This window comes from Falco rusticolus, chromosome 2 (genome assembly GCF_015220075.1).
Source record: "Falco rusticolus isolate bFalRus1 chromosome 2, bFalRus1.pri, whole genome shotgun sequence".
Lineage (NCBI taxonomy): Eukaryota > Metazoa > Chordata > Aves > Falconiformes > Falconidae > Falco > Falco rusticolus.
In genome coordinates, this window is record NC_051188.1 from 40810106 (window position 1) to 40954284 (window position 144179).

The 144179-nt window shown below is 37.8% G+C and overlaps 1 long non-coding RNA gene across 1 annotated transcript; it reads right to left on the reverse strand.

Moving 5' to 3' along the window:
• Nucleotides 1-3026: 3026 nt before the first annotated feature.
• LOC119143300 lies at nt 3027-87455 on the reverse strand. Its single transcript, XR_005102655.1, has 2 exons — nt 87370-87455; nt 3027-4484 (listed from the first exon to the last, which is right to left on the reverse strand). It is a non-coding gene; the product is annotated as an uncharacterized LOC119143300 (long non-coding RNA).
• Between the last annotated feature and the right edge of the window lie 56724 nt (nt 87456-144179).

A 144179-nucleotide genomic window follows, 5' to 3' on the forward strand; every position in this document is an offset into this window, starting at 1 on the left:
CACTTCATCCGCGCGCCGGCCCCCTGGTTAAAAAGTTTGAGGACCCCTGGATTATATTATAACATTAAGCTTTATCTTGGAGTTCCATTAATAGGAGATATGTTGATGATCTCTCAGACAATAAATATGGAGACCACAAATCTATTTTAGGTGTAGAGGAAAACGTTTAGTTAACATAGGTATACAAAGAATGATTTTGAAAGAAATAAGGCATTTCTATCCATGGTTCTTTACATTTATAAAAAAATGTACATATAGCAATTACTAATAATCCCTATGTATCCGAAGTTTAATTAAAATGAGTAGTACTGCTTTTACTCCACACAACATTGTTTTGCCTTCCTAATTAGATATGCTTTCCACCACAGTGATATGTAGGAACTGACAATCTAGGGAGAACCACAAGGGTATGGAAAGATGCAAGATCTGTCCAAGCAGGTTTTAAGTACAAGAAGTATTTTAAATTGAATCTGTATAAAGGCATACAGGCTGACAGTCATGATAGGGCTACTTGGATTTACCAGTTCCTGGGACGTGGGAAGAACTTACATAACACCCTGTTTTAAACCACATTTCTCAGTTAATGTTATGGACAAACTTCAAACATTTGGCTAAAATTTACAAGGCAGTTCAGAGACATCTGCATGCAAATTAACTACTGCTTCATTAAAATTCTTCTTTTACAGTTAGCCACATAATTAAAATGTTTCTTTACCAGTCATCTCATTTGCAAATTAAGTACTATGGCATTTTTTTTCTCCTTTTCCTAAGAAAATATATATTGTCCAATAGCATGCTATGACGTAACATTGACACTATTATCAATACCTCTGCCTGTACTCTACATCTTTAAATTACTCTCCTAAAATAAGCCTGCGACAAAAAATTCCAGCACCTTTAATATACACATACTTCTGAAGTTATCAAAAAGAAGTTAATTGAACCAATAGATTTTTACATTTTTAGGAAAATGACAGTACAAACTTTACTACTTTGCTATTGTGGGTTCCATTTTTCCCCACCTCCTCCTGTAGCCCTAACTTACTATTGCATGAGTGGCACTATGTTGTATCTGCTCAATGGAATATGAAATGGAACCTAAAAGTTAAAGGCCAATCTGATTCGCTGTTCAAAATCAGTGATATGTGAAATAAAACAAAAACGAGATGAACAATGAAAAACAAATTAGAGAGTGAAGCTATGACAGTTACCATTGCTATTAAATGAAAAGGCATTTAACTTCTATGGAGTTACACACTGAAGACTTGCCTTTAAGATACTATTCACAGAGCAACATCCCTTTTACAAAACTACATAGACAAATACAAGATTAAGTCTTCATACTAGAATATCTTGAATTTTAATGATGCTCTTGTTAGATATGCCTTTACAATGAATGATCAGTAAGACCTTGGGAATATATCATAAGAATTGAAATGCTATTTAGTTTTGATAGGAAAGATTAAATATTTTCACTGATTCAGCCCTACGTTCCATATCAATTAGGAAAATTAAAACGAAGCACTCTGACAGTTATGCTATCACAAGGCAATCCAGTCTAGGAGTGGACAACATTCACATCTGCTGATGTACACGTTTCTAACAATACACTAATATACTTTAAAATAATACTTAGTATGGATGAATACGATATGCACAACTTATGCATAGGCAAGACCTACATATCTTGTGAAATCTCTGGATTTTAGTCCAAAGACACAGAAGTTTCTTTTAATAAGATTCAGCCAGAAGAGTATTTTGTTCTCTAACAGATAAATGGCATGATATTTTGTACATTACCTGCCAAATTCCTGATTTGACAGATTCTCCATTTCTAAAAGTAGAATCGGTATTAAAAAAAAATACTTGAAGTTAATGTAATAATTAATGTATCTGTCTACCTAGCTTTAGTGTTTTCAGCTGTTTCCTTCTGGGAACCATATACAATTCTGCTCTGAGAGTTTTGACTAGGTAGTTTGAGGATCACAGTTTGTCTTACATAGACAAATATAATTAAAAGTGTCAGGAAAAAAAAATCAATGTCTTTGAAAAATAGAGTGCCATCCAAAAAAAAAAAGTGAAATCACAAGTGATTTGAGAATGTTCATAGAAAAAAGCCTTTCAACTACATCTTTGTCACATTTGGATGAATTCTGAGTTCCACTGAAGAAAAAAAAAAAGTTCCTATTGATTTTTACTGATACATTTTTTTACCTTAGAGTGAATTTGTAAATCCTGAATAGAATAATTGCATATGTTTATGTCTCTATGATTGTAAATATGTTGTAAATCCTCAGTAAGGGCAGCAAAAATACATTGTGCCAGTTCTTGATTAAGTGCAGGATAGCCGAGTAAGGATCTTACACAGAAACTTTTTTGTAGCTGTGAAACTTGGGGGGCAGGGAGCAGGGGGAAGGCAGCTAAAATTCAGCACCTTTTGTGCCTCATAATTCTATTACTTTGCCTAGGCTAAAGAAAAAAAATCATAATGATTTTAGGGTTTATATGAACCTGAAATGCAGTGGTACTAAAAATGCCACCCAAGCCTGCTCCCAATATTTAGAGAAACTCCCATGACCTGAAGCTGGTAGGTTTTTTTTCCACAGATTTAAGGTTATGAAAAAGGACCTTCCAAACAAACAGGTATGTTAGCCAATATAACCCTTCACAGCTTATTCCCTCTGTGTTGCTTCACTTATTATCTTGTACATTAAAATAATAACCATTGATACTACCCCCTAAAAAGAAGTCATTACTGGGAACTAACAGGATGGAGGGAGGGAAGGTATTAAAACATTTAATTTTAAAAATGCAGCATCTGTTATGGATTCTGATATGCTACTAAAGTCTGGGGAACACAGGCGGGTGCACAGCCTTTTAAGGAAAGGAGAGAAACAAGCAGCCTGCCTGAAAAGCACTGATAAATTTTCTTCTGGTTCACATTAATTTTTATATAGGTTCTAGAGAAAAATGAAAGAACAAAAGAAAAAAATCCTGTTAAAAAAGGTGCCGATTCTGCATTGGAGTATTATCAGAAATGGATTTATTTCAGACAGTGTTTTAATGCTTATTTATTGATACATTTTATCATGGTGGGTTTACATGAATATTGGTGGGCTACAGGCTTCATTTATTGAGTGACAGTCTCCTAGAGATATTGAAAAGTGTTCTGTGATATCCCAAATGGCAATGCACCATTAAAAAGGCATGTATTTATCTCTTAATACTATCCAAATACACACACATTTCAAGAGATATATTAACCCACAGCAAATGCAAAGCATGGATATTTTCAGTATAAAGCCAGCAGCAGGCACAGTATTTTCACTGCTTTCCATATGCATTGTTTCTGCAAAACTCAGCCTTCAATCACTTGACATCAAGTCATCTTAGCTTTAGCTGGCAAAGTGTAAAGACTAACGTTTTATTAAGTTGCTACTTATTTTGCAAATATATTGTGAAAAGCATTCAGCTTTGATTTTTTTACTGCAGTGAGCTCATATTTTTGGTATACATTTTTCTCCCCTCAAAATTAGCTAAATGGCACACAGTACAGTTTCTGTTCTTATATTTGATGCAAAAGTGTCATTAACATACCATGTTCACTAACAGGTGTGACTGCAATTTATATTCTATCCCTGTAACTTTCTTACATTGCACAAGCGCTGTGGTATTTTAGAACCTTCCAAAATTCAGTGAATAGCACCAAGTCTTCTTCCTATTCTTCCTTCTGATAAGAAACTCTATTTGCATTTTTGATTATACTATATTATACTGATAATTTTTGTGTTGCTTTACATGAAAAAACAGGTCACAGTGGCAAGTTTTACTGTTACTGTCTTATAATTCAGCATCCTATATTTGACTATATCAAAACAGCTTGCTCAAGGAAAAGGGATGTATATAGTATATATACTCATATACACACAGATATGTATGTGTGCATAACTAATTATGTATGTATGTATAATTGGTCCACAGATAGCCATAGATTATATTCCATATTTTGCCTTCAAATCTTACTACGCTCTGGCAAGAGTTGTAGAGAGGTTACTAGCATTTTCACAGGCTCATTCAGAAAAGAAAGACTTGATACCTGTTGCCAACTTCCCTTCCACCCAAAATAGTTTGGTTAAGGTTGGGTGAACTACAGTATGGAAAATACTGTATTTCCTTCAGATAAAACTTTGGCAATATCGCAAGAAGTTCTAGTTGTCCTTACAGTTCCTTTACCAAGCACGTAGAGTCTGAGTTGCAGGTGACTGATCACATTTCCACCAATATGTTCAGGATCTCTTTTAGTGTCCATTCTGAATTCAAGGCAGTGGCATGCATCTGTGCAAGGTATCCCAAGCAGTCTGAGGAGCCTTCCTTTGTGCAAGCAATCTTCTGTGTGAAGAAAGGTGGTGGAGTCTGTTGCACACTGTAGGCAGTCAGGATTGATGAAGCAGACATAGACTCTCTCAGGGAGAGGATTGGGAACACTTGAGAGAAAGAGAGAGAGATACCAGGAAATAAGCAGGCCTAGGGGATGTCAGGACATATAAAGCCTCAAAATAAGTTTGCCTTTCCTCTTTTCCACAAGAACTTTGGGGATTCCAAACCTTAAAATATCTTGGTTCATATCAGATTTTGAGAGAAAGTCTGGAAAAATAAAAGCTGCCTAGACCTTACCACTAGTTTCTTTTTTTCCCCTTATTTTCACACAGCCTGTTTAGACTGATTATATTGCTGTTTTTAAGATTATCACCAAGGCAGTGTTAAGATCTGCTATGTTAAAAGCTTGCCCCCATCTTAACTTTGTGCGTGTCTGCCCAACATGCTGAATGAATTAACTACTTGTTTCATCTTCTGTCCTTAATTTCCATATTTGTAGTCACAAAAAGCATAGTTGTGTCTCAAAGACTTAGCTTTATTTTGAAGGTATCAGGCCCTTAACCTTGTTAGAGTAACTGAATAAATGTGGCAAGAACAATGTTCCTCTCAAGAGACTAACAGTTTCCACCTCAGTCAGAGACTAAAGTCATTTTGGGATAGGATGCAAAATGAAGCAAAACTTTTCTCAAAGATGATAAAAGGCATATATATTGTCAATTTTCATTACAGCAAAAAAGTTAACAGCAGGGTGCTTCAAGGCACCATACAAGGACCAGGTGTTCAAAATGTATTAATTAATGTGAAAAAAAAGAGTGAACAGCAATATGGCAAAATTTGCAGATAACACACAAAGAATTTTGTTAACCAAGTCTGAAGAAGATGGGAAACTTCAGAGGTAACTGACCAAGCTAGATGGATGGGCCATCTTAATAGAGGTGAAAATCATCTATTTAAATGCAGATTGGTGAAAAAAAACAAGCCATGTAACAAATCATTCGCTTTACCACAGATCTCAATTAAGAGTGCAACTTAGGAAAAACACCTGGGCCTCACTACAGCCAGCTCAATAAAGAGCCCAGCTCGATGTGCAGCTGCAGTCAAAAAAGCAAGTAAAATGTTAAGATGCATAAGAAATGAGTTGGGGAATAAGAAAGAAAATATAATATCATTATATGAATCAATAATTTTCCTTCCTCTGGAATAGTATGGAGTACTGGTCACCCCATCACAAAAATGATACTACTGCATTAGAAGGTATTCAGAAAAGAACGACTGCAATAATTAGGCATATAGAGAAGCCTTCATATGAAAAGACTGAAAAAAAATTGGAATTGTTAACCTTAGAAAAAAAGATGAATAAAGAGGGATATGATGAAAGTATAAAAATGGTAAGTGGTGAAGAGAAAATAGATCAGGAGCTTCTGTAGTCCTGCATCCCATAATTCAAGAACAAAAGGACACTAAGTGAAAGTGAAAAGCAGCAGCTCCAAATCTGATAAAAGGACATGCTTTTTAATGCAGCGCATAATTAGATTACGGAACTCAATGCCACAGGATGTCACTGATGTCAAGACCTTACCAAGATTCAAAGAAGGACTCAGCACTTACAGCTCTTGATATTCTTGGGAATCTTACATAGACTAACGGTTACAATGTTTTGGAAGAGAGGTAACGTGCCATGTTTCGTGATTTAAACTACAGTACTTTTAAAAATAATTTGGAGAAAAGTTTCCTGGATGTCGACTCTTCCATCTCTAGCTATTTGATTATTTTGTTCTTTGCTTTGCTTGTGTTGTTTGCATTTTCTCTTGAGACATCTGGGCAGTTTGGAGGGAGACTGTGTAATAATCACTATTTTGATCCATTTACTATTATCCTAGTACCACCCTAGTGTCTTAGTATTTCCTACAAAATCCTGGTGTATTAGGACTTTGGTCTTCCCTTTTGCAGAATAATTGTTCTACGCTCTACTGTACTCCACCCCACTCTATTCCAGTTAGCGGACTGGATTTGTCACCTATTGTCAATTAGTATAACCATTACCGTAAGCTATATAGCACTGTGCATGTGTTTGCAGCAATTGTGAAATTTCTAGATGCAGAACCAATTTTTTGCTGTGGCAGCTATACCAATTGATTCCATGTGTCCCAATTGTCTTCAAGCCCTACCTTAACCTCCAGCTATGCTATTGACATCTTGCTTCACATCCTGCAGCTGGAAGACACATGCAATGTCTCCAAACAAGAGACACTTTGCTTCTTATGCTTCATATTCTCAACAGTTCCCTTAACACATTTTTTTTCTCCTTTGTGCCTGTCTTGCTGCTTACAGAGATAAGGTATTCTTCTTTACCCTTTTGTTCTTACACTATTTTCAAATTCATTAGCTTTTCTTTCTCTAGTTCTTTCCTATATGAAGACTTTCAGTAAATAATGATAGGCACAAGCATAAAAGAGCTTTTCCTCAAATCAGATCTGTTAACTGAAAACTGAATCAAAAAAAAAAAAGAGTATGAGCGATACTTGGTAAAGCAGGATCATTGATTTTGAACAGTATTCTCAAATAATTCTTCCTCCCACTGTTATTATTTCATTACATTCACAAAGCTGGGGGGTGGGAGGGTGGAGCAGGGGCACGGGGCGAGAAAACCTTTAAGTATTGTAAGTATCTGTTAGAGGTTTTGGAGGAAAACAGTAGTAATCTGTTTATTATTATTGGTATTATACTAAAAGCCAACTTAATTATATAGCATTAAAACCGCCTACCATTTTCAAAGATTCAGATTCAACCAACTTGTCAGAGACCTCATTCAAAAAAAGCTATCAAACTACATAGCAGGGAGATAAACCATACTAGCACCTTTATAGAGGTTCAATTAACTGCTACTATTGCTTTCATCTGACACCTATGCAGCACAAAACCTGGTAAGTTCTGTGGTAACTAGGGTAACTAGGAAGCAAATGAAGCTATTGGGGGTGGGGGCACATAGAGCAGCTGTGTTTGGAGGGTCAGCTGTGTGAACACAATGCTGGAGGGCTGTAACTACCTTGAAGAGAAGTTGAATCCAGAGGGTGTTCACAAAATGGACACTGCAGAGAGACTGCAAAGATACTTGACCTGGGGAAAACACTTGAGCAAAGACAGGGAGCCCCAGCTGAGCTAAGCTGTGATTATCTGCTACAAAGAAAAATGTGTTCTGCTTTGTCTCCTCTCCTTCCCCACAACTTCCATCACTGTAGGTTTTCAAGATGCAACTGGACATATGTAGGGTGCTACATAATCTCATCAAGGCTTCCTTTTCCACAAAAGGTTGAATCAGACGATCTTCTGAGGTCCCTTCCAACCTGGGCTGTTCTATGGTTCTACAAACTGCCTCTGCTTTGATAGTGTTTATTTTTCTCAACTTTCAGATGCATGCCTCACTAACAAGACATGGTCCTATGATTATTTATTCCTTTTTTCCAGGAAAAAATAATAAACTAGCATTAAAAAATTATGTTCTACCTTTCCCACCTTCAGCTGGTACATCCTCCACAATGTTACAAAGCACCATGTGGATTACAAATTTGCATCAGTGCTGTCTTTTGAGACATCCACCTAGCAACGGTTTAGGTATAAACCATACGGTTTAGGTATGTCTGAGGGTTTGCAGTTAGTCTGCAAGACTGGTTCTAGGCTGAATTCAGACCACAGGACATGCACTGACCACACTCTGGCATAAATCTGCTGTTGTAGCACAAAGTTCAATAGCAAAAGAGGAGGAGCTGGTTAGCAACAACAAGGAATTTAATTGAAAAGCCTGGAAGAAATGGATCATCTGTTACATAAAATAATAAAAAGTATGAATACTGTTGGTCTTACAGGAATATGAGAAGTGTTTCCAGCCTGTGAGTATTTACAAACATGAGCTCAAGATAAATGGTATGTGTATTGTTCTCAATCTTTTAAATTTTTATTAAGACTTAATTCTCATTGATAACAATTCCACAATCATGAAACACTGAAATACGTTTAATTTGAAAGCCATCTGCTGGGTAAAGAGCGTATTGTATTTTTTCTTAATAAGTACTACACAAATGAAAATAATATACCTTAATGCTGCATAAATACTGCATTTCCAGCCACATTTTGGCCATTTTATTTTTACTAACAACTACTTAGTTTCAAGTTAGCTTCTTCCTTGGTATTTCATACTGTGAAAGAAGTAGAAGAACATCTCATCAGGAAGAGCATATTTAGCTAAATGATCACTATTTTGCAAGAAAAAATTTCACCTAGATGATCGTGCTATCTTTTTAACTCCACTAGCCTACCTTTTCAAGTCCTCTGTTCTAAATTTTGTCATCAGTTAAAAACCATGGCCTGAAGTCAAATATTATTTTCATATGAAAAATCTACACAATTACTGAAAACTATACCAACTAATTTGCTTTCTCTTTCTTAGCAAAGAAGCATAAATGTCAGCCAACTATTAAAATAAAAGATAAAATATTTTGTTGCAGTTATGCACAATTAGGTTTCCCACAATAACATTACATCATTCATGTTACACAAATGCATGCTATCTTCTCGTTTTGCATTTTAAATCTAAACAACATTTTGTGCTTTTTTTTCTATACCTCATATTGGCTATGTGTTATTTTGATATACATTGTGCCAGGTATAGACAAATAAATACACTTCTCTTACCATTAAAAAAATCTTGTCATATTAGAAGTTCAGATCCCATTAGATTAGGTAGAAATGTACATGGAATGAAATAGAGATGGGATAGAATTTTAGCATCTCAGCTGAAGAAAGGCCACGCTGTTTTGGTTGGTGTCGCTGTATACTTCAGAATGAGTTTTGGAAAAAGCACCAGTGAGAAGTGTTATCACTTCTGTTTCCATTATGGCAAATGTCTTTTCAAAACAGAAAAGCGAATTCATTCCTATTTTCAATGACAAGAAAGTCAATGTGCAGAACGTTACAAGACCCCACTCAGCACTTCTAAAATCTGAACCTTCCAAAACTGGAAATGTCACTTACCCAATTGTAAGTTAGGCTTCAGTACCAAAGGTGAAAGGGATGCTCCTGACTGTACTGAAACAAAGGCTATTGCTATTGCTGTTGCAACTATACGCAATTATATTCAATTACATGCAGAACTCTCTCATTTGCTTGTAGCTTTCTCTACACATTGTTTGGGATTTGGCATACACCATGCTTTACGCTCAATCCAGAAGTGATTTCTTTTTTTTCTCCTCAGTACAGAAGATTGAACTATGCTTAATGGTTCTGAATTGGTTTTCCTAAGGCTTAAAAGCTCCTTTTTGTAAGACATTTCAATCAGGAATGGTGTGACTGGAAGACATCAATGGAAAAGGACAGCATATTTATTTTGTAGTTTTCATCAGGACATAAGCCACATTTCCATGACAATGGTGAAGCAATTGGAAAAGCTTAACCATAAATATTAGGTCTAAACAAAACATAATTAATACTTAAGTATACTTATAAGTGTAACTTATACTCACAATAAATATATGGTTTATGTATTAACTCTTTTTAATCCTAAAGTAAACCACAGGGTCCCAGCAATAGCAAAGATAATAACAAATTCTCTGTTTCTACTGTCCCGGCATAAATGTAACTCTGGGTATTACTGCACAGAGTATGTTCTGTTACTATTTCCTTTGCTTACATTTACTGTCCGATATGGAATGAACATTAAAATGTAGGTAATATCAGAATTTTAATGGCTTCCACAAAACTACTCACATCTCAAAATCAGCCTCTACTCAGGACTCCAAAGTGTCCAAGGGCCCAGTTGTGCAACCCTTATCCATATAATAAATCCCCTGATACTTGCTACTTAGATGTGTAAGGTGTTTGTAGGATGAAGCTTGAAATCGTAATTTTGTTCTTAGTCAGTAGTTAGTTAACCAGGAAGGTAAATATTCTAAGTTTTAAAGTTTTTTCTTCCAAAAGATCTCAAAGCAGAAAGCAGCTGGTTATCTTGCCAGAAGAGGATGTAAGTGGACCCCATTATCACAAGAGGTTTCTGTGCTTCTCAGCATAACCCTTGTGGCACTTAACACCTTCTTTGCATCAGCCTTTAATAGTAACACTAGTTGTTCTTCAGGTACCCAGCCCCCTGAGCTGGAAGACTGGGACAGGGGGCAGAACAAAGTCCCCATAATCCAAGGGGAAATGGTTAGTAACCTGCTACACCACTTAGATACTCACAATATGACGCCAGGTGTTGAGGGAGCTTGTGGAATATCTCACCAAGCCACTTTCCATCATTTATCAACAGTCCTGGCTACCTGGGGAGGTCCTAGTTGACTGGAGGTTAGCAAATGTGAGGCCCATCTACAAGAAGAGATGGAAGGAGGATCCAGAGAACTACAGGCCTGTCAGCCTTATCTCGATGCCAGGGAATACTATGGAGCAGGCCATCTTTGGTGCTATCACATGGCACGTACAGGACAACCAAGTGATCAGGCCCAGCCAGCATGCGTTTACAAAAGGCAGGTCCTGCTTGGCTAACCTGATCTCTTTCTACGGCAAGGTGACCCACCTAGTGGATGAGGGAAAGGCTGTGGATGTTGTCTACCTGGACCTCAATAAAGCCTTTGACACTGTCTCCCACAGCATCCTCCTGGACAAAATGGATATTTGCTGCTCACGGTTTGGATGGGTGTATGACTTCCCAAGTAAAAAACTGGCTGGATGGCAGAGCCCAAAGAGTGGCAGTGAATGGTGTTAAATCCAGTTGGCGGATGGTCACAAGTGGTGTTCCCCAGGGCTCAGTACTGGGACCAGTCCTCTTTAACATCTTAATGATCTGGACGAGGGGATCAAGTGCACCCCCATCAAGTTTGCAGATGGCGTGAAGTTGGGCAGGGGTACTGATATTCTGGAGGGCAGGAAGGCTCTGCAGAGGGATCTGGACAGGCTGGATCAATGGGCTAAGGCCGGTTATATGAGGTTCAACAAGGAGAAGTGCCAGGTCCTGCACTTGGGACACAGCAACCCCATACAACGCTACAGTCTTAGGGAAAACTGGCTGGAAAGCTGCCTGGCAGAACAGGACCTGGGGGGCGCTGGTCCACAGCTGGCTAAACACGAGCCATTAGTATGCCCAGCTGGCCAAGAAGGCCAATAGCATCCTGGCTTGTATCAGAAATAGTGTGGCCAGCAGGACAAAGTGACTGTCCCTCTACACTGGGCACTGGTGAGGCTGGACTTTGAATCCTGTGTTCAGTTTTGGGCCCCTCACTACAAGAAAGACATTCAGGTGCAGGAGTGTGTCCAGAGAAGGGCCGTGAAGCTGGTGAAGTACCTAAAGACCAAGTCTTATGAGGAGCTGCTGAGGGAACTGGGGTTGTTTAGCCTGGAAAAGAGGAGACTCAGGGAAGATCTTCTTCCTCTCTACAGCCACCTGAATGGAGGTTGTAGCGAGGTGGGTGTTGGTCTCTTTTCCCAAGGAACAAGTGATAGGATTAGAGGAGACAGCCACAAGTTGCACCAGGGAAGGTTTAGATTGGATAGTAAGAAAAAAATCTTCACTGGAAGGGTTGTCAAGCATTGGAACAGGCTGCTCAGGGAAGTGGTGAAGTCACTATCCCTGGAGATATTTAAAGATGGGTAGATGTGGCACTTTGGGACATAGTTTAGTGGTGGACTCGGCAGTGCTAGGTTAATGGCTGGAGGACTTGATGATCTCAAAGGTCTTTCCCAACTTAAAACAATTCTATGGGTCTATGATTCTATGAACTCCTGACATGGGATGAAGGAGTAGAGATGGGGAAAGGGCTCGAACACGTTACAGTCTGAGTTTTTCAACATCTGGATGATGAAGTAAGGTGCATTTAGGCTATAGGTATGCTGTCCTCTACCCAAGCTCATAAAGAACTGAGATGCACCATCACATAATCATAAATTCTCCAAAGGAACGGGTCTGCTACAATTGTAGTTACTTGCATAAAATTACTTCATTTTCACTAGTCATTAAATTCTGCAATGCCCAAGTGGCAAGATTTAATAGCTAACACAGGCTGCAATTGCAACATAGTATGTCAAAAGCCAAAAGATAAGCTCTCCGCTGCAAACGAGACAATGATGCTGAATAACTGAGAGTTGGCATTCAGTCAAATCAAAGATCTGTATAGGACAACTGGACTGAAGAAATAACACTAATCAGCAGTGGATAATTTTTGAAAAAGATACAAAAAAGTTGTTCTTTTCAACCGTATCTCTCATTGTCCTTAATTTCTCTGGCCAAATTAGAAGTAGTATCTGTTCCTAAACTGTCCATGCCGGCCAAATTCCAAAACAATTAACTCCAAATAACGAATAAGCTGTAAAGCAACCATTATTTGGGACTTTACATGTTTTAGCAAACCTTTTCTGAAGCAGCGGTTATGATTGTGACTCTCTGCCTTACCAGAAATCAGTAGCAGGCGTATATTGTCTGAAAGAAAACTACTATTTATTGTTTTGTTACTTTGCTGTATGCTAGTTCCCTACCTAACACCTCGGGCAATTTACAGCATTAGTCTTCATGAAAGTAAGACATTTGAAACAGTAGGTTGGTCCCAACATTCTGTAAACAATAACACATCAGCATCCTCCTATACCTCTTCCAAGCTACTTCTCACATGTCCTAATGGGCAGTATTTTGGGCTTTGTAACAGCAATTGGCCTGTTTAGACTAATGAGCAATCACCTAAAAAAGGTACAGCTTTACTAGGGACCCAGTGAGGCACCTATTTCTTGTTCAGTAGGACTAAATACAACAATAAAGCACTTCTACAAGAAAGCTTGATCATGGTTCACTCTGGGCTTTTGCACATACTCTCCAACTTCTGATTTGGAAAGTTTTGTCTTTTTGTTATATTGGGAAAATATAATTTAGCCTATTGGCAAGGAAAAATTAACCAGAGCAATTTCCCAAGGATGTAAAGTAGACAGAACAAGTCTTCAGGTGAAAGACAGTGTACAAGATGGCAAAGTCTGTTAGAAATTCATTCTATCGCTTGAAAAAGATTTGTATTTTTCTCTACTGACCTGTAAGCAAGCTATTACTGATACAGAAACCCACTAATATGTACAACATTTTAAAAAACCAACCAAAAAAGCAAAAAACAATACAACAAAAAAACCAAACCCAAAAACAAAACTACTTAATTAGAAGGGGAGATTTTATGCAACAGAATTACAGTTTCAACATTGTTTGGGAAGGTTACTAATTGCAGTTTTTAATACGAGTTTAACTATACCCAAATATCTATGAGATTGCATCAAACATTGCTTAGGTGACACTGTATGTACTTGATCTGTCATTCTGAAGGTACTCTGCAGCCCTCAAAGGAAGTAATAGTCAGAATGAGTGAGCTACAAAATAACATTTCACTGGTGAGACTTTCCTACTACTTTACTCTCCACACAGAACTGGCAGGTGCCTTTACCTAGGGGCCATTTTCCATGTGCTTCTAGACCAAATGGCTCTATTTGAAATCGCAGCAAGAGTTCTCCCTCCGCCCCTCCTCATTTAACAGAAAGTTTGTACTGTGTAACCTTTTACAAGGTAGAGCAGAAGATTCACTCTTGTGAATCCTCTCAGCTTGAGCATGCAAAACTTTTTATTATTACCATGACAGAACACTCATTTTCCAGGCGTACTCTTGTCTCTTGCAGAATATACGTTTAAATGCAGATGCTTCAAAATCTCATTAATGACTCAGATCAACAGCTGCCATGGATCATTAAAATGTAAACGCAGTGAGTTCTAAATCTTAAAATGACACAGCAGCTGTGAATTTTGGTTATAGTTTGGTTCTAGAAACTGTGACTATAACATAACAATCCATGGATATTTTCTTCCTGCTACCTAGGTATTGCTGAGAATTTTCTAGTTAAAATGAAAAGAACAACATAGCCTTTATTTGACATTTTCAAACTATCTGATGGAAAAAAGAGAAATGTTCCAGGTTTTTCTTGATGTCTATTATACATGCTTTCTTGGTATGTATGCAGTTTGCTTACTGTCTGAAAAGAGTTGCTTAAAAAGAAACCTGGAAAGCTTCTCCCATTATTTTTGAAGCGTAAGATTTTTGTAAATCCTCACATTCTCTAAAGCAGCATATCTTACCAGACTACAAATTTTGAAATACAATGACATTTTATTATAATTTTATATTTTTATTTCGTACATATATATAAAATAATATATTTTTTTATATAATAAATATAATTTTAATATAAATGAACCTAAAACATCACTTGTTGGTAATGGATTGAACACAAACTGGGCACAAGTTGCAGGTAATGGCCACTAGTGGGACCCACTGCCTCCTTCATCACTTATCACTGGAAATCATGTAATCTAGCAATTAAAAGTTTTAGAATAAAATAAAATACAAATTATTTCACATGAAAAAATCAGGTGGCTATCACCTGAGATTCCCAACATTCATAAACATCAAGCTATCTTTATTTCTCAATTTCTATTTAAACTCTATGTATTTAATGGGAATTGCAAAAAAAACCAGCAGAGCAAACTGAAGGGAAGAAAAAAAAAAAAGTCCTGTTAACAAAACAGCAAGAAGAAAAACAATGACAGATAATGAAAACTCATGGTTAAAAATATTTTAGAGTTAAATTTAACTCATAAAACCACAATTCACAATTTGGACCAGGTGTTTATGAAATCATTTCAATTTGCTGTGACATGCAATATGTGATCTGATTGAAACAAAATAATAACCAATCAAATCACTGTCAAGTACCTAAAATGACTGTGTGTGTTGCAAATGAGTTCTTGGGAGAGTCAATGAGAACTACCAGGTGACTCCAGCCCAAAACACCTGTGACAAAGAAAGTGCAGCTAGAGTTTTGCATGGCAGCAATATCAGCTGTCGAGTGGGTCAGAATTTAGAGGAAGGCTAACAGCTGCAACCATTCCCAAATAGAAAAAATGGTAGAAAGCAAACATCACTCCTACAAGTGTAAGGCATCCACCTCAGAAAGCTCACCAATTCACCTGCTGGGCATGCTGAAACATTATTCCTTAGGTAAAAACACCTCCAGTACCACACATCCCAGGCTCTACAAGAAGAGACTTCTCTCTTATTGTTCAGGATGGTTAATGAGCAAACATCTAATAAATTATTGCTTTGTGCTTTATTTTGTTTTATACTTTGGTGATGCTAATACTATCATTTTGATCTGTTGGGTTTTTTTTTATTACTCTGTGTTAAAGAAAAGCGGTCACAAGTCCTCAAGAGCTGTTTCCTTATTAATTCCCTGTGATGTAAATGGCTCTAACTGGTTTAAAGTAAAAAGCAGCACACGCAGGGTAACACACCTTGGGAAAAAAAAACAAACAACTTTGCAAGAGCAAGTAAATGCAAGCTCATGAACAGTACTTATCTAGTCACTACAAATATACAAGTCCCTCCCTTTTCCATTCACCTCCACCCGAATCAAAGTCATTATTTCAATACACTTGTAAGGACAAGTAGTGTCGGTATGCTCCAGGGCTCTGTACTGGAAAACTAAGGAAAACACTGACAACAAGCTGCAGACTTATGATGCATGAATGAAGCAAATGTTCATCATGTGGCAGAAAAAGCTGCTTGCCTCTTAGTGCTGGACTTGTTTTGCTTTTAATTCATTATTTATCCTTTCTCTAATGATCAAGAAAAACAGAAAGATTCTTGAATATCATCTCAATTTCTTTTTGACTTGTAGGTCTTCACCTACCTGTAAATAAGCCACAGCCTCAGGAAGCTGTCTGTGTACACCAAGGAACATTTGCATGACTAGCATAGTAATTTCAGGCATTTGGCTTTTACAGTTTAACTGTCTTCATCACAAACAAATTACTTAATCGCTTTGGGTAGTAAACACATACAGAGCTGTGCCAACTGATCAAGAAATAGCTGAGTAGGTATGGCCTGTGATCATATTTATTGGCATTTCATTTTAAACCTCTTCTGAATCATCATTTGCATCATCATCCAAGCCTGATCTCTTTTGTTCAGTAAGTCAATGCTTCTTGTCTGCTTGTTCTAAAACCAACAAGAAATCAAAACTCTAGACTCTATTCCTCCACTCAAAAGCTTGAGAGTCAATAAAGATGTGTAGGAAGAGATTCCTCACCTTCATTAACATGGTTGAAAGGAGCAAAGCTCCCCAAAAGTAGAGAAAGACAGGGAATAGCCCATCATCCACCAAGAACATAGGTATACTAAAACAGTAAGAGCTGGCAGTGCATACTGGCACCACAAAACCAAATCTCTTTTGGCTAAAGTGCTTTAAAGATTTCTACAAATGAACAGAGATTTAACAGGTACTCAGGCAACCTCTCTGTGTACGGCCAGTGCTGAATATCCATGGCATTTCTAACAAAATGAGGTATCAAAAATTACGTAAGAAAAGATCATGTTTTTGAAGCATGACACAAGTACAACAATCCATCAAGTTTTTAGTATACTGCAAGAATTAATTCCGTTGTGTATATTTTATCTTGAATGTTTTGCCATTACTGGAGAACTTGTTTGCTGTTTCTGTTAGGAGAAACAAAGAAGTCATCAGAAATGTCCTTCACACAATCCTGTTTACTTACAGTATATGTCAGGACACCTGACTTTGTCTAAACCTGGATACAGAATATAGCTTTCATGCTTAGAAATAAACATTGGGGGGTGGGGGGGTGGGGGGTGGGAAGAGTGCCTTGAACACAGAAACGGGGTTGGGTTGGGTTGGGTTTCTGGTGGGGTTTTTTTGCCATCTTCACAGCTGAACGGCCATGACTACTATTCCTGCTTTTAGCTACTCACCTTCACAGCTGCAGTCAATAAATTCACTAGCCTCTGAACTTCTATTTCAGAAATACCTTTTTTTATTCTTCAGGTGGGTAGGTACAAGTTCTGCCATGCATCCAAACGCTCTGTAGCACACCTTCCACTGTTTCCAGAAGCAACTACATAAGAGTGTTTTAACTGATCCTTCTGTGTAGCCTGAAGGAAGTATGGTGAACCAGTCTATCCACAGTTTAACTAGGACCGTGAACAAAGTCTGAGGTTAAATAACTTAATTTAGCCCAGTTTAACAAATTGGTCAGACCCACTATCAAAGGTCATTCCCTTAATCCCCTTCTTTTTTTTATTTGGACTGCCTTCTGAATTTCATCCACCACAGAAAACCAAGCTCCCCCTGCCCCACCTCCCGCTTTATCTTTTTTTGTTTGCTTTTTGGATGCTTTTTTGTTTGCTTTTTTCCCCCCAGAAATGCAGAAGGGTCCAGCAAATCCTAGTAGTTACATATGGCCTTTAAAATATATTGTTTTATATGGAAGTACACATCTCTAAGACTAACTTTCCATAATATTTTTGGGTATTTTTGAGACTATTAACCTACAACATGAAGGTCTTAACATTACATGCAGGGCAAAACTACATGTCTTTAAAAATTTAGACCAGAATGCTCAGTGATACAGATTTCAAACCAATATTATATGTCCGACCACAGACTGTCATTCCTATCTACATTAGGAAGGAGCCTTTCTTTCTGTCAGTCATCAAAAACTTAGCATTATTTTCATCCTGACACCAAACTTCCCTCCAGTGTAAAGGAATTATCTATTGAAGAAGGCTACAAAAGCTCAAAATATTTTAAGTTCATGTGGTGAAAATACCTGTCACCAAGAATAAACAGAACTGCATTTCCTTTAGAGGTGTGATATTTCAGTCTTGGAATTTGCCTGGACTATTAACAATAATTAAACAAGATGCTCATATTCACTCTGTTTTAATATTGGTTTAAGTGTCCAGAGGAAAATGGCAATGTTTAATATTTAAATATCAAACAATTTGATTAAACATTGGAGCGTTAAACTAATATTAAGGAAGGCTGAAAACGAGTTTATAGAACTGTCCATAGGTCTTTAGGATTGCAACTGCCAAAAATACTTTTTGAAATTTGTCATGTAGACATTTTTTCAAAAAGCAGCCTGACCCCAAGCTCACAAATGTCAACTGCAATTAATAAGCAACATTCCAAAGTTTGTACTTAGTGCTGGGCTGTGCAAAAAGATGCTTGTTTACCATGAGAAACAGAATCTGCAGGATTCTGACTAAAATCAGGTATGAGTATAGCAGCTGTAAGAGTCAGGAAAAAAGGTATTCGGCATCGATTCACCCTACTTACTCTCTCAAATAAATGATTAATTTACACTCTTTCTCCAATAAATAAATGGATTTCCCTAATAGAAAATAGTACACTGATATGCTGATAGGCCTCTCAGTAGGGTCTGCAGCTTTCTAAATACCTGAGGAATTGCCCTAAAACCTAAGTTTGGTCTAAATAAGCTTCTGTACCTTAGAGTCATTATATCTCCTCTCTCAAGACTCATCCTTCCCCTTTCTCCAGAAACATTATTCTACATCAATTATTTATATGAGTTCTGTCCAGTTTCTCCTGAAAACTCCCATCACAGCAGTTTGAACTCAAACTTCCAAACAGATCTGCAGGGATTTTTCCAAACTCAAGGAAAAGAAAAGAAAAAAGAAGAAAGAAAGAAAAAAAAAGCAGAGTTCAGATTTTGAATGAACAGCCATTTTACATCATAGCTACAAATTATCAGAGTGCAGTTTCCACTGTATTAAGAAGACAGCATATTATGCATCTAGCTTTCAGTCATGTTTAATAAAGAGAACTCCTACTGAATGAACAGTACCCCTTGGCTACTTTTAAAATAATCCATAGAGAATACTGCAATACTCAATATATTTTTAAAGAGTATTATGTTTCTTTAAGGAAATACCACAAAGAAACATTACTCTCTCTTTTGTGTATATGGAATAAAAATGCAAATACTTTATGTTTAGTGGTTGTTTTTTTTGGTGGGGTGATTTGGGTGTTTTTGCCTTTAATTATTGACAAGAGTAAAAACATTTAAGACTAGCTGTGTCAATTTGGATATCAGTTGTGACAGGCTGTGCAGGGGTACAGTGTTTTGCTTAATGATACACATTGAATCTGAACACAGCAATTTATTCAGCAAATCAAACCAATCACTGCACTGCAGTTCTCATTTCCCAACGAAGTACTTTTAACCACTTTGCTACTTCTGCTTTGCAGCAAGTTTTCTACTGCTGTTAGGGGTTGTTTTATGGTGAGGGTATGGGGGTCAAGAAAACTGGGAAGACACTTATACCTTTCCACTATTCCCATTAAGTGCGGCATCTTTCACATCTGTTCCATACTAGTTGCCTGTCTCCAAACACGCTACCATTAAATGTATTTCTCTCCCCCTTACCCCAGTAAAAAACTGACCAGTTACGCCATGCAAAGCATTTAAACAGCTTGCAAGTGAAATGTGTCCTAATAAACTGTGAAAATTTGTCCAAAGAATAAGATTACCTCCAATCCTTCTTTTTCATTAAGGACTGTACTGAAGAAGAGGTTCTTTAATGTAATCATGTATGTTATTTTGTTGAAAGATACTTAATCTAACCAGTCCTCCAAAATAACTAACACGAAAAGATCAAAGAATGAAAATTAACCCCAGATTGCCCAATAGATAAGTGAAGAAAAAGAAGTAACCAACTCAGCAGCCAGCTAAAGCGGGGGAAAAATAGAGCAATCTTACAGTGTTGAGCCAATATATAACCCTGGATTAATAGCTAGCCTTGGCAAGGCTCAAATGTGAAGATGCTCACATCGGGCATCCCAGACTTGCTGCTACCAGAGGTGGTTGCTATGGTAACCAGTGACAGTCAGCCAACAGTAAAATGAATTTAGAGAAGATAGGAAATACTGAAAGGAAAAAAGAAAAAGAAAAGAAAAGAAAAGAAGTTTGATGTCTTTAAGTATATGCACAATTCCATCATCTGCCGCTTGCTCTACAGCAGCAGAGGAATCTGTCACCGAAATGGAGCCAAATTTTCCTTTTACCTCCGTTATATTTGAAGGATATTCCTGCCTGTATGAGTTTCTAATTGAAAGAAATTACTGTCTTGTTCACACGACAGCTTGTCAGTGACTCAGCAATCCAGCAAATTCAGCCCCCTCTGAAAACTGTGTAGAACTGTTAGCACATTGTTCTCATCTAAACTGTTTACAGGAAGCCTGGAGTGGCCCATTTCTGTCTTTTGCCTTTAAATCAGCCTGGGGATGGTTCCACCCTGACATGTAAAAAGGCTCAATGGAAGAAGTATTTGTCACTGAAACAAAAGGATTTGGAACTTTACAAATCTGGTGTAAAACTCAGTTGATTTCTTTTTTTTTAAACAAAGAACAAAGCAGAGACTGGTCATTTTAAAAGCAAAATTGGTTCAAAGGAGACTAGCTGGAACTGTAGTCACTGGACTATAAATTGTAGTGCCCATGCCCAGCTGTGCAGCACTGCATGGAAGAAAAGGTTTTGGATGGCAGTGTCCCCTAGTGATAGCTGTATGCCAGAGAGGCAGTTACTGTTTACTTGCCTTCCTATCAATGCGGTATGCTAGAAAACACACTTTTTAGGAATCAGCGTGTGTGCACTACATTATCTTATCTCTCACAAAACATTGTCGCAGCCCCCCGGAAAACTCCTGCTGGAGTACTGGCAGAAAGAGATAAAAATGAAGTACTACGTCTGGTAAAACTGAAGTGCTGAACTAGACTTCCCTACAAGCACCTTTTCCTACGATTGACTGTATGCCATGATCAAGAGGTTGAACAAGAAAACCTCGTATTCAGCTCTAGAAAACTTCAACGGCTGATTTGTGTGCATGCATTTTTCGAACGTAGAAATGGCACAAAGTTGAGCAGAAATGAAAATGCTGTGAGACAGAGCAAGCATGGAAGAAGCTGTTACTTTCAGAAAATAAGTATCTAGAGAGGCATTTACACAAAAACATGCTTTTACAGAAATAGCAAGTACAACCATGGTTGGAGAAATTGGCCAAGTTTTTCTCCCCTTCCAGCCCTGGGAGCATGGGGGCCCAATTCACTTCATTTGCCCTTCTGAGGTTGTGACTCGGCAAAGTCACTTCGCCAGCCTCTGCTTTGTTTTCTCCATAAGTAAAATGAAAAAATACAGACTCACTCAAGTCTTTCAAAAGTGCTTTCACGTTTAAAGAAATGAAAAGTGCTAACAGAGTGGTAAATATTTTTTGAGTATATTAATTCTTGGGTGATCAATATACATTATGAGACTGCTGTTACTCATCATGTTTCCCACAGCTAAGGGAATGCAAGAAATAATAATGATGATTACAGCTGGTAGAAATGCCCCTAGTGAAGGCTGACAAGTTTTCTAGAACACAGGGAAAGCTGTGCTCATTTACTTACACTTCAGTGTAACTTTTACTGTAGGAAACCAAAATTATGCCTGTCATCTGAATAAGGTTGGCTCACAGTTTTTATTTATTGCTGTTTCATGATGACTAGATTTTACCGAATTATTTCAGTGAAATGTTTTTTATTGGTTTTGAAAATGAAACAAATTAGAACCAAGTAATGTAGCTAACACTCATAATGAGAATTCTTCTAGTACTTTCTTTGAAGAGCTTTATGAAGTCTTTGAGCTACAACCTGATGCTAAGTGAAGAAAGAGGATCGAGATCACAGAGCTCTCTTTTGCTAGATCCATGAAAACAAGTCCAAATAGGTTTCATCAAGTTACAAGTTTCAAAAGGTTACATGCATTCAAAAAATAGGGCATATATTTTTTGGTAAGGAAGCAGACTACAGCTATATGAAAATTTTCTACAAGTACAAGCAAGAAAAATAATGTTCTAAATAGCTGCAACCTTGACAGTGCCAAAATATTTTCAAATTTTAGTTTTAAAACACTTGATAGCAACCCTGTCAACAAATACTAATCAGAGATCAGAAATACCATTATCTAGCTGATTTTTATAGAAAGTTGTCATATGGTAAAATTTCTTATAGTTTCTTCACATTCAGAAAGGATAGCAGGCATTTCTTTGCCAGATAACAGCAACCTGTTATTTTTCAGTAGGTGACTCATAATACCCACCTGGACGACTACTATCCCTATAAAAAGCTAGATCATCCAAAGTACAGTAAAAGATGAAAATTAAATAGAAATTTATCTTGCAAAATCCCTTGTTCATTTATTTCTAATGCATCTGAACCCACAGGAATAAGCTCAGTGGTCTGCAAGAATAATACCAGAAGCAGGCCCTTGTGGAAGCCTACCAGTTCTCCAAAAGCTTTTCAAACCCCATTGTCTACCTGCCACCCTCCTTTCTCAGAGGGTCTGTATTGTAGAAGGCAAGGGTGGACAAGGATGAAGCTGTGGAGATTTTCACACTGGAAGAAGCAGTTTCTCCTTTCACAGATGGTGGTTCCACAGTCTCTTTGCCACTCACATCCTCTCTTGAGCACCTCAAGAGAATCGTTAAAGTATGAGTAACACACATATGCAGAACTGCTCATTTACAAAAAAACGGGAAAGTAAAAAAACCCCACAGCTCATAATATAAAGTTGTTCTGAGAGGCCAGGCAACTTTTTGAACATCAGCATTATCTTTGCTTGTCTGTAGTTTCCCAACATTTTCTCACTGTAATACCAGAGCCTTCCTGACATAAATTGTTGCTTAAGTTATAAAAAACTTGGGGCAAGCCAACATAACAATCTATTCTATTTAGACAAAGCTAGTCTGACATACAAATAAATGAAGGTGCAGTCATCTGTAAAAAAAAAAAAGATAAGCCAAGAACTGAAAAAAACAAGCATTTTTACCTCGTAAGTGAAATAACATCACCGTACACTGACAAACTGTTCTAAAGCCAATGTTACATTAAAGAGTAAGAAGCATACAGAAGAAACATTCATGCAACACACAGTGCTGTTAATTCTAGGGATAAACATTACTTCTCAGCAAGAAAATACAGGGGGTTTGCCCCTTAATTTCATTAAACAAAGAAAACACCTGTGCTTCTTTTAAGTACCTGTGAAGTCTTTGCCACTAGTCCTACTGCTTTACAGAAAAAGGTCTCTTTATAGCTTTTAAAGCAAGAACAGTTAGGTGTTAGTCTTCTAAGAAAATTAGGGTTTGCCTTTCCTGAATTCATTAATCACTGAAGTCCACCTAACACTGAAATAGTTTGTGTATGCATGAAATACAAGGACGGAAATACTTTTCACCTGCAGTAGATCTGATTTTGTCTTTATCTTTATTCATTTAAGAAACATGTATGTTTTATTTATCTAAATACAGGTTATGGGACAGAGAACTTTTTCTTATGGATCTTACTTCTATTTAGGGGCAAACCTTTGAATCTGAGGTTTGCCAACAGGCTGTGGATTCAAAATACTGTATTTTGAATACACCATCTGTGGGAACTATATCCTAACAGAAAACTCAGAAAGAATTTGTCTTCAGTGGGAGCTAGGTGTAATTTCTGTACATCAGTTATCTTAAGATACTTATTCAGATAGTAGGGGAAAAAAGAAAAGGTTATCATTTTGGAAAACTTAATTCAAACTCATCTTTTCCATATTTTCCTAGTTCATTCAGAATAAGCATTTCCTAAAAATTTCCTGTATATTTAAAAAGTATATACTTTTTAAATGTTCCTACTCTAATTTCTTTTAAATTGTGTTTTACTTTAATTCTTAATTTAAAATTTAACTAATTTTAATTGTAACTGAAAAGGAAACTGCACATACTCAAGCAAACTATTAAGAATAAAAAGCAATCCTGGTAAAAACACAAGTAAGCCAAACTCCTTTCATTTGATCCTTTGATAACAAACCAAAAGAGTTTGGCCAGCAAACAGCTTAGGTGATTTTAATTTTTTTTTAAAAATTGAAACTTCTTAATTGTCTTACCTGCAGCATACTCTGGTTAATTATCTGTCTGCCAGTTTCTACCTGCATTGGTGCTAGGAAGCACAAAAGGCCTAGTCTCTAAACCTAGTAATCTGACAGTCTGACCCCTGATAAATCAATGTTATAATCTATAGCTTGCCGCCTTTTGCTTTAGCTGTCTGTTGCATTCTTTGATGAATATCTGCCTTGCAGGAGAAACATGTGAAAATTACATTGTGTGCAACTGGTTTGAACTGTTGTGCAACCACGGGACACTAAGCCACTCTGGGGAAAAAGTTAAAATGAACTACAGTAGATAAATGTCAATTTCAAGGATTTTGACATTATATTATATTTAAATTAAAGGAGATGTTATTCTGGTTCCTTCCTGCTCTGAACCTGCTGGTTTTTCCCTTTCAGAAGATTTGGTAAAATACATGATCATCCTCTTCTACAGCTCTCAATTCCTCTTCAGTGCAGACAGCAGGCTTTATATGATAAAATTTTAATGATCCTGGACCTGCATAGCAATGTGAGGTACCAGCACATTTTCAATAATGCTAGGCGTCTGCAAGGGCTGGCACCAGGTGATAATCCTGCTGCTGAATTCTGTGTGTCCTAAGAGGCAGGCTTCATGGAGATAGAGGGAGCACCAGAGAAAGCTCCGTTATACAGAAGTCATATCGATGAAATGGAGATTGAGGAATCTCTGCCAAAGAAACTGTATTATGGACTATAAATTAAAATGGGGGCTTAACACATAGTGAACTACATGCTAGGGAGGCTGATTTCCAGATTGCCCTGTCTATTCAGGTCCAGGCAGCTGTAGGGACCACCTCTCGTTAAGCAATCCTGAACTCTCCATGAAACTCAGACATTCTATGTTTGAAAAGGCAACTGCCAAAGCTTTCATAGTCACGGTGAAAAAAGGAATCCTCAGCTGTTTCAGCAGGCATTTTACTTGCAGCATACTACTGCAGCATGGTGACTGGGATGTAGTGGCTTCGCTCTCAGATGTAGTTCCAATACCTTCAACGGAGAGACTTCAGTTTTACTCCTCTGCAAATCATAGTGCATTGCAAGCTCAAAGGACCAGATTTTGGTCTCTGAATTACTGCTGCTGTTCATGAATCACAGTCTTCTCACATCTGACACTGCACACGGGTGATACTTCTACCTGAATCTGTAAATTCAACTAATTCAAATTTTTACTATGTTTTGATGAGCACTTTTTGGAAAGCTCCTCAGGGAAAAATATAATTTTGAATGAAAACAGCTAGATCGTAAGACGTGAAAAAGTTTTTTAAAACCCTCAGGAACAGTAAGTCTGCCCAAAACCCTGTAAGGTAAAGGCATAAATTCCATGCTGCATTACACCTCTGCATATGCTAGTGTTTCAAGTAGGATGCAACCGATACAATCTCTTAAGATTTATCTTGAAATATATGCAAATATGCAACTGGTATGTCCAATGGCTAAGGCTTTTTCCAGGAAAAGAGAAACGCATAGCATTTTCTGACAGACCATAAATGCAACACAATTACTTCCTTTTCACCTTCCACCCTTCTAAATAAAAAGCTCCACATAATAAAACACAAAATAAATTTACTCATCAGACTTCTCATTCAGCTCTGAGAGGCTCACTCTCTCACATTCTTTGTTATATTTTATAGTCCTTCGGAAATTGGCTTGCATCCTTAAGAAACAGCTAATTTGTCTTAGCCCTCCTACCCTTCCCAAAAAACTGAAAGAAAAAAAAAAAGCAGAGAAAAAGAGAAAACTTTCTCCTCTACTATCCTGAAACAGGAAAAAGAATACAAATTAACTTTCTTTTCTGCTTATTTGTACAATTTAAAATGATAAAATTCACTTCACACTTCAAACCTCTACAAGGACACTTTGCCTCAAGTGAAAGTAGTTCCACATGGACCATTTTGTGCTTGTCTAATGTGTAAATGTGCTGTTTTATGTTGAAGAAAGTTTAAGCAACTATACAGTGCATATACAGTAACTCAGCATCACTTGAGCCCAAGTGCCATGCCCTAAGGCATGCTACAGGCCATGCATCATAACGCAAGCAAAGTATTTTTCAGTGGACGATCTGCAGTGGCATAGTATATAACAGAATATATTCTAGACCCTGTGAAGCAATACGTTCCACAAAATACATTTTTTTTCTGGAAGGAGCAAGGATAAAACATTGTGAGGCCATTTTTCAGAGCCTGTCAGTCACGTTTTAAAGCACACAAAGTTCTACAACAAAGTTCTGGGTAAGAGATCTGTTCCTTGATCGATTCTCACTTTTCCATGAACACATTTCTGTTGGCTTTCCCAGAATAGGAATATTAAAGACAACCAGCACATCACCATTCTCCCACCAGCGGTGAAGTATTGCTGGCAAAGCACATATGGTATGACTCCATGAATCAAAGTCTTTGTAGTAAAGACCTTCGGAGCTCCACAATGACTAGTACCAAGCAGCACATAGCACTGCAAATATGCAGTGTGACACACGGTGATAGTCTGAACTGCATCTCCTCAAGCAAAGCCAAGAGAATAGAGACTTTCCAACTTCAGAAGGTTGCAAATGTAAACCAGACCATTTTACAGCACATGGAACTAGCCATCCTGAAGTCTTCTGAATCAGTCACCTACAATTTCAATGGCATGCACCACTGCACATGCAGGAAAGAGCAGGTGCTACCACTCTTCATCAGCATTTGCATCAACAGCCCTGCCTGTGCCCAGCTCTCCTCCCGCTGGTCCAGACCTTGGCCTGACTCCCAGCCTGGCCTCAGCCAGTCCCCAGGGGGTTGCCCAATGCCCAGAGCTGGCGCTGCCTCCACTGCCTCCCAGCTGCCCTGCTTCTGGCCGGGGTAGTGAGGCCCTGCCCCGCCACCCCCATGGGGACACCCCCAGCTGCCAGTGCGAGACCACAGGGAGACACTGTCCTGCATAGTGCCCAGACAGCAAACAATTCCGGAGTACAAGAGATGGGATGACCACAAATACCTTAGGAACAAAGCAAAGAAATGGTCATGATTTTGGCAATAAACCCAAAAGCTCTTAGTTTACGCCACATTTTTCCTACGTAGATTCACAAGCCAAACTCTTCACTTTGTAAATGCACAGAGTGCTGCTAGGTAAATCTAAGCATGTTTTTTTTTTCTTTTTTAATTGTTCTGGTTGATTTGTTTCACACAGCAAAGCTCCTCACTGAGATGAAGGCTCCTTGTACACAAGCACCTACACCATGCATCTGTAATCATACCCTGTAAATGGCATCAGCAAAAGAAAGGACTGACATTTTTTCCTCTTGATCACAACAGAATAAACAACATTTTAAAGGTTAAATTATTCAAATTCTACAGTTACCTGTAAAAAAAAATGTGACGTCTCTGCTGTACCTTCAGATTTCTTACATCCAATTATTTTGATTTTTTTTATCTTGTCCCAGGCTTCCTGACTCTGCTGCTTAAGGGGCAAAAAAAAAGTGTTGTAACTAGTGGCAACTCATTTACTTCCACTGATAGCTACAGCTCCCAATACAAGGCTTCCAGCTCAATTCAGAGAAGTTAGATGAACTATACAGCAAGTTGGTAAAACGGAAACAGACAACACCTAAATGCATATCACAATGCCTTCGCACTATGAAAATCCCATTTGGGTTTCAACTTTTAACTATTTAACGTCAGACAAATGTGACAGCCATAAGGAAGAAATAGGCAATGGTACTTACAACAACCTCTGTACAGGTTAAGGCAAGACCAAAAAAAATAAAACCAGGGAATTCAGTCTGAAATCCAGTTTTAATTAATGTAAATCCCTGGAATCCCACTGTTGCTGATGCTACCAGTTACTCCATAAGGTTGACAGAACCATACTGGCTCACACCAGCAAAAAATCCGGCACTCCAATGACAAAAGACACTGTATGGTATTCAGAAAACATCATATCATTTGTAAGGGTTTATTGATTTTACATTTCCTGATCCTGTGGTTATCTATTAAAAAAGTAAACCAAAATGAAACAAGGGACTCTGCAAAGTACCTATGTGTGATTGAGCAAGAATTTAACACAGAGACTCCCCTTAGTATCCTTCCTGTCAATCCCTTACAGCCCACTTCCTTTGCCTCCCTTGCACCCCTGCTACTGATCCCCCTACCTCTAGCTTTGATTTTGCAGAGATTATTCAAGATGCAGGTTTATGCATGAAGATCCACTGCTCTCTAACTTAAAAAATACAGCAGCTTGAGAACTGAAAAGCAACAGACTGCGACAATCCCAATCATTTTGTCTATTTCTTATGAATCCATGAAAGCCGTAGTTTTACATCCAGACCTTTTGATCCAGACCATTCTTTTACCCCACTGTCTGATGCTGTTCCATTTCTCAGGTTGTAACACCATTAATTCTTTCACACCGTTATAAAAAATAACTAAAAGCAATCAGGGAAAACAGCCATACCACACTGTGTAAAGTAACATTATGACTGAGCTCATAAAAAGAGATGCTGACTGAGGAATTTAAAGTTTTTCAAAACTTTTGATCTTGTTTATACATGTGAAGGTTTGATGTGAAAGCTTGATGTCAGCTGTAAAGAGAAACATCTCTCAAGACAAAAATAAAAAAAAGACCTCCTGTTGAAGCGTACCCAATGATAACCAACAAGTTTCTGATCTCGAAGAGAACATCATGCAAGTGTCTTGCATTTAATATTATCTTATGCCAAGCAGCCCTACTTTTTCTTCTCATTATATTTTCTTCATAGATCAGTGTTTGGTTTCACACATTTGATAAAAAAGTTGCTGGAGAAGGTGTTCAGTAAGCCTTAGCAGAATAACTACAATAACAAATTATTATATTTGCTTTGCACATGGGTCCTGAGATAACATGCTGTTTTGTGAGGACCCATATGCAAAGTAAATATAGCAATTATTCTTTTAATTTGTGATAATCACAGTTATTAGTAAGCAGATTCATAATAACCCCTTTGTATTTAACTCTGAGGTCTCACTCAGCTGAGGAAAATCTGAGCCTGTCATGTCAAATGTTTCTAGATTTAATTTGTTTTCTGTATTTATTACTTCTACATTCGTTGCAAAATATCCATAGAAAGAAGTTATTTACTATTTAAGCATTATACTCACAAAGGGATGTTTGTGCATATTAGTAGTGTTTTCCTTTCTTGTGATGGTATCATGAGGTATAAACCAACATCTAGCATCTAACTGGATTTGTTAAAAACTAATTTGTTTGATGATATTATACTGGTGATAACAGAAGAATTATATTTGAGGCATTTTACCATTAAAAGGATGATGGTTGCCTTTGTTTCCAACAAAGTAATCTTTATACACATGCAAAATTCTTGCAAATAAGATACGGTATTGATTCTATATAACAAAAGAATGACTGGTATATTTGCTTCTAGTGACAACACAAAGGGCTTTGGAAATGGCATCATAAGAGAATTGTTCTGGGTTTGTGGGTTTGGGCGGGGGGGAAGAGGCTGTTTTTAAGGAGAAATCCAGAGACAGCCTAGATATGCCACATGTGAACAAAAATTGCTGTTCAAATGTCACTCATGGCTTGACACAGACAGGGAAAGGTTGACATATATTTTAAAGCACACAGAAAGGCTAGAGAAATATTTTACCTTCAACTTATTTATTCATCTTTTGTATATTCAGAGAGGTTTAAAATGCATTCCTATCCACCTCTCGGTGTTCTTCTAATGAATCCTTCAGCAATATCCGTAGACAGTAACAGAAGAGGTTCATTATACTTACATGGAGCAACATTAAAAAATGTTCAAAAATCAAGAAATGATTATGGAACAATTTATTATCCTTTGCAATGTTAATATGTATTTTACTTCTGACCTTTTTTTCAAACATTCAGGTAACTCTGTATACATGTTTTTAAAATATGATTGCTTGATAAAAGCAAAGTAAGACAGTATATCAGCAGTAGAGTATTTTTAAGCATAAGAGCTAATGGTTTTATATATACACTTAGATTGTTATATTATCCCCATGTGTGAATCACACGCATTACAGGGAAATAGGGTCAAGAAAAAGTTAGTGGTAATAAAACAAATGCAGAAGTTATTTAGTAACAATGAAAAAAAAAAACTGGTGGGGAATGCAAAAAAAACTATGGGATATGGAAAAAACACATGGGAAAAAAGAATATTCCAGAGTATGCTGGAAAACCACAGTTTTCCAGTGAAAGTGATTAACTGTATTATGTATTTGCCAAGTATATTATTTGCATTTCAGATTTCTTTAAGTCAATGGGTTCTGCCTAAAGGCTCCATAAAAGGGATGAGTTTTGAAGAGTTATTTGAATGAATATACAAGACAGTGATTTAACTCATTAATAGAAGTGTACAAAAATTAATAGTAAGATCCAGAATGAAAGCCCAGAAAGGGAATGGTATTAGGGCAAAACAGTGAACAAGTGATCAGTAAAAGGCACTGTAGTAAAGAAAATTATATAAAAAAGAATCTATAAAAATAAGCAAGTGCAGAGCTGGAAAGAGCTTTGAAGGAGAAGGTTTTCCGTCTAATATAAAGTCTGCTTGTATTAACAGCAGTCTTTTCACTGACTACAGGGGATTTCTGAACAGACCATATGAATTTCACCTTGATGATCCAAAGGCTTTTTCTCTAAGCCATGCTAACAGGAATACAGCCTGTGTCAAAATCATCATACCTCTAAATAATGTAAACTGTGCATCTGTGAATTCATTGTCCAACCTACAGTCCGTACCTTCAATCAAAGGTTACACAAAGTGATAAATTAATTCTCTGACAACTTTAAAAATCAGTATGTACTAACATACAGAGCTGCTCTATTATTTTCCAAACACAGATCAGCAAGCAGAGCTTGCTGAAAGTTACTCAGGATGTTGCTATTTCAATCTGCTAAGGTTGCCTCTACCACAATTCAGTGAATTACAATTTAACACAAAGAACAAAGACTCTAAACAATCCAGCCTGTATTTTCTGTGTATATGTAAAGTCCTACATAACTGACAGCATTTTACATTAGGCACACAACATCTTACAGTCAGATAAGATGCCTGTATACTAAAAAGTAAATGTAATTCCTTTTCCTGAAACTGAGAGTTGTGTAGGCAGTATCCCGTCCAAATTTACGTTGGGTGTGAAGAATTCTAATAGCAGGTAATCTGAAGTGCTCATTAGAGATATGCAAATAATTCATTACCTAAGTGTGTCTAATTTAACCATATTTTCCCCTTGAATGAAGCCTGCCCTAGTGGAAATTAGTGATCCAGCCCACACACTTCCAATCCTGTCGGCACTTTCAGTTTACATTCGCAATTCTTTTTTAGAATTCTAAAAATTACTTCCTCTGTCTTCTCTTTTGATCTCCACTGGGTATTTATAGGCAGCAAGTATAATTATGCTTTTGGCAAGCTAGTGAAAATTAAACCCTTACGACCAAGGGGATAAAAAGAAAGGAGGGCGAGGAAGCACGGAAGAGGAAGAAAATCCAGTTTAAAGTGCAGTTATCACAAGCTTACTCGTGTTTAAGCAGAAGGCAGCTACATATTGTAATCTTGCAGCACACTTCTAGGAGATGGTGACACTGGGCTCATGCTTAATGAAAGCAGAGATGGGTATTTTATTGATTTGAACAGGGAATGTACCTACTGGAAGATACTAAAGTAACGACTTTGGCAAGTTGTCTTGTTTTAAATATCAAATCACCTGCTCCTAAAAATCCAGCCTCACTGACAAGTGAAGACATAGCTTGTATTGTAGGTCTTGCAGCGCTACATACCCTGTACACATACATCACTTTTGCATTTTTTTCCTCAGTAACAAAATAATCACTCCTGCTAGTATACAATCCTGCTGTCTATCTTACTTGAAAACTTTACCAGGCTTTATTCTTTCAAGAGTTGTAAAAACTTCACTCAAAGTGAAGCAAACAGTAGATGAGGTATTTGGCAGAATTCAGCAGTGTAACACTTTCCTTCCTTTCTCATACAGTCCAGCATCTTCACAGTACTCAGGAACCTAAGAGCTAGAAAATCCCACCCACTATGTGGTGTACAGATGCATTGCTTCAGAGAAGAAAGGGGCTGTGAAGAGCCTTTTTCCCTCAAACCTCAGAAAAGCACCAAAAATAAGCTTATTCCATACAACGACTAAATATAGTCCCCAGAGCATATCCTGTTAATAGTCATTAAAGTCTCTACAGAGGCATCAAAGGTAGCCCTGACTGTTGTACTCAAAGGACAAGACTGAGATGTATACAATTAATTTTTGAAGACAATCTTGTGAAACTACCCTGCCTTTACTGGCTGGGCAGAGCAACACCAACCATTCATCCTGCACCAGTGTGCCTTTGACAGCAATCCTCACACTCTCAAATACAACAACAGTTTGCACAGTGGCAAGTTTTTTCACTCAGATGTGTCTTTCACAGCTAATTCCTCTTGAACAAGTAGCCACCATAAATCTCATAAAAATTTGTCTCTATAGAAAAGGCTGACAGTCTCAGCTGGCTAATTAGAGCAAAGAAAGGCCACTTCAATGGCTGAAATGTCAAGAGCGTAATTCCACAATAGTTTTAGCAGACAAAAGTATTCTGTATGAGCGAAACCATCTGAAACTGCTTTGTAGTGTGTACAAGCTACAGGTTTGGTTGGGCAGAATGTATTGAAACATGCACACCATAGAGGAGAAAAATCAAAGCCACATTTAATGGATTCCTTCATATAGCAACACTCTTTTGTTGTAGTATACTTCTGCCTACAATAGTAGTCAAAGATAATTTGCAACCTGCTGTAAGAGAAACTGAAAGAGAATTAGCCATCATGGTACTTCTCTTCAAATTTGCTTGCCCCTGAAATGGAATAAACAAAATTTCTATTATTCAAAGAGTGTGTGTTTTGCATACAGAGCCACAGAAAGTAGCATTACTGCAAGCCTGCTGGGAAAGTACAATAAAAATACATCAGAATGAAGGAAAGCACTGTGGTTAATACATAAAGATGGAAAGCCAGAATGAAAGGTTAAGAGGCAGAAGCTTAATGGTTATTGCCCCATCATATTTTAAGAACCTGATCTTTATCTTGCCAAGGTAAATGTAGTGTCAAGTAAACACAGGTCCATATTTCTAGCCTTAATGCTTACTTATGAAGATGTTGGGTGTTAGTCATTCAGCAGAACAATCCTTAAAATAACAAAACACGTTTTGTAAGAACATTGTGTAAAGTGAAGGTTAAACTGAGTTATTTGGAGGGTTCCTGGTTAAGAGTAAATGATACGACATAGATCTAAGTAGACACAGGGTGGGAAACTGTTACAAATGACCACATCTTGTGATAAAGAATGGACAAACCACTTAACTGAAGGAGGGGAGTATTACCTTTCAGCTGTAAATCAGTATCTGACTTGTGAGTCTTTAACCACCTTTTTGAGAAGCATGAAAAGTAGCAGCCAGAAGAGCTGTTTTTCCCGGGGGGGGGGGGGGGGGGGGGGGGGGGGGAGGGGAGGAAGTGATGGGATGCATAAGAGACAACACATCATGGCCAGAAACATTTTGTTTTGCTGAATAAATTCTGGATTTGGCAGTCAGAAAGGTTTCTGTGTAAATTAAAGTCTTGGACTAGATGGGAAACTTTGTCAAGGGAAGTTAAGAAGACATTACTGTAAAACAAAAAAAATGACAGAGAAGTCCCTGAAAAGTGACATTTTCCTTATTACTACAATTTCTATTCAGCTTCCCTACAGAGTTCCTCTGACTGTGTATTCATTGAGCCCAAAAAAATATTTGGGCCCATGCTTGCTGCAGTAGATGAACAGTTTTAAGGGCTCCCATCAGGGCAATTAGTCATGCCAGGCGTGCTGTGTGAAGGAGCCTGGAGACTGAAAGTGCTGAGAGGTCCAGTTCTCCCTGTATTTATCTCCCATTCTGCAATGGGGACAGCCTCAAGTATCCCAGTTCCTATCAGAGCCGCAGATCCTAAACCCCAAAGTAGCTGATCACTAAACTGAAGTTGCTGGTCTGTCAAGAATGCCAGCTTCACTGAGCAACTGCAGGGTGCCTATTTAAATTCAAAACACTATGTGCCAGCACACTTGAAACTTTTTTAATTTTTGATTCAGCAAATTGCAAAAGGGCTTGTTTTTCATCCAGTTCAGACTGAACATTTTCTCAAACCATAAGATTCCCTAATCTGGATTCCTTTCTTTAATAGTCTCCAGTGTAACACGCTATTTAAATCAAATGACAGAGGTTTCAGCTCTACCTTTTGTAGTTCTTAACGGTTTTGTTCATACATTTAGTCCATCCTTAGGGTGCATTATCTGCATTATTAGCTCCTAGTTATTCCCCATTTACCATTAAAAAAAAAGCAATCAATCATGTCATTTGGAAGTGAAAGTTATAACACCAGTTGTTTGGTTTGCTAGCTTTTATACAGCACATGCAGCTCTGTGAGAGGCTTAACTGATGAAGCCCAGTTTAATATGGCTTTATGTCTGACATTTCAATTATCCCATGTGAGCTCTGTTTTTCAAAGCTTAGGGGGTTCAACAGCTCTGTCTTGTGTGGACTTGGATGCCTAAAAGTATAGTTTATACACTATATAAAGTACACAGATCTAATCTGAAAAAACTGTCATCTTTATCAGAAGACAACAAAACACATTCAATGTCTCAGAGATTAGTGCATTAGTTATTACAAAAGTTACAGAGAACTTATAAATAACATCAACTAAATTATTTTTCTCATTAATAAATTCTTACCAAACAACTTTTTTCATGCAAACTCAGTCCTGTGCAGATTCCCAAATCTGCTCCTGTGCCTGTTTCCCTGTACAGAACCAAGTTTTACTTAAAGTCCTTGAAGCTAGACTGGTTTCTCCTTTCTGTCTCAGTGAAACTTTCACCTTTCCTTCACAGCAAGAAATTATTACCTCCAATTCTATTAAAATGCATTTTATGTATTTTTCAGGCAGGATTATTTGCTGTAAGATTAATATGCATCTTTAGATTCAGAAGTCACACTGCCTCTTTAAAAAGACGCACTTTCTTTTTTGGTTATTTGAATTTACCAAGAATTATGCAAGATAATACACCTAATCTGGAATAAACAGTGAAAAGAAAATCTGGAAGACTATCTTTGCAAACAATGTTGTTTGGTTTTTTCCCTAATTTAATATTATTAATAACTTTAGTGGCCATGTAATATTGAATGTGCAAGGCATTAAAAGATATACACAAATTTCAAGCACTGGTGTTTTTTTAAAAAAACCACACAACCAAAAGCTAAGAAAGAACAGTTGCCTAACTGCTTTCAGTTATGTTTGGTTATGTATTTTGGTATCCTGAGCAATGTAATCATATTTCATAGGACATTCTGTATCTTTTATTTGTCAAAAAGAATATAAAAATGCATTTTCCACAGAGCTGGAAGTGAGAACTCTAATTGAAGTAAATATTTACTGCAGGTAAATATTTTTGACCACAAAAAAGAATGAATTCATACAGACTTGGGGGTTTTGCAAGTTAAAATGATGGACATCTATTGTACAGCACACATTTACCAGATAGTGAAAATCTGCAGTGAGAGCTGGCAAGCTGATGTGTTTCTTACACACTATGCACGAACATTCCCTGTCTTATTGCAATGACCTTATGATCCCTGGTGCCAAATGTTCAAGTCCCAGCTGTGGATTTAAACTCAATCTCGTTTTGAGTTTCCATTCTGTTTGCAGGGAGTCATTCTTCACTGCACTGCTCAAGCCAGAAAAGGCTTCCTGACTCAGGGGCAGACTCAGATAAGCAATGGCTATATGAGAAGTGTAATTGCACAAGCTCGCTCTTCCCCCCAACAGGTATTACTACAAATGAGTGCCATTGAAAACTCTTCTGAGCTTCAACACGGTAGATAACCTCATAGGCAATTGTGAATCTAACATGGTGTCCAGATTAGCAAAGTAGACAGAAAAACGGCTTGTGTTATTTAACCCCTTCCCAGCAAGCAGGGATTTGTGTGGTAGTTTTTTTGGTTGCTTTTTTTAAGGGAGCTTTCTGAAGTAAGGAAGATGAGTAGGTAGGCTTAGCCTGAACATTAGTGAAAACTGCACTGCTGAAATAATACAGCAGACTGTTAACACCACAAAATCAGGTATCCAGAAATTAGGGAATGCCAGAATAACAATTGCTTCATTTTCTTTTCCCCTCTCCGTACACACTGTTAATTACATGTGCTTTTTCTTCTTACTGAGTGCACAGATCAGGCACTGCTTCTTAAAGAGCAGCTATTCTTGTGCTTACTTTATCCTCACTATTCAGCAAATACACCGTACACCCTTTCCAGCATGCTGTCCAAATCATGACTTGATACCAAAATACTAGTAACTTCCTCAAGGGTTCTTGATTCTCCCACTATAGCTTTTTAGTTCTTTCTAAATATTAACAGATTTATCCACACATCACTGTGCAGCTTGTGGTAGCATTGCTGGGCATATTTCACAAAGGAAAGCTGATGTGCATCTGCTGGAATCAAAAATAGAGAGGTGTGAAATAAATTTCAGAGCTCCAGGGTCTTGCTTTTTCCAGCAGTTGGCACTGCACAACATCCCACAGGCTCTGAACAGATATCCCTCAACCTCAGCTGCCAGGGCAAGCGCAAGGCTTTCTGCATGTCAGTCGGTGAATTGCAGGCTGTTACACAGACAGTAAGAAACACACAGCGAGCAAGCCCTCACTGGGATGAAAGCTTCATTTAAGTCACACGCTGCCAGGCTAACTTCAGGCATAAAAAAGTTCTCTTTCCTAAATATCCTTTCCAGCCAATGAAGAGAGTGACTTCGCATACCTGGCACAGGCAACTGATCTGGCTTTCTCACCGTCAATATCAGAGTGATCCTACAGAAGCAAGTTTCTAGCTTTCCAATCAGCCCTCATGAATGTTTTCTAACTGAGCTTCTAGTTTGTCGTTCTTTTCCAGCTTTGAGCTACTCATTCACCTGGTTACCCGCATTTTCCTCAGTCACCGTTCCAGTCTAGTCTCCACTACTGCTCTCCCACATTCATACGCCCTGTTTACCCTGCCAATACAGTTCGTCACCTTTGCTCCAGCTTTCACATTCCTGCCTAGCTGCATCTGTGGTCAGCAACACCCATGGGCCACCCTGTGCCTCTCAGGCAGCTCCTGCCATCTCTTCCTCCTGCTGACAGAGGTATCTCTTCCCTCCCGCTCCCCCATTTCCTAGTCCATGCCTGCTCCTTACCTCATTACAACCAAGCCAGACTGCAATTCTCACTTCTGTTTGAACATTAAGTGGATTAATACTGAAAGCACAGAAGGGAATCTCCCTGTGGAGACCAAGAGCCCATATTGGAAGAAATGAGCTGTTCACCCTGCTATACATGGGTACAGCTATTTAGGGATGGTTCGTGGGCACTCAGGTCACACCAGTGATTTCTAAGAGATAAAGCAAGCTCAATTCAGGCACAAATCACAGACATTAGCTGCCAAATGCTAATGTTGCTACTGAGCCAGGGCAGACTGAGATAGTTTTAAATGTGTTCGAGTGAATTAAACGTAGGTGGTTTTCCTAAAGAAAGTGCAAAAGATATATTCTTACCAATTCCAGGTTCATTTTCCAAAGCACAAAGGGGCTGAAATTTCCCTAGCAAACAGTTACAAGAGGGTTGTTTGTTGGTTTTGTTTATTCATTTATTTATTTTATTTAATACTATGTTTTGCTTTTAGATATTTTCAAAAATCTCAGCCTTGGCAGATCTTGGCAAGGGAATATGTTAGATAAATTAATTTTGGCAAAGCTATAAGGAACTGCAGATAGTCTTCTAGTGAAAGGTTCTTTATTCAAGAAATGATGTTACCACTTCACCTACACGAATTTGCTCATATGGGTAGACTTTCTGGATTTCCTTGACAGTAATGAATCCCTGTGCTGATACACACACTCATTCTGGAACATTTCAAACAGCATTTACAGGCAAAATTATTGCACTTTAAGTCCCTAACTGAGGACTCCTGATCCATCCACATTTCTGTTTCACTTTAGTGGCATTTAGCCAAGTAAAGCCTAAACTCTTGTTCATTGTTCTGAGAGAGGATTAGTTAGACCTCCCAAGCTAGCAGTCCATCTGCTCCGCCAGCTAGTGCTATTGTCCCGGAGACACCACCTCCTTCATTGTTCCACCAAACAATCCATGCCAGCTCTTTTCTCAGCTGACACTGACAAGTACATGTCAAACTGTCTGCATTCTCCAGCACACATCTGTGACACTGAATACAGCCTTTCACAGTCTGGGGCAGTTTAAAGCCTGGTAAGGGCTAGGAAGTATGATATTATAAAAATAAGAATATACTCAAGATTTTAATTGCACAAGAGTAGTTTATCTCATCAACGTAATGTCCAGATTTGCATATTTATGTTGCCCCCTTCTACCCTCTCTTCCTAAAGACATACTTGTTAGCATCGCAATGTGAAAAAAAAAATATTTTAAGGCATTCAGGAATTTTTAAACATACTTACATACAAACAAAATTGGATTACCTAGCATAATACATTTTGGTAATTTTTTTAATATATATAAGAGTAGAACCTCTTTCACTGAAAACTGCTTTTTGGGTTGAATCCCAAAATGTAAGGACCAAAATAAGGAAATCAATTCCTGCCAGTAGACTCCTGAAAAGCTCCTGCTAAATGAACTGATGCAATCTCAGTACAGGACTTACAGTCAGCAATGACAACAAAATTCGTACTATTCCCAGCATCTCAAGGAAAAAGCAAGACAGGGAGTGAAACCATAGTTGTTGCAGGTGGTAGGAATCCATTATTGTTACTCACATAGACCACAGTCAATGCTCTATCTCTTACCATGTCTAACACCACTTCACACAAACGCCAGGTGAACTTTCTGTGATCCAAAACAATACAGCCTTATTTGCCAATGCCAATTAGTTAATGACAGAAAATAAAACAATACAGATGGATAAGGCCATTATACTTTAAAACTGCAAACTAAAATTGCAGCTGTTGCCTACAACACCTGAGTATTTAAGGACAGAATGAAACAATACATCTACTCGTTGGCACAGCATCTGTGTAAGATACTAAAATATAAAACATGTACTTCACTGATTGATGAGGATCTCAGCGAGTGTTATTTGCTGGATATGTCAAAAAGGAGCCAAGTCTCCAAATCAGAAAGGGAAACAGTGTCTCTCTGCATGCCAGACCACGTTCTCAATGTGTCCTTCAAATGGCTCCTATAGTGGCTCTCAGCCTCTGATGGGGAACCACAAAGACCACAGTTCTTGGATGAGGGTACTAGCTTAAAAACAGTATAATAAGGGGGAAACCCAATGCATTCTCTACAGATAGTGTGCACTCCTAAAAATCTTAATTTCATTTATGTCGATGTAAACCCGTCTCCAGAGATTTCTCTAGAGTGAATTCTGCTTCCAAACAGGAGGAATCTGACAATTATCCACCAGTGTCCCAGTTTAACTAAATTGGTTTTAAATTGGAACAACTTGTTATACGGAAGAGGGAGCTGAATAGGGATGCAGTTTTGCTGGAGACATATGATTAGATTTAAGCATTGAAAGGGAAGGTCCCATCCTCTGGACACAGGCTGTCAGACCCGTACAGCCACCTTTTCTAAAAAAACTCCCCTCCTCCTTCTTTTTTTGCCTTTTGCTGGAAAGCATTTCACAAATGAGAACTATTATTTATATTTTTTACACAGAGGGCAAAAGCATTTGTAATTTATTTTAATACAAGCAAGCACAGCAAGGTGACATAAAATCAAGCATTCCCAGACTGATGTATTAAAATGCTTTTCTGCCAACTCCTGCCCTGCATCTATGATGTAATTATTCTCCTTCATTATTTCTTTTTATTATTTTCCCATGCTGATCACCATGATCCGTGCCAATCTTTGTGAGTGTAGATAGTAATAGAAAGTCCTTTCCAACACAGCAAATGTTTTCCTTAAGCATACAAAAAGTTTGTTCATTAAACATCCAAACAGAAAACATTCCTCTGTGAGGAAAGTAGTTTTCTGATTTATCTACAACAATCCAGCAAACAGTGCTAAAAAGATGCAAGGAAGCCAGTGAATCAACAGTATTTCCTTCTTCCGACAAGAGGCCGCTAGTAATCAGATATCAGGAAGGAAAGAAAGAAATAGGAATATTTTCACATAAATTATTCTATAATGAAAAGAAACGTCTATATATGTGTGTGTGTATGTATACACACACACACGCATCAGCTGAACTTTGTCTGCATTCTTAGCATGGATGGCTTTCCCAGCTCTGGTGTTAACCTAAGAAAACAGATCTCTCTGGTTCTGACTGCTAAAGCATAGGAGACCTCTCTTCAACAGCAACCAACTTCTTCCAAATTGCAAAGCGTTCCAACTCCCCTAGATTAGAAAACAGTAGACTGGAAAACTGCAGGAGATTGGTTTCTACAGATTGTTTACAACTGCAGTCTGCAACAAGATAGCTAGGACTCATTTTGCAAAGAAGCTTGCCTACAAGTACCCTGGCGGCAAGTGAGGACCCTCTGTGTGTTCCAAGAGTAGATCTCTAGCAAAAATCAGTGTGGTAAATCTGGAATTCTGTCTTCCTCCCTGTCCTCCTCCAATTTTGAGTATTACTATTATTATTTTCACTCAGGCAATCAGCCTAAATATTATTAAGGAGACTAGAATCTTGGCTGGATTTAATAAAAATATTATGTGGAGAGAAAAAAATTATCCAAGAAGTAATGAAATAACAAGGAATTATTGTAAAAAACCCTCTCATAATCAGATACTGCTTTTATCACATCATATGCATTAAACTTCTCTGAACTGATGTCCTTTTCATCCTAATGTTGTAAATTAAATATCTGCTCCTTGTAGAATTTGATTCATCTAAACTAGATTAAAATCAAATCATGAACAAAATCAATTTCACTTAAAGTACAATAATCCCAGCCCACTAAGGCCCCCTTCTAGTAATCACAATAAATGCTGTCTCTACCACCATTGCAATCCCTTATTTTTCCCCCTAGCCTTTCACTGGATGCATAATTTTCATATCATATTATAAATTATGACCTTGTATACCTTATTGATATCTTATTAGAGCAAGCTGGCCAAGAAGCCAGAGGCAAAACATTCCTCCAGGGTTTTCAGGTCAAGTAATTTTTTTAAATTGGGATTGGTATAAACCTCAAGGGATTTCTTGATTTAAGAAAGAACTACAAATATTTAAGCTGTCTTGGGGGGATTATGCTGACATTGGATCGTGGGATTACCTCCTGCATAAAGCTCAAGGGATTTGGACTGGTTGGGCATCTCGTCAGAAAACTGGGCAAAAACACTTCTTACGTGATGTTAATCAGATATTCAATCATTCCTCGCTGTGAGCATGTCAAAAGGTAGCAAACAAAGGGAGAGGGAAGCAGTTGCTTCAAGATGTGCAGGAAACAAAAGCTATCCTCAGTATGTTAGTCTGCAGCATTCTGGCTTTTTCATAAGGCAGCACAATTCTTGGTGATGGTGGGCCAAAAGCAGCTTCAAATCACTTACACACCAACCATCTCAGAGCTTTCCCCTTAGATTTGCAGATGATCACTACCAGCAAGGTGGTAGCTAAATACTTTTACTAATACTTAATAACACTTGGCACTTCTGTGACAGGGCACCATTTGTCTTGGAGCACTTCAATCTAATAACCAGGTCTGACAACGATCTCACAGAAACAGGAAACTGCAGTTGCAGCTGATGTAGTTGGAACTGCAAGACAGTTTTAGGCAGAAGCCCCTCTGTCCTAGTCAGATCCAGGCTCTGTCTCAGATCTGAGGCTGGCCCTGGATTGCAGTTGAAACCATCCTGTCAAAAACAGCACTTCAATAAATTCTCTGACCATCAAAAGAAAGTGTAAAACATGTCATTCTCCTTCAATAATTTCCTCCTCTCTTTTCTTCTTTTTTTTTTTTTGTGTGGTTTTTTTTTATTCTCCTAAAACAGAAGTTAGAGGGGGGAAATGACAGGAGTTAAAGTCATTCAGCAATGGAACAATAAAAGGAACAACAGCCAGCAACATCCAGAAATAAAATGGCTACTTGAGGATTGTATCTGCTTCCTTCTGTCAAATTTAAAGCGTCAATGCCAGACTATCATACTGAGAAAAATATTGCAAAGGAAAATTGACTTTTTACAGAAGGAATGTCAAAACAAAATTAGAAGTCACTCTCAGAAAGGGGTAATGATGTCTTGTCAAACATGGATGTAATCCCCTCAACTAAAGTACATTTTTTGGTAAAATTATTCAATAAATTTAAAAAAAAAGCAGCAAACCACAACCCTAAACTCACATTTGTTAATTGTCCAGTGTGGAAAACTGAAGGTATTTTGGGGGATTTGTTTTGGGTTTTGTTTTTTTCCCTATCAACTGCTTCCCTGGAGAATGAAGAAAATACCCTTTTTTAAAGGTAGGTTGTTCTTTATTTCTTCATCCAACCACAGCATCATCAGATACATCACTATTCTCTGCCTGTGTAGCTTCACATATCATTTGTACAACATATTGTGCAAAGACACAATCCAGGTTAGTTTCAAACTGCAGATGCAGAAGATAAAGGAGAACAGACCGTGATGGGAAACTCAATCCTAAGTCTCTACTTTTTAAGGGTCCCTGACAGGACTCGCTGGAGAAATCTATCCCTCAATGCATAGAAAGCTCTTAGGTGACAACTCCATTGAACCAAAATTTAACTGTAATAGTCTCTCTATTTCAAACACAGGCTTTCTTCTTTGTATCTTTAAGGCAGCACAGGAACTGCACTGTACATAAAACCAAAAATTGTCTATGCTGGTGCAAAATAAATGAAAAGAAAAAACCCAATCCTAACTAAACCTGACAGGAAACTACTTTCGACTCACTCATGAAGAGACTCCAGTATCACTTACAACAAGCGCTGCTGATTGGGGTCAGTCACTTTTTAAGCCCAAGGGGACCGTCTTTTCCAACTTCAATCACAGTCTCATAACTCCCCTATAAATAAACATACCAAGGAACAAAAAAAAGCAGGGAGAACCAGCAGTCACAAACCACATACAACAGCAGCAGCTATTACATTGCAGTAATAATATTTGTGTTCTAGGAAGTCTGGAGATGAAGGAATCACTCTCCTTCACACAGATGAAACAATATTTATTTGAACTATGTTTATAAATTGGAATGGTTTGGTAGTTTTACAAACACATCTGCCCAGACAAATGCATTGTAAACACCAAACACCATTTGAAAAGCTTCTAACTTTTTATGATCACAAAAGAAAAACTGCAATAGAATGTGTCAGATGTTTAACTAACACAAAAATGAAAGTTAATTTTCAATGCTAATTTTGGATAAGATGTTGGTGCCTAGGATTCCAAGGACCCATTTTTTTCACTGCATCTACAACTAAGTTTCCAAGCAATCTTTCTGTAAAATATAACCCATGACTGTTAACCACAAAGTGTAACATTTCATATTAGTCATATCCCAAAACATTGATAATTTTACAGGGGAGAGCAACAGTGTTTTAATTCTTGTTTTAGTTTAGCATTTTTTATCCTGAGACAATCCTATATAAAAGTCTAGGGGAAGCAGGAAGAGGAGATATGAGATCAACATCAAGAGATTTAAATTTATGGATCAGAAACAGTTATATTGAATACGTATGAACTCAAATGTTTATATGGCTTTTTCTTGTAAAGGATCCATCAACCATTTTATTTTTTAAAGGATTTTATGTGAACGGAAAATATTACTTTGAGCAGTCCTAAGTCATCAAAGAAAAACGTGTGTATGTATTTCTAATTTTCTTCCTATTTAAAAATTAATCTGTATCCATGGCTATAGATCAGTTTCTAAACATAGAGCAATTCACAGTATCAAAATACCTGAAGGAATCTCTTGTAACATCAGTATTTTTGAGATTAAAAAAAATAATAATCAAAAATTCACTATTTTGGAAGTCAATGCCATTCAGCACAAAAAACCTAGGAACTGTTTACTCAGTACAAGAGACACTTATGATTTTTTTTCCACACATGTCATAACTGCCAGCAAAGAAGCATTGTAACACCGCAGCACTATAGAAAACTATGGCTGACAGAACCTCAGGACATCAGCTCGTGCATCTCCCTAATGTGAGGCAGGATTAAGTACGCCTAGTAGATACCTGCCTAACCTATACTTAACAACTTGCAGAAAACGGGCATTTCACAGCCTCCTGCATAGCCCATCTCAATGCTTGGAGAGTCTTTTTAGTTAAAAGTACAGTATAATGCTGTATTTTGTCTAACAACTCTGTAGGCAACCAGTGAATTAAGTTCTGTGCTCAGCACAAGTACTTAGCTGTTCCTTCAGTGTTAGCTAGCCCTGTGTAGTGGTCGTATGGCATCTGACACAGGCTCTCTCTGTAATATAAAACACACGGGTTCGGTCAAGCACTGGCACACAAGTATCAATATTCCATCCTTTAGTCACGCCAAGTATCATTTCCCATGCAGTACCTAAATATTGCATGTGAAATAGGAGGAACCAGTAGCAATTTCCACCTGGCAGCACAAAGCAGGCCAGCCTTTTTTGGAGGAGGGTTAAAAAACAGGGGAGAATTTAGCCATACGAATGCAAACTCTGTTGCATTATCTGAGAGCCAAAGAATGGGCCTGGATGTTTTCTCTACTAATCTAGTCCTAGAAAAAGGGAGACAACAGGTTAGAAAATAATTCAAACTAATTAATGCTATTCTGTTTTTCTGCCAACATATAAGCATGAAATTAGCATTCAGTAAATGTTCAAAATGAGATTACATTTCCTCTGTGAAATCACATTTCTAATCTGTTCCAAAGTACACACCAACTCCTTGAAAGAAAAAAAACCTTCACCCCATTGAGCACCTAATTTATTAATCAAAAGAGCAATCCAAAATTAATATTGCTGTATATGAAACTTGAGCCTTTCTCCTAGTGCTGTCTGCTTCTAGGAATCCTGTGTACCAAACTTGAAAGGTTTAACCATTACCCTATACCTGGGTTAGCTGTATAAGGCAGCTGCCCCAACAAATCCCATTCAGTGCTTTCTCAGCAGGTTCACTGTCTGATCTAACGCTGCCAGAACAACATGCAATGCTGTTCCTTGAGAAAGGACACTGCTTTTTTTATCACATGCCAGTAAAAGCTGCCTTTTTCACAGGAGGCTTAATGGTGAAGAGTATACTTTCTCTTGTTATATTGGTCTAACTCCACCACTGCTAACAGCAGTGTGAGTCATGGCCTGCAGACACTCTTCTAATCATAGTGCTAATTAGCTCAGGATAAAAGAAAGAAGGACTAAGCCTTTGCAATACTCAGTGGTGACATACCTGGCACCCAGTTGAAGGATTGGGTAGATCTGTGTTTCATTGTCAGGTTCTCCTTGCACTTTAAGTGCTTGATAATAGCTTTGCAAAAGCCAGCAGCCTGAACAAGGGCATGCAGAAAGTAATCAGAAGGAAAGAGAAGGGGATGCATAAATCCACCTCTCAGATACAACTTCAGGTTGTAGTGCCTCCTAGTACACTCCTTCCCCCTTCTGGACTCAAGTGCCTCAAAAGGAGTAGGAGTCATGTCATGTCTTTAATACCCAAGCAAAACTAAGGAATGGGAAATGTCATCTGCCCTTGCTACTTGTCCCTCTCCATGCAAGCATGCATACCGTGTTATGGGCAGGGGTCTAGTGACAGGCTCTCTGTACAGCTGAGTTGAGGCTTAGTCTGCTTATCCTCAGAAAGCCAACAGGAAGGGGGCCCAGGAGGACTAATACTTGCTTTGAAAATACCACATGCAAAAGGCAGGGCTTTTAGCAAGCCAGAAGCTTCAGTACACGAACAGCTGTATGCATGTATTAATGCAGCAGTGTTGGCAGTTTTATCAGCAGGTACTTCAGCACACAAGACCTTCAACACAATGGTAGCTCTCAAGAGTCTTCAGGATATCATTCCCATCTAAATGCTGAACATACCCACATAATCCTTGATTTAAGTGATTAAAGTCCTTTAGCCCAAAATGTTCAGTGAGTTTGTGGGGTATTAAACTACAGTTCAGAGAACTGCCAAAGCCAGAGGAAATCAGTTGTTTGGGAAAGCTCATAAGAACATCCAGAAATTTACTTCTGTATGGCATGACTCAAACTACTCTGATGACATTTGGAAATCCAGCAATCACTTCCCAGCACTGGCAAAGTAACAGATCAGTAGCTATGCAGAAATTCCACTGGGTGTTTGAAAGGTGATATTTTCTATCATGTCGGAGCATCTGACATTTCATGGTTTTTTACCAACTAATCCCAATTTATTAAAGCCACCAAAGCAAGTGTTTTCATTAAAACCGAATTGGAACATCCCTTTTAAAGAATTTTCAAATGAATTCTAATCACCTGCAGTACAACCTTAAGTTAATTTTCCAAATATTTTGTTAACATTTTATAGTTGTGGGTTTCTTTGATGTCTCCTTTTCAAGAACTTACGTCACATGAAGCTGCTGGTTTCAGACTTTCACTTTTTAATGCACATAATCATGTTAACTGGTAGTTAATTTGGTTCTGATTGTTAGAATTACATTTTCAAAGACCTTTTAATCATTTAGAGAATGTTTTCTCCAGCCTGTTTAGAAGGCAAAAGGTTTGATCTCTGCAAAAGGAGATGTTTTAATGAAATTGTTATCCCATTTAAAGGTGATGGCTTCCTCTGTCACAAGCAGTAGCACAAGAACACAAATCACAAAAAATTTTAGATGATGCATATGGAAAAATACAAATGTATTAAACATAAATTTGTAAACAGAAATCCAAATATATTTCCTTATAGTAATAATGTTGAGGAATTAAGAGAATTTAATACAATCCATTGCATGCAATTCCTTGCAAAACTCACAGGCCTGTGATTTCTTGTTTTTTGAAGATTAAAATTCAGTTTTGAAGATCTGACTATAGTTTTGAAGGAATGTGGGCAGAGGCAACTCAAGCCTCTTCCCATACCTCTATGTCAGGTAGTGTCCAAGTCATTAGGTCAGTCATTACCAAACTATACACTCTATCTTCTTGAATGTCATATGGACAGAGATTATCTTTTGCATGAAATGTATGTTTGATTTTTTTGTAACCAGCCTAGCTAGAAATTATAGAAAGGCCACAATGACTTGTTTTCATTTGCAATGTTAAGATATGTTTTAAACTTGGTATTTTTAACCACAGCAACAAATACCCAGCGGCATCCACTCTCATTGCTGTTCCTGCCTGGGTCTTCCTCTGCCCTCACTGCCCTCCTGCAACCAGGCAGAGCTGCCATGTGGATGACAGCTACATCTTTAATAAACAGAAAAAGGGAAAGTGGAAGCAAGCAGGCAGAGAAACCTCAGCTTGCAGCCTTGCCTGGCTTGCTCCCTTGCCTTTTCTTTTTCTCAGACTGGATAAAGCTAGTAATTTATGGAGCCTACAGGGAAAAGAGGAGTGCTGGGAAAAGGGGGCACGCTGGACACTAAGGCAACCAGCTACTGCTCAGTATAAAAAAAATCTTCATTGATGATAAAATGCACCATAACTCATAAATTATGAGTCCCAAATTAACAGCTTTGCTGCAGTCTACTGTTACTGTGTGAGCTGTCAAGACTGAAAAAATTATGTGCTCAAAGGAAGTAAGATACAAGCTATAGATATAATGATAAGTTAAATTCCTACTCTAGGACTGCCACATCTGAAGTTAAGAATCTCCTCAAATTCCCTGTAAAGAATAACCCCAGCATGTGACCTAGACAATGTCTACCCAGAAAAACTGGCTCTAAAATGCAGGGCTGTCCATAGGATGTTATTAAGCATAAGGCAGTGTCTTCATTTGCCTTCATGCATCAGCAGTTAACTCATTATTCTATACAGCTTTTGAGAAATTCCTCGGGGGGGGGGGGGGGGGGGGGGGATGTATAAAGTGTAAATCCACCTCACTGTGCAGCTGTGCTAATAGTTCTCAGTGGCTTAAAATGAAGCATCATTGACAGGCTTTTAAAGGCAGCTGCATCCTATCCTCTCAGTCTTAAATGCATTGCTCTGGGTAGGGCTAGCTTGTGGGAAGGAGGGAAGCCTGCTCCTGCTGAAAAAGCTGGGGATACGAAGTAACCAAATTACACAAGAGGTTTAGGAAAAATCTGAGGTGAAAGGGCAAGAAAATTCAGGCACATGGAGATCTACTGAGCAAACAAAACCTTTTTAACACAAGAAAGCAGCTGTAGTCTGTAGGAAAAGCAGAACAGGAAAAAATTATTTTGGAGTGTCTTGAATTTGGACTTTCCAGAGGAACTTAGCCTATTACCTAATGAATCACCTGGTTATTTCAAATGGCACAAAAAATACGCTTAATTTTAGATTACAGTTTAGTTATCTATTTTTTCTTTGTAAATCCAGCTCGTCAGAGGAGTGCCTGTAAATAGAAATAAACACCCATCAATTAATATATCTAACCTCTACCTGTTGTTGTTTTCTGTGTGTACGGTAACTTGTGAACATTTACGTTGGGGGGAAAAAAGAATCTGTTTTAACCATCAGCTAAAAGTTGTCATTAAGCTCTTGAAATTGGCAGCCTTGCTACTGATATTCTCATAGAAGGATGGCCTTTTATTTTTAGGTGAGTCTAGCATCAAATCATTGAATTATGGATAAACGTGGCTTTGATATTTCCAACCTTTTTTCAACCCTTTTAGACTAGATTTATTTCAATGACTATCATAATGTTACATTATTTGTTTACAGTAATTGAACTGAGCAATCAACACAAAAACAATGTGTTTCAGAGCTTCTCCACTTTTGTTACAACAGTCATTTATTAAATTACACACAGATGTCATTCAACTCCTTGAAAGGATTGCCCTCAGGTTCAAGCCTGTATTACATGTATACATTGACATTCTGTTATTAATCTTTGAGTCCTTTTTATTTCCTCTTACAATATCAAAATGAATTTTCAGCTTTCCATATTTCAACAGAATGAATATGGTCTTCTTTGGGGTGGGGACTGGGGTGGTGGAACTGAATCATGATTATAAAGCAAAGCATATTTCTGCTTCTGATATCATAACCTCTTGTTTCTCTGGTTTCTCCCTTTCATTTTGTACCACTTCAGTCCATCTCTGCACAACTACAAAACTAACCTTTCTTTCTGAGAAATGCAAGCAACTCCTCCTAACGCTATCACTTACCAAAACAGGAAACTAAACTGAGCAGAGAAACCCAGACTGTAGCAACTTAGAAGTAACTTGAAGAATAAAACTCAAAGACATTCCATTTTTGTGTGTTTTTCAGCTACCAACAATCTATGTCAGTGAATTTGCATAAATTAAAAAGCAATCTAGTGGCTATTACAAGGAATCCCTTGCTCAAGAAGCTCTGGAAATGTGACAAAACAGTTTTAGTAAAACCACAACTAGAATTCACAAAAGGCTCTGGAAAGATTCCTGTTGTGTTGTTCAAGGAATTCACCAGTGATCACATGCAGAGATAGAGGACTTAAAAGGTATTTCTGTCCATTCTGAGTTCTACTTCCCTAGGAGGATCCATCCTGTGACAGAAGTAATAGTTAATATTAAAACCTTACACACCCTGACTTAGACCAGCGGTCCCCATTTAGGACAAGATGGTACACAGCACTAGCAGAACCCCGACACAGCAAACTGGCAAGTCCAATCGCTTTTATGGTAATGTTGGATGGGCAAACTGACTCTGATGGTAGAATGACTCCATTTTTTCTCTCCTTATGTCTGCTATGAAGTTCTGGCTAGACTGAATTGCAAACAGAATTTAGACCTCACCTGACCCATACTGATTAATGGGACTCTGCTAATCCTGGATAACTCTGTGCTAGATGCACATCAGAGCTTTTAAGAGAGGTTTTCCCATCTTTGGATGTTCCTTCTGCTATCTGGAGGTAGTAAGAGGACAGACAGAGCCCAGCAACATATAACTGACCAACTGGAACATCAAACCTGCCACGAGTAGAGAAGACACTTTTGAAAACAATGACAAACAGCTTTCTGCTGCCTGTCAAACTTAGAAAAATAAAAAAGCCTCACAAAAACAGAAGATCACTGGGAGAAGTGGGAGAATGTAGGATTGGAACCCATTTCGATGGCTCACAAATCGGTATCTTCCAGCTCTGAAACACTGGCTGTGGATCAATGCAATTCTCAGGAATTAAACCCCTGATGACTTTTAACGACTAAAACCATCAAATTATTTTATCAAGTTTTTATTAAAAAAAAATAAATCTGCTGCCCCCTTACACTCTAGAGGAAAGAGATATTTGTAGTGGGTTACCAGGTAAGCACAAAAGGAAGGAGACCACCTCATGTTTCCCTAGGTAGTGGGTGACTGGAGGAGCATGTATCTCCTTGGGCAGCAGCACCACCACAGCCTTCCCCTGGGGATTAGTAAACAGCCTGAGTTACTGCAGAGGCATGCAACACTTTCCAGAAGGAGAAGAGAAAGTGCTGCCAGGCATAAGGATCCCCCACGCTGGGATATTATGCCTATTCCAAGCTTAAGTAATCAAAGTGCCTTCAGCAACCATTGCTCAAGCAGTGCATGTCCTCCACTCTCCCTCCCAGAAGGCTTTAAGAGACATTAATTGAGTCATTTGTTTGTAAACCAAAGCGTATGGATAGCATGGGATTAGAATGTATACTTAATGGTGGGTAAATGTCAAGATATATTCTCTTTAGGTAGACTAAATTTCATTCCTTTTTTTCACTGCAGTAAGTTATGCCGCTTTAGAGAAGTCACAATTGTTATAGATGCTGCAGCAGCTATTCAGCCACTTAAAAATAATGCAACATTTCCAATTTGCAGTCCCAATATACATTGGCCCAGACCTATGATTTAAAAGCTAGGCCTTAATTGTCTTCTAGCCATTACTCTTAAAATGCAGAAACCCTTTCTTTCTCACACCCATTTATAGTCTTTCTTTTCCCTTTCTTACCAACAGTGTCCTAGTGCCTGAGGTAATAATTTATACAGTGCAGAGTTGCTACTCTGGAAAACAAAACGAAAAGTTACTGCACATAAAAATATAGGGCTTCAAGGGGGGGTGTATTTATCAGACAACTTTTAATAGTAACAAAACTGGGAGACAGGATTCCTAAGCTCAGCTGGCTGTTCTGTGTCCCATACCAGCAGGTACACACAGTACTAAGTCTGACCAACCTAAGCATTTATGGCTGTCACATACCTCAGGAGTATAAGCCATAGCAGGTGATGCCAAACGGAAATGATCTTACCCTGTCAGCCCCAGCGGGAAATCCACATCTGCACAGAGCCACCACCTTGATCTTAAGAAAATCACTGTAAGGAAGATGCATCACTAATTTACTTTGAATTAGGGCAACAAGGCAGAACTGTACAGGCCACTGTGACAGCCTCTTCAAGGACCACTGGAAAGGCTGTGTACCTCAGAAGGTTCTAGCATACATCTTTTCATAAGGAATCAGCCCTCGCTTCACTGCCACATGCACTCCAGCTCTTCCAGGCGGGGCTCCTTGTCTCAAGCTGTAAGCCTAGTGGTACTATCAATACCTCGTTCCTCGTGGTCTTTTTCAGTCCTTGCATTTATAGCACGCATTGAGTCTGCCCCAGAGCACATAGAAAGTAAGAAAACTAGATTTCTGGTATCTCCCAACTGGCACAGTAGTATAACCTTAAACCACTCTATTCCTGAGTCTACCTATGCTGCACAGAGGGAGTACAAAGCTTAATTAATTTATGGTTGTAGTGTGAGCGTCTCAAAAGGAAGACACGGTGTAGGTAGAAATTACTCCTATTAAATCAGGTATTACGGAAAATGATTACACATTGCAGACTGAAGCTTGCTTCTCTGTTCTTTAGATAGGAAGAACACAGGCAGCAACATCAATGGAGACTACATGCCTCACCATACATTAGTTTATTCATAAAGTTTAAGCCAAAATTAATTCTCTTGGCAGCTGTTTCTGGCACTTTGTGTTGCAAACCTGAGCTGAGGACAGGATCCACTCTTTCTAAGTGCAGACATTTCCTAGGTATTATGTGTGTTCTCTGTGGGGGATGAATCAGTTGTCATGGGTACTTTCTGTTTACAATCCCACCAACTGGAACTGGCTGTCTGCTACAAAAAGACAGTCTCTTGTTGAAAGCAAAGTACTTAGGAGCAGATCCTGGCTAAAGGGATGAAAGAACTTTGAGGATTAAAAAACAGACCAAAAGGAATGAAAAGAAGGAACCAGAAAAAGAAATCTCAATATTAGCAGAAAGAGAACTGACATTTTTATACAGATAAGTGAATTGCTTATGTAAATAATTCTAAAATTAGTTAACAGTCCGGTAATTTGCCTCAATCGCCAAATATGCACAGATATTTTTCATGGTTGTTAATGTTATGGTATTTCAAATAAACATGTACCAAATAACTCTATATGAATTCCCAATCTTAATCACTGACTTCCTGTTTTGAGCTGAAACAAGTCATTTAACCTTCCTACACAATCGGAAATAATAAGATGTATTTGTTTAGAGTGATATTATGAGAATCACCTAATATCTTGTTGTGCTTTAGCAGGGTCTGTCACTCTTCAAGCATGGCACTACCGCAGAAAGCATGAAGGTGAGATCCTAAGTGTAAGTCTTATTACACGGTTAATGGTGTGAAAGTGTAGTGAGGCTAAGTGAGGGCAATGATTGCTTTGTACTTTGTCACAGTGCTACTTCATGTATCACTGCTTTCTTTATCAGAGCATATCTCGCTCATAAAAAGGCGTTCCAAGCAAACACGAAAGATAACAAGCAAGAACGGAAAACGGAAGGGGAATATTACACTTGTTTCCTTTCTCAGCTGCTAGCACATCTCAGAATAATATTCAGTTCACTTCAGTGTTACTGAAATAATTTCCACCCCCCCGGCCCTTCATTTTTCACTCCAGACTTCGTTTGTATCTTGAGCCCACATTGCAGTGCCTTGGCGTACTGTCAAAGCATTAGTATGAAGAAACCACAAAGCAGCAGCATCACTTTTATAGCATTTTTATTTTATTATTAGACCAACTGGACATCTCTTCTATGGTTGCTAGCCAGAGACAGACAGTGCATGTGTGTCTGCAAGTATGTGTGTACATCTAATGATGATGTCCAGCCAAAAAAATCAGTGGCCCTACCAGCCACATAAAACCTAGAAACCACAGATGTTATTGAGAAAGCAAGCTAACAGGCTGCCAAGGCAGGGAGGGAGAGCAAGAACCACTCAAATCCTCAGGAAACCATGCTCCTTAAGTTCGTATCCCATATATGACCACAACCTAACCTTTAACTCCTGAAGCTCATGTTGCTGCTCTGTATCACAAAACATGTATCGTATAAATTCAGACAAATGCGTAAGGTAGGAAAGCCAGTGAAACTCCAGTTCACCTTTCTCTAGCTTCACAAAGAATTTCTAATTAGCCTATCCAGATCCTACAAATTACTTTGCAGACTGTTCCTTTTAGCACAGTCATCTGAGAAAATGGCAGAGATGCCACAGAACTTCCCTTCAAAGTGGATTTTGAAAAGACTTATTGAAGTTGCACTATCTTCAGATACAACTGGAACAGTTTCTATTTGGAATTACAAAGATTTCAAGTTTGCTTGAGACACATACTGTTTTCTACTGCTCATTTCCCCATACCTTAAAATGTCTGTACATATAAAGAGCAATTCTTGGTGATAGCTCCAGAGAAACGGTCTAATTGAGGGAAATTTACAGATTCCTGGAACTAAAAGAGTGTTACAAAGCCTCACGGAAATGGCTCCAGCTTACTCTCCCCCACTCCCCAGGAGTGTCAGAGGGTTTTTTTTTTTTGTCTACAGCTCACCAACCTTGACAGACGACTGCAGTATCATCAACAACTTACAGAAAAACTGGGAGGGGCTCTAATTGCAAATACAAACTTTGGGGTTTTTTTGTACAAATACAAAAGGAAAGCATATATGTAGCAGTGTGGGAATTAAGGGATAACTCTTCTGATACTGATTTTTTGTGCTCTGTCAGCTACAACACCATTAGCATATTTGGAGAAGTTAAGAAAACCTAGTGCTTTAAACAGAATTACTTGCATGCATTTATGAATATACAGCACTGCCAAAACATCCCTCTAAACTAATTTAATGAATGCACTGTTGCTATACAAGGTTAGCAAACAGCAGGACATGATTCTTATAGAATGTTACAGTGTCATGTTTTTGGAGTAGAATTATTTATGACTTGCCCTTAAAAAAGAGAGAGGGAGAGAGAGAGAGAGAGAGAGAGAGAGAGAATAATGAAGGAGGGGGACATGGGGGGGGGGGGGGGGCACGGGAGGGATGGGGGGGACAGGAGACTGGACGACATGACACCAGCTAATGCAAAACCACTTCTATCAAAGTGCCCTAAAGCAGCCAAAGCATTCAGCAGCCAGCCAGATCATTTAATTTCCTCTCACAGAGATCACTCCAGGGTTTTTACAAAACAAAGCAAAGAGTGAATATATAATTGTGCAAAATTGTTTTAAAATTAAGGAAATTAAACAGTACACCAGCTGAATGGTTACAACATCAAGGTGTTGGTTTTTTTTGGTTTGCTTCTTCCTTACTTGCAAGCTGGTGTTCACTAGTATTCATGTGTTTTCATCTCTCATACTAGATGGGTCTAGATGGTAACCAAGAGACTGTTTTTAGAAAGGTTTGCAAATAGTGGTGAAAGAAGAAATAGATCCACTCTTTGGTATACTCAATAGTCAAGTTTTTGCATACTTAAGATCCGTAATTTTCAAATATATCAACAGGTGTGACAAAAGGGAAGGCAATGGATTTGGAAAACAGAGCCAGTGAGGACACTATGGACTCAAAGTAAAGGAAATATAGGTTAAATACTATGAAAAAAAACAACTTTCCAAGAGTAAAGGATAACAAAGGACTGACAGGTAGACTGAAAAGATTACGTATAAAAACACTGTTATTTTCCACCACTGGAAGTTTTTTAAAAAAGGCATATAAAATATTTATCAGGAAGGGTTTATGAACAGGTAAATCTGTCTTTGGCAGACAGGTTTCTTGCCTGGGTGATCTTCTAGATCTTCCTAGAGAAAACTAGGAAGATATGAAAATGCAAGAAAGGAGAGACAGGAAGAGAGAAAGCCATTTCAGCTTGATAGACTTTCACATATTGCTCTGAATCACTACCCTTTAAAGGTGACTTGTTCATGTTACATGACTCAGAACCTTCTACAGAATTTATCTGGGGAAAAAATTAAATCTATGTGCCGAACCATTGGTGCTGCAACAATGAACAGATCTTTAGCATGGCATTCAAGAGATCTACATCCTATTCCCGATGCTGCCCATGACCTAAAATGTGATTCTGGTCATGACACTCTACTTGACTGGGTCTCACTTTAACAGTCCATAAAATAATATTTACTTTCTTGTTCATATGCTTCTAAATCTCTTGGTGCAAATCCCAAGTCAGAGCTACATATTATTATGTTGTTGTTTTATTGTATTACTAACATCAACCTGTCTTGACTTACATGAAGATAATCAAACAGGTTCTAAAACTGCACACCCACGCTTTCTATTTGTTGTTGTTCAATACTAAAGACAATGTGAAAACACAACAATAATGTAGCTGATAGTTTAAGGATTTTATGCCTGTTTTTGACTTAGCCTCAGCAGAAATATCTAACTTCCCCTTCACATGTACTGGCCTAATAATGAAACTATATCTAAAAACTCTAAGCAATAGAGAAGTCATACATATGCCATTTAATGATGGAACTAAAATTTTTAATTAAAATATATCTTTGGACAACTCCATCTTCTGGGAATTCACTCAATGACACTACCACTACCAGGAAAATAATCAGTGATAGCAAATGTACCAAGGGACTGAAATTCAACCACCTGTTAAATTACACTAATACTCCCTGGCATAGTTTTATTCCTGGTCAGCTAGGCCTCTTCCAAATTGTATTTCAGGCAAGCTTTAGGAGTTAACAGTATTCTCCACAGGCAATTTGTCTGCACTGACCTTCATTTGTAGACTAGCAAATTTTAATAATATGAACATGGGTCACTCCATGACAGTTGACCTCACCGGCATCAACAGTACCAGGCACATTTAATTTCCTAATGCAAATCTTGCCACGCAGCTTTTACATTAAATAAACTAATTTTTATTTTATCTTGAGCCAAAAAGAAAGCAAACGTTTTCTTTGAGTAAAAGTTCTCTGCAGTTACTTCAGTGCAATTTTAATTGATCTGTTGGCTCTGTCCTTTAGATAAATTACTGCTTCATGTGAGAGATTTAGGAACCCCTTCTGCTACTACTTAAATAGCTGTACCATCCTCACATTTGAGCTATCCACACATAACCTTACAATCTTCTGTTAAGGCAATCCAATCACATGATGTACTTCACAAGACATACTGTTTCTTCAATACCCACGTCTACAATATTTTTCATCAATTCAGCAAACTGTTGCCGGCTTCCCTTTAGTATAAAAGTTTCCTTTCCAGCCATACAAGGAAACCCATGAATAAAAAGTGAGAATCACTCTTGTTGTTTCAGGAAGGCATCTCACTTGTAATGACCACACACTTTACAACTTTTAATGATTAAGATTTGACTGTACACAGCCCAGCCTAGTGGCCAATCTGCTTTATTATGCTGCCACCATATCTCACAGTCAGGTAAACTTTCAGCTTTGTAATACAGATGTTTGGCCCACTTGATCTTTGGACTAGTCATTTGTAGCACAAGATGACCTTTAACAAAAGCTTGTCCTTCCACAGTAGTGAGATGTAAGTGGATTTAAAAAGCAGATGAGTGGTGGTCGTCATGAACTGAAGATGTAGTAGTTTACATCTCATTCAAATGACAAGTATACAGATGAATAACTAATGTATTATTAATATGTATTTATTTCTCTGCTGTATCCAGTTTTATAGCAGGATGCATAATTAATGTACTACTTTAATCATGCTATAATAATGAAAGTCTCACAAAAGCAATACACAACTAGGTTTTGTGCAGTTAGCGATGTCAAGTGGGAAGCATTTTCATGTCAACTATAAATAAATAATTAGAAAGAGAAACAAAATGCATGTCACTGGCATTATTAAGGCAAAAGGTCTTTCTATAGTTCTGTTAAATATCAACAAGGGACACTGTAAGGTTTCATTTCTGTTGCTTGTTTTTAAACAAGCCACTTGAAAGAGAATAGACTAGGAAAACTCAGCCACTGAATTACTGCCCTGGCCTTCTTAGAAGGTTTGATGTGCCTCACTGGTTTATTTCTCATAATCTCTTCACCCAGCAATGGGGAAAACAAACTGACAAGAAAAATGGTTGACAGTGGGAAAAAAAAAGGGGGGGGGGGGTTGTGTGGGTGTAAGGAAGCACTGATTTCTTTAAATGGAGAATGCAAGTCTACACACTCTTAACAACAAAATGCACGGGTGAACAAGAAAAAGCACTAGCCCCAGGACTGGCAGTCCACTAACTCATGATAAAGCACAGGATTTGGCATCATATCTATGAAGACTGTTGTTCTCTCCCTGTAGCGGGACACCTTCGTGAAGATATGCACTGAAGTTTAGTTATGTGACTCTAAACTGAAATGCTGTTTTCAAATACTGCTCCCTACTCTTTACTGTTAATACCTAATTAAATGTAAGAAAATAATAATGACCGAGTTACAAAAATAAATCTACTTAGCATCAACTATATCAATACTGCATGGTAAGAAACCTCTCCAGTAACTACAGATTTGAATTTTCTAATCTTCTTAATTGTATAGGCTATTATTTTAAAAAATCAATAATATTCTAATACATTAAGTGACGTTAGCAAGGTCCTTTAAAATCTCAAACCAGCAATAACAACCAGCAGGACTTCTGTCCTTCACAGATGTGGTAACTTTTAGAACTATAAAATATTCTGCTTCCTTCCTATGTGACATATTGATGCCCCTGTTCCTCACTGTATTCTATCATCCTTATAGCTGTCTTTCCATTTGCTTAAGTGTTACAATCAGCATAGCATGAACATCAGTGAAGAATGTAACTGGAACCAGCTACTCTGCCAGTGGACATGGCCACAGTTCTGTTCATTTCCATGAACTTCTATAAATAACGCCATGGGGCAAAAATTGGAAATCTAAATATTTGGAAGCCATTGAAGTAGTGTGCCATAAATAGGACCAAAAATCTAATTTCTAACCCAAACTGTTGATTCCAGTAGACAAAAGTATTGATGTTCATGTCCATGATGCAGCCTTCTCAATGCTGAAAATGTTGCAGAATTCCTATGTTAATTATAGAGTATAAGATGTGGGATGGTTTATCTGGCAGTTTTATATATTTCTTTACTTAGAGTTGATATTTTTGGTAAGGGACAATAAAATAATAACCAAGCAGCCAAACTGAATCTCTCCAACAACAGCAAAGCTAGAGGAGACACTACAGTAATAAAGAAGATACTATTTTGCAAACAAATTCCATGGATTAACAGGACGAATCCCACGTTTGGCATAGCACAGCATCATGTACTTCTTTACCATGGGCTGAGCCAAACACAGAAACATCTGTATTTCTCACTTCAGTCCTAATCATCAGGTTTGAACTCAGCCATTCAGTTTCAGTGGCCAGGACATGATGACTTTTACTGTCTTGGTATTTCTTCTGCTGTTCTCTGCAATTTTCCATTGTGTCCTTCATTCATGAACTTTTGAATTCCCCTTAAGATTTTAACCTCTAATTGTAAAACATGAATTTATTTTTAGCTTATATATTCTTTCAATATGGTAAAGTAGTTTCTTACTCTGATGGCCATGCCTGTTGCCATAATCAGTTGATGACAGAATGCATATTACTATTATTTTTATTTATTTTTTAAACAAGAATCTTCTTGGGTTACTTGCAAGGAGTGGGATAGAAGGATACATAATTTTAAGAAGGCAGTTTCCGAAGATACACTCTGTGAAAAAGTATCACTTGGGACTGCCTACAGCTGGGAAGGTTAAAACGAATCAACTAAAACTATGAAGTTAATGCAGAGAAATTAAAACACATTAAACTATATGTAGATGCTCTCATTCTGAATTAAAATGCCTTTATTTTTTGTAGTTTAATCCTCCCTTAAGCACTCCACTTCTTATTAAGAGTTTCCATATAGGGTCTTAATGGTCCTTAATTTAGCTGCATTAACTTCATACTCTTAGTTGTTCTCCCACATAGAATTGCCGTAAGACGTCTAACTACTGCATTTGCTTGGTGATTGCACAGTTAGGAACATACAAGGCATATCTAAGTGGTGCCATTTATAACAGCATTAATTTGGACCTCAAAATTATTAATACAGAACTATTAATGCAAAATCATGGACACTTCAAAGCTTCTTTTAAAATCCATACGTATTTTTAAACAGTTCAATGGGAGATCTCGAAACACTCTGCAAAATATGCAAATACTGTTGTTCCTATTCTTCTGAAGAAGTGAAGCAACAGAATTTAGGGTGAAACCCATAAACAAGTCAGCATCATTCAGATCCTCCTAAGTCTGTTACTTCCTGGGCAAATGCTCGAAAAGAAAAGCACCACTTTACATTCTAAATGTGTTGTGAATGAAAGCGGCCATGGTCATGACTACTCGTGGCTAAACTCAGTGTTGTCTGTGTGTTAAGCTTCCTTGCAGAACACCTATCCAGACCAGATCTCCATGGGATTTAGGCACAAACATACTTACTTTGTAAATCTAAATAGGGTAAAGTGCAAGTTGGACTGCTCTTCCACGACAGCAATGCTTCTAGGAAAATCCTAACAAAGAACTTTTGGCTCACTCATAATTTGAAAAATGAAAACCTGCACTGCCAAATGTCTAATTAACATGAAAATCATGAAATAATCTCACAAGTGTGATTAAAATGGCTAGTGAATATTTGAGAAGTTCATAATGATACAGAGATGTTTTCCAGGCTTACTGAAATCCAGTTCAGGTTGGAAGAATGGTGCATTCTGGCATCATTATCTCTCAGGCTATCTTTTGAGAAAAAGAAAAGAAAGAAAGGGGTTCAGTTCTACAAGCCAATAGGACCATGCCCACTTTATGACATGCTCCCCCTCCAAATAGCAGGCAAAATTGGTAGCGTCACCTGGGATTTTAACCCTGTGGGCTGGCTGATCTGGGAATTGTGAGGCAGAGAGATGAGACAGGAGAAGATGTAGTCTGAAAAAATAGAAGGAAAAGGGCTTCTGGCAGAAAAAACATTGAAAGCAACGTGGATTTTTTTTTTAACTAAAACAAAAACAAACAAACAAAAAAAGAAACAGAAAAGAAACAGTTTGTCTTAGACATGCAGAAGGAAGCAAAAAGAACAAAGATTACACTAAGGTTATGGTCCCAGGAGGCAGAAGGGATAGTGAAGTTGTAAATGGAGACAGAAGGGAGGCAGAGGAGAGGGACTGAGGGGAGAGATAAGAAATGGTTCATGTTACATCAAGTCTAAATGTCACGCACTTCTCTTCCCTCTCTTCAGCTTAACAAGTGTTCTGAACCACAAGAAACACGGATGGTATCAGGAAGGTAAGGTCTTTCCGAGGGACTACTGTCATGGTAGGATTATTTCTTTTTACCTCCCCAACACTGACAAGTGCACTTTTATAAACAACATTCTGCTCTTAAATCATCTAATTTATGCCTCAATAATTCAGAGGCTTCTGAAAATATTTAGCAAAGCAGTATCTACCATAGATACTGAACTAAAAAAAGGGAAAACAATACCACAAAAACCAAGATTTTCAACTCCAAAGTTATGCACGTGAAGTAAGCAGATATATCACTTCAGATGTATTGCATGATTGTGTAAGAACAATAAAAATATGTACCTGTACAGAAAACAAACATTTCCATATTTGTACCTGAACTCAACGTTCAGGTGTACTTGAAAGAAGTTTAAACTGCCTTTTACCCCCCTTCACTCAGGGCACATTGTCCTACTCCTCATCACCTGCAGGTACCAGTGTTCAGCTGATCCCCCAAAGAGCACATTTAGCTTGCTCAGCCAGAAGAAAATTACTTTGTTTCCGTATGGTTTGTTTTCTGTGGATATGGCAAGCAGCAACAGTTCACAGAAGTCAGACAGAGCAGAAGGTAGGGACTTGCACCTGGGTGAGAGAGGAGGTATCTCTGCAGGGCAGATTTTGCTGTTTCATCCTGCCAGGGACCCTCAGCAGGGCGGATCCTTTTCTGAAAGGGTCAACTGTGAATCTGTAGTTCTGCAGCTGCACAGTTTAACTTCCTTTTTCTCACTTACAGTTTTTTTCTGTTTCTCCAGACTTGATTCATATGTGTGAAAAAGTACATTTATGCACCAGTAATGGCTTTCATTACAGTTCTGTGGCTTATTTCACATAAAGGTGAAGGATATTACCAGGTAGTTCTCAGTTCTCAAAATCGTTCTGTTGTTTCCTTCTATTACTATTCCATATTTTGTTTTTCCTTCCTCTTTTTTTTCAAAATCCAATAGTACAATCAGTGTGTATAGTAGTGTTGAGCATTTCTGTGACAGCTCTTGTTACAGTGATTGTAAGTTTGCTCTCCACTGATGTTTGTTACTAAGCAAGCAAAGAGAAACAAACCCAGCTTTTAAACTGTGCCATGTAAAAATCAATTCAAGAGAACAATAGTACTGCTGATGTTTTGAAAATGAAATCACCTGTATCTGGACTCATTGTGTACTTACTGTACACACAGAACTGTCAGTCTTAAGTTTCAATAACTTCCCCCCCATTTTTTTCAGTTCACAGTGGTTCCGACAATATCCTCAATGTACTGGAAAATTTATCAAGTTGAGGTCTTACAGAATCATCATCCTTTCTGTTGCTTTCAGTATGGGGAGATAATCTACCACTTATCAAAATACTTTAGCCTCAAATAAAGCTGGTTCCCAAGTCCCTTGTGAAAAAATTCAATCCATTATAACTGAAAGTACTGGAATCATGCAACACCTTGCACAACTGGCAGAGAAAAAATAATTAGTTACATACAGTGCTCCAAGAGTCAGTCTCTCCTACCTGTAAGACACTTCATTTTTAAACACCAAGACCTTTATTCATGGGAGAGCTCTTTCCAAAATTCATTTTGACCATGCCTCTATGTTCCTCCAAGCTTTCATGTTCATTCAAGCACAGCATAGCTATGTCAGAGATGGGTGTTATTTTTCTTTAGGAATCTGTCCAGCCTTATGTCTGCCTAAGTCATTTGTCACTCAGTAACTGTGGTATGTGGTGATACTCTAAAATTTTGAAAGAAATGCCAGCTTTTTAAAAAACACACAGTCAAAGAACCATATAAATACCTTATTGGTAATTCACGATTATTAACAGGATGTATCCAAACAGGAATCTCAGAATAAAGAAACCATCATGTTTTGAACAGATGACAGTTAGTTAATCAGGCAAGTACCAACTTCCTATCACCCGACAGAGGATGACCCTATCCAGTTGGTTCCTTCTCAGGGGAGGGGGTCATGTTCACCTCACCAAAAGTTAACCTGAAAGCTGAAGTCTAGCCTTTCTCACAGTTACTAGGAACAGGTACCATCAGAAAATATTCCTTCCCTCCTATCACAAGTTCATACCTGTTAAACAGCTTATTTGTCTGTATCCTGTCGTTTCGTAAGAGATCATTTCCGAAATCAGAGTGACTTAATACCTTTTGCAAGACTTTGGACTACCTTTTAAATTCAGTTAATGTCTACACCTATGTTAACATCTGAGAAAGGGTCAGACAGACAGATTCCTCCCAGAGACCCTGTCTACACAGAGACATGCAGCAGAATTATTCTGCATTTAATTTTTAAAGTAGATTATTTAAACTACATTAAATCTCTGGTTGTCATAATTCATTTGGAAAGGAGTTAAGTTAAACCAAATCAAGGCAATTTTTATTCTGAATGAACATCTATACAGAGACTTAATTAGGTTTAACTAATCCACTTTAAATTCTTTTCTTACAGATTAATTTTCCTGAAAGTCTCCATATAAATAAGCTTTTAGTGAACTAAATGTAGTTTCAGTAAATTATTACCAAAAACTCATTTTGTTTCAAACACGGATTGGTATGTATTTTCTTGTTAAACTTTGACTACCAGAATGTATCACAGAGAGAACATGGCACTAATCCATTTAAATGTCACTGGTAAACTGACTGGCGCTTTTTTTTTTTAAATGAAATGGTCTTGTTTTTAAAGGACTAATCATTTAAAACTGTTTTAAGAAGCACTGCCACACCAAAAAGAGATGTGTATGTTTTTGCAGCTGATTTTAAAATGCCTTTTTTTTTTCTTTTTGTGTTGTAAAATGCTAATTAGACAACATACAAGGAACATTCTCAGATAGTCCTGCATAGCAAAGTTTTTATTCCAGTTCATCTTTACTCCATTAAAGCAGCAAAAGGCAGACTCAAAAGAAAAATAAAACACTGGTTATTCTCCAGTAGAGGTATTTTGAATATAAAGATTTATTTGAATTAATTTAATTTAAACTGATCGTGTTAATCTTTGGACAAATCCAAATATAATCTTTTTTTTTTTTTCTTTTTTTTTTTAAAAAAAAACCCCGCAGTTAATTTCCTTAGAAATAAGGAAGGATACTGTATCCTACTGAGGGACAAAATTAAGGAATAGGATGTGGTTTAAATAGCTTCTCATACATTTAAGGAGTGTTTCTGCTTTATCTGCATGAGAACATCACAACCTTAATGTTTTGGAAGCAGAAGAGGGTAATGAGTATTAGGAAATCTGGCCTCTATCTCCAGTTCTATCTTACCTTTCTTAGTTTAATTTGGGGCAAATCATTAGGGTAGGGACCTATAACTCACTTTCACAATATGTAAACTGTGGTGAACAATATTTAACTCCTTTGTGAAGTAGTCTCAGATCTACGGTTGAAAAACATTAAGAAAAACTAAATATACTGTATTACTATTTTAGTATTAAGGATGAAACGCTGACACAAGGATATAATCAACAGATATTAGATGTATTCAAACTACTAACGGGAAAAAACAGTATACAATGATATAGAGTGCAAACTGGTATACTTACAATAGAAGCCTAAAATCGTAAAACCTCGTATCTGTCTGAAGAGCAATGAACCTAATACTTCCCCTGGATTTCAACAAAATACATTACAGCAGAGCTTAAAAGGGAGAGTCGGGGGGTGCAGTACAGTAAAGACTTATGTTCAGGTCACGTAAATTGATGATAAATACATCGATACTACAGACTTGACTGCTTGGAAACTGATGAAAAATTATAAACACAAAGTTCATTGCAACTAAGAAATGAGGTGGACTCCCAAGATGGAATCACTAAACACAGATAACCCTCAGTAGTAAAATAAAGAGGTGTAACATAAAAATTATCTCAAAATAATTGTCTTTGCTGCTGAGCTGGCTTTACTCAAACAAAACTACAGGCAGAATTATATGTATGGGGTAAAGGCTAGGACATTTAATGACATTAGCTTCAGTGAGGACAGAGTTCAGTGCTTTCCATCCTTCACCACCCTAAAACAACTGTCAGACAAGGAAAACACAATAATGATTCTGAATACTAGAATATTAATATGAATTTGAATTAAGCAGTTAACAGTAGTAAAACATTTATTATTACTTTGCTTAGTGCTATGAGCACCTTCAGTCCTTTCTAACATCAATGTCATTAAGGATCTCATATATTTCTTTGCCCAACACAGAAGAGACGTCCTTGGACTTCTAGAGCTGCTTCCTTAAACCTTAAAGCTGCTAAAAAAATGTCTTCTGTATTATTTTTCTCCACATTATTGTCTCTTTATATATATACATATATATATATATATAAAGAAATACTAACAGCCTCACATTAATATCTTACTGTGAAACACAGATTTCTCAAGGAAGAGAGGGAAGGCTACCAGCACTGTGGTTGGTCCCTGCTCCCCCAGCTTCTATCATTGCTTTTCTCATTATTTGATGACTGGAGACTATGTGTGGCTGGGGATGCAGACGGGGAAGTGGGAGAAAATACAAAGTTCTGATTCCATCCCAAATTTATAGTAAAATTAATTCCCCTGCTTTCCTGGCCCAGAGTCTGCATGCCTTCTCTAAAGCAGAGACACTATTTAGCCTGGTTTACCCTCTGTCTGACCTCCACAAACAGTTTATATCTGAAGCTCAGTTAGGAACAAGCTTTAGCAGCACTGCAAGTACGAACATACACCCATAATATTTCTGCAATAGAGGAATATTCTGCCATTTTCTCTAGCTTTTTATCCTCCAGTATTTAAGAACAGTCTATTCCTCTTTCTAAGCATGAGTGCCACACTCTTCTGTCTGATCTATGACCTGTGTATGTTTCAAAAAAATATGCCAGTCTTGTGCATTTTTACTGTCACTCAAAAGTGAAATATTTCTCTTTTTTTAAACATTTTTTCCCCTAAGCAGGAATCATGTTGAAGTTATCTGACACAACCTGTAGCTTGCCACACAAAACAGAGGAAAAAGCATGAAGAGACCTGTGGTGAAAACAACAGGTCTAAGTGAAAAGCAATATAAGGGGCTGACACTGCAAACTGGGCAACACTCATGTTCACCAGTTGCAGAGAGGGATAGAGATGGTTCTAAGGATAATAACTTAAAATACACTTAAACCCTTCATTTAGCTTCTTCTAAGACTACAGGTTAAAAGTATGCTTGATACCTTCTTTTACTGTCTGTGCTCACCCTCAGGTAATAAATGAACCACTGAAATATAATAATGGGTCCCTCTGTGCCATGACACTGCATCACATCTATTACAGATCTCAGGAATATCAAACACACTCTTATGGGGAATTCAAAATCACTAACATGTTTTAAAAAATACAGCAGCCACCACATTTTAAAGTGTTTTTCTTCATCCTTTCTCATACAGTTTTTTTGGGGGTTTTTTGTTCTTTAATGATTTATCAACAGATTATCTGTACATCATGAAGTATTTATTTTCCTTCTGAAAAAAGTCCATGTGAAAACGTCTAAATAAAAAATCTAAATAAAAAATCTAAATAAAAAATCTAAATAAAAAATCTAAATAAAAAATCTAAATAAAAAATCTAAATAAAAAATCTAAATAAAAAATCTAAATAAAAAATCTAAATAAAAAATCTAAATAAAAAATCTAAATAAAAATCTAAATAAAAAATCTAAATAAAAAATCTAAATAAAAAATCTAAATAAAAAATCTAAATAAAAAATCTAAATAAAAAATCTAAATAAAAAATCTAAATAAAAAATCTAAATAAAAAATCTAAATAAAAAATCTAAATAAAAAATCTAAATAAAAAATCTAAATAAAAAATCTAAATAAAAATATCTAAATAAAAATATCTAAATAAAAATATCTAAATAAAAATATCTAAATAAAAATATCTAAATAAAAATATCTAAATAAAAATATCTAAATAAAAATATCTAAATAAAAATATCTAAATAAAAATATCTAAATAAAAATATCTAAATAAAAATATCTAAATAAAATATCTAAATAAAATATCTAAATAAAAATATCTAAATAAAAATATCTAAATAAAAATATCTAAATAAAAATATCTAAATAAAAATATCTAAATAAAAATATCTAAATAAAAATATCTAAATAAAAATATCTAAATAAAAATATCTAAATAAAAATATCTATACTCTAACAGTTGCTCTTACACCTTTTCCATAGGTTTTCTCACCTCATCCCTTCTTTCCTTAGTTGATAGGGCCCTCTGGAAAGTAAACTGTGTATACTGACACATAGGTTTTGACTGTCAGTATTTCACACTCACTTTGTAAAAGAATAAATAACTAAAGGAAAAAAAAAAAAAAAAAGCACTGAAGGATCTCTTGAAGTAATCCCTATGTGATTTGATGTGAGCTAAGGAGCTGAACGTGACTGTCATATTGACTTCATGACAATTAATACTGACAGTCTTCCCTTTAAAATTTTCAATACTGTGTAATGCCATGAAAGTGTAGATATTTGTATCTCTGAACTACACACACATAATAATTCCTGTTAATGCTAATGAAATATAGCAATAAACCACAATTCTGCCATCTTAAGAGTCTTGCTTGGAGTAGTATATAAATGCCCTGAATTAAGCTACAAAACACACATAGAAACTAGGTACTGTTGTTCTCATCTTACAAATAGGAAAACAGGCACTGCAAGATTAGTTTGCAGAGTCTGACATGCAGGTTTTGTTCCAGAAAGGTATTACTGCAAGTAGTGGGATTCAGCTGTGTGCTTAAAATTTAACATATCCTAAACACTTTCCTGACTGAGGCCTAGGTGTATGTCAGGGACAAAGCCGTAACACAAAACTTTGGCTGCCAGTCTCAAGCTCCTAGCTATTTGTGCAACAAAGGTAAAGAGCTGGCTTAACGTCTGCATATTCTAAGCATAGATATTGTTCAGCAAGCAGTAAAAAGTATGAAATGATGGAAGTATGGCTTATAAAGTAAGCACTGTAGCTTCTCCTTGGTTTTGAAAAACCGTAATTCGGATTTCTTCCAAAATGATGTTCTCTCTCTGTTCTACATTCGACTCCCTATTCTTTCCCTTTTCTTTCAATCTTTTTAAAAGCTGCTCACATCAGCTGCTTCTTTGTGGATTTTTCTTTTTGCTTCGTTGCCTACAAATTGCTCTAAGCTCTTCATTCCCTATGAACCTGTTCAGCTGGAGATGAACAGCTGTACAGCAGGCTGTTCCTAGTACACCTCTGGAAAATGTATAGGAAAATGATAACAAGCTAAAGATTTTTTCTTCTGAAAATTTGAAAGGGGATATATATGTGTATATTGAAATCTGCATGCATCTATATATAAGCCAACATACAGTTGAGAAAGCTAAATTAAATTAAATTAAAATACTGGGTACATTTCTCCAGAGAGTCAAAAGTCCAAAATCCTCAGTCTCTGATTTACATCCCCCGGGGTGTCAGAAGATGTCTAACCATGTCATCTGGAGTGGAAAAACACTGCATGTCAGCACAAGAAGGACTGACTGCTATAAAACAAATGTCTTTTTAGTTCCTCACCTCCTTAACACCCTTCTCCATACAAAAAAAAAAAGCGTTCACTCTACTGACTCTCACTCTTTAACTTCTTACTTAGGTCGAAAGGATAATGAACTCCAGTACTCATTTTACCTCAAAGGATAAATATATTTTTAGAAAAAACCATGGTTGTTTAGTTTTTCTGGTTTTATTTAAGTAATCAAAAAAGGTAAAATGGGAAACTTGAATACAAGTCTCTGAATAAAGGCCAGGCCTTTGCAAGGTAGGAGAGAGAATGTGTTAAGAGCAATAGTTTTCAGTTTTGTTTGAAATTCTCCAAAAGGATGCTTCTAGCTGAAGAAAATCGACCCCGAGTTTCTGATCAAAAGCTCAAAGAAGATGGAGAGATTGCTACTGACTTCTAAGTGTTATGTCTAGAAGACTTGGTTTAACCCATGAATGAACTTCTCTGACATAGACCTGCTAGTTCAAACATGTAACACGGGTCAGGCAAATCATCATTTCTAATAGTGATGCTACTGCTGTACTTTATGGGTCTACATGAACAGGCTGGATAAAACAAGCCACACTGAAGTGTTTTTGGTTAGCCTTAGAGAGAGTGGGTTCATGTTTGCCAGATGCTTGAATGTCTTCTGATACACTTCTTTAAGAGAAGCTTTTGTTAGACCAATATTCTCATAGCCTTATAATATTAAGTAGAAAAGAAGCTAGTTTGTTTTGTTTTGGTGGTTTTTTGGGTTGGTTTGGGGTTTTTTGGGGGGGTGGTGTGGGGTGGTGGTGTGTGTTTGTTTAAGCATTTCTGACTGTCTCATAGGGAGAACAAAACAGGAAAGTAGCATCAGTGAGTGACCTAAAACAACACAAAAATTCTGATCCTTCAGTAATGTCCTAACAGGGGTTTTTTTGCCATTTTCTTCCCTTTCTTCCTGTTCTCCATTTGCTTCTCTAGATTTGAGGCTCCCCCACTGGACCCTCCCTGCTGCCAGAGTCAAGGGGGAAGAAGTGGAGGCAGCTATGTCCTCCTCCTCCTCACACTAACTGGTTGCATGTCATCCTGACATCAAAACACCTCAAACAGGGTACTTCTGAGACAAGCATGGGACCAAAGGTAGCCTGGGAGCTCTGAAGGAGATGAAGCATTATTGATGCTACCGCTACATACCAGGATATTTCGAGGTCCCAGTACACCTGGCAGATCCTAGTGCTACAGAATTCACCATGGCCAAAGTGTCCTTGAGTCTCTGAAGAACTCCATGAAGCTCTATTGATTCTTGTCTGAAATGTCTAATGCTGTTGGGACACTTGGAAGATCTTAAAAGACTCAAATCACATTAAAAGATTTTGGTATACCCAACCATTACTGGAAAACACAGCATTTCTAGAGCTGATGTCATCCAGAGATCACACTACAATCTGAAAATCAAATAAAAGCCCAGAGCAAACCCCTGATAAAACACAAAATAATAACTATGGGATGGCTCATTAACTTCCAAAGTTCCTAAAAGAGGTTGAAGTTCTCTGAAATGTCTGTCCTTCCACAGTGCTTGCAAGCCTGATATGAGATTTAACGAGTCCTCTGTATCAACACAGAAAGAAAAATATTCTCTAGTTTCCAATTCAGCTGTCTTTTTACCTCCGTAAAAATAGTTATACCAGAGATTTAACTGCAATTTAACAGCACAGTGCTCTGTTCCAGTAATACGGGTAAGAAGACCAGCTTTGTAACAGTTAAAAATTAATGCTTTTAAGCAGTAGAGTAAAAAAAACCCACAAATTAAATTTATTCTAGAATCCATTTTTATTGCTGCTTTTCTCCAAGAAAAATAAAATCAATAAAAGGAAAGATTTCTCAATGCAAGTAGCTGGTCTTAATGCTTCACCAAAGTGTTGAAGTTTATTTGACAAAATCATAGCCCATGACTAAAATCTTCTTAAGACGATGACCTATGCACTGGTAATTACACACACCGCATGTTCAATATCTATCTACTGTAACTTTACATACAGTTTGGTGTATTTTATTTCTTACTCAGAATTACCTTGGAAAGTGACAGTACCGAACCAAGACTAAAGAAATGCAAAAGTCTCCAGAAGCAAAGGGAACAAACTGTGCTAAGTTTTAAAAATTCTACTGTGACACAACTGCTGTGGGGATGGGTGTTAGGTGAACAGAACCTAGGAGTGTAGGTGGACAAGGATGCAATCATTTCAGTCCTTTTCAAAAATACTGAACAAATGTTGTGGACCTGATACTATGGAGACTGATTCCTCCCAATTTCCAGAGTCCTGCTAAACCACTAAGCTACCTCTTACTTAACCTGACCAAAAAGGACCAAAGAAATGGTAGGATTTATTTCATCTTTGTAATAATTTGGCCCTAACAATTGTCCTTGACGCTGCATTATCAAGAACAAATTACTGTGTAAATCCAAACAGAAGTTTCATTTTTTTTTTACTCTTATCTTCAATTATTCCCTTTTAAAAAGTGAAAAATTTAAATTTTATGTGGTTTTGAGGTCACTCAATACATTTGTGCATACAAAATTATTATTATTGTAGTTGTTATTGTCATTATTATTATTATTATTACCTAGAGCTTAAGGTTGATAAACTGAATAGATACAATAAAATAGGAAAAAATATTATTATGGAGGAAAACTGGTTATTAAAATTAGTGTGTATTATAGTCAGAGAATAATGTCTATACTTGTGCTCCGATATATACTGGATAGTTACTTACGCCTTGAAAACCTTACATTTTGATTGACAAATAATTTTAGCATCAAGTTCTATAGCAGGAATTACACTGACCCAAATGCACACTGTCTGCAGCACGTTTCAGCATTAGCTAAACTTTACTTAGCATTTGCACAAACCTGCAATTTAATCAACAAGTAAATGCAAAAGAGTTTTATTGGTAATGAAACACAACCTAATAAAGACACAAGCGAAGTTTAAGAAGAATGGAGGATTTGCAGAAAGACTTCTCATGCTACACTGCCCCCAAAATAAACAATTAAATCCAAGACCTTGCTTAGGTAGGGTAGATTCTTTCCAGTTATCATGAGGCTGATGAGACTGATGCCTCCACTCAACTCTTAGATTTAGTGGAAAGGTTATAAATTTTCTGGAAGATGGTGAAAGAATGTTGTAAATATGACAACAATGGAAGGGATTACCAGTATGTTTTCTAAAGTGCACAGTCATAAAATGAAATAAACTGGAGTTTATTTTGTTATTAGTTGGTTGGGTGTTGTTTTGTTTGCCTGTAATTGTGAACTTTTCAAAACAGTTATTTGATGAAAAGAATGATGAAGGCTACAACATAAATACTCTAGCATAACAACTCTTTCAGGATTAGCTTGGGGAGGCTTATTTCATCCTTGTGATACCTGGGGCTGTGATAACTTAGTATCATCTACCCTTGGAATTACCTGTCTGATGATGCTACCAAACAGCATGGAGTTTAGGTGCCCAAGGGTATAACAACATTTCACTCGTTTCACTTGCTGTGCTGCCTACAGGAAATTAGCACCTGACATACCTAACCAAACAACAGCAAGCAAGGGATTCACCCAACAAAATAAAATTATAAAGAAAGCACTACCCTGGTGGCAATAACATTATGCTATTAAGATATTGCTGAATTAATCCCCCCGCCCCAGACTAAATGTAGTGTCACTGTAAAATATAATCTTACTTTCTATTTGTTAGAAAATATTGTAGCTACATTTTAGGCTGTTAATATCTGACAAATAATTTAGGTCTCTTTGACATGAATTTTAGTTATCACAGCTTTAGTAAACTGCCTGTAAGTGCTTATGGTACCTTAGCAGCCCTGGCATCATTGACAATCTGTATTATAACAAAGGGCAAGTTTTCCTTCCAAGTTGTCTACTTGCAACAAAGCATCCTGAAATCTCCTACAGCAGAGGATTTTACATGGGTACCTGATGCTCTGTGCTCTTTAACTTACATATCCAATAAAAGCCTCTTGATATATTAATTCTGAAGAACATATACTGTAAATTGAAAGATTCAGCTTAACTCTTAAGTATGTTCTTCCACAGTCATTTCCCTCCTATACACACACACACCAAAAGACAAATCTCTCCTCTAGCTGTGGAGTCTTTTCCTTTAAGTTCCCCAGGGCTGATCTAATGCATTTTCAGCACTGTAAATCTCAGTCTCCTCTAGCCAGGAAGCTCCTCTTTCAGTGACTAATAGTAAGTATGAATGGTTACAGAGTCCATATTATCATGTTCAACACTCTTGTCCCATCTGAAGACAAAAGGATCCACGAGTGTATTCTCTTGTCAACTTTTCCATTCTTCGGCTCCTACGCAGCCTGCAAATTGCACATACAATGGTAAAATCTCATTCTGCTTCAGGTGGTAGAGATATCTTTTAAGGACTCACTTTGTGAAATTCACAAATTGTGCCTACTTAATTGCTTTAAGACATCTTTAGCCATCTTGTGCAGCGAATGAAGAGATGGGACACAGCTTGATGCAAGCAAATGTCCATTTATTGTACAGAAGCACGAGTTTATATACTTTCAGAAATCGTGCATTTTGAACAGATTGGTTCTTTTGAGCTAAGCATTGCATACTAGGCAATCCCTGATTGGTGGTTAACTACCATCAATCAACAGCAAGGTGTTACCTCTCCTTGGCGCCATCCGTCCACCACTCCCCTATGCTCTGTTAATTGTTGTGTCTATTCACACTCCTTGTCCTCCCAGGGTTCGTGACTTACAAGCTCGAGCACATTCCCCTCAGCTAACTGATTGCCACGCATGGTCTTAATTTCCAGACCGCTCCTGCAATCTTGTAGTAATGTTATGGTGCCATAAGGAACAGGTGTTTCTTGAAGGTCAAACAGATGCTGCTGAAGTGTTACAGAAAGTGTTGTCACAGATATCACCCATTTTTTATTATTATTTTTAATATTACTAGTGAGATTTTCATGTAAAAATAATTCTGAGATCATGCTGCTCAAGTGACAAACCGAGAAACTTATTTGCAGTAATGTACTGCTTATTAAGAATATAATTCAATTGTAGAAGACCTTCACTGTGGCCAGTATACATGCTGAGAGGACAGAACAGAATAGGGTAGGGTAGAATAGGATAGAATTGTTCAGCTGGAAGGGGCCTACAACGATCACCTAGTCCAACTGCCTGACCATTTTGGGACTGACCAACGTTAAAACATATGAATAAGGGCACTGTCCAAACGCCTCTTAAACACTGACAGGCTTGGGGAATATACCACCTCTCTAGGAAACCTCTTCCAGTGTCTGACAACCCTCTCAGTGAAGAAGTGCTTCCTAACGTCCAGTCCAAACATCCCCCAGCACAGCTTTGAACCATTCCAAAGTTCTTTACGTAGATATGTTAAAACACATTCCAGCATATAAAAGATCCTGTATAGAAGACTGGAGAATCAGGAATGTTCACATCATCAAATCCTCTGACTGGTCATTGCAAAGTGATTTCTGATGGCTATAGTGTTCAGTTTCATTGTGTATGAATAATGATAGGCTGAATGTGTCACACAGCAAACAAAACTGTCACGTCTCTGGAGTTCAACTTTTCCTCGTCTTGGTTTGAATGCTTTTTTTTTTTTTTTTTTTTAATAATGTGTATTTACTTGTATAAAACTTTCCAGGAATACCAGAACTTGACTTTTGGCATGAACATGAACACCAGAAGGCCAATGAAAAAAGTAAATCCCTTCCATGGCAATTTAAACTGACTTGCTGGGAGGATAAAACATAATTAAAATATCCACATCCTGCACTAATCAAACTGAATCTATTCAAACTGACTAAAAGGAGGACAAAGGAAAATATTGTTCTGCTATCCAATAGAGCAAAAAAGTTACTGACAGATGACACTGTGAAGGCAAAAGCGTTTAATGTCTTTTTTGCATTAGTTTTAATGAAAAAGGTCAACAATGAGGAGGTGACTAGCATAATTAATACAAACAACAAAGGAATGATTTCAATTAAAAATACAGACAGGAAAGGTTAGCGAGTACTTAAGTAAATTAGTTTTCAGAACAGATGTGCCTGATGAACTTCCTCCCAGGTCATAGAGAGAACAGGTAAAGCTATCTCAGACCATGTTGCCATCAGAAAAGCAGTCTGTGAAGGGCATGTGACATATCAAGAAAATGGAAAAAATGAAAACGCAATACTCAACAAAAAGGAAGCATAAGCTTAGGAATAACAAATCTCTCTGTCAGCTATTGAGACTCAGAAAAGTTGTGGAACAAATGAACACCACTATTTTTATGTAACTGGAAATATGAAAAGGAGGTAAGGAACAGGCAAAAGCAATTAATTAAGAAATAGTCAATCCTTTAAGAACAAATGTCAACAGAATTAAATGTCTCCACAAAATGGTAACAGACCATGGGGAGAGGTGAGATGCAAATAAGGTCACTTATGTAGCTCTTGGCTCAGAAAATTTTCAAACATATAAAAAAAGAAAAAAGGTGAAAGCTTGTCTAAGTGGTACTAATATAGTGTGAGTGCAAAACTCATTAGGTAACTGTACATATAGTGTAATCATGGCTAAGCTATTACAAAAATTGATTTCTTTTACCTTTTTTTTCTTTAGCAGGCCCGTTTAAAGTTTAATAATGATGTGAATGATAAAGAGAGTGCTTACTGCATTTAAAGAACACACATAACCAGGCCTGCCAGTGTATTGGAAGGTCAGTTAGAAGGTAAAATTTTAAAAGGCAGGAACAAATCTGTACAAATACAAGACACAGAACGACTGGATGGTAGAGGTTTTTCAGGGAAGGATCTGGAGATCAAATATGGAAATAAATCAGAAGTGTCCTTCTGTTCCAAGTCACACATCCTTGGATATGTAAAACTGAAAACTGCCTGCAGAATATAGAAGATCAATCTTCTGCTTTGCTCCAGTTTTGGAAAAAACGAAGATGGATTGTTTCTGACCTGTTTTGGGCAGCTCAAAGAGATATAAACCAACAGGAAAAAAATCCAAAGGAGAATTATCATGAGTCTGACTAAAAAGGAAAGATCTGAGATTTAACAACCGGAGACTGTTAAAGGTGAAGAAGAGGAGGCTGAAAATAAAGATGACAGCAATCATTTAATGTATAAAAGGTAGCTCTAAAGAGCAATGTCTTGTCCATGATAAAGAATTAGTGAAATTAAATTGTAGGAAGATGCTGAAAACCTTTCGAACAGTATGAAAGATTACTGAAACACTCAGATTGCTAAGTGAGCTTTGGATTTCTCACAGTTCAGTGTCTTTAATAAACAAATATCTGTGAGGAATAACCTAGGTATAGTTGACTTTTGCTTTGGAAGGGACTGGATCATCAACCTATTACTTTTCCTGGGTTTTTTTCAGTTTGAATTGGAGAAAAAAGCATTTACTTTTTTTACAGAAAGTCCTATAGTCCTTTACACACACAGCATGCCAGAAATACTGCCTGTATGTTTAAGAACTACCATAAATCATTTCTGCAGAGTCAAACCCTCACCACTGCAATGCCATAGGTAGCTATCTATATATGAAATTATAGAGAACTCTGGAATTTTTTGCTACTTTCTCAACCATTACTTGATCAAACCATTTTTTTCGCACTGCAGAATAAATCAGGTTCAGACAGATTCAAATTTCACTGAAAAATTGCAAGAGTGATTCAAATATGGTACTTTAAAGCTCATGCATACAGTTTGAATACGACACTCAAAAATGAGCATAGGAAATTCAGCTATGAAACTAGAAATGGCTACAAAAGCTGCTGGTATAAAAATACCTGCACACACAGAATGATGTGATAATGAGCCATACATCAGAAAAAAATTACAGCAGACAATATGATCGGAAAGCATACTTAAACTCAAAAGGACACCTGTGCCAGCGTTAAAAATGATTTATTACATGAATTACAGGTCAGAGCAGACAATACGTGCCTACAGAAACAAACCAAGAAAGAGTCTCCTTCAACTCAAAACTGGACTACTGCATGCATTTCTAAATCAGTGTATTATCTTGTGCAGCAAAATTAACTAAATTAGCATACTATAAACCACACCATTAAGAAATTTAAAGGCTTTGACTAAATGCAGAAAAATTCAGCTGAAGTCATCACACAAATCTTAAGTAAGGCAAGTAAGGCTGCTGTCTTTGAAATACAAAAGGGAAACAAAAAACCCTTGGACAAGTTGCTGATGCTCTCATGCAAGTCAATCAAAAAACATACTGTAGCTCTGTTGGCAACTAGTAAGTCACATCACCTAGGTCAACTACAAAATAACCCTTTTTTGTGTGAGTAACCTAATCTCTCTAGCTTTGATTTCTCATCATAACTCCAGTATTATAATAACTGCAGAAGTAATACATATATAGGCATACAGGTGGGTTGAAGTAGACTGATACTTGATGGTACAGCATGCCATTTCAGAATATTAACTGCATACAAGAAAATTTCTGGGTTGGGGGGGGGTTCCAATCAAGTTTTGTATTTTTTATTAAAGATTATAAACACATACTGAATTTTTAGTTTAAATATACAGTAACTAATTTTAAAATATTTCAGTCATTTCATAATTAGCAGACAATGTTTTTTGAATATGCTCCATAAAATTTAGTAAAATAGTCTCTTGATAAGAAAGGCTCAAAAAAAATAATTTTCTGTCTTGCAATTTTTAATTTTGTTTTTACATACATGAAACATTCACAAGGGAATATTATGCAAACCTTACATTTAAGAAAAATTTTGTGGGAAGGAAAGGGAAACAGAGTCAAAAAGCATAGTTATGCCTAAACTCATAGCTTAAATTCTGATTACCCCAAAATTTGAAAGGTTAATTCAGAAAGCCTAACTAAAATCCTATGAATGTGACACAGGGACTTTTGAAATAGGTAAGGACACACACTGGAGTCCGGATTTCCTATCCAATACACTGAGTCATGAAGAGGAAACAATGACCACAGAGGGTGGAGAAAATGCCAGGCTATTTCCTGAGTAGGGGAAAATGAATAGACTTCAACCCAGAAAAAAAGAGAGTTTCAGGTCATATTAGGATTTTTTTTTTCAGGATCGAAGAACCTGTGGTAGCAAAGCATTTAACAGTGGCGCTAATTCTCAGAGTTGCATCAAAGCACCCATTATGAACCATGTGAGGACAGCAGACTGCCAAACTGTTCTTTGTGGATAGTTACAAATTCTTCTGCTATAGCTTTTGTTGAGACCATTTTCCTTAGGACTTTAAGAGCTGAAGCTTCCCTGAAGAAAACAAGTGAAGGAATACTGGGTCTTGCTGAATCTAAATCAGAGAACATGTGAAAATATGCTCTAAAAGACATTCACTTTTTAATAGTCTTACAAAAATGAGGATAGCCCCTCTTGTATCCTTGATTAAATCCCATGAGTGAGGATGGGAAACCAGGAGCAATCACTTTGTTTCAACATATCTACAAGTTACTTATCATTATAACTTTACCATGCCAAAAGACTACTACTTGTTCAACAGGTGGCAAACCTATCAAAGAAAATACCTGATATTTAAGATACAGTGATGATCAGCTCTGCTGTATAGGCAAGCCTATGAAATTCAACATATTTTGTTCTGCAGTGATCCACATCAATATAATGTTATACTGAGCTCCTCCTCGTCAAATAACTGATAATGAATCAGTTACAAAAAGCAACTGAGTATACAGCAAGCCTCCAAACAGGTTTCCATTGCATTTATCACTGCAATAAATCAATAAATCTTTCAAATCACTACTTCTGGTGCATTCCCAAAAACCCTCATCATGAAACCTGAATTACAGCATTCTCAGATATAAGAAGGTTGCTTCTTGACAAAACAACAAGCATGCTAACTGTCTTGCTTTGCCTTTCATCCTTAGCAATTACTTTTGTTCCATATGGTGACAAGCTAAGTGTCTTCTATTTGCATGTAAAAAAGCAGTGTTATCTTCAGATACCAAAACTGCCCACATTTTCTGTCATGCAAGAAATGGGATTACCAAATCAAGTGCAGTTGTGTGGGCTTGGCAACATCATGACAATTTTTCCTAGAATTTTCCTTTGTCACTATTAAAGTTGAGACCAGTAGAGATAAAAATAATGGAAAAGACAGTATTAAGTAAATGTTTCTTATCTTTTTACAGGATTGCTGGGATACTCGGATCTTTCTCTCCTACCCAGAGTTAACAGGTGCTGACCATTCGGAAAATCAGGTCCATTCAGCAATCAGTTCTGATTTGCCTGTGGAGCTTTTAGGGGCAAAGGCAAGAGCAAAAAGAGCAGGAATGTTAAGCCAGTTGGTAACAGAACAGCACACCCTACTCCCCCAGCTTCACCCTATGGTTACACTACTTGCTACATTACAAGCTTGTCTTGCTGCAAAGATCTCTTTCTCTGTTTCTTGCTTTGCTTGCTGTTAACCAGAAGTGGAGCTAAAATAGTGAGAACAAGAACATTTGGAAAAAATCCTGGTGCATACAATAACCAACGAAAATATACTTTTAATACTTGCTGTAGCATTTTATAAACAAAGAGAGGAAACTGCCACTTTTGGGTGTTTCTCTCGGGGCTGGGGGGAAGACATGTTAAAAGTCTTAAACACCATTTTCCTAAGAGCTAAGCTATGGTCAGCATAATTTCAGCTAACTCTTAACACACTTTCTAAACCCCCCCCCCACAACTTTGAATGAGGATCTCAAGGAAACAAATCACTAAAGTATGAAACACCTTTTATTCATTCTTTGTAGCCACAGCCAGTACTTTGGTAGAAAGAACATTTCAGGAATATGCCACTGCCTTGCTGTTAAGGTAGGGTTAAACTTGTAAACTTGAAAAACTGTTCATATCATATTTTCTTTAAGATAAAACCAAAAACGTAAATAATAATATTATCACAGGCAACTTTTTTTCTTTTGAATTAAAGGCTTGGATATAAACATTTGCTTGTGAGAGGAACCACCAAAATACTGTGAGACTGAGCTAAAGTAAACAGCTAATAAATTAAAAGAACTTGAACACGTGTCCTGATAAGCAAACAGGGCTTAGAGAGTAAACATGGTGAAATACCGAAGTTAAAGAATAAATTTAATGTTTAACCTCTTTGTAATATAACAATCTAAGGAGTAAAAATAGTATGCAAAAAAAGGTTATGTACTTTGACAGTAATGTAATTTTTAAATAACACAAATTGCATACTCGCCCTGTACTTCAGATTACAAATTGCCTTATTATTAGATATTATACCAACTTTCCCTTATGTTAAATCTAAGCGTATTTTTTCACCCCGCAATGCAGATATAGCCTCTAACTACTGCCTTCTATTAGCAGCTACCTTCTCCCCCATCCAACTGTGTAGATCTCTCAAACACACACACACACACAAAAGAAACTTCTTAGGCTTTAGAAATAATGCAAAGATCAGATGGTTACTCTGGTGTTTTGAGACCCTCAAAGCAAATTCCTTGACTGAAAAAGCAAGCAGAACATACTCTGAGCACAGCAACAGAGAATTTAAAAAAAAAATATCTGTATTTTTTTCAGTCTTCATCTTGTAAAATTACATTATTCAATTACAGCTCCCAGGAAAAGAGAAATTAACTAAGATGAGACCCCTGACAGGGTTTAACAGGACTCTTGAAAATCATCATCGGCTTCTCCCAAACAACAGTGTAACTGAATCTGCTGTATGTGAACTTAGTGCTAATGGTTTTTTATCTTTCGCACTTTACGGTTAAAATGACTGTTTTATAGAGAATCAGTGTAAGAAACTCTTGAGGGAAAGTTGCCTAAGAGATTCTTATGAATCTATGTTTCCTTATATATATTTATTTTTTTCTCACAATGCTTTTAAAAATGGCAGATTTTTTTTACAACTGAAGCTTCTCTTCTCTTAAATAAAAGGCCAAAGCAAAAACAGATTCTGAAGCCATTATATTCATGAAGAGAAAAAGAGAGGTTAATTCAAAATTCTATGGTCTGTTGAACCCAATATCCGCGCGTTCCCCAAAGCAACAACAAACGCACCACGGAAACTCAATCAAGGCATCAAACCCACTCCAGCAAATATGTTGTGCCAACCCATTATTAATGTTGCCTCTCAGGGAAATTCTGTATCAGCATGAACTTGCTGAAAATCTTTTTCACAAATTCACATTATACTATTTCCTTGACATTAAATGCCAAAGATGGCAAATTAGGAGAGGCCTGAGAGAGGGGAGAGATTCAAGGATGAATCTGTTCACAAACCAATCTGAAGAACAAACTGCGCAAGTACGTTCAGAAAGGGTTTACTACACTGACATTAGCTGTTGGCAAATTTGACAGGTTATAGATAAGTAAGTTGTCCTTGTGAAGAGAGCTTCTGTGGCCTGGTTCCCACCCCCCCACCCCCCTCCATACTCCTCCCCACGCCAATCACAGGAACAGGAATGAAATATCGGTGAATGAACATAGCTGAATTAAGCCATTCAGCACAAGAGTACGGAGCTTAATTGTGTTCCCTTGCATCTTTTCCTACTGCCAAATAAAAACACCATTGTCCTTGCTGAAGAATTCCCTTTCATGTCTCAAGGATCTCTGCCAACTTAGTTGTGAAAGTCACACTGCGTGCCCAAGGGGAAGTGAGGGGATCTCACGTCTTCAAATTTATCCCTTCACCCTCTTTTTGTCAACAGATTTTTGAATGCACTAAGCACTGCTGAACACACCAAGGAAGTTCATTCAGTAGGTCCCTGCACAACAAAAAAATAAAATTTGCATGCAAACTACATGCATGTCATCTGAATATGCATGCTAAATGAATGCTAACTGCATCTCACCCTCACAACTCCAAATCTTATCTGAGGTGATAATGCAAACATCCACTTTAATAGATGAACAGCTGCAGTAGGTCGGAGGGGGAGAAAGAAGGGAAATACTTTCCATAACGTGACCTGATTAAAACTGTAGATTATAAAGGAAATTGATGGCACAAAAGTTCAGATATTAAACACATATTTTTAAAGATTCAAAATCCTGTTGAGATGCAAGTATTCATTGGCAGGCTCTGTGAGACCAGGCAACATTAGAAGAAATTTCACAGGAATTTTCTGTAATGCCAGTGACTGAATTGCTCTGAAATCCCACAGGATTTTTGTAGAAAAAATGTCATTCAATAAAACAACAGCAACAATGGAACATGTCACATGTGAAGCTGTTATAAATCATTATGGCTATCACTGGTACAGTAAGTCTGTCACACACAAATATCATTCAGTAAACTAAACTCAAGTTTTACACAGGTTGTTACTTTTTTTTTTTTCCCTCCTTAAAAGATTACTAATAAGAAAACATGACATGTAAAAACATCTTCACTGAGGTAAAAACAAACAGTGACTTTGCTGCAATATTAGACAGCACACAGAAGTATGAAAAACACAATAAGGATAACTCATTCAGTAGGAGAACAAATAGAATTCTGTATTCATTTCTTTAAATGTCTGAACTGAAAAATCAGCTCTTTGCATGTGTCATGCAGCTGGGACAAAACCAGTCTGTAATTTCATTCGGTGCTCCAGTTGGATTTGATTTCCTAACACCTCCTGCAATAAGGACAAACTGTTGTTTTTGCAGAAGTCTGGGCAACTAACCCTACAGAAAGCCTCTAAAAACACACTGGTTGGGAATGGAGGAAACTGTGAAATGCACAAGCCAACAGTTTTATTTGGTAATAAATTCAATCTTTTGGCATAATTGCCATATGGCACATGATTTTCTTTTTTTCTTTTTTCTTTTTTTTTTTTATTGTTAATGTTTAGCAGTTTTTCATTAGAAATTTGTGGTTTTCTTTTCTTTTGTTTTAAAAACCACCTTTATTAGGGCAAACATGCTCTTTTAACTTTCATTTAAAGCCCAATGATCTGTCAAAGGTAAGCACATACTCAGAATATCCTGCTAGGTGGATGTGTATTTTATTGAAAATCCTTTTAAGAAGAAAGCAATATCCAGATAAAGATGGACTAGAACCAGGACTGTAAATTAAATCAAACACATTAAAAAATGAGATTTATAGCACATTTGCTATTTCAATCTACAGCTCATTTATTCTAAATACCTCTTCCTAATGAGTAATTTTCTGGATGTCACCACAATTTACTAGGGTCAGTATCCAAGTGTAGTACAAGCAACATATTTAAATCAGTTTATTTGGTCAGGAAAGAGCAATATAACCTGGCATATATCAAGAAATTATTGATTTGGCTGTACCCAGGAACAAAAACATTGCTGCTGCAATAGAGCAGCAGCAAGCTGGAAGTAAACTATCCTTTTTGATTACATAAATGAGTTTCCTGAAAAGGTGTTGAATAAATATGGATCTAGTGTCATTCTTCCAAGGAAGCTATTAGGGTTCCAGCTGCTAACACTTGCTAAGTGTTTGGATTCAGACTGTAAGAAGCATGAATGAAGATCCAGGCTAATCTGCATGCATCAGGCAACTTGGGTCCCCAAACAGAAAAATGCTGCCCCTCAGTTAATACTCCCTCTTGGCTCCCAAGTTGCTTGAGAACCTTTATCAAATTATTTCCATGTGGTCCAAGGAGGGATATTGAGACAGCTTTCAGTTTCTGACTCTCCCCTTCTACAGACCAAAACCAGAAAAAGTATCTCAGGCTTAATACCATTGGTTTTGCTACTAGTTTCCTCATCATGTATTATGAAACTATCATTTATGTGGGGGCATAGGTTTTCCCTGCACTGGAGAGAAAGGCAGGTTAAAAATCTTTTAGTTGGAAAGCTATCCTGTTAATGTTAAGAAGGACAAAATCTTACAGCCTGATGAACTAAGAAAATCATTATATGATTTCATAGGTCTGTAGTACCCCATCCATGGCAATGTGCAGCATATTAACATTAAGGAAGCTATTTCTTTAAATGAAAGCATGAAAATACATAGGTAAAATCATAACTATCCTAATTTCTCAATTCAGTGGAAGTTTTGGTATGTGCTAAACTTGCAGTAAAAATGAGTTATGAAAATAGCTGTCTTAACAGGCCATTTTCAAAACATGAATAATTCAAACAAGCTCCTAATTTTTTTCCTCAGAAAATATTAAACTCTGTAGCTTGTACAATTAATGCAGCTGAAATAGCGAGACTTTAAAAGCAACCACTTATTCAATACAATAACATTTCATTGGAATTTTTATTGTGTTTATTTTCATGGATCTCAATAGACAATATATCCTGCGCAAGGAAAAAATGTAATCCATTGTACCAACAGTGCACAGTCAAAAGAGAGATGGAGTTTGCACTTCACATGTTGTGAATGAAAATTGAGAATATATGTAATAAGCATCCCTAAACCTTAATAAGTTATTGAGCTGTGTGTCTCCTAGTGTGTCAGTGATTCTTTTTAATTTATTTTCCAGTTTCTACACAACTTTTTCAGGAGGAAAAGAAAGCCCAAATGAAATTAAAAGTGAAAATATAAAATGAAGTAAAATTAATAAAAAGCAAATGCTATTGAAATTAAAACTGTATTTGCCCCAGGGTAAATGCATGGTGAGAATGAAGCCAGGCACAACTATGACACTGAAACTCCAGCCAGAATCATCCTCGGGACGTTCCAGAAAAAGGTACCCCTCACAGCTATTCTCTCCAGAGGCACACGTGCATACAGAGGCAAGAATGATAGCAGCTGCTTAAAGTCGTGAACAATTTTTAAACATCGAAGGCAAATAATGTTATTTCCTCTTAAGATTAGAGGAAGAAACTCAATCAAAATATTGTATCAAAACTTATATCTTGTCCCCGCAGTTCTTCCAACAACTACAATTTTAGCAAAACCATCCCAGCTCAGAATTTGGATGGAAAACATCTAAGTAACAAATAAAAGTCAGAAAAAAGTATGTGTATATGGGATTGAAATACCAATACTATCAGACAGATTGAAAAAAGATCTAAAAGACTGTAAAGGAAAGCTGCAGACCAAAGATTCTGTTAAATGAAAGGCAGGGCTTGGGAAACCACAATTAGGTTCTCTCTTCCACCATGGGATTATCAGATCACTTTTGCTAAATGGCTTAGAGCAGGCAAATTCTTTTGTGGGCCTTTCAGTCCTAGTGCTCAAAGGCACTTCTGCCCATAAGAAAACAATTCTTACTATGTTTAACATTTTCATGTCTTTCAGATCTGCAGTGATAGCAATATCACAAAATGGTTCTGCTGCTTAACCATCTTTGTCACTGAAAAGCTTTTCTATACATCTAACCTAAAAAAAAACCCTCTTCCTTCTATTTTACATCAGTATTTTTTGCTTATATAAGTTCGGTTACTCATACTCTCAAGTGACCTCAGTATACAGACATACCACACATGAGCTGAGCTACATCAACTGATCATGTCTAACTACACTTCAATTAACATTAGCCAAGAGTACTCACACAGTCTGCTATCGAGGCTCGGAGGATGTGCAATGACCATGAGGCTTCAGTCATATGTCTGATCTAGGCATGAAATCCATTCCCTTGCCTTCTCAGGACTGAGTTCCTCCTTCTCCAGTTCGCCCAAATCCATGAAGGAGGCTTGCTAGACCAGTTTCAGTAGTAAGCATTCCTGGATCACACCTAACAAATCTGGCACCATGCACAAATAGGTGCTGCTGTTAGCAGGTTAGGACACATATTCTGAACTGGCTGAAGCTATTTTTCTTGATGGGAATTAAAACAGTGCGTGTTTCCCACTCACCCAGGGAGACATTAACGCACAAGTTATATGACCTATACAACAAAGTGGAATTAAACTACGAAAAACTTAACCTAATAGTAGGATTTCTCTAGTACATCATTGCTGCATTCAGAAGGAACAAATGAGAAGTGGTGGAAAAGTAGGCTAATGCTCCAGATTCATCAACTCAGAGATGACATCCAGTGGCCAAAGAGCACTCGCATACAGTCAGGTAGAATCACTACACCAAAAATAAATAAAAAAATATTCCAAAGTGATTAGGAAGTATTTGTTGTCATTATCCCAGAAATGCCTATCACCCTTCCACTGCTTGTGTGTGATACAACCCTGCAGTCTGCAGCTACAGCGCTACCCTGCAAGCCTCAATAGAGCCCTGCTGGCAAAATATCAGACTTCTTGATGATACCAAGTCTGCCAGACTTGAAGATGATCTCCAGGCAAGAATGGCTTAAACACAGACACCTAGCACGTAGGACATAGATTCAGTCAGACTGCTAGAAAGTACAGAGCTGCAAAGAGCAAAAAGTGCTGGCAACAGACACAGACACCTTCTAACATCTTTCTTCTATTCATCCTGAAATAAGCTGCATCTCCTGGTGAAATTCTAAAAAGGTGGAGTTTTATAAAATTCCAACTAATTAATAAAAATGCAAATTTATGCTCACACTCAATGATCAATATAAATATATGGTTCCTCCCCTCATTTTTTCCTCTACTTAGTACACTTAGTACTCACTACATATTTGACTACACTACTTAAAATGGGATCCTTAGCACTCAGCCTAACTTAACACCTTATTTACACCTACATTATGAGTATCTGGCAAATCCACCTTCTTGAAGTATGTTAAATTGCTTTTATGAGCAACTTAACTTGGCAATGAAGAGAAGTTATGCACCTTCACAGGTGTACAGAGAGATCCTGCCTGCTTACACATCTTAAATCTGTTCAGTAACTGCATAAAAATACAGGCACTTAGGTCAGGAGAAACAGTTCAGTAGGCATCGAATAATAAAGCACGAATGAGACAGAAATATTAGAAAATTGCTAACACCTCTTTCAAAAAGATAACAAAAAGACTTTCCACAGGCATTCGTTGTGATAATACATGGGCCTCAGCAGTTAGACAAAGGCCCCAGTGCAGTATCTCAAGTCATGTCACTGCTTTCTGTCTTCTTGCTCATGGCTGTCCACTGGGGAATATTTTTTTTTCTTTTTTTTCTATTGCTCTGCTACATTTCAAGACAGGTGAATGAAGAATTAAGTCTGTATCACATGGAGGATCAGTATGATTCAGAAATGTCTCTTCTTGAGCATATTAGCTTCTATCATGGGAGTGGCCATAATGTTGCTACTGAAAATTATATTAACACACATTATACACACATCAAATATACACATACACATATGTACACATTTTTTTGCATTTATGTGATATGCAATATGTTATACAAAAATAAACACATAGAAATCAAAAGAAACTACTTGCACGGAAAACATGCTAACATTATTTCCCAAAACATTTAAAGAGGTATCAGCGTATTAAGAAAAACATGTAACTACTCACAGAAATGAAATCATAAAGAATACGCTAGTGAGGGCATCTAGGTATTTGTGAATCCATCTATTTGCTTTTCATTTAAAAATCATGATTCCAAGCCTGTTGATGGCCTAATGCCTATATATATATATATACCTGTTACATTTTCATAGATCGGTTTGCCTTTTCTCTGTGTGTAAGCCATAGGGAAAGCAAATTAAGGTTAATCTTGGTACCGTTAAGTGACACATAATAAAACATAACATCTGCTTGTGATACGTATTAGGAGAAGGTGACATTTCCAATCAAAGCACCATATATTGGACAAATCTGAACTTACTCTTTCCTGCCCATGTTCTCAAAGCTTCTGCAAACATTAAGACATAGAGTTTTGGTGTTAATTATTAGAGAAAATATATAAAGAAAGGGAAGAAGAACTTCTGGGTAAAATTGTTAAATGGTTAGTCTGACACCACCTACTAAGTTAAAGGCAAGTTAATTAAAATAGCGTCTCCTTATTTCTTACGAATCCGGTCTGGGATTCTCCTGAGGTCAAAACAGAACTTGGAAAATCTTTCATAGGTCGTTAAGACAAAACAATCTTGAAAAACAGTTTCTACAATATGTGAGAACCCACCTGCCTTTCTCAGGCGGCTTACCTGGGTGCACTGCTGTACGCCACAGGGCTTCCACACCGGCAGCTGCAGGGCTTCCGTGAGACGGCGGGGCTGCCCCGGGCCGGCCACAGCCGGTTCCAGCTGGTTCTAGCCCACCCACCACAGAGCACTGCCAGGCCCCCGGCCAGCGCGGTGCCGCCCCGGGGAAAGAGGTTTCAGAAAGGTCAAAATGCTGCACAGGCAGTGGCAGGAATAAAGGGTAAGCCAGCCCTGAAGACACTGAAGTGAGAGAGCAAGGAGGGCGAGGAGGCGCCCCAGGCGCTCCCGACAGCCCGTGGAGGAGACCACGTCTGAGCAGATACATGCGGAGGGTCCCATGCCACAGCAAGTGTATCCTGAGGGACTGCAGGCCATGCGATCGACCGCTGCTGGAGCAGGGGAAATATGCGAGGAGGAAGGAGCGGCAGAGCAGAGCTGTTACGGACTGACCCCTACCTGCCATTTCCCATCCTCCTGCACCACTCAGTGGTGGGGGGAAGGTGTTTTGATTTGTCTTTGATTTTCACCATCCAACTCTATGTAAATTGGCAATAAATCAAATACATTTTCTCCCAGTCAAGTCTGTTTTGCCCATGATGGTAACTGGTAAGTGATCTCCCTGTCTTTACTTTGACCTGTGGGCTTTTGTGTCTGATTTTCCCTCTGTCCTGCTGAGGAGGGGGAGTGAGAGCCCCTGGGTGGGCATCTGGCCAAGATCACCCCACTACACTTCATATACCGAAGATTTTCACACATTTAAGGTCCTGCTTCTGAAGACACTGGGAAGAGTCTCAGTTTCAACAGAACTTAACAATTTCACAGCCAGAGCAGACTTAAGCCCCATCAGGATGAATAAGAAACTAGACGTTTTTCGGCCTCCTGTTTCTGAGATGTTCATCTTACAGGCACCCTCAAGCACGTGTAGCAGATTGAGGTCTATACAGAGTGCCACTGTAAGTACTACTTAAAAAATAAAACTTGGCTGCACCAAGAATCATTGGTCCCAATTACACAGTAGTGCAAGCACTGATGTAACATATGAGAGTATAACAGGTCAATTGTCTTTCAAGAGTATTCCAACTCCTATTGCCAAGTAAAGTGCCGTAGCCATCGGACTATGAGCTTAGATGGGTATTTTTCATTCCTGCTGCTGAAAGACACCACCTTCTCCCTGCTATTGGCTTGCTTAAATAGCTCTCTCCTCATCATAATAAAGTCTGTGGATACCACCTCAGACACAGCACTCTCCCTGTGCACTACAGGGGTGGCTACAGATCTAGCCAAAGTTCAGCCTTGGATATGGACATGCGTGCAAGAGTTTGACATGGCAATGCTCAGGATACAGTCCTTGCTTCCTTTTTCACACCTCAGCATGACAGCTTCCACTACCACTTACATTAGAAAAATAAACACCATTGTGAATTTAGTATCTTTGCCTTTCACTGACAACAGATTATGGTTGTTAAAGTTTTTTGTTTGCTATTGTTTTACATCTAGTTTCTAGTACTAGCTGATTTTATACACTTCTTTCTGTTCAGCTGAGCAAACAAGCTGTAGCAGTAGCTTGAAAAAAACAAAAACGCTTCTTATTCATTTCCCTCTACTGCCTGGGAACCAGATTTATGAAGCACTATGAAACAGATACGAACTATTTTATATTACAGACTTTTACCCTCCTCCACCACAGACTCTGCATTTTCTGTTAGCACTGGAAGGGGGTAAGTCTGTTTATGTGAGCCAGGGCACTCCTGAAAATGAGATTATAAACCTCAAGTGGTTACAGCACAGAAATATTTATTTTGTTTAAAATAAATGAAGAAACTCTTGGATTATAACTGCAGTCATATGTTATAAATCAGTTTATTGAATAACACAGCCTTGGAACAATCACTGCTCTGGGACACAGCCTTCTACTATATAGTGAAACTTCCACAAAAACAGCTACAGTGTATGTTGCTAACAATAAACACTGAAAAACTAGAAATGCTTTTCTTTCCTTCTTGCTGGCCCTTTTTAAATGGCCTTGGGCCTAACCATTAGGAATTACACAATCCAGACATAAACTAAAAGCTATCTTGAAGACTAAACCAATAGGAATTACTTTTATGCCCTTTCCTACCAGTTCTTTCCCTGCTATCATTAACACATTATCTTCCATTAGTGGAGTTTATGCTTTTCATGCTGTGAGAACCTAAACTCCAGTCAGAAATGCTAAGATGCTACATCTGCAGCATAGGACTCTCCTGGGCTTGTTAAAACTTTAAAGAAAAAGGCAGTACCAAATCCCATTATCATCAGAAGGGCGAAAGAGCCTCAGGAATTAAAAATAAAAATTAAAAAATGGAGGGTTCTCACTGTCAAAACAGGGACAGTTAGATACCCTGAATTTTCCACCACTCCAGACAAGTCAATCAAAGATAACACAATGCAAGAATATCTGAGTGACACTTCAAGCTGCATTCATAAGCAACCTGCCTCATTCAAAGTCAATGAAGAGACAGGACTTACAAGCCCACACTGGAAAGTTATTGAAATGTGACTGACATCTCAAAGGAAAAGTGTCAACGGGATAGCATGACCCTGTGCTGAAACACTGCAAGGTTAATCAAAGTTACGGCAGTCGGGAGCTAGAAAGACCCTACCTTACACTGAATTCTTGTAGTCACAGCAGTGATTGGACCACTCTCTCCTTTTCATTTCCTCTCCCACTGACATGTGCACCCCAAGTTTGTATCATTTGTCCACTCTTCTTTTGGTTTCATTTTAAAAGGTAGTAGTGGATGAGGCCTGAAAGAAGGTACTACACATCTGAGCAGCAATAGGTCTCCCTTTTCCTCCTCTGTGGCTCGCTGTGCTTTTAACATATGATCTAAGATAGTAAATATACCATTGGGAGATTAAAATGAAGTGCTATAAATTGCAGAGTTATTGCTCAAAGAGAGTAGGTAAAATCTGAGTTAAAGGACCAGTAGAAGTCGTCTGAGCTTCCATGGAGCAATCAAGAGAGTAGGGAAATTCTTAGACTGTTTCTTAAAGTTTTGTTTCTCCTTAAGTCTGGAGACTTCCTGACAATTCATTATTTACAAGTATTGCATCAGGAAATGTATTACATGGACATATCTTCTCTCACCACCCACCTACCCCCTAATTTTGTAGGTCTATAAAGACTTTTCTCTATTCATCTGTGTCAATATGTCAGTAACCATCATTTTTATTCAGTGCTATTATGGTTAAAATGCAGACCAGAACTACCCATTTAGCTTAAGCACACTCTGCAAAGTAACAAAGCTAGTAATAGAGAAAAATTAAAGAATACAGTACACAACCAATGCAATAGTTATGTTTGTATGCTCATGATCACAAAACGCAATCCTGAAGTAATTTAAGCAAGCATGAGTTACTTTTATACCAAAAAAAAGAGGAATTCTCCGGTTTATTTTCTTCCTGGATGGCATATTTTTGCTTTTTTGAGTTTACTTCATATGTTTCTTGTTTTCTTATTCTGTCAGCCTATAGCCATATCTCACAGATAGAAATAGCACCCTCTTGACACTGCATCTCATTAGCTAAAAATGCTAGTGGCCCTATTCTGTTGGTTTCACTCTCTGCTCCTCCTCCTTTTCTAGAAGGCAAACAGTCTAGAAAGTAAATATGCTTCTTCCTTAGAGCCCAAGGACCTAGAAACCTTTTTCCTTCCACAGACTCTATGTCTCATTTCTAAATCACTGCCTGCACTGAATGTCACATAACATTCCCATTATGGAATCAGTCCTCCAGTCAATTATTTAATTAAAGGAAGATTTAGCAAATAATGCCCTTTTCTCCTACAGTAAAAAGATAAGAGCAATATGATAACAAAATATTTATTTTTTTATTAATTATTTTTTAAACCAATGATGAGGAAGCTTCGTATGGGGGAAAGATCACCTTGGGAATATATTATATCAAACATGACCAGCAAGGACTTTTCTTTTAAGAAGAATAATGGTTTAATGTTTAATTAATCCTATCCATTTCTGCATTTATGGGAAGGCGGAGAAGAAGAGTCTGCTTTATAATGTGGAAAATTAAATATTAAAAACTTTGTGCCTATTTGACTTTACATTTTCCTGTTATGAATGGGTATTTTCACTTTATTTCACTTTCTTCAAACTGCAAGAGACAGAAGCAATTACTGTAACTCTGCTGAACAAAGGTATTCTCAGTGTACCTCTGATACTGCCTTGCCAATCCCAAAACAAAACAAAAAATTAAAAACCATTTAAAGTATTAACGGAACCTTTAAAACTCACAGTCAAAGTGACGTGGGTTAGTCAAGATTAGAGAAGGCTGGAGAGAACTTCAGAAAAGCTAAACAAAGTTGTGCATTTAAGAAACTCAACAGATAAAATTCAGTGTAGGCAAGAGGCAATACACACTGGATGAAATAATGTGAATTGCTCCTATGTACAAATGAGTTCTAAATTAAGTGCACCTATTCAGACAAAAAGATGTGGAAAGTATTTTGGACAGTTCAATAAAACCATTTGTTCCATGTATAACAGTAGTCAAAAAGCCCAACAACATTATTAAGGCCTGAAGAATGCAGGGGACTAAAAGAGAGAACAGTAATGAAAATCAAGCTTGTAAATACAGTGACCTTAAATAGTCTATGTTTTTTCCTTGTCTCAAAAAGCAGAATTTAAGAAGGAAAAAAAGAAAAAAAGAAAAAAAAAAAAGGAAAAAAAGCTTAATGCAGAGGAAAGGAACAAAATAATGAAGATAGTTAAAAATATGACAACTGAGCTGGGAGAAAGGACAGAGCAGAGCCACTCACCTAGCAGCCATTTCTGCTTCCTTTCCACTTCTGAGTGGTACCTCTGGGAACTGCCCTTGTATCCCATTGCTTCAAGAGCCCTGACCTGCTGTCACTCCAGCATAGAGCTCAGCCTGGGCCCCAGCCCCCGCGGGGTTCACAGCCCTGTGCTGCCCATGGCTGCCTCCCCCCAGTGCTGTGCCTGCAGCCCTGAGCAAACCACCCTGCACAGAGGAGAGACAAGGTGCTGGGGGGCACCCATCTTCACCCTGCTACTCACCAGATGGGCACCGTCCAGCAGGGCAGGCTCAAGCCCAGATGCTAAAAATATGTACGTTTTAGTACATACTACTAAAAGTAGTATGAACAACAAAATCTTTATTGTGGGCTTTAGATACTGCTAGATGGAAAACTTCTAAAAGGAAACTTCTTCCATGTCTCTCCCCTAACGCAAGATGGTCCCCTCTCTCCCTTGTGCCATCCTTCCTCCACTTCATCCTGTCTCATGTCCTAGTCATTTTCTCCTGTATCCACTTTTGATTCAGTTATTCTTCCTTTCCCATCATTTTTTTTTTACTCCTTACTTTCTGTCTCTTCTCTTCACAAAGGTCCTGGAGGTTAAACAGAACCTAAACTAAATACAGTAAGCCTCCCATAGTAAATCATCTTTCCCATCCACTGCAGAGTGCTTCATTTTCTTCTCGAGAGATGCAGCCCAGCAGGCTGCCCACAATCGGCTGCATGCTGTGTTGCGCCTGATAATCTGAATCTGACTTGTTCAAGTCACATTGAAACTCCAGTCTACTACAAGATTAAAATCCACTGCCTTGTCCCATCTGCTACCGGCCACTTCCTCACCACCTGGTTTTGGGGCGGAAATGCCCTGATGTGCACTCTTCTTGCTCTGTACAGAAAAATTATCATAACTGAACTTAAATTTAACATTGATTTATTTAAAATTTGCATGGAAAACCTTTACCATGGGACCTACTCTGGTTCGCATTAAAATTAGTAAGGAAAATCACATAGCCTTATTAGGAAAATACTAGCTGCTGCATTTAGCTTTTAGTTAGTTTGATTTAAACCAGTGTCCATGCCACTGTTCCATTCTGACGTCCTCCCTCTTGTACTCAAAGAATGCTGCAGTGTCAGTGTACCTCCCCTCTCCCTGTGACCACTTAAACTTTTGACTTCTCCTCTCTTACTCCCAGAGGTCTACTCACGCTCCTCCAGAATTTCTGGCAATTGCTCTTTTTCCTCATCAATTACTGCCAATTTTCTGCCTTCTTCCACACTGGTTTTTTCCCCCTCTTTCAATGGTTAACGAAGCAAGAACAAGAGCCAAAGTCTGCCACCCAAATGTCTTTGGCATAGACCCCATTAATTTCTAGCCACTTCGCATTTGGTTTAGTGTTGCTGATGTTACATTATGCACCTACTACGAACAGTGATACCGATGTGTAAATGTCAAAGGACACAAGCATGTAAATACACAATGCTAATAATAATAGTCCATCCAGAATAGGCACGGGGACAAATTTCATTTTATATTATTGCCTGTAAGTGTGACGTAGCATTGACAGCCCTGACAGGCAGTCTGGAGGCCTGAATTTCTAATTGTAACTTTGTTGTTGGTTTGTTCAGTGAAGTTAGGGGGACTGCGTCCTTCTCTTCCCATCTGTAAAACATGGTTAGTCGAGGTTACCTCTTCTAAAAAGCTTTTAAATCTACTCAGACAAATATCAAAGTAAGAACTAAGTATTTATTATTTTTTAATCACTGAGAGGTTTTAAGCAAGACATTGTTACAGAGCCAACCCCAAGGTTATGCTTGAGCTCTGCTGATTAACTGCTAATTTATAGGTATGTACACCCAGTATTTTGTGTAAAAATATTGATTGCTGTGTCTTTCAGGTGTTCTGGCAAAGAAGTTAGATGTTTGGTTGCAAGGCAGGAGAAGATTTGTGACTGCAAAGTTCTCTAACTTTTCCCCTGAAAAAAAGGACATCATTGTAGAGAGGCTACCTCAGTATGAAATTTAGAAAATGGAGTTGACTGGCAAGGAATTTATTATTACAGAAATCCTGAAAGAAAATAAATGTTTAAAATCCAATCCAGATATTGTGGCAAATAAACTGAGAATCAGAAACAGGGAAGAAGTTGGCCTCCCTTCTAATGAAAGTCCTTTAGGGATGCCGATAGACTGCTTTTCTGACAAACTTTATTAGTTGGGACCCTCAGGAAATTTAAATGTAAAGAAAAGGATGAGAAGGAATGTTTGCCAGAATTGCTGTAGCATGTGTCAAACACTCTCACTTTTAAGATGTGTGCACAAACCAGTAACATTTTATCTATTCCAGCACAACTGAGCTCAGTGGGAAAACACCACTGAGTTCAGTTCACATATCAATTTACACTTAAGAGTAAAGTAGTTAAGTGTCCTGTCTATTTGAATTGTTTTTATTACAGGTTCTGGTTTGTCTAAACAGCATAGCATTCAGTACGTTAAGGATGCTATACCTGGGTAGCTCAAACAAGTTAATTCTGTTGGAAATTATGGGAAAAAAAATTAATACTTTATTTTTGATTCTTACTGCTTATTTTTACAGTTTCAAGAAGCAGATTAGGGTCTTCAAGACAGTACTTGTAACAGGCATTAAAAGTAACACCTTGCATGCTAACTAGGTTTCTGTTTTGGTGGGGTCTTTTCTCTTTTGGGAAAAGTCTAAATAGTTAAAAGCAAAAGGCGGAGGGGAGAAAAGGAAAAAAGAAATCTAGGGCAGTGACTCTGCCATTCTTGATGTACATCTGCCCAACCCTGATAGCTCAATGATTACAGAATCCATTTTTAGAGCAAGTAATTCAGAGATGTTGTTTAAAAAAATAAATATGCATTTCTGATCTGAAAAATTCAATCTGTTGTGACAAGAGCCAAAGGCAGCCAGAACTTCAAAGTACTCCCTTTACTCATATTGAAATGGTACTTCCTTTCAGTATAAGGAATACCTAGAAAACTCCAACATGTTCTTAATCAAAAGTTTGTATTTGAACTAACAGTAGATCAGATATTTTTCAATGGAGTAAACTCACAATCGGCTATGTAAAACAACAGAAACTGTAAACAGGATTGTAAACAACATTCCCTTCAATGTATCCCAAATCACATATTTGAAAGCAATTCCTTCTCTCCAGGCTTGGTTTCAGACCAAATGACTCAATCTGGGTTGCAGCACACTGTGCAGTACCCTCTAGGTCCCTCAAAAATTTTCTTTCCACCACCTCTGCACTTGCGCAGCACATCTGCTCCCTGCACTTCTCACCAGCTCCCTGTTACAGGCTCCTGCTCAGCTGCCACACACTCTCTCCCCTGTGCTCTGGGATCTCCCTTACACAAGGAAATAAAGCTACCTCCCTCCTACCCAGTCACTCCCTTTTTAGAGGAACAAAGAAATGAAAATAAATGCCATCCATCACACACATTCAGGAACCAGTGCTGTTCCCTGTTCTTCTCACAAAACATCAATGCAGGCAAGAGAGGTTCATGATGATAATTGGGAGAACCACCCTGGAACATATATCACTGTCTGCATCTGGTGCTATTTTGTATGCTCTGTGCAAGGATCTGAAGGGGTAACATTCCAGTGGACAAAATAATACTGATTTATTCCGCAGCCTTGCACAATCTGCACTAAGAGCTAGTGGCAACAGATTGAACAGTACTACAGATCTCTCCAGCACAGACTCTTCTACAAATGCAGAATTAAGTATTCATGAAGAAATTTCAAAGGTCTAAAATGACTGTAGAACTTTCAAGATGTGACGCCCTGAACTAAGACACTGTCAAATAACAAGTCATAATTGGGAAGGCAAAATTTACCTGAATAAAATAGATATAATTATTTTTCCCTATTTTACTTGCACAAATTAACCGAATTAAATTTCCAAAAAAGGAGCCAAAGTAACTCACACAAAAAAGAATAACTCAAAAAGAAAGATAAGAATAAACGTTTGGCACTAAACAGAACAGTTCTTTCCCCTTCAAGCCTTTTTTTTTTAATTATTTTTTTTAAAATTAAGCATAAACTAAAATGGCTGCTAGTTACACTTTTCTGATAACAGAATACAGGATCATCTTTTAAAAAATGGTTTTCAGGCTTTGGAAGTTCAGATTGATCCTTCATAATAAATGTTTTATAAAGAATACAATTTTTGAGACCAATTTTTATTACATACTTTTTTTAGCACTGCCAATGACTGCAAAACACCCCAGAAATGAAAAATAATAAAAAAAATTTCTGTGTTTTACTCAACTTGCATGCATCAAATTCCACCAAAAGTGTCCTTAAACAGAGCAATATGGAAATGATCTAGCTGAGGTCACCTAAAGCATTCAAGCCCAGCAGGACACTTCCCATAAAGCACACCTGAAGAATCAGGCTGAACTCACAGCTACGTATATTCATTGGGGTAGCACTAATATGTGTTCTTGTACAGGAATAAAACAGATGGAAACTCAATGTGGCAATACCGAGAGTCACAAACCATCTTTGCTTAATTTCCTCCATGCCAGGAATAATAAAGTCCAAGAGACAGATGGCCTAGACCAAGCAAAGGGCACTGTCAGTCCAGCTCTACAGCAGTTTCCACTACAGAGGATAATGTCGGAACATAAAACGGAATTTGTAGCTTTGCTGGACACTTGAGGAGCACTCTGTGCAGTGAGTACTCAATGAATACACCATTTGCTAATGTGTGACTGCACCCTGTTGCATGGACCTTGCATACTGTGCGCACTGTGCAGTGGTGCCAATCCACATGTACAGGTCACACTGCACTGACTTCAGATTTGCTGTGCCTGACTTTTCATTACTTTGCATTAAAACCAAAATAAAGTGTACCCACATAAAAACCACCCTCACTCAGATTCCTTCTTCCATAAACTTAGATTTGACATTCCTGAATAAAAGAATGGAGAGTAATTTTTAACTGAATTGAATTATAGGACACTGCTTCTTATTTGACAGATTATTGGGAGACAAAAAGTGAGTTTGACTTTAAGTTTTGCTTATTATCTAGAGAGGGAAGGAGGAGAGGAGCATTTATTTATTTCTGTGACTGGAAGGGTATTTTATTACACATAAGGCAGAAAATGCATTGACGTATTTATTTCCCAAGGGAAGTGACAAATCAGTATATACCAGGAGAAACTTTGTCACTTCTCCTGGAACAATGCTGTCTGTTGCTCTGGGTGACTGCATATCCTCTGCCAACAATTTTTTTTTATTATTATTTTTTTATTTTATACAGTTTTTATGATGTTTGCCATTAACTTACCAACATCACAGATAAAACACCCCCAACATAGAGTCAACACACAGAGACACACTTGGGAACCTAAGAGGGTTCTGGTTTGTTATACAACATTTTTTTAAAAAGAAACAAAGCTGCATTATTTTTCTCTTCCTGGCATCTTTAGCATCTCTTTTTCACTCAAAGTAATATGATGTATAAAATATTTTTCAACCACAGATTTACAAAGAAATCTTGGAAACAAAGCAGTCTTAGTATATTAGTTTATCAAATCTCTTCCATCTGTTTTCTATATATCCCCAATTACTGTGCCATATGAGACCAACACAGTAGCTATGGATGCACCACTTTGCTACTATAAGTAAAAAAAGTTTCAAACTTAGAAACTCTAAGTTGTTCTGCAAAGCCCAAGCTTCCAACGATTTTTTTTTAAACACAGGAAATTATTATCTCTGTGTGTGCATGTTTAGGTATTCACAATTATTTTTCTTTACTTTTAAATTTGGATTAAATTACAATTTTTTAATTTGATACCTATAAATATCCTTTTTAAATTTTTTCAGTTCAGGTTTATTTAAAGCATGTAATACCCTAACTGTATACTTCAATGTTTTAAATACTGCGTTCAAGGCCACAGACTCTGCCCTGAAAATGTATCCTTTCCACACAGAGGCGAAAGAGAAAATGTGTCATATCAGCCTCCTTAACTGCTCTAATGATTTCATCTTGTGGTTTTTTACGTAGGTAAAATTCTATATTGTGTGGGGTTTGTGGTGGTGGTGGTGAGGTTGTTGGGGTTTTTTTTTATTAAGTTTCCATAATTAGTGTGCAGGCACCTCTATGGAAATGTTTTGCCTCAGGAAGTTGGTACATGAAGTGGCTGATGAAATAGAGTGGACCAAATTAGATCAATGGGTCAAATTCATATTGAAAGTAAAAGAGCACGGTTCTATTGCTTTCAATGAAATTCAATGAAATTCAGGATTATAGCAAAGCACCATAATATAAAGAGATATTATGTGATATACCATATCTGGCAGCTATGGAACTGACAGATTAAATTACAAAATCTGTCTGCACAGAGTATGTCTTCTTCAGTGAGCTGCTGCATTGATTATGAAGCTGCTGGAACTTCTAACTTGTTCCATGTAAGTAACATACATGCAAGCAGCTGATGCATGAGTAATTTACTTGGATCGGGTCCGTTCATTGCTACACTTCAGGTAATAATGAAAATGTAAAAGTTGTTTGGCACAGCAGAAAGCTCCTTTATATGGAGAAAAGCTTTTGGGTCCTACTGTTCACAGTATTTGATCTTAAAACACTACAGGGCTGCACACCTTGAAATGTCCACAGTTCCATCCTGTTATGCAAGCTGGCTTTCATAGCCTCCACTACCTAAAGAGCATCTTCTGTAGTGTTGGTCCCCCACACCCATCACCCATTCTGCAATGGCAGAGGTAGCATTAGTGCAATTCTCTCAGCTTCAGTTGTACCTGCAATGGGACAGTAAAAAGTCTTTTTTTCTAGAATTTTCTTCCATTTAAAATAAGGATATTGTGGTCCTCTATAACACTGTCCTCACTCACGCTGACTTTATTTATTGCAGGCTCGATTCCAGAGTCACATAAAGGGGAGAAAAAGACTCATACAATGAGGATAAACAATAACTGCACAGGGAAACTTCAATTTCTGTTTTGTATATGAGACTGATTGAACTAAGTGAAGCTTCTTGTTGTAGCAACAGATTATTTGTTGTGGTAAACTATCCTTTGTCTCACCTTTGCTGGAGCAGAAGTGAGAATAAAATGACTGAGTAAAGAACTGCACATATGCCCCCCTTTTTTTCTCCCTCCTCAATAAAGGGAAGGAATAGTCAGGCCAAGGGAAGCTGCATATTTCAAATCTGGTTTGGATCAGCTTTCAGGATTTATCACAAATTTTGTAGCCTCTTCTGTGCTTTTTGGCTCTTGGTCTTAAGAACACATGAACATTTGGAAGGAACCAGGACATGTGGCTTGTAAATAAAAAATACATGCAACTGCCTAGTTGCAGGGAAGAGTTTGAAAATACCACTTAGGTGGACTGAAAATGTTCTAAAATCAAAAGGCAAACAAAATAAATATGAACTTGGTTATTTTTATACACTGAGTGCTCTCTGAGAAGTCTGGAGTGCTTGAGGTTGTCACTGTGTGTTTTTCTTGCCAGCAGACTACTGAATTGTGATCTCTGCTTTGCCCGAGGAAGGTACAGACAAATTAAAGTCACTGAGTTTGTCTGCAGTGGGTCACCTTGAAAGGAGCAACCTTTAAAGAAACTAGTTCTCTCTGTGAGATGGTTTCTGAGAAAGAAAGCAGATATATGGCTTAAGACATAAGACAAAACAAAAATACATTAGAGAAGATAAGCATATGAAGAGGGTATTTTCTGATCAGATAAATATGAGGAGAAGGCATGCAGTTACACAGCTATCAACTTGGGGAAAGAAAGGCTCCAGCAGTTTATTTTATTTGTACCAAAGTGAGGGAAGTTAATCAGGCACACTTACTAAATCTGGCCCAAAAGGACAGTTCAGAGAGGAGAGAGGTGGGGAAAAATACAGCTTTCCAACACTGAAATATTCAGTAATCCATGAAGAAGACATGCAAACTCAAACTTCCCTATAAAGTCAAGGGACTAGACAACTACTTTTAGTTCTGGTGTTACCTAAATGACATGGCTTCATGATAAAATTTTGATATTTAATTTTAACATTTGAAGTTATTAAAAACATTTTAAGAAGCTCATAATTAAAACTAACATCTACCAAAGTCTAAGAATTCTGTTGATCTGAAAAGATTATTTTTTCATTTTTCTTACTATATATTTTAAATTGGCATTCAAAAATAAAGGATGCATTTAGTGCAAGTTCTATGTATTTTAGTTCCATGGGAGTTCATAAATACTTTGGAAAGTTATTCAGAGAAATTTCTCTTTGTCCCTCAGTTTTACTGTCAGACAGCATTCATCTCTCCCTGATAGAAGTCAAGTGAATTTAAGGTTTTAGCCCTGAAATGAGACTTAAACTATGTACAATCAATAAGGCTCCTGAACCTTGCCAGCACATACAGTCAAATAATAAGTAAAGCAACTCTCAGTCTCATGAGATGTTCATCTGGTTACTCTGACCAATTCATAAACAATTAGTATAATAAGCCTAGTTTCTTTTCCACAGCACATACGTGTATCCTCTAGTGAATTACCTGATGTGGCGATGAGATATCAGGAAACAAAGTTATTATGCTCTTATTAACTAAAAACCTGTCCTCAGCAGTTAAAAATGTGTCACAAATTAAGAATAATTAACCTTAAATCCATCCACTATGTTTCTGATAGGTAGGACTCAGTTAATTTTATCTTCTGTGTTTAGAGAAGGCAGATGAATTTTGATGGTAGGTATTTATATATCTTTCAAGAGCCCCTTGGTGTTCAGCTGTGGACTGCGATAACCTCACTTGTTCCAAAGCTCATCTTTCAAACAAGGTTGTTTAACGCAGCACTGCATACCTAGATCTGGAGAATTATATTATGCTCATTACTTTTTTCACAGCAGACCTCTAACTTACTCTCCTTCCCTTTCTTCTTTTGCCCCAGCAGAAGAACAGTGGACAAGCCACAGATGAGAGTTTACAGGGGAAGAATTGCAGTTACTGAATATTCAAAACCTAATCTTCCATTCATAGATACCTACACGAGGAGTGAGTAATTACATATCCCTAAAAATACCTGAATTTTTTTTCACATGTCTCCTCATTTTTGTCATCATTTTTATAAATGTAGGCCCCATGGGGACTCCAGACAATCTTCTCTTTCCTTTGCCAGCATGCATTCATCCTCAAACCGTTTCTGCCCTGAACACAGAGACATACACATAAAGTCACACGAGGAGGAAGATGTACTGCTCCGAAGATGAGGTGCAAGCAATTTTTCACTTTTCCTTCACTCTGGTCACACAGAAGTTTGGCCGATCACAGTAAAATCTGGTGACAAACCTGAAAACAGTCATTCAACTATTTTTAAGGAGTTAAAGTTACTAGGATCACTGCTTCCGTGGGAATTCTGTGAATGGAAAAGGTGTAGGCTCCTGTGAGTGAAAGTAGTCCAAACCTATTGAAACACAACTGAAAAATGTTGTCATCCATTTAGTAATTTCCATCTAAGACAATGCAAGTAATCAGCCCCTCAGACTCTTATCCTTATTAAAAGAAAAAAGACCTTAAACAAAATGTACTGGATAATCTGTTGCACCAATAACCTTTATACCACCTGAAAGAATGGCTTAGCAATGGTACTCAAGGTACCTTCAGAACCAGGAATCATGATTTCATTATGAATTCTGCTAGTTTCCCTACATTCTGACAGAATTAAGGATTCCGGGGTTTTAAATCTAATTTTGAAAAAAATGGATTTTCCAAAACAGGATGAAAGCAATAAACAACACAAATGGTAAATCACAGAAAGCTTCATTTGCTGATGCATAATGTAATGGGAAAAATGACAACTGAAAGCTGACCTCCGTTTCCTCACTTTCTGTACTGCAATCATTGAGGTGAAACTCTCAGACATATTCCTTTAATTTTTCAGAAGCAAGAAAATGAATAAAATACCCTTTCAGTGATCCTGGTATTTAAATAAATGACATTTATAATAGGCATGCACTTTTGCCTCCACTTTAAAAACCTTTTTTCTCCATTCTGAACAGCAGTTGCCTATGACAAAGAGTGACAGACCATTTCCATTCTATCTCTGATTCCTGTAGCCAGGTCATACTGTCACATGCAGAGGGAGAGGGAGAGGGCAGCTCATTCGGGTACCAAGGTCTTATCTGCAGTAGCCAGTGAACTGACAGACTGGCACCCAAGACTGTGCATCCAGGCCCACCTTGCCCACATGAGAACATTCTATAGCAAAGGCATTCCATTAATACCCGAGTCTTTTGTTTCTGCACTCAGCTGTATTTGATGTGGCCAGAGCCCATGATTCTTTGTGCTAAGATATTCCAGCATTTGCTTCTAGTAAATTATGAGCAAATTTGGCAGATGCTAAGGGAGAATGTAGGAAGGCACTGGACAACATCAGCATTTCAGTGGCTTTGCCTATGCTCCTCCTATTATACGTGTAAGTTCTGACCCAGGAGAAGGGAAGCCCCAGCAGACTCCATCTCTCACCTTCAGTGTAGACCTACCAATCTAAATTTTTTCAGTCTAGAGCTACCAATCTAAATCCTTTATTTAAAGAGAAATGACAGGCAGATAAGGCTAACTTTGAAATTAATTGTGCAATGTATGCATATTTGTGAAATTATTATGCAACTCTCTACCATTTCAGTGGGCTGTTGATACTAGCCTAGATTAAGCTTAATAAATTAATACAGTCTTTGAACTAGTTTGCTGTTTGAGGCTGCTGGCAACTACATTAAAAAATCCTTACAACAAACCATATAATTCCTCAGTATTATGATCCTATACATCTAGGAACAGCTATTGTGAGTGGCAGTGGCTGTCTAAGAATATCTGCATGTTTATTGTTCCCCCCTGAGGCAGTGAGCATTGTCTGAAAGGAAAGCTCTGTATCTTGACTATCCCTTGAGAACTATAATTACAGCTATAGAGGAATATACCATACTGACTCTCAAGTAATTGAAAAAGACTGACAGGCAGATGCTTTCTATGTCCATTGGTCTGGGATCAGATCCTCCGAAAGTTACAATACATGGGCAACGGGCCAATCTAGCCTCAGAGTTAGAGGACTGAATACACTGACATCAACAGAATTACAGCTTTTTGTATTGTTCCTGTTTTTGGCCTAACGCCCTCAAACAGAACCAAAATAAGTACTGAAAAAAAAAAAAGCTCTGCATTTGCAACATTGTTAATTCTAAATAATAACCGCAGCTTTTGGCATACAGCTGAGTGCTTTTTCTGATTGAACAGACCCTATCTTCTGACAGGTTCCAAAGTCCATGGACTTGACAGAGAATCCAGGCTGAAGACATGACTGACAAAAATAAACAGGCAAAGATAAATAGAAGAATTAAAGAAGTTAACGCATGCTTGAAATTTTATAGCAAGTTCATAATAAAACTCCTTGAGATTGTTAGGAAAATGTCTAGGCCACAAGGATCCACTCCTAAAACCAAAGAGATTTAAGGGAAATGTCAAAGTACAAAACAGGTATGTGAAGTAAATAATATGAACTACAAGATTACTTCTGATTAAGTTGTCATCACAATGTAAATGAATTAGGAGCATTTACATTCATGGTTCTAGGATTTTTTTTCTGTAGGCAACCAGGATAAATTACTGGTCACTTCTAAAGCCAAAGCAACCTTAAAATTACTGCAATTGATTAGGATTTTACTCTTGTTTCAAGTGGAATTATTTTTATATCCTAAGTGAAATCCGTAACAGACAAAAAGATTTTTGACAAATCTAGTTTCATTCTGTGAGTCAACCTTCTCAAAGGCAAATGCAAATAGAGTCAAATGTGATATCATCCCATTTTCCCATTTTTGTATTTTAAAAGACAAGTAATGAATTGTTGGTTTGCCATTTGTTGGTTCACATAGATAACAGAATTGATAAAGAATTTTACTAATTATCAGTTGAGGTAGTAATAGTTTAAAAATTTTAATTAAGATTGAACATTTTAGGTATTTCAATAGCTAGAAATTGACTGTCATCCTTAATAAGAACAGTCCCTACTATTTTTTAAGGTAAATTAATCTTGTATATGGGTATCATCAGAAATCTCATCACCATGACTTTAACATAAACTCAACAGATTTCTTCAACATGTGAGCAAGAAAATGTCCTAGCACAGTAAACAGATATTAATCTCAAATGAGATGAGTGTGAACCATACAGCTGCATTTTCTAATCAGAAGTAAAAGACCTCATACTTGGGATGATCTCCTCTATAATTTGTCAGTAACTGAACTTGCAGCAACAGAACTGAGAATATTAATGGATGTAAACATATGAGTTGCTAATTTACACACTTTAAATAAAAGTAAAAATTCAGGATGAAATGTAAATCAATGTAAAACTGAAACACAAAAAAATTCAAGATGTCAAAGGAGTTAGTATTTTCACAGAATCATAGAATGGTTTGGGCTGGAAGGGACCTTAAAGATCATCTAGTTCCCACCACCCTGCCATGGGCAGGGACACCTTCCACTAGACTAGGCCGCTTTTTTTAACATTAGGATTTGCAGAATAGTAATGCAGAGTTATGGGTCCCCTTCCATCTCTACTGTTCCAGTTTTGAAGTTCTTTAAAGGAGGTCTTTTTTCCATTTTGAAACAAGTAATAAAACAAGACGCGATAGAAATAATGTCAGTAAAGGTGATACCAGGCATATCACCAAGATTTTTCAAAAGCTGTTTAACACATCATCTGATATTGCCAAAATAGACCAAAAAAAAGGCTAACTACCTTGCTTTGAAATGTTCTAATAGCTTTTGCTCTGCTAAATAAACATCAGTCAATTCTTCTGAAAGAAAAGAGCAATGTAAAAAATTCAAATAGAGCATAAAAGATAAATAATGGGCCAAGTCAACAGGAGAAACAGATATTTGGGCATAACTGGGCTAGAATAAATTAAGAAAATTAATCTAAACATCTTGAAGTACTTTATTGAGAACAAGGATTAAGAATGATAGGCTGGCAAAGGGCATCAGCAGATAAAAGTGATAAGAATTCAGAGAGAGGACCACACAGGAAACTGTTTACTTAGTTGGAAACCCCGAACCCTCCTAATCAATTTTCTGTGTACTGCAAGGTGTCCAAACTCCTTTACCTCCTGTACTCTGGTGTATTTTCTCTGTTCTCTGACTTAATTCAATGTTGGGTTACTCACAATGTCTGACTGATTAATAGCCATACTTTTCAGAAAGGCACAGAGAAGAAATTATCTTTTAAAAGGCAGCTTAATATATCCTTCTTTGTTAAAGCTCTGATCATTAAGGTCTGTTCATGTTAAAAATTGTTTAGCATTGTGCTTGTGTATGACAATAAACACAGGGTTGCATTTTGTAAACAAGTAGAAAGCCTTCATTTGGAATTTTGTTAAAGATTTGGTGTTATTTACTGGGTTTTGGTGCTTTCAATATTTATTGTACTAATCACAGCTGCATTGCATTTTAACAATGATAAACCGCAAACTATATTCTGATACATTTATAATGCTCTGTAGGCATACAATGGATTGAAGGGTGGCAGAACAGAATATAATAGAACTGAAATGAAAAAATACTTGAGCATCATTTTTATCATGCTAGCAAACCTTCACTACTCTCATGAAGACAGGAAGAGCAAAGGTTTTATAATGAAAACTTGAATGGCTTAATGACAGCGCTTCTCAAATCCTCGTCCCTTCATATGATGTTCTAAAAGCAGACTGACCAACCAGCTCTTCAGAGAAAAATCCTTTTGAGAACTGGTCCTTTTGAGAAAAAATGTTTCATACTGTTACAAAATGAGTCAGACCCAATTTTAGTAAAACTGTGTCTGGTATTCTATTCGTTGGTGACCTTATTTCAGATGAACACCTGGTCTTCCCTTCCATATTCAATCTCTTAAAGAGATACCTGAAAAAGCTGTGATGTCAGCCTCTTACAAAAGCTTTTCTCCTTCTGATTGCTCTTTCCATCCTACTCTTAATACTCTGTAATTTAAGGTACTTCATGGGTAGACGTATAGGGGGTGGGGTGGGGGGAGTGAGGATAAAATCCCACACATACTACATACAACCAATATTTCCCAGCACACAATGTTTTTGTATTTTCTTATTACATTTGGAAATAGACCTCTTAAAGAGGAATTATAAGGTTCAAATCCAAGCACAGGCTAGCTTCAGTTTCCGTTCTGTTTCACACCCTTAGAAACACTGGCTCCTCCCCGTTTTGCAATGTTTTTCATTCATGTGAAGTCTCTAATTTAGCTTTAATTTTTACCTGGATTGTTTATTCTACCATAAGAGGAATTAGCATGTTAATTAGCATGGCTATATCCTTCACAATTCTATTTGCACAAGTATAATTTCCACTGCACATAAAGTGTTGTAAGACTAATGTTGGCATTAACATAGGATAATCACTTATTTTCCTTGAGTTTTAAGAAGTCTTCTAATAGATAAATTTAGATGGATGCCTAAAATAGCCCTCACGTTTCATAGTATGGCAAAAGTACAGCACCATAAAGCATGCTCTGAACCATTCAGCAGTTAGAAGCCCTGTGTCACAGAATCACAGAATGGTTGAGGTTGGAAGGGACATCTGGAGGTCATTTAGTCCAACCCCCCCTGCTGAAGCAGGGACACCTAGAGCTGGTTCCCCAGGACCATATCCAGACAGTGCTTGAGCATCTCCAAGGAGGGAGACTCCCAACCTCCCAAGGCAACCTGTGCCAGTGCTTGGCCATCCTCACAGTGAAAAAGTGTTTCCTCATGTTCAGGAGGAACTTCCTGTGTTTCAGTTCGTGCTCACTGCCTCTTCTGTCATGGCACCACTGAAAAGAGCCTGTATCCCTCTTCTTTGCACCCTCTACACATTAGTATGACCCCCACTGAGCCTTCTTTTCTCCAAGCTGAGCAGTTCCAGCTTTCTCAGCCTTTCCTCACAGGACAGATATGCCAATCCCCTCATCATCTTTGTGGCCTTTCACACAGACAACTCCATGCCTCTCTTGTGCTGGGGAGCCCAGAACATACATACAGTACTTCAGGTGTTAACAGCACTTGGGTAACATCTAATGCAACAGAATCCATCTCCAAGACTAAGGTTCCTAAATGGTATGGCAGACCAATAAAACAGCAAGTATCCAGCCACTGCAATGCCAATGCATTGCATTTACTTAGGATAGGAACCAGTGCTAGAACTTCAAAATCACAGCACTTCTGTTGTATGCATTTCAGTCGTGCATCATGTTATACTCACAGCACCTAACACTACAGTATTGCAACCATGTTGTTTGGTCATTTGAGCATCCTCAGTATCAACCATCAAACCACAACTGTGTCAATGGCATAGAGGTGATACACGAGGAAATACAGATCATGCCAATCATCTGAAGGATGATGATGACTTGTTTTTCATTATACATATTTTTCTTCCTTTTTTTTTTTGCTTTTTCTTTGTAGTGCCATTTTTGTATCAGTAAGTGTAAGCACACTCTTCAGTGAGAGGCATTGGTTTTAGCTAGGGTATACTTACACCATATTGTGTGCTGTCCAAAACAATATGTTTTGGACAGCTCAGAAGCAGCTCACAGAAATTACGAGTGGAGTTCTGTAGCTAATCTTCCTCCTACTTCACTGTGAAATATCTACTAAGTTGCAACTTTATTATGAAACATTTAGCAGTCTTTATTTTCCCATTTCTAAGGCTATATTTAACTATAAAAATATTTTTGTGTAACTTTTGAGTAGGTTTCTTCTCTGTGCCCATTACAAATGCAAACATTTATCTGATTCCCTCCTCCTGTTCTCCATTAATATAAATCTCTTAGCACAAAGATATATGTATATATGTGTGTGTGTTTGGTTTTTGTAGAGCACTGTATATTGCAGCCAGTAGCTTAACTGATGTCAGTGCAGCCATGATAACTCATATCAACTAAGAATCTGGTCCCCTTTTCCCAGATATGCTTTTGTTCATTCAGCACTGCTTTTGAATGTGTTAGGATTGAATTCCCTGAAAACAGCCAAATTTAGAACAGGCACAACATAGGAGCAATGACCAAGCTTTCTTGTTTGTCCTTGCTTGCTCTCTCCTTCACAATATCTTTGACCTAAAATAACCACTCCTAGGCATGAAATGTAAAATAGTCTCAATGCTTATTCAGCTTTCCTTTCATTGTTGTTTGTAAGCTAATTAATGCTCATGAATTTTTATCTATACAGCAGAAATTGAATTGATCCAATATTAAATTGATAATATATGTATAGCAATAGCAAAGACAGCTAAACAGAAATTTGTTTAAAAAATCTTTTCAAAACAGTTTTCTTTACCAATTCATTCTGATATATTGGGTTACAGTCTAGTCATATTCAGTCATTTTCACATTGAAATTCTAATTTGAATTAAGATTCTATGGGTTGTCTTCCTGCTATCTTTAAAATCTTAAAGACAACCACAGATAGACTGAAGTAGTTGGTTTCTATGCCAGACCTTGAATGATTTTTGTGTATATCATCCATCAACATGGGGAGCAACTGTTAGAGGCTTTTTTTTTTTTTTCTTTTGGTGGTGGTGGTGATGGTTGTGATGATGGGGAGATCATTAAGAGAAAGAAAAAAGCAGTCATATAAATGTGCGAAATACACAGCCCAAAGGAAATAACAAATCATCACTTTTTCAAACTACTTAAAGGTGTTTGCTAATATGGTAGCAATCTGCTGTGAAATCAAGCTGTAAATAGATTCTTTTGTGTTAGATTTGCATGTATGAGATGTTAATCAGTTCAGATTCTCAGACATTCATGTTCCTCAGAATTATAACAAAAAAAAAGCTCTCTGACGTCTCTATAAATGGAAATATTCTGAAAGAATTGTAGAGAGAACCTTGTGTCATTTTTATGCACAGCACATTACCTATCACACGTAAAAGATCAAAAATGAAAAGGAAAGCTTAAGTACTTCACTAATTATACACTAGTGCACAAACTATGCGGACATTGTTTTGTTACATTCCACCTACACATAGCTAAAATTCAGCAGCTCATGAGATGTGATCTAACTCTACGCATTTGGACTACCAAGCAGTGCACTTTCTGTCACAGTGTTCCTGTTCAGCATTCATCAGGGATATGAATACTTCAGTGGACTCATAGTTACTGTAAAAAAGGGGAAGAGAATAAAGATTTCAAAGCCTGTTTCCTTGAGCACCCTTCCTTTCTAGGAAAAGATACTTCTTATGCCATTTATCATTGGATTATAAGCAAATCTTCTAGTGAGAACAGTTTCTATATCCCAGATGCCAAATTATAGACTCAGATACATGGCACGTACCACTGAATAGCTTAAACAATCAACATCTGTGCTTCTGGTTTTACTACATGCAGATATTAAACAGGCAACTGAACTTAAGTTCAGATCTGTCCCTCTCAACATGTTGAATTCCTGGTCTTGTTTTGTATATGATCAAATCAAAGACTTTGTTTAAGTCTATTATGAGATAACTGATTCTGTTTTTGAGGTCTGCATTTACCCTGTACACGCAACCAGTTTTTTAGCAGCCCCTTTATTATATTTGCCATTCTTATCCACAGTTTTTACTACAAGCAAGTCCATTTGTTCTTACTTCAGAAGAATGGAGCAAGAATCAGCTTGCTTACGAAGTCACAGTGATTGCTATGGTTTTTACCTAAATTTTTTTGAGTATTGGATGGGTGAATTTGGTAAGTGACCCAGAGAAAATCCTTGTTTTAAAGAACTTAATACCTAAGGCAAGTAGTAGCATAAAAAGATACTGAAGGGGTGTTTAAAAAAGTGCCCTGGAATATGCTGCCTCTTCAAGAATCATGAACAAGTGAGAAAAGAATAAGAAGTCATCTGTTGCCGGGTGAAAGAGATGTGCAGCAAGAAGTCAGGATAAAGGGTTTCTTTAATTCCAAAAATACATGCAAGGGGGAAAAAAAGGTTACTTGAAACAGTATTCACTTTCATAGTATAGCTTTTCTGAATGTTTTTTTTTTTCTGAAAACCCTAATGCAATTCATCCTACCGACGGTCTCTTCATAGCATTTTCCTCCCTAAATTGCAGACTATAGGGACTGCCTAGGTCTGCAAATCATCCCAATGACCGATGTGGGGCTGGAGGATAAATCAACTCACAGGTGAAGCCCAGATGATCTACAGTTCTTCATCCAGATTTTCAGAGGATTACATTGGTATGGGATCCCTTTTGTGCTCCCATGTAATTCCTCAATGATGCTTCAGATTGTGCAAATAAAAAAATATCTAATATCTACCATATAAGTGGGTACTTTATTTTGTCCCATAACTGAATCTAGAGTGGGGAGATATTCCTTCTTCTCAGGATCTATCTACTCGGATATTTAATAGCAGGTCACCCTGGTGCTGCAGGTCACTTCATGCTAGCCCCTCAATCAGCTACCACAGGAAAGTGACAGCATGACCAAATTTATGATAGAATTCAAAAAGACCCTGACAAGCTGAAAAAGTCATCCTCACTCCATGACAGTGGAAGTATTACCTTCACATTGCTTGTAGTAAGGGAAGGGAAGAAGGAAAAAGCTGGCATATCCCCTAAAGCCCTCACCCAGGTAAATTTTCACCTGGCTGACCCCTCACCTGTGTTAAATCCATGTTACACCTTAAGACAGGTCTGCTTTGATAAATGATGATGTAAGCAATGATGGAATCAAGACAAAGACTTCCAGATTTCCTAGTGTAGGCATCCTTTAAGAGACAGACTGCAGCAGGACGTGTTGGGTGCCAGTTTGGGAGGGGGTGGACAGGTATGTCCCTCAGTCCTTGTTCAGTGACCTTGCTGTGAGAACACCGGGGTTCTGCTATAGAAGAAGATTAAGCATTCGAGGCAAGATAAAACTATCTTATCCTTAAACAAATGTCCCTTTCAAAAGCTTAATACAAAGCAGGTCTAGAAAGTCTGCAGCTATAATGATTTTGTGTTTTGCTGATCCCAGCCTTTTCTACTGAAAGACTTTTTAGTGGTCCCTAGTGGAAAGTTGAGATCAGCATTTAAATGCAAGTCTATCTTTTTAACGTAAGTCCTCAGCAGCCCAGTAGCTCTCAGTGATACTAAGAATTTATAAATAGTTATACATGGATAGAGATATATACATATACACATATATATGAAATACCTATCACACCTCTTTATGGCTGATGACTGTACATTCAGACTATTTTATTGCAAATTTTAATTTTTTTTATTTGCAAATATATAATTTCTGGTTTGGGGTGTTGTTTTTTTTTCTTTTCTCTATTAATGAAGATGCAAAAACACTGCCCAACAAGATCATTTTTCTTGTTTGAAGCACCTGTTTTCGCAGTTAGGGACCAATTATAGACATTTGCTTCATCTTCTTATAATTTCTGTACCTATCATATATACCTTCCTCTCCTAGGTAACAGGGATGCTATATGTCATGGAGAATACAAGGCAAACACATTATTTTCTTTCTAGCTCTGTATAAGTAATCCTTAACCCCCTATCTTAACATGATAGATAATTTTTACTGTAAACTAGAACCCTATAAAAAAAAAGCAGACATCTGAAATGTAACAGATCAATTTGGATTGTGCAAATTGCATCTCCTATAGCTGCTATTTTCCTCCTCTTTTCCCTTCTTCAGAAACTCCAGACAGCAAAACTCTTCCAGGGAAAAGGCTAACAAAATCCTCTTCCTTGTGCTGTGCGTTCTGCTAGTTACATCATTTAATACTAAAGACATTTTCATCGGGACTCCTTCTGGAAAAGCTGATCAGTGCAAAAGGTTTCATGTTCTGAGGTTAAAAGGGCCACTAGCCTGCCACTCAGCTCCTTCTTCTACTTTGTCATCCAGAGAAACATGGCTAAATCAATCCCAGCTTCCCTCAACACAGTATACCAGACAGGCAAGCTCACCTGGTGCTTCTGTATCTGCACATTGCAATTTTACTTCCCGCTGTGCCAGCAAAGCAATGCACGACCTTGTCAAACCTCATCAAGTAGCAAATGTGAAGATCAGGATCCCCAGGGTCCCACACCCCTCAAGTCCTGACTCTGAATGGGCTCCTCCACTCCTCCATTAGGAACAGCACATACTGCAGTTTCAACTCATGGAAATTTTTCTTGGGCTTTGTTTTTTGCCCATGCTTCTCTTGATACAATTAAGAATCTCTGTGCATTTCCCTGGCCCTTCGGTCAGTACATGCCTCCTTTCTTGTCTGCTGCCTGCTGTATCTGCCAAATTTCTAGAAGATTCAGTTCAGAGTTGACTGTCAAGAGCTCCCTGAGCCTCTTAGTTCTTTACCTGTGGCTCAACACAAGGCATTTAACCTCTCAGCTTTGATTTTTGTCACTTGTAAAATGGGGAAAACCAATCTTTAGTACCTGCCATGAAAGAAGTCAATATTTATCATTGATAACCAGAATGTACAATCCAAGATATCGCACTTGGGCCTTTGTCTTGCTTCCCTCAAAATCAATGAAAAGTTCTCATTGACTCAAGGACAGCAGCATGTAGCCTTTGCTTCTTTACGAACCTTGAAATTCTGTGATAACTGAAATATTAAAGCACTGGTAGTCATTGGCATTTAAATGGACTTTCAGTAACAGTTGTGATTTATCACCCTACTGTCTCAGAGAAAACCAGAATTAATTCAATTTTGGTTTTATCAGATAGGTAAACTTTTTTCTTTTTTAAAAAAGCACCACAGGAGTTGTACCTTATTGCATGTGTAAAATCTGATCCTGTTCACACAGCAGTCATTGAGGGTGTGAACTGGCTTCAGTGCTATAAGGATAAGACTTTTTATTAAATCTTGTGTCACCCCACAAATTAAATGATTGGAAGGATTTCAATCTAGCATAATACTAATCTGCCCAAATCTGGAATCACAGTGGTGGTTTTTTTCCCAAACCAGTGGATATTATTACTTATAATTGCTCACTGTAAGCTTGCGCTTTTTTTTTTTTTATTATTATTATTTTTTCACAGACTGCAACAGCAACAACAAAAGCAGCTTTTTCACCCCAGGAGCTTCTAGTCTGGAAACACAACAAAGACAGAAGAGGGGGGTTATAATGTACAATAGCAATGGGGAAAACAGGTTCCTGTTTTGACTTCATTTTAAAGGTTCCATAACTATTTTTCTGAGGGACTTTATGCTACTTTGGAAAAGCATCTCACTTTAGGAGGAGTTCAGTCAGAAAAGAAGACAGACATGTAGAGATCAATAATGGAAGTATTTCTAGGAACTACACATGAGGATTGAGTTAGGTGACTTACAGTATGGCCAGAGTATCATGCCACCTTTACAGGTGTCTTTTCAACCAGCATATGAATGTAAAATGTTTTCTGGATAAAAACAAGCCTGCTTATGTAAATATGATCTTAGATAAACTTAATAGCCATACCGCGCTGTAAAGCTTATAAAGCTCCTGAGCCTGCCTCATCAGACTTTGTCACATTTCAAAGAAAAGTGAGCACACCAAATACACAAAAGGAATAAACACTGCTTTCTTTGGACTGGGAGTGTCATTCCTCAGCTAGCTTCAAAGATGAAGTCCTGAGTGGTTTTGGGGGGGCTCCAAGCAGATGCTAAGGCCAGCCCCAACCGAATTCTCTGCTTCAATACCGAAATGGAAAAATTAATTCCAGGCCTGGTTTTCTCTGAGATGATGAAATTAATGATATAGTTCTCACGGCTGTGTATCCTCAGTATCTGAGGCCATGATAATGTGCCATTCAAGCTGCTTTATTGATAAAAGAGCAAAACTGAAAGAATGTCTTTTTCACAAACATATGTATTTTTGTTTTTATTTTACAGTGACAACATAAGGGCAGTCAAATTCATAGACTCCACGGACAGGTAAAAGAAGTTTTCAAATCTCTGACTTAATCAGGCTTCTTTCAATATGAAAAGGCCTGAGCATTTTCATGAAAAATATCTTGAGCTTCAAAATGATCGATGTCCCTGCTGTATGGCAAAACAGGAGAGCAATCTGCAAACAGTTATGTCTGAAGGAAGAAAGCAAGAAAGGCAGGCAGGAAGGAAGGAGGGAAGTATATGGTGTGGTTCTATATCAACATGCATATGTGCTTATGCACAAAAAATAAATAAGGATTTTAGTAGACACTGATATTTTAGAAGCAGCCATTGAGTACATAGGAATATTCAGCAATATCTTTCAGGAATATAAAAAATATTCAGGAATATCAGCAATTTTTCCTCAGTGCGGGAAAAAATTAAGAGTCAGGGGCATTCTTGCTAATACTGGTGTCGTTTATAACATAAGATGGTAAAACTAAGAAATAGGGGTCACCCCTGAAAAAGAAATAGCACTCTGCAAAATAATACAATTAGATGACTCAAAACATCTCAATTTCTGAAACTGAATAATACTTTCCCCTTTCAAAACTAAAGAATTGTATACAGAACATAGATAGATAGCTACCTATTGCTATTCACTGTTTTTCACTCAGTGAAGCCTTCTACCAAGTCAATGAATGCAGGTTGCATGCACATGCTTGGCTAAAGAAAAAAAGTTCTGTTTTTTAACAGTGACTACTGTAACTAGACCTGTGAATACAAGCAGAATGATCAGACAGTGCATATTAAGCATATTGGCTTTAATTCCTCTGCATATGACCATGTTTTCTCAAAACAACTTTTTGAACACACATGGTATCCTAGAGTCAGTCATGCTTGTTTCTACCCCATAACCAAGTGTCCCTTTTGGGCTTGGTCCCCCGTTGGGTTAGCATCCACAGACTTTGACTTCTGGATGTCCATGATTAATATCTCAGGGGTTCATCATCCCCTGGGATTTATAATCCCTGGGGTTTATCATCCTCTGGGTTTATAATCCCAAAAAATCAACTACTATGGAAATACGATACTGCTGAGATTCAGTGTAGCAGGCAGAAAACTACAATAACGTGTGCAGCTAATTTCTCAGTGTGCAGTGTGCCTTCTCATGCTGTCCTTGAACCAAACAAAATGAAGCATTCATCCAGCTTCATAAACTAGGCAGGCACCTTCAGTATGTTTAGCAGCACTGTCCTTGTCAGTTTTAAGGCAACTATTGCTGTCATAGACAACACTGTGGTGTTCCAGGGTTCAGGGATTACCTTGGAATGGGGACAGTTCCCTAAAAGCCAGACAGTGGTCATCTTGATTTTGGGAAAGACAGTCTAGCTGCATGGATGTGAGCTATGACATACTGCTTGTCCTCAGAGCTAAAGAGGCTTTAGCTCTTTTATTTGTTTTTATCACTCTCTACAACTACCTGAAAGGAGGTTGCAGCAAGGTGGGTGTTTGTGTCTTTTCCCAAGTAACAATAAGATGAGATGATAGGATGAGAGGAAATGGCCTCAAGTTGTGCCAGGTGAGGTTTAGTTTGGATATTAGGAAAAATTTCTTCATTGAAAGGGTTACCAAGCATTGGAACAGGCCAGTGGTGGAGTTCCTATCCGTGGAGGTATTTAAAAGACATGTAGATGTGGCCCTTTGGGACATGGTTTGGTGATGGACTTGGCAGTGCTAGGTTAATGGTTAGACTCAATGATCTTAAAGGTCTTTTCCAAATGATTCTGTGGTTCTATGATTCTATTTACGAGTCTTGAAATAGACATTTAACATTAATCAATGTTTTGCATCTGGTGTGGCTCTTTACAATTACAGATGCATGTAAATGTAGGCACATCTACTCAACTAATTGCTTAAATCCTCACTGTGTCAGTCAAGATGATGCTGTCCTTGTCCAAATCTATAAAATCCATGATACTACATTGTTTATGAAATGTTCCAAAACAGGGCCATTCTCCAAAAAGCAGCATTTTTTCACAGTGAAAACAGAGAACTGCATATTGTCAAAGGAAGAATGAGGAAAGAAATGGCATTTACCTTATTTATTTTTGAGAGCAAGATGACTGTCATTATTCTACCCCTTAGTGGAGGAAGAAATTGAAGTGTAGCAATAAAACTTGTCAAGATTACTGGTGAAGGAATATTTGCTGGAATTTGTTAAAGGAGCAACCACAGCAAAATACCTTACAGATATACATGGACACGAAGATAACAGGGGAAGGGAAGGGAAGGGAAGGGAAGGGAAGGGAAGGGAAGGGAAGGGAAGGGAAGGGAAGGGAAGGGAAGGGAAGGGAAGGGAAGGGAAGGGAAGGGAAGGGAAGGGAAGGGAAGGGAAGGGAAGGGAAGGGAAGGGAAAGGGAGGGCAGGGCGGGGTGGGGTGGGGCGGGAAGGGAAGGGGCAAACAACTGATTCTATTTTATTCTAGAAGTATTCCAACACTGCAATTCACAGCGGAAAGGAGAAGACACCCCACCCCCCCACCCCCACCCCCCAACTACTACCACATGTTTTAATCAGAAAATCAACTGTCTTCTCAGTAAAGTTTGTATATGATGGTGTCTCAGCTTCCTGACACATACCTTTCCAGATAGTTGCTGTCAAAAAAGCTTTCCTAAAGATACCATCTAATAGCTTTAAACTCTTTTTTCTGTAACACTAAGCTCTTAAGTAAGGCTGGTGTACACATTTGTTAGGGCTCCAAATTTTCATGTCTGCTTTATTATAAGATAGTGGAATTTAGAGCTGCAACATTTTTCCTCTCTAGCTCCACAGTTCTTATGTGGGAATCATGTCCATGAGGACACATGTCCATTTGTACTTGTATGGATGTGAAATTAATTAAAGAGACAATATTATTGTTGACCATATTTTCTCTCTGCACCCATTATCCATCATGTTCAGAGGCACAGTAACACGGTAAATTGCAGACAGCTGTCGTTCAAATACACATTAATTGTACCTCTTTATACCCAGCAAGCACAAATAACATTTTTTAAAAAAAATGTAAAATAAAATGTTTGCATAAAGGATGAAAAATGTCTGAATTGGTCAGGCTTATGTGTGCTGTAACTACATACCACACCATGTTCTAGGTATTTGTTCTGAGAATGCCTGGAACCTCTCATTTAAGCAGTCTTAGAGATCTACTTTCCACAGGAATAAAGCAAAATAAACCTTGCATTTCAGGGGGAGGGGAGGGAAATTAATTTCCATTATTCTTCCTTTCTTTTTCTTAAGCTAACAACTTTCTAATATAAAATGTCTGAGCAGTGCAATGAGCAGACCTGTAAGACTCTTGTATCTCTAGGGAGTTGTTCAGCCACTAGGATATACAACCAAGCACCTTCATGTTTGCTGTCCTAAATCCATGAGTCTTGAATCCCTGAGTGCACAAGTGGCCCAGTTTCAATAGAATAAGAACATTTTAGAAGGTTTTTTGGGGTTTGTTTTTTTGGGGTTTTTTGTTTGGGTTTTTTTTGTTTGTTTGTTTGTTTTTGTTTGTTTTTTTTTTTATGATAATTCTTTCCCTCTCTTTCTTGTTCAACATAAAGATTGATATACCATAGGCATTTCAGCCTTCTTCACTTTTTGGTCTTTGATTACCAGAGAGGTGTCAGAGAGTAGCAATTGCTTGAGTGCTAAAGCACTGACTCACAAGATTGAAATTCAAATCCTTGCTCTGAAACAGACTTCCACATGTTACCCTCAGCAAGCCATAGAAGCAATGCATGCCTCAGTTCTTAACTGTAAAACGGAAAACAGAAAAATCTTTAAAACCATGATACATAATATAGCATAGTACATGACACAGTACATTTCAGAATATGATAGGCAATCATATCCTATGGCAACATCAGCTATGTTCACACTATAAAGATAAATTAAGGCTAGTTAATCCCAGGGAGAGGGACATCTTTTTCACAGAAGTGTCACTGATTCCAATCAGCTCTAATACCAATCGACTGTAAGTCACTTGTGATCCTTCTATTGGCATCAGTCTGCTTTAGGCTAAGCTCTTTCACAACCTTGTGATATTTGGGCTTCCAGCACTGAAGATATTTCAATTAATTTTAAAAGATCACTGAGATTTTTTACAAGGATAAATAATTCTATCTACTTCCGCAAAACCCTTTGTTTCCAACCCTTTAATTCTGAGCATAAAATACCTGTCAATCTCCCTTCTCAGTACTGAATGAAATATAGAATGGAAAGAAAATGAAAGAGTAAAAAAGAAAATGGTGATGCCAGTGAGAGCTGCAAAAATGCAACATTGATAAAAACTCCCAGGATAAAAAGCCAGTGTGAAAGATACACAAAAAAGACAAAAAAACTTGTTGCTACCTGGAGAAGAATGTGGATAGTACTTGAGCAGCTGTTAATCAAATATTCACTGTTAAGAAAAAGAAGAAACTCACCGTAAAAAGAAAACTGAGGGCACATGGGAGCAAGAAAGGGAGCATGTTTGAAGTAGAAAAAGTGCCAAGGGAGAAGAACACTGTACATGCTAAAAGTCTCAGGGATTTGCCACATGACATGCACATGTGGTGAGTGGATGTCCCTTTAATGCTCAGCTCCACCAGTTTTCCCTGACTTAACTTCACATCATACCATATTTCAGCCTGTCATAAGCTCCTTAGTTGCATCTCCCATTATTTTTTGCCCTCTATCACCTCAGCAAAGACATTCAAAGTTTTCTAGCTGCCTTTCCTCTTTGTCCATAGGTGCTTCCTTACAGTCACAACAGTTTGGATTCACTGTGAAGCTTCAAGTTTGTCAGTGTATTAGAGTACAGTTTTGAGCTCCACTGGCCTCTAATCTTCTTCAAACCAGCCCTGTTTCTCATAGGTAGAATAATACATTTAGCTTCTTGAGCCAAATTGTTCAGTGTAACTGAGCAGCATTACATTTGAGGGCATAAGACGGCATTAGCGTGTCAGGAAGCAATGTATGTTATAGAAAAATGCCACCATTCACTGCATCACTAGGTCACAAGTGCTCCTCTTTCTGAAAAGCCCAATGAATTTAGGTGTATTGCTCAAGCCCTTCCTGCACTGCTCCCACCACATGTTCACCACCAACCAGCCCCGAGAGGTCCCAGTGCTGCCCTGCAGCAGAAGCACGCTCCTGCTCTTTCTTTACCTGCCATAAAAGCAGCTGAAAACATACAAGGCAGCCCCTGGAGGCAGCCAGGGCTGGTGGGATGCTCAGCAGCACAGCATCAGTCCGGCAGGACACCTGGGTCCAGGCTCATCTCATCAGCATTCTGCTGCAAAGGATGTGCTGGCACGGGCACGTACTCAGGTTATGAGATTGGTCTGCAAACCTCCCTACCTAGTGGGACACCTCTCTGTGGAATACACGACACATACATGTACAAGAATGTGTTTCACAATGAGTGCATTCTTACATGTAATTATTTATAGAATATTTTAATTTCTAGAGAAAGAAAAGATCCTTTCAGCTGGCCCAAAATGCATTCCGTTCTCACATTTCCCTAAAACTTACCAACCAAGGTCAAGATTAAAGGTTTAAACATTCATATAATTTGGCAGCAAAGACAGATTAAAATCACAGAATATGAATTATATTTTTATTTTATATATGAATTTATGTTTAACTTTTTATGTGAATAATGATACAACTGCTTTTACTGAAGATAAAAAATCAGTGCTGGCAACTTTGTTCTTTATCTATATATTTTTAAAAGCTGCGACAATACCACCATGGCAAGGTTCTTTTCTCACATGTCCTATTTCCCCTTACAGCTCTGAATATTGCCATCTCAGGATCTAGAAGGCTGAGAGACATGTTTTTCTGCAGATGGCATGAGAGAAAAAATTGAGACGTGACGCAGAGAAAGATGTTAAGTAGTAACAGACTAATGGAGAACATTTTGTCCTACTTTTGAGGAGCACATCAGGAACAGCTTGTTTTTGTAGTAGATCCGAAGTATAATTGCTGGCACTATATGATTGCTGTAAGCATTGCTCTGCACTAATCACTACTATATTATTGTGAGTTTTACTGAACATTTTGTAAAAGATACATTGCATTTCTTTCTCTCTCTTTTTTTTTTGGCACATCTTGAAAGTAAATAAAACATATCAAAAGCTTTAGACAATAAATAATGATTAAGTTGTACCTTTTAACATTCTTGGTAAGTTTCAGAGATTTATTGCTTTTCATTTTAACTAGCTACCAAGAAACAAAACACTGACTAAATCTATGTATGGATTTCTTCTAGGTAAATCACAATAACTAAACAGTGAAAGTAAGAGATGTCTTTGATGCAAAATCATCCAAGCCTTGAAGCACCTATTTCTAAATCTGCAGCATTCATCCTTTTTCACCTTAGTAAAGGCCAAGCATTTTGAAGAATGGTGTTGTAAAATTATGTTCACAAATTTCTATTCAGATATTGATCCAATATCCAGAGTCACTGCAAACACAAACCATGAGAAATTCATTTAAAATCTTCTCCTCTAAACACACTGCTTCCCTTCAGTCTTGCCATCTAAGTTTTAAGGAGTAAAATAAAAAATTTACAAAACAAAATATTAACTGTCCATCGTAATTCTCCTGGCAAAGAAGGAAAGAGAGAGAGAGGAAAACAAAACCAACAACAAAACTGCAACTAACACTTGCAGGTTATATTACTGAATATTCTACTGAGCAATCCTTATTTAGTATTTAGAGAGTTAGAAACATCCAAGCTATGCAAAATCAGTTTACATACATCAAACAGGGATACGCTGTGTACATATGACTGATGGGTTAGGGGATCATGTAATCTACTAAGCCTCTGGACCTCCTAAATGTGAACAGGCTCTTCTAAAATCTGAGAAGAAGCAAATACTTATGTAGCAAATATTTATGAATCTAATCACTGTTTGCCATCTAACAAAACTGGCCATTAGGAGTGAGCCCTAAGTCTTTTGAAATTATTGAAAGGGCAGCCATTTGCTTCAACAGATCAGTATCTTATTGTGGATTAATCCTGGTATAAAATTAATTTCATTTCCACCAAGTTGATTCTCAAAATGGGAAAAAAACTGGTTATACTTTTAGTAAAGCATTCTGGGTACCCTATGTTCTGCTTGTAGTGGGTTTTTTGCTATTTATGGATTTGGATACTCAAAGAGAGGTAAGGAAAGGGTTTCCTCTAGCATACAAGCCATTTATTCTCTGTCAACCTTCAGTGCTGTTCAGAATTTGGCACAGCATCCCCTACCAGCTCAAAATTTGAGAGAAAGCTCACCACAGCCACATGGGATCTTCTCCATACTAGACATCTAGATTTTGTCACAATGCCTTTTTCATCTATACTAGATTTCCCTTTTAAAAAAAAAAAAATTGGCAAAATATATCTGGTTTGTTTCTTCCCTTCCCCTTTCCTTAAATCAGGAAAATATCCTGTAGTGTTTCAGAAGTCTAAAAATGAAACATCTTGCAATGCTCCAGTATAAATCTGAAAGCTTAAATACTGGCATATATTTGTATACACTCCTATCTATATTCTATGTAGATATTAAATTTTCTACATACAGATATGCATGCATAGATAGATCTAGATTTGTTTTCAAACATGTAAGGAAAAGGATTTCATTTCATTGTTCAAATAACATGTACTAGCTGCAACAGCCATCAAGTTCCTCTGGCCTTTAGTCAACTACAGGTGAAATTTTACTTGTATCAGCCACTGCAGCAGGCTAGGGAAAGGGCACTGTTGGGGTTTGGCTTGTATAAATGGGGCTGTCCGTGATCACAGCACAGTGGAGCTGGCTCTCGTGGCAGAGGATGCTGCTGGGTCCTTTCCCACGTGCTCCCATGGCACTTGCAGGGTGGCATGTCAGTATAACAAAGGAGTCGCTTTCCCAGCAGTGTTATGGTAAAGGCAAAGCCACTTGCACTCCGTTAAGAAATGTTTTTCTTCACTTCAGAAACATCGTCTGTGGGAAGATTGTTCCCCTGACACATGAAGCAAGCTCTCCCTCCCCAAACTGGGAGTGTTAGGGATAAATGCTGAGTATGCGTGTGCGTGCGTGTGTGTGTATAACATCCAGACTCTTAAATTTTAATCAAGCTCATATATAAGTTTCTCTGGTGATGGTGTAAGTGTCGGAAATACAAAAGCATGCACACACACCTCCCAGCAAATGAAACGTGTCAGCAAGTGCTGTAATCAATAACAATATAATATTCTTTCCTAAATAATGGTACAGCAGCAGGAATGTGTAAGACAGTGATGAATTATTCAGCAGGTCTGCTTTGCTGCTACATTGCTCCTTCCATGCTTTAAGCTTTCCTACAGCTGAAACACCTGGCACAGCACTCTCTGACTTCATCTTCTTCTGAATACCTAAATATCTTTCTTCCCTCTTACAAAAATTGTTACCTCAGTGCCTAAAGCTTTAAATGGTCTTCAATGGCAAAACTGTATGATGTCTCAAGTTTTTAAGTGCTTTATTTCTATTTGATAGCTTCACATGGAGATTTGCTATCTATGTTAGCAGGCAGCTGCATGTTAAATATTTTTGAAAGTAAATGCTTCAGACTACGGAGATTTTAATTCCACTAGAGGGTTTATGACATTCTGGACATAGTATTCATTAAAAGACACAAGGCAGATGCATTCAACTGGTTACAATGAAAGCCCAGATTACAAAATGCTTATTTAGATTGAACAGTATGCTGCTGCCATGGAGCTAGAGTTGGTGTAAGACACTGTTTGGCATTAGCTAGAATACAGTACATACTAATTCAGTTTTGTAAAATAAAATTATGCAAGATATTTTCAGTCACCTAGTGCTCTAAAAATGCATATATATATTAAGTACGTGTCTTGTGGCATGGACTTGGATACCTATTATTGTATGACCTTTATAACTCTGAACAAGCATTACAAAAGTTAAGCCATACATGCAGAACTATGGTTCGCAGAAAGAAGGTTAATTTCTGCAAGACAAACAGGAAAAAGAAGCTGAAACTTTTTTTAACAATCTCAAAGAGAAGTTAATGTTTCTTTTTTTTTTTCTGTTTCTGTTGTGTTTATTTAAGCTTTTCTGGAAATCATTTCACTCTTTTTCTCAGTAGTGACACATTTGTATCTAGAGATGTTCATCTAATCTGTCATTCTGCTAGAGATGGTGCGATCTCCCTTAACGTATTTCATGTGCTGAGCGCTGCTTACTTTTAAATGCCACAAGCAATACAAATCCATCACCTCTCCTTGGGAAGCTGCCTGATTCTGTAATACAGCTTACCACTAAGTAGTTTCTCTGATACTCAAGCTATATTTCTCCCCTTGATTCATGTTCTGCTTCCCATTACTTCACGTTAACTCCCTCTGCCCCTGCTATGAAATGAAGCAAGTCTGATTCCTACCTGTACTAACTGCTAACTGCTCTGAATGGAGCAGCAAGAAATAAATAACCTCCCACCTCAGAAGGTCACCTCTGTGATCTCCCTGCCATCACACCATTCCTTTGACACTCACTTCCAGAAGCAGGACCTTTGCTGTGACCCCAGAAAGCTATTTTCTTCTTCTAGTAGACACTGCTGGATCACTACTGAAATGCCTCAGCACTCGTGGAGGAATATGATGTTTCTAAACAGGTAGTACAATGACTCTTCAGCTCTTACATAAGAAACGTTTATAACAACAGTTTCACACGCAGCCAAAACTGTTTGGTGCCACATGCCTCTCAGCAGCTGATCTACAAGCTCGCGGTGCAGCCATCAAACAGCACTGCTGCCGAGGAGCAGAAAGAATGCACGTGGAGTAAGGTCACAAGGTTTTGACCTAGATTTCAGTCAGCAGGAGACTGCATTAGAAAATAAAAATTGGACGTACTTCAGTGCCCTTGACAAAAAGGCTACAGGCCTGAGTGAAGGAGGAAAACAAGGTGCAACCTTTGCACTGCTCTATGCACAACAGGAGGATGGGAAGTGACTGCGTGTTCATTTGCCGGCAGCGCTCTGTGATCACGCATTCAGAAAAAAAGATCTACGTCAAACAAGTTGCTGCTTCGAGCAGAGAAAACAGCTATATATCTGACTCATGACCACTGAAATGGAAAATCTTTCCTAAACTAGCCATTAAATTCTAATAGTAAAGTTTGGACAAGTTCGCTGAGAAATCCATGTAAAAATACTTACTCAAAACCACTTATGCACAAACTATATTTTTTTACCAGAATCCTTTCTTGTCTCCCTCTGATTCCAGAAGCTAAGAGACATGACCTGTCTAGTCACTGTAATCATTAGAATATGTTGACAAAGAAGCAATTTTCTTAGAGTGGTTTTATTAACTTTGGCAAATGGAAATTAAATTACCTGCAAGTTTTCACAAATGCAGTTACTCTAGCAACTCCAGAACATGAAGGAGAAAAAAAATATGCATTCAATATAAATAAGTACATGAAGATGGTAACTGCCCCTCCCTGTATTAAAGCGAATGAGCAAATAATATCAGTTCTTCTACCTAGAAAATAACTTTTCCATAAATCTTACATGTCCTTAGGACAAACCAAAACTCTTTTTTCTATTATATAGAGGAGCATAATTTACTAAAGGAAACAATGACAAGACCATGTATGAAAATATATTGTAAACTGTTACCTGCAATTCTTCAGTGAAATGATAAATCAGGTTATATAATCTCAGGTGACAACTCAGATCTATTACAACTATCATCTGTGTTTATCCAAACACTTGTAATCTTAGATCATCACAGCTATTACCTCACTCCTTCAAGTTCCATTGAAATTTGTATATTAAATGGGCCTTATAAAACAAAATCACAATTCACCAACTGAAAATGGCACAACAATGAGATAATGTAATCTTATTTTAAAGGGCTTTTGGCAATGGCTGCTGTAGCTCTTTGTAACTATCCTATTTGCACTACAGCGTCTTCGCAGAAAAGACCTAATTTCTTTTAAGTTCCTATATTATTGAATTTATTAGAAACACTGAACTGAAAGCCTCCCCATCTTAAATTTACCATTAGTAGTTTTTCTTGTGAAACTTCTATAGGAGTTTTTGTTAGTACAGATGTAACTAAAGCAACAGAATTTAACATCCAAAATATTTCCTGAATACTAGTGGATGTCCATTACTGCTGATTAACAGAATCCAAACTTCAAATTACCTGCTTCAGATGGACATCCAGAATAAAATTTAGTTTTCATTCCCACCTTGACATAGGCAGATCCCGTTCACACCGACAAAAATTTACTTAAAAAAAACCAACCAAACAAAAGCGTTTGAAGAAAAAAAGCCCTTGTGTAGTGGACAATGCATCCTACCATGTGAAGGAGACCTTGTAATAGGTGTCCAGACAGAGCATATTGAGATGGTAATGTGTGTGAAGCTTTGTTAGGAACAGAGAAGCCAACCAGGATTTGAAATTATGTTTTTAAAACTCACATACAAAACAAGCTGAGAACTTCAAATAGAAAAAGAACAAACCAAAACCAAACCAAAAACATAACAAAAAGTTGAAGATGTCTGCTCCCTGGATTAACTATAAGGGTTTCCCATGTGGAGGTCCTGTTCCTCTTTCCAGTTCCTTGGTAGTTAGGCAAAACTTCCTTTACATAGGTATCATACCAAGTTAAAACATTCCTCCTTCAATTAACCAATCTCATTAAATTATATCTTCTCTACTGGGTTCTAGGAATTTTGTGACATACAATCCCAGCTTCAGCAGAGTCCAAAGATTTTCTGTATGCACACTACTGAGACACCTGTCCTAATGAAAAACAAATAAAATGGGGGTGGGGATGGGGATGTGGGCTTTAATGATCTTATTTGATAAGTAACTGAATAGGCTCAAGGAGGCATGTATTCATTTTCTACTATAGCAACAAATTTCTTATGTCACCTTGGCCAAATGAGCATGTTTGCCAGCCCAGAGGGAAGGACAAGTTCCTGTCTCACAGAAGACAGCCACGACAGCTAAATTCAAACTGTCACCCTGAGATAGTGCAGCGACAAGTGCAACAACAACTTCTAACCACATTTCTGATGCGACCAAGATGGTACATCCATTTCTCACCATCATGCAGTAACTCAGCTTCTGGAGAGTCCTTTCTTGAGATGCAGATCTAGGTGATAAAGTCTTTTTCCTACACAGTAGTAAGTGAGCCCATAAGTCCAGTGCTGCATAGGGAAGTACTTTGTCCTGAGGTTAATTTTTTAAAAATAAAACAAATAAATATGAAAGTTCTAATTTCCCTGAGCAAACCTTTTTGCTTTGAGGCAGGAAAGAATAAAATCTGGAAATCTGTGCAAAAATAGGAGTCAGTCCTTGTATATGCTTTGAAATATGTTCTTCCCACATGTATTAAATTATTCTATAGCTACAAGTACTCACTCATGGACACTCAGACTGTTTAGAGCACATTTTTACAAAAGACAACTGTAGATATTAAGTCTGTATGCACCAGTTCTAAACTGACAGTACTTGTTAAAAAAACCCAGTTAAATTAGTTTTAAAAATAATTTTCTTTTTCACTAGCATTTTTTTCATAGTAAATACATAATTTTAGTTGTGTATTTCATCTGATAGGTTATAAAAATATAGTTAATGTAGTTTGATTTGCAGCAGTTCATATTATTGACATTCCCAAACAGAAAATGTTCCTGAAATTCATACCATTAAATGGAGAAGAAACAAGACCTCTGAACATCTCTGGACACAATTGGGCCCACTTAGAAACATTTCAAAAGCTCTTTGTAGTTCACCTTATAAAGCTTCTGCCTCTGGTCCACAAGACTCCTGCTTTAGAAATCTCCAAGTAAGATGCATGATGCACAAACAGAAAAATATGACTCTTTGTATAAAGGACGTTATTTTACAGCACCTGCACAACAAGAGTTTAATGTAGTCTGTAGCCTTTTGGCAGTACTACAGTAAAAATCTACATTAATGATCCAACTACTGGTAAGATTCATCTTACATAATGTTATGACAAGATGTTTATGTTATAAGTCGGGGTAGTCACTAAACTGCCTTGTATAGCAAAAGAAACAGGAAACCCTGAAAGATGATTGACCTGATTTGTTTTGCCTGCCTGGTTTAGGATGGATGATGCTTTGGAGGTGCCTCTGTCCATTGACTGCATAGTGAATCAGCGATCACTATGTTGTTAGTGTAGGCAGCTCCATGAATTAGGACAGTTCCAGGCCGGCGTCTGTATATCGTATTTCCCAAAGCACACAGGAAAAATTAGCGTATAGCCTCTCCCCATCTCACATCTTCACAGTCCCCCCTTGCATCAACAACTGCAATCTTGACACACTAGAAGTCATTCAAAATTCTTATGCAAAAGATAATTGACTTGGTCTGATGCTTTCATCACATTCCATGCTTTTTGCTCCTTTTAAAGGTTGTCTCATCTGTATCATTTACTTTGCCATAGAAATTATAACTTTTTTTTTAATGTTCAAGAACTTTCACGGATGACCTTCCACCTTTCTGTCAATTTTTCTTCCATACAGAGAGTTTGACCTCTGTCTCTGATTAACCCATGAGCCCTTCTGTCTTTTACCCACTTTCAGAAAAATCTCCCTCTATGTGTATATCAAGTTTGGTGAAATGCCTCCTCGCTACCCACTTAGAAAGCTAGCTCATCCCTCTTTTTAAAATTTTCTCTTGCAGTTGTCCTTTACCATAAAATAACTCCTCATGTTTCTGTTTTCCACTGTCCCTTTGATTTTATACAGTTTTAATTCTGTGTTATATGGAAGTGTTGGGGGAAGGACACATCTTTTTGATCTCTGTACAGAACCCAGTCAATGGATTCTTGTTTCTAGGTGTTTTGTAGTGGAAAAACAGATAACAGAACCACTAACTTGAAAAATTAGCATTCTATCCTGAGTTTCATGCTTTCCTTGGCAAATGGAAAGCATACTGTTCTTTTTCTAAATTTTTGTAACACTGGAGAGCTCTATGAATTGTTTTTGATAGGTACATAAATTTATTACATTACAAATTGCAAAAAAGGTGTCCAGCTTTGTCAAATATAATTGAATAAAAAGCATCCTAATTTTGGTTCTTGCACTGGTATCTCAGCAGAATGTTCTTGTTCCCTGTTAGAACAATAAATATAGAACAAGGATTTTAATGGTATTCTTTTTTAGACCAAATTGATGGGGTGAAGTAATTGCTTTTGGTGCTCACAATATCTGTAGCTAGATGAATTTACAAGGAAAGCACTTTAGCCTTAGAGCGAAATTATGAATATGTATCAGGCTCCCACATTACATTTATTGTCTCCAGTACACAAAAATCAACTTTGGCATAACATGAAGAGACAATAACCAGCAAACTATCTCCTGAAGTAGAAACTATTATTTAAAGTGACAGTCTCACCCCTCTTTTCCTCTAAATAAAGGACCAGGGTCTAAAACAATCCTCTGTCTTTTTTCACTTTCTCCGTAGTCTGTTCACAAGGAGACTGCCATTAGGCATAGCACTGCTGACACCAACATTTTTATATGATGCTTCTGATGACAGCTATTAATGCACCATCAAGAGGAGACTTACATGCATTAAGGAGCTACTACTTTCTAGCTGTCTGGAATTTCTCTAAAACAATCAAGGGAACTGGCAGAAGTCCTACTTTGCCATCACGTACAAACCAAAACAATTTGCATTCATCTAAAGCAGCAAAAAATAAGGCTTTCTTGATGCTAATTGGGGGAAAGGTACTCTTTACAAGCAGATTAATCTTCAGATTAATAAATGGTTTAAGATTATACATTCAGAGAGAAGACGACTGAAACCTAAATAAGTGGATGAATGTACAGCTATTGAAAATAAACCTTCAAATGAAAAAAGCAGAACAAAAGTTTGCAAACTGATAAACTAAATATGGACTCTCACTGTGGATATCACTGTCTGACAGTACTGGGCAAGTCTTTCACACATTAGTTACAAGCCATTACAGAGCCTTTATTCACCCAGACTTTTCTTAAAGTAGAACATGGGATTTAAGAATCATATTAATACATAATGCCTCTACTGAACTTCCAGATACCACGTTATGGCACTGCTCTAGTAATAGTAACATAGATTCAGAAGGCTGATACAAAATGCTTATAACCAAAGGGAAGAAAACAAAGAACAGGAAGAAGTAGAGACAGATTAAAAGATTTTCATTTACATTTTGAAAAAACACACACTAGCAACTAATGTAAAACTAATAAATATACACAGAACCACAGAACAGACATCCTAAAGCATATCAAAGCTATGTTTTTCTGCAATGTACTCGGAAAAAGTACTATATTCAAAGTGCATGCCAAAAAATACCAAGCATATGAGGCAACTCTTGTCAAAGTCTATTCCTAAATATAGAAGCTTGCCATATTAAAAAAAAAAAAAAAAAAAGAACCACATTATTTTCTGTGTGGTTTTCTTCTTTATTTTGCTTCAAATTTTCCAAAGTTTGGGAAAGGGTTGTTTTCACGTGTAAGACCGGTAGTGTTCATATCTGGAAGCAGAGCCTAATTAGGAAAATTAAAAGACTGGTATTTTCATGTGCATCTAAATACCTCTCATAAAAACCTGTCTGAGTTTTATTTTCATATGAAAAGGAAACAGCTCAGATCGTTGCTGGGAAATTAATCTTTGCTTTCAATCCTTGTTTTGGCTCCTCCAACAGAAACTTAACTTCTGAAAGGTTAATTTTTACTATAATTGCTATAAAGAGACTGCCCTGTAAAAGAGCCTTGTTTCCTAGTCAGACAACGGCTTTATCTGAGAGCTTACTGTCCAGCCATTGAAATGTTCATGTCAATGTCAAGTTGAAATACCATCATACCCATGCCAAGTTAATGAGAAAGAGTGTTCAGGCACTTACTGGAGCTAAGAGTCTTACTTTTCTCTCTTTCACAAACTGTTTCTGAGCCAGCTTCGCATTTGATACAAGCCAAAATTGTTGGGAAACAAAATGTTTGATGGCTCTGTCGCTGCATAAGGAAAGGCACTGTGAGCAACCATTTCTAATTCCCACTGGACAGCAGGAAAATCTGTAGAGAAGGATCTTACAGATCTTTCATAATCACTGTCAGTCACATAACAGTGTGTCCTCTCTTCCCTTTACCCACAAGTGAGGATGACACACCTTATCAGACATGAAGAGAGTCAGGTTTGTTGCTGTCATGCTCCCTCCTATCTAGGCTGATCAGAGGACAGAGAGAACCTGGGCATTTTGTAGGACAGTATTTCCCTCTTAGGAAGCAGAGACCTCACAGTGATGGTCTGGAGCAGTAGATGAGACCTCATATTCATTAAGACGTAATGGCATGATGCCACTGGGTCCATTTTGGTAACACAGCTTCGACAGGATACTGTCTTTGGAGGCTTGGGGTTTTGGAGAGAGGACTGGAAGATGAGTGGGCTTTGGAGAGCTCCAGAATGGGGAAAAACCTAATTCACTAGACATGAGATCACTGCAAGGCCATCGCTCCCAGGTGCTAGTATTTGCAGACACTGCACTAATTCTGACTTTGCAGGAGCCAACCTGTGACATCTTATGAAATCAGTCTATAGAATGATACATTACCTTCCTCCGTACTGAACTGGATCCAGGATGGAGCAGACTGCACAGGAAACTATCATTTTATAGAAAAAATCCGTCCAAGGTGCATTTTTAGGATGATGTCAACCAAGCAATACTACATTATCTGGAGAATGTCTGAGAGAGACAGCAGAAGTCAAATAGCTACTGCTTTTCATTCAAGAGTTCTGGCCATTAAATTCTCATGCTAAGGAGTTATGTGGATGGTGGGCTGGAAGCAGGTATGACAGTAGGAATGATGCTTAAGCTGTTTCTTCTATACATTGTACAAGATAAACAGAGAACGGGCTAGGGTTTTTTTAAATCAATTGACACCAGAAAGTTTTAGAGTTCCAGTGAGACTCCTTTGAAAAATATCGTATATTCTTCCTGTCATCACAACCCCAAAAAAGTCTTTTAAACAATTTTTAAAGAAAAAAACCCAAAGACCATGAAAGTTTCCTTTTTTATAAGTAATCAAGAACCTATTACACCAGTGGTCAGCTAGGCTTACAGAGAGAGAAAACATTATGTTACTAGGAATTTCCTGTATTTAATACACAGGGAAGAAAGGGAATCTTCTTCAGTTGTGTTCATCTCAAAGTTTGCAAATATCTGTTTAAAAGGACTACCATGCACAGGAGCAAAGTAGTCAGAATGGAGAGGCTAACAACTCATGTTTCAGATAGGATGCTTAGCCCTGTCATCCTCACTGAGGAAGCCCTAGAAATATGTGGAAAAAGGATTCGTGTAAGTCACTTGCTCTGGACAAAGCACAGGGCATTGAACCTATGTATTTCTAACCTATTGGCATTAATATATAAGGAATTTCATCCACACTTGAAGGAAGGCAACCCTGCAATGATTAGATGGATGTGGATTGAGCTTTAAAACTATTTTTTACATTATACATTTTAAAAATTGAGATGGTTTTCTTAAAATTTATTTTTTTTTACTTTCTACATAAACTAAAAGTTCAACTCAAGAAAGGCTATTCTACTGTGGTGGAGCAGATTAAATAGACAATTAGTTTTCTTATTGTTTTTTTTTCTTTATAAAAGTCTTTTCTGGTATAAAAATGAGAAAAATCTTTGTGGAATAAAAAAGGGCAGAACAAACAACTTGCATGCAATTTGCACAATAAAGACTTGCTCTACTAAACTGAATAAATAAAACAATCAGTTTTAAGAAAGAAAACTTTCTTTCCAGTTAGAAAGATAATTTTCACCCCCAGAGAATTAATTTGCCCCAGACTATATTGCATGCCTGTTGTCAGCCAATACCACTTTTCAGTGAAGTGAGAGAAGTTTCTGCATGTTTAAAATATACATACAGCTGTATTCTTCTGACAATGTGTCAGGTATTTCTGTGTTAATGGTTTATATAATGTGATGATTTATTCATTTTACATAGCTAATTTCTATCCATTCTTTAACCATAACTACAAGTTGATTTTTATCAGAAAAGTGTGTATACGCACAAAAATGCATTAAATGTACACATTGACGCAAATAGCATTTCTTTGTGTGTTAGCATGTATTCTGAGGATCAGAAGAAGTATCAGATGCTCCAGTGTCAAATGGCACAACTGGAAGCCCACACAGTGCATTGTACTGTGGCTGATACATAGCCAGTTCACACTTTCAAATCACTTCTTCATATAAGTCTCTGTGTATGAATGGCAGTGTAGAGTGGATGGTCTGCTGGCAGAACTCACTGTAATACGATTTAAGAGAAGCGTTGCTATTTCACAGGAATCTGACTCTCTAAGGAGCTATGATTCACTTAGATTGCTGTGTACATGGTACGCTGTACTGGAAGTAAGGAAGAGAGATGCTGTGGTCATGGCATTCCATGTACTAAATGTGACCTATATGTCCTTTAGTTTAAAGTTCAGATTTCAGGTGACCTGTGAATGTCAAATTACTATGTGAATTCATGATCATCACTCTTTTTACTCCAAGGATCTTAATTCCCCAAGGACCTCATAAAAATATTTGCCCTGTCTCAACTGTTCATTTTGTTCAGCAAAGATCCATTGAAAAGGTATCTGTACCACAGCTGCAGTCCAATGTCAGCCAAAAAAAAAGTACAAAAAGTTCTGCTGAGCTGCAACTCATTGCACTGAGCTGAACAAAAGCTTCATTCCTGAAGAACTGCAAAGGCTCTACTTCTGACAAAAGCTTGCTTTCTTTCCTAGCTCTTTAGGATTCAGCATCATGACTTCAGGGATAGCTGTAGACATGCAGAGGTTATGTGGAGATTCCTGAGATGTGGGATTCGGTTCCTGTTATATTTCATAAATCACTGCACTGCCTTTCTATGATGCTTTTATTTTCAGGTAGGGAAGTCAGTCTGCTGAGATAAACCTTTCTGGAGACAGCAGTCTTTAGAACTGGCATGTTGCTCCAGCACTGTGTTCATCAAGTGCACTATCACTTTCCTTAGAGATTCATAAATTAATTTCAGGTATTATACAGATGCAATTTTAAACATAGTTTTAACAATGAGTACCATTTGGTCACACCTCTGCAAACACTGTGGGTCCATTTCTGACAAATGCTGGTGCTGAATTTCTAGCCAAAATCTAAGCAAGGATTAACTGTCTTGGGAGCTCCTTCCTTATCTCTTTGTAGTAAACATAGTGGGAAGAATCTCCTGTGATTTTTAAGACCAACAAATGCTATTGTTAGGAAGGATTTTTTTGCTTCAGTTTAAACACTGGCGATATCCCTCACTGTAGTGTTGATTCATGCAAAAGAATAAACTGAGCCCATCTACTTGTTCCTTTTCAGCACCTTAAGTAATGGAAAGTAAAATAATTTGAAAGACTTGTTCATTTTAAACTTGTGTCAAGAGGCTAAACTATACTAGCTGCAATTTTAATCACAGAATATACTCACATTTGTTTGACTTTATGAGGTACATGAAGTATAGGGCCTATTTGAAAGAAAAAGGTCATAAAAATGGGTCATAAGCAACTGAATGTTGTCCAAATGTAGCAAGCTGGCTCAGGTTTTTGCAGAATCATTTGGAGGAAACAATATTGAGTGCTAATACTAGAAAAGAAATACGCAAGGCAGAAATAGAGTTCTGGTATAAAGATTAATGCGGTGCAAATAAAACATTATTGTTTAAGTCAAGCAAATCTATCTTAGCCTCACATCATAAATAGCCTCACATTTATTCTATCTAACATCCAATTTTCATGCCCATTGTAACAATTTCAAAGTTAAAAGGTGCAGTTCAAAATTTACAGCACAAAAGACAGAGGAGTTACTCTTCAAACCCATTAGCACAGAATCAAGACTTGAAGCAGCTCACATTTAGCATGTATTGTATTTTTCCCCACTGAGTTTATAACATTAAGTCAATTTATTTTCTTAAGTGCAGATGATCTGTTGAAGTGTCCTGCAAGTACTTCCACTACATTAAAAAAATGCCAAGGAAGGCATTTATGTACGTAACTTAAGTCTCTCATATTTGACTTCTTTTTTGTATCCAAACAACTACCAGCAGAAAGCATTATCCATTCCTTGCCTTGTGTGAAGGTCAGTGAAGCACTATTACAGCGGGTGGATCACTAGTAACAGCCTTGACACTGAACTTGGGCAAGGATGCGCATGCAGATGTAGCTCAAGTGGTGAGATCGAGGGCAAGGCAGCCTTGCCTAACGGCATTACACTGCCCATAACTCATACAGCCCCTGGGTGGCAAAAGGTGCATCCCAAGCTCTGTAGCCCCAACTGTTGTAGCACTGCAAAGAAAGTTTTGCTTTCCAGTGAAGTAAGGACAGCTTCTGTTAGTTCCTAGTGATAGCCTAGCTCCCAATAAACAGTAAGATGTTTTCTGAGCTATTTAATGTATTTAAATTCTTGCTCACAAGAAACTTAAACTCTTTTAAGTTTAAAAGAAATTTAAACTCTTGCTCATGCTAGGAACACTAATACAATACCAGATGCATGAAACAATTTGTCACACTCACATAAAAGGAAATACAGTTATACTGTTATGAAGAAGGAATTGTTGTTTAAAATATTCCGGGCAAGTTGTTTCTATGACATAAAAGAGATAAAAAAACCAACCAAACAAACAAATAAAACATTTAAACCCTACCAGACATGAGAGGAAACAGAATGTTAGAATTAAACTGCCACTGGGTGACTCCTTTTAAAGTTCATTGTCTTCATTAAATTTCCCGTGAAGGGGTCCAAAGGCAGAATTTACCTAAATATATATAATTGGCGTAGAACTTTAAGAGTTATGTTTGCTTTCTACAAAAAAAGCATAATCTAACCATGTCATATCTAATGTGTACACAGTAAAGATTGACAAAAGCATATACAATGGTTTTCTCCATCTCAAAATTACTGTTAGCTAAAATCTCCAGGGTGGGGTGGGGGGTTGGGGGTGGAACTTATAAAGCATCTATGGAAGGGCAATGTCTAATTAGTACCTGAAGTTGTACTGTGCTGCTGGTTCTAATTAATAACACTTCCTAAGTGTGTTCAAAGGCATTGAAGTAAAATGAAAGCCTTCAGAAATGCATTGAAGCATTTAATGCCTAGATACTGTAGTGATAAGCCCACTATAAAAGCCTAAAATAGGTTAGGCAGATTAGACTGGCAGATAAAACAGAAAGAAACCATAGGCAAATAAAATACACACTCAGGTATGTAAGAGACAAATACGCTTGAAAAGAAATAAATACAGAGAGACAAAAACATGATTCAATTTGAGGCAAAGCTTGTGCCTGATTATAAAAACACTGTAGTAGCATAGTTTTAAAAATCATGCATGCTATAAAGGAAAATGCATTCATATAACATAGCTGCTCTAAATTACAAACACCTTTTTAAAAAAAAAAAACCAATAAACTTTACAATTTTTTTTAATACATCAATTAACATTCCCTGGGAGAATACGTTATGACATACATGTGTTAGACTGAATCAGCTCCTTCTCTGATCAGACATATTAAATCCAAATAATCTGATCCTGCAAGAAATATTAGTATGCCACAGCATTAGCATGCTTTGGTGAGTGGAGCAAATGAGGAATTTTAGGTCATCTTAGTGCTGTTAAAAATGGCAAATGGCTTGCAACACCCTATTCTCTGTTTCCTTAGAGCTATATATGAAGCTCAGATGTAATATCTAAGTTGTAGAACATTAGGGTTCAGTGAGATGAACCCCACCTGGAACACCACCCCACCTTGTCTTTCAGGTGATATAATCTCTGAGTAAAATTTCACATGCTTACATAAAACAGCATATTAAAGAAAAACTACAAACATATTATACACGTAATATTTGTTAATCCAAAGAAGCAAAAGGCCAAGCTGCAGCTGAAGCATCTGTGAGATCACATGACAGGTTGTCTCCCTTCTTTGTACACCCACAGCAGCAATCAGGGTGTCGCAGGGATGCAAGGAGGATTGCTGTTTATTTACACTGCCAGTTGTCCAGGAGGGATAATAAGAGTCCATTGAAGTTGCTGAGTAACTAAGGAGAAGTGAATTATACCCTTCCGAAGGCTGACTTGGTGTGTGCCACCCAGCCTCCTGGGATGTGTATTCAAAGCTGTGCTGCTCCCAAGAAACTGAAGTGTGTGGTCGGTCAGCTGCACATTAGCAATTGCTGCAAAACCCGTAGCAAACATCAGGGATGAAGGAAGGGCTTGGGGGCTTATTTTTTGTGTTTTCAGAGGAGCCTGGGCACCGGTGGAGAAACAGCTCTGAGGTGACACTACTGAAGGGGGTAGTGATGGCCACAGAGCAGTGATGAGCCCCCGCTGCTTGTGCTGAGAAGAAAGATTATCAGCTGCCCACTGGGGCATGGCCCTGGCCTATTTTAACACTTCACCAGATTCCCCAGCACTGGCCACCTGATCAGCAAAGCTTCAGCTAAAAATATTTCAGTGGAGCTGGAGGGAGGTGGAGGCAGAAAGACTCTGTGAGGCAGAAAGACAGTGAGGTGGAGGTTAAGAAAGCTCCCCATTAGATGCCAAGCAATCCTCCCTTTCAACATTTTTTTATGTCTTTAATAGCAATTCCTCCTGCATAAACTTCCAGCAGGCTGAGTCTGTATAAACACCATCCCCTCCCCTCTGCTGCGCTGGGCCTCTCGCTTATCCCCCGCCGGCAGCTGTGTCTCAGGAGGCAAACAGTGGTCATGCTGTTCTGTGCACAATGACAGAGAAATAAAAGAACAAGCAAGCTTGGGAGATTTAAAATCTAGAGCTGAGGGACTTCTCTGAGCTTCACTGCGCCTCTGTGATCCTCCCACTAAATGCGAGAGCTGTTTTCTTCAATAAACGAAGCCCATAATAAACATCTCTTCTCGTGTCTCTCCAGAGCCCTTAGGGAGCTCCGCAATGGTGGTGCGTGGAAATCTGCTGAAAGATGTCCTCTGATGGATTTGACTTACACGGCATCGGCTGTTACAAATGGCCAAGAAATGGGAAATGGGATGTCTCATGACACCCATGGACTCTAGCCGTTAAAAATCATTGTATCAAATGCATATTTGAGCTTTATTTCAAAGAAGTGTTTGATTCCATCAAACGGGTTTTGAAGCATAAAGGTTGATTTATAAGGACATTTTGCCTTTCATACCTTCCTTGTACACTCAATTCAAAGTTCCTTTCCTTAAGGGCATGAAAAAAAAAAACCAAAACTTGTGCGTTATTTAGCAAATTTAGATTTCAAAAAGTATTTTCTCACAGAATAATGAAATTGGAATATATTAAGTTGAAAATGTGATGAAGATGTTTCTAAAGTTGAAAAAGGCAAGACTAGGTGGCAACTGGACCTCACACCTGCATAATCAGAATAAGCACGATGGAGGACAGGTTCAAAGGGTCTGGCCTCACCCGGGTATTATCATGATACATACTGTACATGCAGAACCTCAGAAACTCTCATAGATGTATTTACAAGAACTGAGATAGAAGTGCTTTATATTCTGTAATCAGCCCAACATTCAAAGCCTGCTGAAATTACAGAGGATCTTCTATTCAGCAGGCTTATGGTCAGGTCTTTCACATTCAGTATTTAAAAGTAAACTCAGGAAAATCACTGATCAATTCTTGTCCTTCGCCCTCATAAGGATCTATCTGCCCAGCTATTCTAAAACTCATGCAAATCTCCTTTAACACTAAATACCAAGTTTTTACTACTATCAGAATTACACCTCATTTAAAAATGAACTGAATTCCTGTTCTACCTTATGCATCAGCAAAATGATTTATCTAAATCTGAACTGCAGAATTTTTATTAGTAAGCTAAATGTGAAAGTCAGAAACATGGATTTTCAGATACTGTACTCACACATCTGGCAATTAGAAAATCCATCTTTGACTTCCTATCTGCACTGACAGGAAAGTCATTGAGAGGAAGTACAGGACTTTACAAGCTTTTCAGAGTAATTTTTCTGATCATATTACCAGCAATCTTATCTCTCTAAAATATTTGCGTGCGACTTGGAGTGATGGAAATGAAAACCAGTATCAAGAAGGATATAAAATATCCCAAACACAGTAATTCTAATGCTTATTTACAAAGATATGTTAGCTTTTGGTACACTTACCAGCTCAATGCTCCACAAAGTTAGTGATTCCAGTGTAGTTAGTTATAACTATCTGATTGCACTGTGTAGTTTGGATTGGACACAGATCCAACAAACTCTGGGAGAGGTCCAAAGTGGCAATACTTATGCCATTGCATCCAAGTGGGGAATAAGAAAGGCCAGCCTGAGCTGTGACAAATGCTCTTTAGCTGCATCCCAAGACGCGTACCAGAAGGCCAGACACCTCAAGGGTGTGTATGACTACAGTGGATCTTCTTGCACCCCTCCTGGGAAACCTGCGTGCTTGATTACCTCTCCCAAATGCCTGTACACCAACGTACGCAGCGTGGGGAATAGACAGGAAGAATTAGAGATCTGTGTGTGGTCACAGGGCCTTGATCTCATTGCAGTTACAGAGACATGGTGGGATAGCTTGCATGACTGGAACACTGTCAGGGATGGCTATGTACTTTTTAGGAAAGACAGGCCAGCAAGGCAGGGTGGTAGAGTTGCTCTTTATGTGAGGGAGCAACTGGAATGTGTTGAGTTTTTCCCAGGGGTGGATGCAGAATGAGTTGAGAGCTTATGGGTAAAGATTAAGGGGCAGGCCAACATGGGGGACACTGCTGTGGGTGTTTACTATGAGCCACCTGATCAGGAAGAGGAAGTCAATGAGGCATTCTACTGACAACTGGAGGTAGCCTCATGATCACAGGCCCTGGTTCTCATGGGGGACTTCAGCCACCCTCATATCTGCTGGAAAGCCAACACAGCTAGGCACACACAGACCTCCAGGAGGTTCCTGCAGACCATTAATGATAACTTTTTGATGCAGGTGGTGGAGAAGCCAACAAGGCAAAGTGCGTTGCTAGACGTTGTACTCACAGGCAAAGGACTGGTTGCAGATGTGAAGACTGGGGGCAGCCTTGGCTTCAGGGACTGAGTTCAGGATCCTGCATGGAGGAAGCAATGCAACAAGTAGGATTGCATCCCTGGACTTCCAGAGAGCTAACTTTGGCCTCTTCAAGAGTCTGCTTTGAGGAATCCCATGGCTTAGGTCCCTAGAAGGTAGGGGGGTCCAAGAGAACTGGCCAATATTCAAGCATCACTTCCTCCAAGCTCAAGATAGGTGCATACCCATGTGTAGAAATCAAGCAAAGGAGGGCAAAAGACCTGCAAGGGTGAGCAACGAGCTTCTGGCAATACTCAAGCAGAAGAAGGAAGTTTACAGAATGTGGAAAAAGGGACAGGCCACTTGGGAAGAATATAGGGATGTTGTCAGAACATGCAGAGATGTGACAAGGAAGGCTAAGATCTGTTTGGAATTAAATCTGGTGAGGGAAGTCAAGGGCAACAAGACGGGCTTCTTCAAGTACATCACTAGGAAAAGGATGACTAGGGAAAATGTGGGCCCGCTGCTGAATGAGGTGGGTGCCCTGGTGACAAAGGACACAGAGAAGGCGGAGTTACTGAATGCCTTCTTTACTTCCATCTTTACTGCCAAGGCCAGCCATGCAGTTGCCCAGATGCTAGAGGCAAGAGAAGTCTGGAGAAAGGAAGACTTTCCCCTGGTCAAGGAGGATAGGGTTAGAGATCCCTTAAGCAAACTTGACACACAGAAATCCATGGGCCCCATTGGGATGTACCCTGAGGGCTGAGGGAGCTTGCAGTTGTTATTACTTAACCACTCTCCATCATCTTTGAAAGGTTATAGAGGACAGGAGAGGTGCCTGAGATCTGCAACATCTTGAAAACTGTCCCTCCAGTCTTCAAAAAGGGCAAGGAGGACCCAGGAAACTGCAGGCTGGTCAGCCTCACCTCCATCCTTGGAAAGATGACGGAACAGCTCATCCTGGAGGTCACCTTGAAGCATGTGGAAAAAAATAAGGTTATCAGGAGTAGTCAGCATGGATTCACCAAGGGGAAATCATGCCTGACCAACCTGATAGCCTTCTATGATGGAATTACTGGTTGGTGGATGAGGGGAGAGTGGTGGGTGTTCTCTACATTGACTTCAGCAAGGCTTTTGACACTGTCTCCCATTACACACTCACAGGTAAGCTCAGGCAGTGTGGGTTAGGTGAGTGGACCGTGAGGTGGATTGAGAACTGGCTAAATGGCAGAGCTCAGAGAGTTGTGATCAACTGTGCAGAGTCTAGTTAGAGGCCTGTAGCCAGCGGTGTTCCACAAAGGTCTGCACTGGGTCCAGCCCTTTTTGACTCATTCATAAATTACTTGGTTGAAGGGACAGAGTGTACCCTCAGTAAGTTTGCTGATGATGCAGAACTGGGAGGAGTGGACAAGAAGGCCAATGGGATCCTGGGGTGCATTAGGAGAAGCATGACCAGCAGACCAAGGGAGGTGATCCTCCCCCCCCTACTCTGCCCTGGTGAGCCTGCGTCTGGTGTGCTGGGCCCAATTCTGGGCTCCCCAGTTCCAGAGAGACAGGGAACTACTGTAGTGGGCCCCACAGAGGGCCACAAAGATGATGAGGGGATAGGAGCATCTTCCTTATCAGGAAAGGCTGAGAGAGCTGGACCTGTTTAGCTTGGAGAGAAGACTAAGAAGGGAACTTACCAGTGTCTACAAATGTCTTAAGGGTGAGTGTCAAGAAGATGGGGCCAAGGCTCTTTTCAGTAGTGCCCAGCAACAGGACAAGGGGCAATGGGCACAAGCTGCAGCACAGGCAGTTCCAGCTGAGTATGATGAAAAACTTCTTTACTTTGAGAATGACAGAGCTCTGGAACAGGCTGCCCAGAGAGGTTGTGGAGTATCCTTGTCTGGAGACATTCAAAATCTGCCCAGATTCTATGCAACCTGCTTCAGGCAAACGTGCTTTAGCAGTGGGTTGGACTAGATGATTTCCAGAGGTCTCTTCCAATCCTGACCAGTCTGTGATTCTGAATGCCACTTGGATGATCTAGATAGATGTGCTGTTACACCAGTATGCCAGCTCCCACAGCAATCACTCACAAAATTTCTATTATTATCATTTTGAAAATAAAAACAGCAAAAAAGGGGTTTTTTTTAAGTTTTCAGTATTTATAAGACAGAGATAATTCCTGCACAACAAAAACTCTAATGGCATTGAGATGAGCTTGAACCTTATGATAGTAAGTCGTATAAAACTATGTAAAACATTTCTGTAACAAAAAGGTAGGTAAATTACTTACCCTTATAGGGAAATTGTAAGCCACACCAAATATATCATCTTACTTAAATTACAGGATACATGCACACACTCCCACACAGATTTTAAAAAGGTGTTCTATACAAGGTTATTATATATGTTACATATATGATATACATTATTATATGTATAATATATATTACATGTTATATATTATATATATTCTTATATGTATGTAACATATATTTCACATAATAGTATATTCACTATAAATATATATTACATAACGATATATAATATAAAAATAAGATTGGGATTACTAAATTTCCTACTTGTTTAATCACTTTGCCAGTAATGCCATGACTGTAAAACCTCGTAAACGAATAGATTATTACAGGAATTTAAAAAATAAAAAGTATTTCCAAAAAAACTCTCAAAGTGGAAATGAAGACTAAGATTAGGGGATACTCTGCAAAACTTATTTGGTTTATTAAATATTAAAGGAAGGATTAAGGTATAACAAACATTAAAGAAGTCCTGTGCTATATAGTTCATGCATAGCAAATGCTTGTGACTTATAAAAGACCTGAAAGTGTCTTTGGCAGACTTTTATTCTTAGGATCTTGTAACAACCCCCGTTACTTTGGTTCTGGTTTATTAACTTCAGCAGATTTTTCAGTGATGGAAGAAGTGGGCCTTAGATCTTGCATCATTATTGATTATATTATGGTCTTACACTTAATATCACTTCCTTTAGCACTAGCAGTGTCATTAATGTAGACAAGCAAGAACTGTATCTTCACAGACAATGCTATGACTGTCCACTAACAGATAACTTTGAAATCTGGTAGATTTTTCATTTGCATATGTGTTTGTACTTGAGTCAGACCTTTGGGCAGTGCTATATGTCGGAGGAGAATTGTGTAAAGGTAAATGTTTGTCTGCCTACTTTCAGTAACTGCATGCACTAATAATCACTGGCTTCAGTCCTTCCCTGTGCCCTGGGAGGATACGAGAGCTGACGAGAAACAAGTACCCTTCTTCTTGACCTCAGCCAGTGCTTACCAGGCAGCTTGATTTTCTGCCACTGACAGAGGGCTTTTCATGAGCCCAGGATGAATGGATGCCTCTACTGTTGGTCACTCCCACTTCTGCCCTTCTGCACCCAGCGTACCCCTAAGGAGACCAGTGTCACATTTTGAGCTGAAGGGAATTGCTTAAGATTCTTTGGGTGTTTGTGAAGAGTATATCAGTTATCACACCCATTACATTTCAGATGCACCTTATGTGTATTTATTATTGCTTACAGAAAAAATATGAATGATTGATACATATTAAATTAGAGTGGATGAGGCTAGATTTAATTTCTATTGGTATGACCACCAGGGTTTTTTGCTTTGTTTTCATTATGCCTTCCACTGAAAAATATTGACAAACGTCTGTGTTTCAAGTCCAGTCTTCTCTGATCTCTACTTCAATTACAGCACTTTTGACATTCATATGATACATACAGACTGAGGACACCTTTTAGTTAAAAGTTCTCTGCCAGCTGCATCTTCCTACAGTTTTGTTTCCCACCTGACATACCCAAAATTCTGTCTCTGGTTTCCTAGAGTTACTTCTCAGCTTGGGGCTTGATCTTGAAACACATATATGGCACAAGTTTCTTTAATTTGCTAAAAGTGATTGCCGGTAGAATTGGTGCCAGTGCTCTAAGATGTTCTGCAAATGGCGAGTGCAAGGCACATGGGATCTGGCTGTGATAGTATGCTGTTGAAATTATTGTCTATATAAACAGCATCTCTAATCAAAACATTAAATCAGTAACTATAATGGGTGATGGTGTATTTAATCTCTTTTACTGATCAATTGATAATTAAAATGAACATTCTTCTGACATTTTAGCATATATTCTCCTGAAAATTTGAAATTATGAATTTCTCTTTTGATGCTTTTTATAAAGCTTCTTCACTCCTTACATCTCTTTCTACAATCTTTATCATCCCTCTTTTCTTATAATACTCAAAAATGTCATCCAAGGATAACCTTTTGTTTGACCTTTCAGCAGATAAATATCCTCCAAAGAAATCAAACTTATATTTTCCAATTTCCCACTTTCAAATCATCAAGAGCAGGAAATATACAAAGAAATACTGTTCTGGTTCTTGTTCTTGAGCTCAAAACACCAAATTACCATTTGACCCATTTTAATAATTTAAAACTATTTTTCTTTTCTTTTAATCTCAAAAATGTCAATTAAATACTGTCAGTTATAATAGTATCAAATGACATATCCTACTTCCTTTGATGAAAAAGATTAGTTTAGAAATACAGACCCATTTTTATGCATTTATTAATCATATCCTTTAAAAATTAATAGGCAAAGGAACTGATCTAGTACTTCCAAATATCAAAGGTGAAAAGTACATCATGGTATTAGTATTGTCACTGAGAAAATCTGCAGAAGGTTTGGACTGGGCCCATAAAGTAAGACCAAATGTGTCTGGGCCTGTTTCATTCCTTATTTTAATGGTTGGAAAATATGGAAGAATGCTATTTAAAGCAATTTCTTTACACCAATGAAAATAGTAAAAGTCAGGGAAGGCTCGGGCCAACTGACCATTTCTGGCTAGTGACTCACTCTACTAAATTTAGTCTTCTGAAAACCTAGCCGGGGGAAAAAAACCAGGGGGGAGTGTGTGCGGAGTGGGGATCGTTGAAAGTAGCCAAATAACAAAGTCATCTGCATATTTAAAAGCTAGCTTATGGGATGACACAAAGGGGATCCTATATGAACACTCCTTGGTGTGTCTCTTCCCACCTCCTCCATCCCAACTG